The sequence below is a fragment of the Equus przewalskii genome, chromosome 14 (assembly GCF_037783145.1).
Source record: "Equus przewalskii isolate Varuska chromosome 14, EquPr2, whole genome shotgun sequence".
NCBI lineage: Eukaryota > Metazoa > Chordata > Mammalia > Perissodactyla > Equidae > Equus > Equus przewalskii.
Genome location: NC_091844.1, coordinates 363,896 through 502,764, shown reverse-complemented (window position 1 = coordinate 502,764; position 138,869 = coordinate 363,896). Strand labels below are relative to the sequence as shown.

Below are 138,869 nucleotides of genomic sequence, written 5' to 3'. Positions count from 1 at the left end.
TATCCATTACCATCCATATGTGCCCTTGACCCCTTTCACCCTCTCTCTACCCTCTTTCCCTCTGGTAACCACCAATCTGTCCTCTGTATCTGTGTGTTTGTTTGTCGAAATGTAATTTTCAATTTAAAAATCAAATGACCTGTTTTGAAAGTCACATGCTGTACACCGACTCCTTCTCCATGGCGCTGTTTACTAGGATCCCTCTGTCCGGTGTCTGTGCCGCCCTTGAGACCTTCAGGAGGAAGGGCTGGGCCAGGGCTGGTTCCTGGGTGCTTGTGGAGCAGCCTCTGAGCTGTCTGCTGAGAGCCGGGAAGGGGAGCGAAGGTTGAGCCCTCAACATAGGCACAGTCAGAAATGGCATTTCAGGACATGAACTAGAGACCCTGGAAGAGGGAAAAAGGACTTGGAGCTTCAGAAGGCCAGTGCCTCCACGTCCTCCCCACTCCTCACCCCATTGTCAGCCACATCCTCTCCAGCCGGGGAGTGCATGAGAAGAACGGGAGAGGTGACAAAGCTGGGCAGACCACCCTCCCACCTGGGATCTTTGAGGATTCAGCAGAAGTGCCTCCCGCCCTGGCCGCAGAGCTCGCCCTTCGGAGATCAGTGCTGTCAGGCTTTCTCTCCTTTTTGGTGGTCAAAGCTGCAATCCTGACACTCGGTTTCTGCTGTGGAAACATCTCACTCTCCACATGGCTCCTTGTTTGATGTCCATCCTCTCCAGGATTCAGGGCGTGCTCTGCAGAGATGCGGACTCTGCTCGGCTCACTCTTGGCCCCTTCTCTCTTCTCACTTCTCAGCTGCTGTGGCGCTGAGCACTTCTAAAGGGAAGGAGGGGGCAGATCCTGCAACACTGCTGAGTTATTGAAATCATGGCAAATCCAATACGTTACCCTGAACTCAGCCCTTTCATGTGCCTCTTAAATATGCATCATAGACATAATAAATGTAAATCAGACTGGGAATGACTTTTCAGCTGTTCATCTGGAGCATCATTGATTTATAGTTTTTCAATTAATTCATCAAAGTACCTAGATTTTAATCAAAGGCTTCAGAATCTTCTGTGGGGCCAGGTCAAATCACTGTCAATCTGAAGGTAGGTCTCTAGTGGCATACCACAGGGCTCTGCCCAGTAGTACATTCTATAATTTAGATGAAGGATCAAGGCATAAATATCACATCTATCAATTATCCAAAGCCTAGTGGGACAGGTAGATATAACAGTTGACAGAATCAAGGTCACGGTTGCCTCAAGGGAAGAGATTAATGCACCAATCTGAATAACTGTAAAAGCAGCAATTCATTGTACTTGACCAAAGATCATTTGCAAAGTGACTGAAGTTCCTCCAAAAGGATGCTGTAACATAAGTAAATTGAAAACTGCCCGCACAGGTGAATGTAGAGGGTCCCACTGCACTCTGCACTGGCCACCTGCGCCACGGAGAGTCTGGCTGAGGCGGCCGCATGTCATGGGGGCATGTGGGGAACCACCGAAGGCTTGCAGCTGTGCAGCGTGGAGAAGCATCGGGGTGACACAGTGCTGTTCTCAGGGCTCATGGGCTGGAATCCCCTCTGACTATTGAAAGGGGCTCCCAGTATGAACAGGCAGAATTCACAAGGGAGGGAGGTTCTTTGCCATTATAAACTAGGTCACCCTCCAGGCTTTGGAGTTATCTGTTAATACAAGCATTCCAGTTGCATCAACCAAGCAAATTATAGAAGAGCTATTTATACTTTATATTTTCAAAACCTGAGAACTTTTTGTTCAAATGAAATCTTATCTGGAAGCTCAACATATAAACCAGATGAAAGCAGAGTGATTCTGCTTGAAACAGGGGTGGAGGCCCAGGTGCCCATCTGCACAGGTGCCCCTACACCTGTGACACTCATGAAGGCCTGTGTAGATCAGCTCGAAATCCCTGTGACAACAGAAGCCTGGACCCTGTGTGCACTTGGCTCTTTTTTGTTTCTCCCAGGCAGATATAACACTTCTGCAATCTTACATTTCTGTAACAACTGACAGCTGTCAGCTGTGCTGGGCGTGATGGTATAATAAGCTCCTGGAAGATTTTGTAAGGATGTTTAGACCTAAAAATATGATCCAGAATTGATATCACAAAATTAAGTTAAACAGTTCAGCTATCACACACAATGCCTGCATTTTATATACAGCATAGGTTATATTCCCAGAATGCCTTGGGATTTGATTTTGGGCCAACTCTCTCAGGTTTATTCCTTCCTCATCTTTTCTTACTCAGTATCAGGCATCTCGAGACCATTGTCAACGGCCATCCCTGTACAGCCATTTCACAGCCATGAGATAAGTGGAAACGCCCATCCCCAAAAATCTTCAACAGCCACCTCCTGAAATGCCCAGCTACTGTGGATGCTGCCTGCTGAACAGAGTTCTGTGAAGGTAACTTCACTCCTGCCTCCCATTTGAAAAGCTTCTTCTCCTTTATTACCAGATAGAAAGTTCTCACGTGTGTGACATCAACTGCTCTTATGCTCCCTTCTTTCGGAGAAACAGTCATCTTATCTGAGCACATCATGGCCCCTACATGTATTTCCAAGACTGCCCTGTAGCTGGACCCAGCCCTGAGTGGGGACTGTTAGTAGAAAGCTGCATGCACCATCCGCTCCATTGTTCCCTCTTTGCAAGGTGGAGCATGGATGTGTAGAAAGCCCATCTACCACCATGAAGAAAGATAGGAGCAAACTCGACCAATAGGAGAAGAATGACGAGGGGGGACCTTGGACCCACTCACCTGCTGTGGATGGCCTGCCCAAGGGGATCCTTGAGAGAGAAAAAGACAATCACCTGTTTAAACCCACTGACTTTGAGTCTCTTGCTAGAGCCGTCTAGCCTTTCTCATCTGGTGTCTGTGTTTCTGCGATCCCCAGCAGCCTTCCTTCTAATTTGACATCCTGTGAATCGTAGGCTCTGCTGTCTGTGACTCTGCGATCCCCACCAGCCTTCCTTCCACTCTGACGTCCTGTGAAGCGTCAGCTCTGGTGTCTGTGTTTCTGCGATCCCCACCAGCCTTCCCTCTGATCTGACGTCCTGTGAAGCGTCAGCTCTGGTGTCTGTGTTTCTGCGATCCCCACCAGCCTTCCTTCTAATCTGACGTCCTGTGTATTTTCAGCTCTGGTGGCATCCTAGTTAGAGCTGCAGCAGATATTGCTAAATAATTATAAACCAGTTCTGACCTCTGCTTATGGCTACAATAGAAAAGCAGGCATTTGATGTACCCTTCCACCTTACTTAACTAGAAAATTAAATAAAATATAGGGCATTAGAACACAAATATCACAGAACCGAGATTTCTGAAAGAAGGGAACCAAAAGAAGTGCGTTACTTTGCTCAGGCCGCCACGACAAAGTGCCACCGACCAAGGAGGCTTAAACAACAGAAATTTGTTTTATCAAATTCTGGAGGTTGGGAGGCTCAGATCAAGATGTTGGCAGGGTTGGTTTCTTCTGAGGCCTCAGTCCTTGGCTTGCAGACGGTCATCCTCTCCCATTGTCATCACGTGGCCTCCCTCTGTGCGTGTCTGTGTCGTCATCTCCTCCTCTTGTAAGGACACCGGTCATATTGGATTAGAGTCTGCCCTCAATGACCTCATTAACCTTACTTACCTTTTTAGAGGCCCTACATCAAATACAGTCACATTCTGAGGTACTGGGGATTAGGACTTCAAAACAAATTTTGGAGGGGACACAATTCAACCCATAACACAAAAAGAGCTCAGCAAGTGCCCAGGTCACTGCCTGGAGAGTTTCTAGGCTTCAGTACAAGGAAGGGGAACCCAAACAGAGCCTGTTTGACCTGCTGAGTGATGGAGACAGAGGCCGAGGTGGACAGAATTTGTGAGACAGAATACCAGAAAGGAGGGAACTGTATAGAATGCACAAGCTCTAGAGATGGGCAGAGGGGCCCCTCAAATCTTTCCTTGAGTAGCAGTCTGCACAGGTAAGTTGGGAGACAATGCAAGCTGGGCAAACGAACACCATGAAGGAGCAGCCAAAACAATTCCCAGAACTGACACGGGACCAGGAACGGCATGTGCGTGGACAAGCAAGCGGGAAGCGATGTCCTGACATAGGAGGTCCTAAGATCCCTCCGAAGTGTGTGGTCTCAGTAATGCAATCCAATTAGCTCCAGGAGAAAGCCATCTGCACAAAGCCCAGACACAAGTCTCAGAAAGGTCAAACTGATTTCAAGGGATTTAACTACATCTGGACAAAAGCCAAGCTGTCTGCAGGAATACAGCAACTCCAGCCTCCACTGATAACAGTGTAAACTGCACACTGCAGGAATACAGCCACTCCAGCCTCCACTGATAACAGTGTAAACTGCACAACATCTGCAGGAATACAGCCACTCCAGCCTCCGCTGATAACAGTGTAAACTGCACATCTGCAGGAATACAGCCACTCCAGCCTCCATGATAACAGTGTAAACTGCACAACATCTGCAGGAATACAGCCACTCCAGCCTCCACTGATAACAGTGTAAACTGCACAACATCTGCTGGAATACAGTCAAACTCCAGCCTCCACTGATAACAGTGTAAACTGCACAACATCTGCAGGAATACAGCCACTCCAGCCTCCACTGATAACAGTGTAAACTGCACATCTGCTGGAATACAGTCACTCCAGCCTCCACTGACAACAGTGTAAACTGCACAACATCTGCAGGAATACAGCCACTCCAGCCTCCACTGATAACAGTGTAAACTGCACAACATCTGGCATCCAGTAAAGAGGCACAAAGCATACAAAGAAGCAGGAAATATGACTCACAATATTCAGAAAATTAATCAATAGAAATACATCAGAAAAGACACAGTTCACAAAATTATAGACAAAAAGCATTAAAACTACTATTATATAGTCCATAAGTTTAAAAAGGTAGAGGAAAGCATGAACATGATGAAAAGAGAAATGGAAAATTTGTTAAAGACACAGATTTAACTTATAGGATGAAAAATACAATATTTGAAATGAAAAATACATGCTATGCTCCTAACAGCAGATTACATAATTCATGAAAAAGATCCATGAACTTGAAGACAGAGCAGTAGAAACTATCCAAAATGAAACACACAGAGAAAAAACACTGAGGCTATTAAGAGAGCATCAGTGAGCTGTGGGACAACATCAATTGACCTCACTTACGTATAGCTGAAGTCCTCAAAAATCAGGGAGGTGGACAGAAAAATATTTTGAAGAAATAATTACCAAAAAGTCTTCCAAATATGATGAACTACAAATTCACAGATACAAAAGTCTCGATGAACCCCAAGCAGAAAGAATATGAAAACACACACACACACACAAATTATAATCAAACTCCTGAACACCAGTGACAAAGACAAAAACTAAAATCAGTCAGAGAAAAACAGACACATTACATGGATAGGAACTAAGTTAAGAATGAGAGAAGACAGCTCATCAGAAACAATGCACGCCAAAAGGCAATGACGTCCTTTAAAAGGACTGAATAATATATACATAAATCTATATCTATCTCCATATCAACCTAGAATCCATGCCAGTGAAAGTATTATTCAAAAACAAAGGCAAAAGAAAGACACTGAGACAAACAAAAGCTGGAAATATTCGTTGCGAGCACACTTAAGTTACAAGAAACGTTAAAGGATGTTCTTCAGCTAGAAGGAGAATGACACCTAAAAGAAATTCAGATCTATGCAAAGTAATAAAGAGCACTGGAAATGGTAAATATGTGAGTAACATAAATGACTGTTTTTCTCATGTTTAAAAATCACTTTAAAAGATAACCAATTGTTTAAAGCAGAATCAAAACATATTGTGGACTTTGTAACATATGTAGAAGTAAAATGTATGAAAACAATAACACAAAGCCTGCAAAGGGTAAAATGGACATAGACTATAATAAAATGCTTAGAAAATACATGAAGTGCTGTAATATGAAATGGAAGCATTCTTTGACAAGGGACTTACAAAATATGTGAATTGATACAATACGTATCTTTAATATCATGATAACTTAATCAATGCTAATTAAAAAGATACATATTATAAACTCTAAGGCAATCACAAAATTTTAAAACAAAAAAGTATGCCTCTTAAGCCAAAAAAGAAAATAAAATGGAAAAATAAAAAATACTAAATTAATCCAAAGAAGTCAGGAAAAGAGGGAGGGAGAAAAACACAATAAATGGATGAAACAAAAACTATAGCAGGATTGTGGCTGTAAGTCAATTCTATTACTACTGATGGTCAAACACTCCAACTAACAGGTGCAGACGGTCAGACCGAATTTAAAAGAGTAAGATTCAGGTACATGCTGTCTACTAAAACACTTCTTTAAAGTAAAGACATAGATAGATTAAAAGGAAAAGAATGGAAAAAAAGATATATCCTGAAAACATAAATGAAAAGAAAGCTAAAGTGGCTATATTAATACACGACAAAGTAGACTTCAGAACAAGGAATTTATCAGGGATAAGAGGTGTCATTTCTTAATGATAAAGGGGCCAATTCATCAGAAGAGCTTACCAGTCTTAAGTGTCTATGCACTTAATAACTGAGTTTCAAAGTACGCGAAGCAAAAAACTGATGCAACTGAAAAGAGACCCACAGATCCCATAGACATTAAAAGGGCAAATCCACTACTGTAATTAGAAATTTCAACAATGTTCTCTCAGTAATTGATAGAACAAGTGGACAGAAAATCTATAAAAACCTAGAAAACAATACTATCAATCAGTTTGATCTAAGTGACATTTATAGAACACTCCAGCCAACGACAGCAGAAAATACACATTCTTTTTTAAGTGCACACAGAACATTCACCAAGATACACCATATTTTTTTTTTTTAAAGATTTTTTATTTTTCTCCTTTTTCTCCCCAAAGCCTCCCGGTACATAGTTGTATATTTTGTTGTGGGTCTTTCTAGCTGTGGCATGTGGGACGCTGCCTCAGCGTGGTCTGACGAGCAGTGCCATGTCCGCGCCCAGGATTCGAACCAACGAAACACTGGGCCGCCTGCAGCGGAGCACGCGAACTTAACCACTCGGCCACGGGGCCAGCCCCAAGATACACCATATTTTTGACCATAGCTTCAATAAATTTAAGAGGGTTGAAATTGTATAAAGTATGCTCTCTGATCACAGTGGAATTAAACTAGCAATCAATAATGAAAAGATGTCTGGAAAATTTCTAAATATTCAGAAATTAAACAACACACTTGTAAAAACCCATGGCTCAAAAAAAACCTTAAACAAATTTACAAAATATTTGAACTTAATAAACACAAAACACACAAAATTGTGAGATGCAGCTGAAGGAACGATTCGAAGGAAATTCATGGTATTACACACTTAAAGTAGAAAAGAAAGTTCTAAAATTAATGATCCAAGTTTTCACCTTGAGAAACTAGATTAACAAGAGCCAATAAATCCAAAGTTAACAGGAAGAAGAAAATAAGAAATATAAAGCAAAATCAGTGAAATAAAATGTGGAAAAACAACAGAGAAAATCAAAACCAAAAGATGTTTCTTAGAAAAGCTAGCCAGATTGAGGAGGGAAAAAAAGAGAATAAATGAATTACCAACATCAGAAATGAAAGTAAGAACATCACCACAGATCCCCTAGGCATTAAAAGAAAAATAAGGAACTATTATGAATAAAAATCTATGCCAACAAATTTGATAACAGATGAGATTTACAAATTTTTTGAAAGACACAAACTACTATAGTTCACTGAAGAAGAAATAGGTAAACTGCATCGTCCTGTGTCTATTTAAGAAATCGAATCCATAACCTAAAACTTTCCCACAAAAAATATAGATATATATATCTTCCCAGATGACTTCACTGGTGAGTTCTATTAAACATCTAATAAAGAAACAATACCAATTTTAAACAGACTGTTCAGAAAATTGAAAAGGAGGAGATATTTTCCAACTCATTCTACTCACTCTACAAGGCTAGCATAAAACTGATACCAAAATCAGACAAAGACTTTAGGAGAAAAGAAAACTACAGACTGAAATCCCTAATGAACACAGATGCAAAAATGCTTTTAAAAATGCAGCAAAACAAATCCAACCATATATAAAAAGGATAGTGCATCATGATCAAATGGTGTTTATATTTGAGATATATATATATATATATATATATATATATATATATGAGTTTGGTTGCCATGGAGATGGTAAGAAGAATTTTCCGGGTGCCGATCCCACGAGGCGACAGTGCATGGGGCCAGAGGCAGCCCCTACAGTGGGGAAAAGCGAGTGTGAGTGCCTGCCCAGCTGCCCAGCTTGCACTGGACTTGACTGGAGAAATCTGTTTCTCTCCAGCAGCACCTAGAGTACCCAGGTGGGGCCTCCATGACTGGGGGAAGGAGGAGATCAGGAACGAGGCAGATAAAAAATATCAGAGGGCATTAAAGGGACATGGTTCCTGCTGACTGCACTCAGGACTTGGCAGGAAATCTGCCCATGAGCCTCTGGGAGAACCTCGCCCGAGGATCTCCCCGCTGCCTGCAGGCACCACCAATGCCCAAAGCACTAGACTCCCACCTCCCATGGCCCTGTGGCCGGCTCCTTGTGTGCACTCCCAAGTGCAGCGGCAAAAGCAAGTGCAATCAACGAAGCGCTGTCAGAAACACAGATCCGGGTCTGCGGGTGAGGGAGAAACCGCAAACTTAGGCTATAGTGCCCCCTTGTGGAAAACCCAGGAGATGGAGAAAACCTCAGATATAACAGCGCTAGCGAACAGTACACCCCACCTGAAGGCAACCAGGAAAGATTTAAGGGAGTGATCGCTACTTCAAGGCAAAAGCAATAACGCAAAACTATAAAGAACATGAAAAATCCAGGAACCATGTCATCACCAAAATATCACAATAATTCACCAATAACCAAGTCCAGAGGCGTGGAATTTTGCAGTCTAGCTGATAGAGTTCAAAATAGGTGTTTTGAAGAAACTCAATGAGCTATGAGGAAACTCAGAAAGATGGTTCATTGAGATTAGAAAGAAGATCCAAGCACAAAGTGAAATATTTATCAAAGAGATATAAATCATTAAAAAGAACCAAACAAAAAGTCTGGAGTTGAAGAATTCAATGAACAAGATGAAAAATACACTAGAGAGCATCTGCATCAGAGTACAGCAAATGGAAGACAGAATAATGAGCTAGTGGATAGGAATTTTGAAATAACCCAGTCAGAGGAGAACAAAGCAAAAAGAACGAAGAAAGCCTATGTGATCTATGGGATTCCATCAAAAGAACAACTATTAGGATAATCTGGGTTCCAGTAGGAGAAGAGAAGAAGAAAGAAGAAAGGTTATTTAAAGAAATAATAGCTGATTACCTCCCCAACTGGGGAGAGACTTAGAATCCAAGTTCTTAAAGCTGACAGATCACCCTGTTATCTCCATGCAAAAGACCTTCTCCAAGACACATTATAATGACGCTGTCAAAAATCACAGATACAGAAAGAATCTGAAAAGCAGCCAGTTATCAATAAAAAAGATTGTAAAACTACCAAAAAAACTCCATTAGGCTATCAGCGGATTTCTCAGCAGCAACCCTATAGGCCAGGACAGAGTGGAATGACATGGTCAAAGTGTCGAAAGAAAAAATTGCCACCCAAGAATACTCTACAGCATGGTTATCCTTTATATTTGAGGGAGAAATAAAGATTTTCCAAGACAAACAAAAGCTGATGGAGTTCCTCACCACTAAACTTGCCTTGCAAGAAATGCTGCAAGGAGTTCTTCAAGCTGAAATGAAAAGACAGACACGAATCAGTGACATGAAAACATACAAAAGTACACAACACACTGGCAAAGGTAAACACACAGTCAGACATGAAACCCTCATTCTGTAATAGGACAGTGTGTTAGCCACTTAACTATGGTATAAAATAACTTTTATTCAAAATAATTATAGCTACTGTAGTTTGTTAACAAATACATAATATAAAGAGAAAAATAATGACATCAAAAATATTAAAGAGGCAGGAGTAAAAGGCTTTTGTAGACAATTGAAGTTAAGTTACTATCAGCTTAAAATAGACTGTTTAATCTATGAAATGTTTTATATAAGCCGTGTGGTAACTACAAAGCAAAAACCTAGAGTAGATGCACAGACGATAAAGAGGGAAGAGGGCATATCAACATGGACAATCACCAATTTACAAAGGTAAGCAGAAACAGAGGGGAAGAGAAACAGTGAAAATGCAAAACAAGCAGAAAACAATAAGATGATGTTAGTAGGTCTTCACATACCAGTAATAACTCTAAATGTAAATGGATTAAATTCACCAATCAAAAGGCACAGAGCAGCTGAATGGATTAAAAAACAAGACCCAACTACATGCTGCCTACAAGAGACTCACTTCAGCTTTAAGGACACACATGGGCTCAAAGTGAAGGGATGGAAAAAGATATTCCATGCAAGTGAAGCCAGAAGAAAGTGGGGATAGCTATACTTCTATCAGACAAAACAGACTTTACCAATAATGGTGACAAGAGACAAAGAAGGTCATTATGTAATGATAAATGTAATGTAATGCATGTCTCAATTCCCATCAAGAAGATATAACAATTGTAAATATCTATGCACCCAACATTGGAGCACTTAAATATATTAAGCAAATATTAACAGGTCTGAAGGGAGAAACAGACAACAACCACAATAAGAGCAAGGGACTTCAGTACCCTACTTTCCACAATGGATAGGTCATCCAGACAGAAAGTCAACAAGAAAATGTCAAACTATCCTTTTACGAAATGGACCTAACAGACACATAAGGACATTCCAACCAGCAGCAGCAGGATACAGCTTCTTCTCAAGCACACACGGAACATTCTCCCAGACAGACCCATTACAAGTTCGAGCAAGTTTAAAATGAGTGAAATCATACCAATATATTTTCTGACTACAATGGTGTGAAACTAGAAATCAACAAGAGGAAAGCGGGGAATCTAAAAATATGTGGAAACTAAACAACACACTCCTGGACAACCGATGAGTGAAAAAAAAGAAATCAAAAAAGAAATTTAAGAAGTCTTGAAACAAATGAAAGTGGAAACAAAACATACCAAAGCCTATGGGACACTGCAAAAGTGATTCTGAGGGAAGTTTATAGGGATAAATGCGTATATTAAGAAAACAGAAAGATCTCAAAGAAACAACCTAACTTCACACCTCAAGGAACTAAAAAAAGAACAAACAAAGCCCAAAGGTATCAGAAGAAAGGCAACAACCAAGTTCAAACTGGAAATAAATGAAATAGAGACCAAAAACACCAGTGGAACTAAGAGTGAGTTTTTCAAAAAGATAAACAAAATTGACTAAACCGTTAGCTAGACTAACTAAGAAAAAGAGAGACAAGATTCAAATAAATAAAATTAGAAATGGAAGCGGAGACATTACAATTGATACTACAGAAATACATAAGAGCGTAAGAACGATTACATGCCACCAAATTGAATTTCTTTCCTAGCAGAAATGGATAAATTCCTAGAAACATACAGCTGACCAAGACTGTATCAGGAAGAAATAGAAAATCTGAATAGACCATTAACAAGCAAGGAGATTGAATCAGCAATCAAAAAATCTCCCAACACAGAAAAACTGAGGACCAGATGGCTTCACTGGCAAATGCTATCAAAAATTTAAGGAAGAATTAACACCACTTCTTTTCAAACTCTTCCAAAAGTTTAAGAGGGAAGATTTCCAAACTCATTTTACAAGGCCAGCATTACCCTGATACCAAAGCCGGATAAGGACACTTTAAGAAAACTATAGACCAATATCTCTGGTGAATATAGATGCAAAAATTCTCAAAAAAATATTAGCAAACCAAATTCAACAACATTTTAAAAGGATTATGCATCATGACCAAGTGGAATTTTTTCCCTGGGAGGCAAGGAATGTTCAACATATGCAAATCAATAAATATGAAGCACCACATTAATAGAATTAAAGATAAAAATTATATGGTCATCTCAATGAGTGCAGAAAAAGCATTCCATGAAAGCATTTGACAAAAAACACCCTTTCATGATTAAAAACTCTCAAGAAATTGAGTATAGAAGGAACACACCTCAACATAGTAAAGGCCATCTATAACAAACCCACAGCTAACAACAAAACATATGAAAAAGAAATAAAGAAAACTATGCCATTCACAATAGCATCAAAAACAACAAAATACATAGGAATAAAGTTAACCAAGAACGTGAAAGGGGGGAATTGGATGAAGGTGGTCAAGATACAAACTTCTCATTATAAGATAAATCAGTACTGGGGATGTAACATACAACATGATGACTATAGCCAACACTGCGGTGTGGCATACAGGAAAGTTGTTCAGAGTTGATCCTAAGAGTTCTCATCATAAGGAAAAAATATTTTTCCTTTTTTGTTTTTGTACCTCTATGAGACGATGGATGTTAACTAAACTTACTGAGTAATCATTTCACAATACCTGAAAGTCAAGTCATCATGCTGTTAACCTACACAATGCTGCACGTCAAGTATCTCTCAATAAAACTGGGGGGAAATGAACGATCTAAACCATGAAAACTACAAGACTTTGATGAAAGAAATTAAAGAAGATATATACAAATGGAAATTTATCCCATGTTCATGGATTGGAAGAATTAATATTGCTAAAATGTCCATACTACCCAAGGCCATCTATAGATTCAGTGAAATCTCTACCAAAATTCCAAAGGCATTTTTCACTGAAGTGGAAAAAACAATCCTAAAATTGGTGTGGAATCACAAAATACCCTGAATAGCCAAAGCACTCATGAGAGAGAACAAAGCCAGAGGCACCACATTTCCTGATTTCAAACTATACTACAAAGTTATAGTAATTAAAACGGTATGGTACTGGCATAAAAATAGGCACATAGACCAACGGAACAGAATGGAGAGGCCAGAAAGAAACCTCCACATTTACGGTCGACTAACATGTGACAAGGGAGCCAAGAATACGCAAAGGGGAAAAGATAGTCTGTGTATCAAATGATGTTGGGATAACTGAACACCACATGCAGAAAAATAAAATTGGACACCTATCTTACACTGCTCACAAAAATTAACTTAAACACAGGACCTGCTACCCTAAAAATCCCAGAAGAAAACATATGGAAAAGCTCCTTGACACTGGTCTGGGCAATGATGTTTTGGATATGACACCAAAAGTGTAATCAACAAACGCAAAAATCAACTAGTAAGACTACATCAAACTAAAAAGCTTCTGCATAGCAAAGGAACCATTCCAAAAAGTGAAAAGGCAACCTACAAAATGGGAGAAACTATTTGCAAACCATAAGTTGGATACGGGGTTAAGATGCAAAATATATAAAGAATTCATACAACTCAATAATAAAAGAAAAAATCAAGCAATCTAATTAAAAAATGGGCAACAGACATTTTTTCAGAGAAGACATCCAAATGCCCAACAGACAAATGAAAAGATGCTCAACCTCACTAATCATGAGGGAAATGCAAATCAAAACCACAGTGAGCTATTGCCTCACACCTGTTAGGGGGCCATTGTCAGAAAGACAGGAGGCGACAGGTGCTGGGGCTCTCCTCAGCCCAGGCAGCCGCTCCCTACCTCAGCCAGCTGTGCTCTGTGGCCTTTTTTCCACTTCCGACGAGCCAAACCCTCTTGACACCCGTTAGAGTTGATAATTCTCTATATTAAATTTTCCCCATTTACTATGGTTTCTCTCTCCTGACTGGTCCTGATACATATAACATCTGCTAGAAACATTTCCTCAGCAATTAAAAAAAGAACCCGTACAGAGCACAGGAACACCATTTTTAACGCCAGCAGGTTGGCACCATTCATCCAGCTGACAGCTGAAAGGACCGCATGCCAGACCCTGTAACTGCAGAGACGAATTAGATGTGGATTCTGACCTGAGGAATTTGTGACGTAACTCGGGCTCAAGCACATAAGCCAAAAACAAGCCTTCGAAGCACTGCGATGTAGGAATACACTGTGTGCGTGCACCAGGAAGGGAGTCCTGTGGACATCAGAGGACTTCGCCCTGCTGGCTTGTCTCTTCTGTCCACTCCCTCTCTCCCCTCCCTCCCCAGCTTGCCCACCTGATGCCCAGCAGTGCACACTTAGACCCCTGCGCTAGCACCGCCAGCCACTCCCTCCCCACAGGGCCTGTGCAGGCCTCTGCCCTGTGTGCCATCTCCCAGGACAGCCTAGGTCTCCGAGGGTGGAATAAAGGTGGACAAGAAGCAGCCGGTGTGCGCTTGTGGAGGGGGTGTGGGGCCAGAGAGGCAGAGTCCTATGCACGTGGGGACCCTTGGTCTGAACAGAGGTGCCGCCGGCTTCCATTTGTCCTCCTGCCCAGAGGCCACAAATCATCCTGGACCGCCCTTTTCAGTCCCTAGCCGCTGCTCCCGTCTCCCCCTGGGGAATTCTGCACCCCACCTCCCAGGAAGCTTTGTCAGATGAAAAACAAATACAGACTTAGTAAGGAAAGACTTTATTCAACAAGGTTGTTGCAAGGGATGGAGGGGGACCATTCCAGGAGGAATAAATCTGCTGGAGCTCAGGTTTGGCAGGAAGGCTCTTCCTGCTGCAGGGAGTAGTGAACGAGGCTGCTGAGGACCAGCTGTGGGCAGGGTGGATGCAATGAAAGAAGGGCAGGTGGGATAATAAATCAGAGAATGATTCACCCAGAGCCCAGCCTATTTTCAAAGGGTCCATCAGGAGGGCTGTGTGCTGGCTCAGGTTCAAGCATTGTGTTCTGATCAATCAGTGGGGGCAAGCAGTTCACCTAAACATTTACGAAACAGGCAAAACACGTGGAGGGTCTATGTCTGGCCCCGTCCTTGGCAAACAGGGGACAGCGTGACTCTCATGTAAGTCAATGGGGAAGGGGGTCTTGGCAACAAGTCCCTTCCTTGAATACGGAGGGCACAGGGAGTCCCTGACCTTCGCTGCTTTCCAGGATCACAGGGCTTGGGTAAAGTTCAACATTGTCACTTTTATCTTTGATGTCCTCTTGGATGTTACCACATGGAGGGAGAGGGAGGGAGGGAGAGAGAAGGAGACGGGCCAACAGGCTGATGCTGGCCTCACCGCATCCTGGCTTCTCTCAGCCTGGGCCTCGGTTGTTGACAACCACCTTCCTCACATCCAAACTCTTATGGAGAGTCTGACTGGGTCGTGTTGCCAACAGCTCACACCCACCGTCCTGTGCCTTCCTTCACAATTCCACAGCCCATGTTCTAGCTTTGCAGCAGCTTCCTGCAAGGCTTCATGGAGGGGTGGAGGAGCATGGCAAGGTGAGAGGGGACAAAGGGCCAGCTCCTTCCCCAGCGGCTTGCTGTTCCCATCAGCATGGCACCTGGCAGCCTCACTCCCCTGCTCCTCTGCCCTGGGGCAGATGCTGCCCTGCAGCTGCTGTCTCCACATTGCTCAGTGTTCCCTTTTGCTCTCCACCCGCCATGTAACCAGTTCCTCATAGCACACTCTTTGTGAAATCCCTGGTGCGGTTAGCTCTTCCTGAATGGATCCTAACTGATCCAGACTGCTAAGTTGCTGTTAAATAGTGTCAGGTCCTTCTTTCACTCCCTCTTTCCCAAACATAGATTAATCCCACAGGCTGCTAGCCACCTGGACCTGGCTGTCATGGGACACGAGCCCTCTTGGGTTGAACCAGCCAGGGTTACAAGGCCATGTGAACCAAAGGGAGCAATTTCTGGGCAAGGTGCTACCAGAGGCAGGTAGGGCAGATGCCCAGGGTCTCACAGCCTCCTTGACACAGAGCCCAGAAGGGGGTGTTACCCAGAGGACTGGGGGGGCCCATGTGGGAGCCCAGGGAGACAGGTTTGAGCAGCTGGACAGACGGTGTCCCATTAGCCAGATTAGCATACGGGGGAGGAGGATTGGAGAGTGGACATCAGGAGGCCCATTTAGGACTGCTGGATTTTTGTTGCATGTGGACCACACAAGTAGATATTTCCAGCAGATGGTTAGAAATATGATCTGGTGCTTGGGAGAGAGATGAAGGCCCCAGGTAGGAATATGAAGCCATTGGATGTGGCCTAAGCAAGAAGTGCAGTGAGCACACAGGGAGGCTGAGAAGGGGGCGGAGGAGGAAAAGGAAGGAAAACTGAGGATGACATCATGCAGGTGATTAAGAGAGCTGGTCCAGCACCGGGGACGGAGAGTGAGAGTCAGAATGTGGCAGAAATAGGTGACAGTAACTCTCACTCTTCCCGAACTTGTCTCATCATCTTCAAAAGGGGGAGAAAAACCATGACCTTTTCAACTATTCTGAGGCTGAATGAAATAATAATGTAATAACATAATGCACTCAGTGCCTCACACATAGTATGTTAACCATTCTCATATTAAATAACAAATGGTCTGAAACTCAGGAAAGCCTGGGATTTTAGCCCATTCACTCCTGTTACTCAGGAAAACACCACGTAGAAAGTGGGAACTGAGGAAGATATGAATAGATGATGTCTCCCTTACCTGGATGTGGAAAGCGTCCTAGCAAATGGGTCCTAGTCCTGTCACCCAGAAAAAGGAGAGACAATAATCTGTCCATCTTTACACATCAGAGGAAGCTATGGAGATCAATAGTTTATCTAAACCTGGAGATTATTTTTATAGTTGGTATGTCATCACTTGTGCTTATGGACACCATGCACTATTTCAGTTCCTGTGCGGCACTTCCATGTAAAGTAATCCTGCATCTTATTTTTACCCAAATGATAGATTTCTAAAAGAGATCAACAAGTTTTCCTTAAGTCAGCCATCTATGCGAGTATTTAATTATGCTTTGTAACACTCTTAAAAATCTCTCAGCATTTTCTGGGCAATCTCAAATGATTTCCTAAATCCTCCCATCTTAAATCAGCATTACCCACTTTGATACCGGGTAAGCCTCAGATTTGCTCAGAAATTTGCACAGAACCATTGATGCTCATCAAGGAGACAGCTATCCTAACAGCTGACTAAGACCACAGCCACATATGACTCACAGTGATTTCTTAGCAGCATCTGCTGGTGGGAATCATAAGCACCCCAGATTTGAAAAGGAAATTATTTTGGTTATGGCAAACTGTATGTATTTTCACTAGGAAAATTCCAGCACCGGATAAAGATTTTATTACTTTTGTTGTTGTTGTTGAATGAGAAGAAAGAAATGAAAATGGTTCACATTTAAATGGATGGTTCTTAAGAAGTAAGCATCTGAAAGACCAACATTCCCATTCACACTGTGAACTGTGTGTGCGCGGGTGACCTGGGAACCACAGAAGGAGTAGCACGACAGTGACACAGCCTTTTTTGTTATTGCACTATTCTAAGTTTTATTTGCATCTACTAGTCAAGAACAGCAAAACATTTATCTTCTAAAGCAGAAAGGTTGACGTGCAGTCCCACGGGAAAGGCTGATAGAACCGTGGGTCTGAGAGGCTGTTGGACGAGATAACATAGTGCAAGGGGACGTCTGTACTCCGAAAATATTCTTCACTCAGTGCCAATTGGTTTGGATTTTTTAGTACAGAATGACTTTTAAAACATTTTTAAAAAAGGAAATTAGCTCTTAGCAAATAGAAACAGGTAAGAATATGAACTGAGTTCGCTTATTTCACACAAACATAATTTGTAACCAGAACATATCCTTTGCCCATTTTTTGATTGGGTTGTTCGGTTTTTTATTGTTCAGTTGTATGAGTTCCTTATATATTATGGAGATTAACCCCTTGTCAGATATATGATTTGCAAATATTTTCTCCCAATTGGTGGGTTGTCTCTTTGTTTTGATCCTAGTTTCTTTTGCCTTGCAGAAGCTCTTTAGTCTGATGAACTCCCACTTGTTTATTTTTTCTTTTGTTTCCCTTGTCTGAGAAGACATGGTATTCGAAAAGATCATTTTTAGTTTGATGTTAAAGACTGTACTACCTATGTTATCTTCCGGAAGTTTTATGGTTTCAGGACTTCAACTCTTTGATCCATTTTGAGTTTATATTTGTATATGTTGTAAGATAATGGTCTACTTTCATTCTTTTGCATGTGGCTGTCCAGTTTTCCCAACACCATTTATTGAAGAGACTATCTTTTCTCCATTGTTCTTGGCTCCTTTGTCGAAGATTAGCTGTTCATAGATGCGCGGTTTTATTTCTGGGCTGTCAGTTCTGTTCCATTGATCTGTGTGCCTGTTTTTGTTCCAGTACCATGCTCTTTTGATCACTATGGCTTTGTAGTACATTTTGAAGTCAGGGATTGTGATGCCTTCAGCTTTCTTCTTTTTTCTCAGGATTGCCTTAGCAATTAGGGGTCTTTGGTTGCCCCATATGAATTTTAGGATTCTTGGTTCTATTTCTGTGAAGAATGTCATTGGGATTGCACTGAATCTGTAGATTGCTTTGGGAAATATAGACATTTTAACTATGTTTATTCTTCCAACCCATGTACATGGAATCTCTTTCCATCTCTTTATGTCAATGAGTTCAGGAGCTACTTCACAAAAGAGATTGAAACTATAAAGAAGAATCAATCAGAAATATTAGAGATGGAAGAGATACAGCAAAATATGGATTTTCTGAATGCTCGAGTGGACATCATAGAGGAGCATATCAGCATAATCAAAGATAGACATGTTGAAATGCTCCAGAGGAGGAGAGAGAACTAAGACTAAAAAGAAATGAAGAGAGCCTCCGAGAAATATCTGACTCAATGAGGAAATGCAACATAAGAATTACAGGTATTCAAGAAGGAATTCCAGTTCTGTCATTGTCCCCTCAGGTCATTCACTTCTCCAGGCCTCAATTTCCTTATCTGTCCAATGCAGATAGTAACACCCGCCCATCTGCCTCCTTGAGTTCAAACAGGAAAGTAAAAATTAGAACAGTCTGAAAATTACTAAGTGCTTTAAAAGCAACTCAGAGCTGGGAGGGCACCAAAATAACCAACTATATTTAGGCCAATACTATTGAAATGTCTAAGACCAAAGTTTCTTGTTGTTATGTTTTACCTGATTGAAGTCAAATAATTCAGGTGAGTTGGTGTTGGATATAATTCCCAGAAGCCTGCATCCATGCAGCACTGCCTGGGAGCGGGAGAGGGACTCTCCCTGATTCTGTGCTTTAGTTAACAGGCTCATCTGGCTCTCACACTAAGCTTAGCCTTTGTCAGCAATAAACGTGGTATTTTGGCCTCCAGCTACCACACTTCTAGTTTTCAATTTCTTTCAGAACTCAGGTGAGGAAGACGGGGGCTATCCATTAGGCCCCTGAAAAATTCTAACATTTAGGGCGCGGGACAGGAATACTAAGAAATACCAGAGAATGGATGACGCAGACCAAGTAACGCATGGGGAAGTGTTGTGGGACCAGGTGTGTGGACCTCAGTATGTGGGCATTGTTCTTCTTTCTTTCTAAACATTTGTTGAAGTACTGCAGAAAGTGTACATATAAATGTACAGTTTGACAAATTTTCACTAAACAGTAACGCGCACGTGACGAACACGAAGATCCAGAAATTTACCAGCACTCCAGAATCTCCCCTCAGACACCCTCCGGTCTCTACTCCTCACCTGGGACAACCATTAGGTGGGCTCCTAGCTACACAGAGTTGAGGTGGGCGGGGGCCCTGTGGATTGTTTCGCAGTCGGCTTTTGACTTCTAGCCTTGGGCAGGAGAATTCAAGGTTTAAAGAGCATGCTGCTTTGACATTGGGGGTGACTGCTTACTTGTAGTGGCTCTGTCCACAGGCAAGTGACTTTCCACAGAGGCAGGAATTTAAGCAAAGGCTGCTTGGGCCTCAGCAAAGGCACAGGCCATTTGCGTGACCCCACGAGAGGATGGGCCTGTGGAGTACCTTGACCCTGACCTTAATCCTGAGCTGCAGTTAGCAGAGGTGTGTGGCAGCAGGATCCTGAGTACAAAACCAGAAAATGCAGGACAGCTGTTGAGGCGGAAGGGCGAAGGTGCAACAGGGCCTAGGAGGCAACTTAGGGAAAAGAGATTCCTTGCACAGGGAGTGTGCTTTTCAACTTCAGGCATCCAAGGCGTGCATGAGCCACATCCCACTGTTCTTAAATGATTAGGTGGGCAGTGGTACTCCACAACCTTCCTACACTCATTATTGATTCTAACACTTTGTCTACAGCATCATTTGCATTTACTACAAACACAAACACATCACCGGTGAATACTGAGTTTTTTGTTCCTTTCCAGTCCACCTTCATTTTTTTGGCTACAACCGCCAGTAAAACACGTAAAGGAAGAGGGTGATGGTGGCAATCCTTTGCTTGTCCCCTGTCCGAAAGAGATGGCTTTCAGTATTTTGCCAGTAAGTATGCTGCTTGCTATGGGTTATCCTCTGTAGACATCCTTAATCACATTGACAAGGTTTCCTTCTATTCAGTGTTCTGAGTCCTTTTTTGTCTGTTTTTTAAATCTTGAAAAGATGCTAAATTTTACCAATATTCTCTGATCTACAGGGATTACCATATGATTTTTCTTTTAATATTCATGCTATGAATTACATTAATCTTCTAATGTTAAAACCACCTTGCATTCTTGGAATAGACCAACATGGAGAGGAAGTACTGTCTTTTTACTTATATATATATATTCCTGGATACAGTCTGTTACTATTTTGTTCAGGATTTTATGCATCTCTGTTCACGTACGAGATCAGATTATAATTATCCTTTCTCAGAATGTCCTTATTAGGCTTTGAAATGAAAGTCATACTGGCCTTATAAAATGAGTTTGGGAATGTTTCTTTTACCCATTCTGTGGGAATGTATTTTTCTATTGCTGCTGTCACAAATTACCACAGACACAGTGGCTCAAAACAATATAAATTTCTTCCAGTTTTGGTGGTCAGAAGTCTCTCTTGGGTCTCACGAGACTAAAATCAAAGTGTCTGAGTTCCTTCTGGAGAACCCGCCTCCTTGCCTTCTCCAGCTTCTGGGATCCACCCACATTTCTTGGCTCACAGCCCCTCCCTCCATCTTCAGAGCCAGCAACGCTGCATTTCTCTGGCCCTGCTTCAGGCCTCACATCTCCCTCGGACCACAGCTGAGGGACTGTCAGCTCTTTATGGACCCACGTGATTAGACTGGGCTCCCCAGACAAGCCAGGACCATCTCCCATCTCCAGGCTGTAAACTGAACTGCACCCACATGGCCTCTTTATGGACCTACGTGATTAGACTGGGCTCCCCAGACAATCCAGGACCGTCACCCGTCTCCAGGCTGTGAACTGAACCACACCCACACGGCCTCTTCTGCCAGGTAAGGGACATAGTCACAGGATCCAGGGATGAGGACATGGACATTTTTGGGGGGCGAGCATTTTCCTACCTGCCACAGGAACTGTGAAAGAATGGCTTTCCTCTTTACATGTCCAGGCAGCATTCTCAGATGAACGTATCTTAGCCTAACCTTTATGGGGATTTTAATTATGATTTTCTATTAGTTCTTTTTTTTTTTGAGAGAGAGACATTATCCCTGAGCTAAGTGATGCCAATCATCCTCTTTTTGCTGAGGAAGCCTGGCCCTGAGCTAACATCGTGCCCATCTTCCTCTACTTCATATGTGGGACGCCTACCACAGCGTGGCTTGCCAAGTGGTGCCATGTCCGCACCCGGGACCCGAACCGGCTAACCCCGGGCCGCTGAGAAGCGGAGTGTGGGCACTTAACTGCTGTGCCACCAGGCCGGCCCTATATTAGTTCTCATATCAGTAAGTTAATTTCTTAAATGAATTTACCATTTCTTCTATATTTTCAAACGTTGACAACGTTTTAACGTCTATAGGATCTGTATTGGTATTCTTTTTTTCATTTCCATTGTTTTTGCCTTTTACTTTTTAAGGAAAAAATCAGGCTTATTGAAGTATAATTTACATATTCTAAAAAGTGTTCTAGGTGTATAGTTGCATGAGATTTTACAAATGTATGCAGCCCTGGAACCACCACCACGGTAAAGATAGAGTATTTCTGTTACTGAAACCAAAGTGGGCTCCCTCCTGGCGAGTTAAATCAGACTCTCCACCAGAAGTCGTTGTCTCACAAAGTGAAGTGTGTTTGCAGCAAATAGGAGCCCCTGAGGAATCATTTCCAGAGTCGCGGTGTCCCCGAACAAAGGGAAGCAGGGACATTCATTTCAGACAAGGAATGAATACTCCAAAGGGAGAGGTGGGAATCCTCTTGCACAAGCTCACTTGGAAAACGCGATTCCACGTACGCTGCAGGTGGTGGCAACCAGGCCCACCCTCCTCCTGGAGAGCTCGTAGCCTTAAAAATAAGGCAAAGCTCACAGGCAAGCTCTTGTGGTGAGGCCTGGACTCGTTCAGGGAGGTTGCTCGTGGCATCTCAACATAAAATAACAAAACGGAAAAAACAACTTGGAAAAACATTAAATGCTTCCAAACCCACCCTTGAGTTCCTTGGGGGAATTAGTTGGTGGCATTTGCACCACTCCCAAAGGCTCCCCTGTGTGCCTCTGCAGCTTTCTGTCCTCGTGTGTTTTGCTTTGACAAACATGTCATATAGATGGAGTCATATAGCATACAGCCTTTTCCGTCTGGCTTGACTTAGCATAATACTTTTGGGTTTATTCATGTCTCTGTATGTATCAGTAGTTTGTTCCTTCCCACTGTGTGATAAGCCACAACTCATTTATGCCCTCATCATGGACATTTGGGTAATTTCAAGTTTGGCAGATCATGAAAAAAGCTGCTATAAACATTTAAGCATAGGTCCTTGTATGAACAAATATTTTTATTTATCTTAAATATATTTTTTAGGACTGGAATTGCTGGGTTGTATGGTGTGGTAGGCAGAACAATGTCCTCTTAAAGATCTTAATGCCTGGAACCTCTGAATGTTAGGTTACATGACAAAGGGGAATTAAGGCTGCTGATCAAAAAAAAAGGCTGCTGATCAGCACATAGGGGGATTATGCTGGAGCCCAAAGTAATCACAGGCTCTTTCAAAGTGGAAGAGGAAGAGGAAAAGAGCAGACTGATGCAATGTGAAGACTCAACTTACCCTTGCTGACTTTGAAGATGGGGTAAGTAAGGGTGATGAGCCAAGGAATGGGGGCAGTTTCTAGAAGCTGGAAAAGCCGAGAGAGGGATTTTCCCCTAGAACCTCCAGAAGGAACAGAGCCCTGTCCACACTTGATTTTAGCCCGGTGAGACCCAGGTCAGCCTTCTGACTTCCAAAACTGAAGAACAGCTTTTAAGTCACAAGTTTGTGATAATTTGTCCCAGCAGCAACAGAACACTAATACGCATGGTAAGGGTATAAGAAGCGTCAAAGTGCCAAAGAGGCTGACCCACCGGCCTGCTTACCAGCAGCGCAGCGCTCCAGCCACTCCATGCCCTTCTTTCTTGGGGAGTGTCAGGTTTGTTGCTGTTGTTGACTTTTCATTTTAGCTGTTCTGTGCCGCTCTCCTTTCTTCTTGGTCATTCTTCTCATGGTTTATCAATCTTGATAATCTTTTAAAAGTAGAGGAACTTTCAATATTTTTTTTTCTACTTCATTAATTCCTGTTCTCATCCTCATTATTTTTCTTTGGGTTTAGTTTACTATTCTTTTCCTAACTTCTTGAGATGAATATCCAGAACATTGGTTTCCAGCCTTTTTCCCTCCCAATACTAGCATTTAGGACTATAAATTTTGACTCTAAGAATGACTGTAGCTGCTTCTCACAAGTTATGATACACAATATTTTCATTATCATTCAGTTCAGTCCAAAATATTTTCTAATTTATTTTTTGATTTCTTCTCTGATCCATGATTTAGAAATGTATTTCTTAATTTCCAAACATATTGGTGTTTTTTAATTATGACTGATTTCTATCTTAATTATATTATGATCAGAGAACATAGTCTGTATGATTCCTTTAGAAGGTATTGAGGCTTACTTTATAGTAGTCAAACATATAGTCAATATTCATCAATGTTCCAAGTATACTTGAAAATCGTGTATTCTGTGATTCTTGGGTACACTGTTGTGTGTGTGTTCACCAGGCCAAAGTTGGTGAATGTTTTCTTCAAGTCTCCCACAACTGTACTAATTTTTGGTCTGCTTGTTCTATTACACACAAGAGTGTGTGTTAAAATCTCCCACTGAGTGTGGATTTGTATATTTCTCCATCTCGTCATCAATTTTTGCTTTCAATATGCTGTTATTGTATTATGTGCATACAAACGTGGAATTGTTACCTGTTCTCTTATTTGAAGTCCCCATCTTCATCCCTAATAATGCTTTTTGCCTTAAAGTTTTTTTTAATATATAGAAAACATAGGTACGCATTAGCGTTTGGACAGAGTTCGCATGATGTACCATTTCCTGTGTCTATAAAGACAGAGTAAGTTTTAGACCTCTCTCTTGTAAAGTGCATAGAACTGATCTTTTAAAACTTTTATCTAAAAAAATTAGAGCATGTAATCCATGTAATTGCTGATTTATCTAGATCTGAACCTACCATGTAACTGAACGCTTTCTCATTGTCATACCTGTTTTATTCCCTTAATTTTCTAGTTTTCTTTTGGATTATCACTTATCAGACTAGTTTTCCTTCTACTGGCTTGAAAGTTAGACACTTTACCCAACTTACATGCACTCTTACTGAGGCTCTTTTACCTGGCTGACTGGCACTTCTATCCTCGCCCCAGATCACTCGATTTACCCTGTTCCCCAACTTACATGCCACCAGTTCTCTCTAGCTTTCCAATCCACAAGACATTATCATTCACAACATCCACAAGACGCAATCATTATTCATTCAGATTTATCCACATGACTGCCACTTCCATTACTGTGTACTCCTTTCTGCATCAGTGGTTTTAGACACTGCTTATGCTCTTCTACTGCACACTCAGTGTTGACAACTACCGGCGTGGACTTAGTCCCTGGCCTGGAGAACCTCCTCCCCCAGGACATCTTTCCCATGAACTCTGGAGGGGTATCTGACCACAGGAGGTCAACTCTTCCTGTGGCTCCTACTGCCTGCTGATTTGGGTTTATAACTCTTTCTTGATCTGTTCCTTACCTACTTCTAAAACCTCACCTTTACTCGTGGCCCACATCTCCCCATACTTGCTATTCACATTTTGCTACTTTCCAGAGTACAAAGGTTCTACCAAAACGTGCCACTGCTCGTGCCTGGACTGCCTTTCTCCATTCCCGTATCTGAGAAGGTGTTCCTGCTCCCTCAGGACCAGGCCCTGCCCTGGACGCTGCCTGTGCTCTGTGGTGGAGGCGGAGCTCCTGAGGGCACTCCACGCACAGCCTGCTCTCGTCTCGTTGCTGCTCTGGTTGCTCCACGAGGGCATAGACAGCTTTAAGCTGGTTTGTGTCCCATTTCCTTGCCCAATAGGAAAATGGGGCCTAAATTGAGTTTATTTTCAAAATAGGGATAACAGTAATCCCTGTAATGTTGTTTCCTTTGCATCCATAGTCTATGTGAAAGAGCTTTAAAAATCAAAGGCTGTATACACAGATGCATGGTTGGTAGTGAGAGGCAATTCTCTTTCACATGCTTTATGGAAAAAAATTGAAGAAAACATGTCTAGCTTTATTTTGCTCCCAGGCAATTTATGAACTTAAGCATCAGTGGATAATATGTCACTTTGTAACCTAGACCCTGAGTAGGGGAGAATAAATTAGCTTTCTAAGGAGAAGTTGAACATTATGGTGCAATTGTTTTAAAATTTTTCTTTCTTTGCATGGCAACTCTTTTAAAATGAAACCTTACATGAATCCCAAATATATGAAATAAATGAAAGATTCACACTGTGGTTGAAACTCATGTGGTGAGTCTTTCTCACAGCAATCACCGGTGCACAAAATGATTACCCTTCTGTTAAGTTCAGAGTTTTGGGGAGGTTTCAATAATCTTTTCAACTAGAAACTTGAATCACTTTGTTTTAACATGCCAACCACCAATATGGCATTTAACGGTGATTCTATTACAGTTTACGGTAGCTGTTTTATACACAGTTTGATATAATGTGGCTACAAATATCCAGCAGTCACATCAGGTCCCCGAGCTCCGGGATGATGCTCCTCAGCTAACGCTCAGCACTGGGGCAGGAGCTGGGCTCTATGTGGCAGGCCACCTGTCCACAGGGGCGCACCACCTCTCCGGCTCCCACTTTCCAGAGCTTGGGCATTACTGATCCTGAGAAGAAAGTTCAGAGCTTTTTCTGCAATACTTGTAACTTACTTTAGTAAAGTTTTAAAAGGTTAGGAGATGTTTGTGAATTTCAAATGCAAAAATGGAATTTAAAGTGTCCAGATAAATTGTGCTACGAAATAAAGGTTTTATTTACAGCCTATTATACAACTTCACGAAAAAACACATTGCTCAGAATCTGACATAGGCTAAGTAAAACATTTTGTTGTCTAAAAAAAATACTGGTAATATACCCAAGTCTTAATTCAAATATATAATTAGATGAATTAGTTTTGATAAAATGTTTCTTAAGAAGACAGTTTGCAAAAAGAAAAGTTAAAGTAATTTAAATACATTTTAGTAAATATGTAGATACATTTTGTCAGGATTAAATGTCAGTTTTATTTAAAATATTCAGTACAAAGTATGAAAACTTATACCCTATGACCATTAAGAAAAAAGTTAGAAACCCACTAAATTGTTCTGAGAATACTACTAAGGCACTGAATTCAAATATCCCTTAGGATATGAATTATCTAAACTCTTGTATCTTTAACATTCAGATGTTCATAGTTATTTTCTTAAGAAATATTTTTAAAAAGATGATTCAACCTTATTATTTCTTCCCCTGGAAGACAGAATTTTAAACAAGTATGTAATACATCCTAATGATAATAGTCTGATAACATCCAGGTTCAAAGGTATTTGTCACTAGAAAAGGGATTTATATACCTGGATGTTTTTACTTTTAAACATATTTTGTTTCATCACAACAATACATCAATCACAATAAAGCATACTAAAGCATGGAAGGCCACTATGTTATATAATTTGATACAAAAACTTAGATCATGTTACCATTTGGATAACTGTATCAAAAATTTAAAAGTTCCATAAAACTATTGAGAGGTTAGTGTTTCAGGTACGTAATACATTTTAAAACTTATCCCTAAAACTTTACCTTTAGAATGCAGAAAACAAAGTTTCATCTTGGAATATAAATGCAATCAGATGGCCATCATATGAATGAGCTCTGTATTTTCAATGGCACCGACACTTTGCTCTGTGGTATAAAGCACTGCAAAGTGACAATAACTGGGCAGTAGGAGAAATGATCTAGATTCATCACAAGCCAGCAACTTAAAAACTTCTAACAACACTCAAGACGTAAGTGATGTCCACTCTGGCTTATGTATCGCCCCTACACTTAAACATATTTTTCCATAAATGGTAATTACTGTGGCCATTTGCCAGATATAAAATAAGTGATAGAACAAATAAAAACAGCAAGAAAATCAAAGCACACTTCTAACATTTTAATAACGTTTGCTTGTGATGACTTTCTGTGATCTGGAACCTTTGTTTTACATAAAATTGGAGCTGGAAAGAGAAAAGAAAACTTATTATTGGTACAATAGAAAATCACATAGGAAATAAAAATGACTAGAATCATTAGTTTTACAAAGCTTTTATAGAAAGAGCAAATATACGTCTAACATACTATAGGATATCTAGCTATGAAAACAGAAAAAAACACCAAACTCTGTTATCTTGAGAATGAATTCTGAGCTCTCAAAAAACTATGGGCTTGGCCCTGATTTTTGTGCACAGACTAATGGTTCTCAAGTGGAACAGGGTGACAATTTCTACAAGATAAATGTAAATTGTCTTTCATGTATGGAATAAAATTGGGGAATCCAATTTTAGTAACACTGCATTAAGATGAAAGGATAAGAAGGTAAAAGGTCCCTTAGCTTTATAATTCAAAGAATACTGAAAAGCAGTAATAAATTATATTTCTAGTTTATCCCTTGAAATTCAATGCTTGAATAAAACAGCCTTTATGAGTTGTATTCATTCTTTCGACAAATAACTGCATGCCTACTATGTACTAGGCACTGTTCTAGGAGCTGGGGATGGAATGTCAAGGAACAAAACAAAGATGCGTGCCCTTGTAGAGATTACATTAAAAGATCATACATGAGAATTCCTTCTTTCTTCCCAAACTATATAATCCACAGGCCAACTAAATCCACCAAAACTCTGTGGATTTACTTCTCCATAGTTCATATTTTCCTAACTATTTGGAAGTTGAATTGCAATACTGCAAATGCTCTGTTTGAAATAAGATGTGGTGATAGAATTAGATGAGAGTGTTGCTCTGTGAGGAGCCTGAGGAAGAGTGGATGCCACTATAGCACAGGTAGTTGGAGGGAACTGAGGCCAAGACCCACAAAGGAGCATTCTCAACAGAACAAGCCAATGATGACTTTCAAGAACAGTCAAACAGGCAAACTGACAAGGACATACTAAGTGGAAGAAATAAAATGAAGGACAAAAAGTACAGAAGAGGAAAAAAAACTTATTTTCTAAAACTTTGGTAACTTTGATTTTAACACATACCCCAAACCTATAAGCCTTTGATTATCATCCAAATGCTACTCATGGCCGCCCCACTGTACTGGGGCCCTCTCTACCTTCCTCTGCATCTTTGGGTCCACCAGTGGTCTCACAAGCTCTGACATCAAAGCACAGGAGTTCGAATCGATAGGCTGGTGCCCTTATTAAGATAAAAATTCTCACAAAATCATTATTAGTAGAATTTGTTAAAAAAAAAAAAGTGAACCTAAGAATTAGTTTTTTAAATCAAGCATTATTTTATGCCTATGGTTCCCCAGTAAAGTACAGCTTCCAATTAGACATGAAATTCAACATAACTACTGGGAGGTCAGCAGTTACCAGCTGTCTACTAGCGCCACAGGCTGGGACAGGAAATAAGAGCAGCCATTTGTTCCCCAAGGAATTGACCCTTTTTTACACTGTGATGTATTTTTATTTTGTTCATTCATTTATCCACGCATTTTGGCAAATATTTTCTGAGCACTTAATATGTGCCAGAGCTGTTCCGGATGCTAAGGAAACAGCAGAGCACAGGAGGGATAAGGCTTCTGCCGGCAGGGAGCTGACCTCGGAGCCGCAGGAGGCAGACAAGGAATAAGGCAGCCGACAGGGAGAAGCCCTCCGGAGGGTGAAAGAGCCACGAAACAGGCGCTGGTGGGGCGGGGTTCCCAGAGACCGGCGCGCGGGTGGCTTACTTCTTCCGGTCCTTGTCCTTCCTCAGGTTGCTGCCTGATGCCATGAAGGTCTGGTTCTGGTATATCTCGGAGGTAGCTTTCTTTTTAGAGAAAGCAATTATTTCTTCTTCCAACAGTCTTCTCTTTTCTTCAAGCTTCATTCTCTCTTCTTGGTGAACTCTTTTAAGGTGCTCAAATTTGGCCTGTAGCTGTGAAACAAAGGTGCAATTCCCACTGATGACACAGTGTGGCAGCACATGCACAGATGTGTTGTCTGTCTCAGAACACAACCGCTACCGCTCACCCTCCTACACGTCCTCTATCTAGCCTTCCTGATGTCTCCTAAGTTCCTGCTTCAAGCAAAAATTTACACATAGAATTGCCTTGGTAACTTGAAATGATTTCCCACGCAAAAAATGCATGAACAAAACATAAGAAAAAACCATAGCCTTATGAACAAACCCCAGCTTTTAAAACACTTGATCTTTTAGAGTTTTTATTTTCTTGCTCTACATTTTCCCCACAAAGCTTCTTCAGTTTCTAAAATTCATGCGCAATACAAATGAAGGACACAAACTACAGAAGCAAGTTGTCAGAAAGGAAAAGAGCTTCCTTATTTTCCAAAAAAGTTACTACACATAGGGAGACCGTTATTGAAAGTTATACTGGTAAATTTTCTGGGAAAGCAAGTGTCAATTTAAATCAAGAATCTTAAAAATCTGTTACATTTTTCCACAGTCATTCATCTTCTTGAAATCTAAACTAAGTCAAGAAATCCTAAATTCAGAGAACGTTTTAAACATTAAAATACTAACTGTAGTAGAATTTATACCATGATGGGAAAAAACAGCCTGCATCTAACAAAATAAAAAAAATAAATTTATGCTAAATATACTCAACGCAGCCATTATGAGTTTTCCTAAACCACAACATGAGATTTCCCTGGTTTAATTGTTGTTTATCTGAAAAAAAAAATCTAGAGACTTTAGTAGACTCCATATGAATCAACTGTGTGCCACGCCTGCCAAGAACACAAGCACTGCACAGAGAACCTAGATCAAAAAAGATAATTTTTTTTTTTGGTGAGGAAGACTGTCACTGAGCTAACATCTTTGCCAATCTTCCTCCATTTTGTATGTGTGACACCTCCACAGCATGGCCTGATGAACAGTGTGTATGTCCATGCCCAGGATCTGAACCATGAACCCCAGGCTGCCAAAGCAGTGTGCAAACTTAACCACTATGCCACTGGGCCAGACCCAAAAGATAATGTCTTTTGATCCTCTAGTCTGGTTAGACAAAATAAATTAGTATTTTCAGTTCTGGGGAGCAATCTAGCATTCATACTAAAAGTAGGAGTTGGTTTCTAGAAAAGATGAGGGTAGAAACTGCAGAGTGCTAAATTCCATCCTAATAAAAATCAAATGTTCCAAATATGTAATTGGTTGTCTAGTGAGCCCATAAACCCCTGACAGAAGTATTTAAAATGGAGATACAACAGGGTTGAAAGAGATTAAGGCCCTTCTACTTTAAGATTCTTTTATTCCTGAGGTCATTTCAGGGAAGCATCAGTTCCTCAATATTTGCTTATTTAAATGGCTCTTGCTTTTATAAAAAGATATATGAGTATGTGTGTGTATTTAAAGGGTGAGACTCATCCAGCTGTCGTTCAAGTCCCTGGTGTCAACAGTCACAGCTCTCTGAGGATGTGTGCATCCCTTCTATGTTTGGGAGAGGGGTGGGGTGAAGCACACAGCATGGAAGGGAGGGCACAGGGGCAGGTTCATACTATGTGAGCAGAGCTCTAGCTCTGACTACTTAAACGGAGGCTGCAGACTTTATATGCATACTTAAATATCTTGAAAGGTTACAGAGTACTTCATATATCATTCTGGAAGTTGACTAAAAATTCCAGGAAATCTATAAAGAGAAAAACGTCTTAAAGGGGGGAGGGGGAAGGTGTGAATGTGACTATCATTCACACGATGTGGCGTTTACAGCTTTTGAATGGTAACAATCTAATCCATACACATGAAACACTCACTCGTGGTTCCATTATTTACTACAGTAGGCACTTAATTCAAACAGATTTTCAAATACTCAAAAAGTTAAACACAGCAGACCTTTTGCGTTGTTGATAACTACTCACCAATGCTCTTAAAATCATATCCAATATGGTACACTGCTGTATCTTTCAGAAATACTATTTCTAAGGATATTATACAGTCTATTTGTCAATGACCCTTTGAAAAGTATCCATTTTTACAAATAAATGTGAGAGAAAACATTGATCTCGTGTTGAACTAGTAAATATCTTTAATCTGAGCTCTGTGCATCACTGGGGTCCCTTTCTGCCTTAACTGCCTGAAGGGCAGAGCTGTCTGTGCTCATGGAGAAGTCACCTTCTGCCACCGCTCTCAGCTGCACCTATGTGCAAACCACTCCTGCTGTCCTGCATTATAAGGCACCTGCACTATCATGTTCAAGCTTATAATGCAGCTGTATTTTTTTTACTGAAAATTATCTAGGGTACTTTTGGAAATGGGAGAGGCATAAATATTAAATGAAAAACTAGCCAAAAAATAGACAAAGATAAAATTGGGAAGTAGTAATATTTTAATGATGGTTATGCACTTTGAGGGATAAATATAAAATGTGTACTTCTTCTTATAGTGGGGGAAGGGGTATGAGAAATCTGTATGTCAAACGTAACATGGCTCATTAGTGCATCTAGAATGACATTAATAAACATACAGAAAAGATAACACTGAACTAGTGTTTCAAGATAACATTTGTTCTGTGCATCTCCATACTCCAGGTATCTGATGTTCACAGCATTTTCAGCTAATTATACCTAAAAATCCACATTTATACAAAAGATAAATTAAGAGGTATCTGTTTTACAACAACATTGGTAAGGATATTTTAAATAACAAGGTCCTCTAACACAGAATTAACTAGTGTTTTGGGTTATCTTTTTATTAGTGACTGCCAGTATCTTACTGATACAACTAGGTTTTGAGTGACCAAAAGTCCCAGATGCCCGGAATAGCCCTGGTTTATACCTACCTGTTTATACCTACTTGTTCTCCTGGTATAATTATTAATAAGCTTCCTTTCCCTCTAAAACTGTAGTAATTAAGACAACAAATGACATGGTCTTCCTTAGTCTTTCAGTTAATGACTCTTGGTATCATGGAGCAATGATTATTGATGGATGCCCTTCACCAGAGGGACCCTGACTCTAAACGATTAACAATATCGGTTTTACAATGTGAAAATCCGTCATGAGGTCCCTTGTAATACACTGGCCTCTAAAGCGATATAATTAGAAGTTTAGAACTCTGGTGACAACTTCAGTTGCTGGTGCCTTGGGTTTAAATTAACTTCATCATTAGTTTAATATACACTCAACACAAAAAAGCACTTGAGAGTGACGTGTGCATCATGGCAGAGCGAGTTGTTCCCTTGGACTCTCCCCCTCTAAAATACAACCAAAAGGACATTCACACGCCAACAGAGGACATTCACACAACACAAAAGATGTCAGAGACCGACACAGCCATATGTCTGAAGGTGGTGGTGAGGCTGGATCCTCCAGAGGAAGTGGAAGCTGAAAGGCATGAGTTCTGTGGAGAGAGAGGGGCTGTGGCTGGAGGAGGTGCGCAGCGGAGAGGCGCCCTGTACTCACCTGGCACTCCAGCCCCAAGATCGCTCAGGGTGTGGCACAGACAGGCGGCAGCTAATGGAGCCCCGTGAGCACCCAGAGCACCATGCAGAGAGAGAGGCAGAGGTTGGTGGAGGCACACAGGTGTAAGAAAGGGTCCCTTCCCCCATCTGGCACTCCAGTCCTGTGATGGCCAGAGCTGTGCACACAGAGAGCAGAGGCTGGGGGAGGTGCAGATGAAGGAGAGCACCCTCACCCCTGCTTGGTGCTCCAGATCTGCCATCAGTCAGAGCATTGCACAGTGAGAAAAGAAGTCAGTGGCAGGAGCTGGGGAGCCCCTGACCATGCTGGGCCTGGAATTCACAGTGCCTGAGTCCCACCCAGTGGAGGCAGGTGGCAGGGACCACACAGAGGCAAAAATCCACACCACCAAGCAGTATGAGAAAGTAAATTAAACCTCCAAACCAGAAGGAAAATGACAAGTACCCAGAAACCAAACCTGAAGACACAGAAATCCATAATCTAAATGATGAAGAATTCAAAATAGCTATTGTAAAAAAACTCAACAAGTTACAAGAAAACACAGAAAGACAAATTAACGAATTCAGGAGCTTCTTCACAAAAGAGACTGAAACTATAAAGAAGAATCAGAATTGTGGGAGAAGAAAAACACAATGATGGAAGATCAAGAAAACTCTGGAATCCCTAAATAACAGAACTGACAATATGGAAGACCAAATTAGCAATTTAGAAGACAGTACTATAGAAATGCTTCAGAGGGAGAAGAGAGAACTGAGACTAAAAAGAAATGAAGAAGCTCTCAGAGAAATATCTGACTCAATTAAGAAATGCAACATAAGGATTAGAGGTATTCCAGATGGGGAAGAGAGGGAGAATGGAGCAGAAAACCTGTTGAAAGAAATAATAGTACAGAATTTCCCAAACCTGGGGAAGAGGATGGAAATCCATGTGAAAGAGGCACCAGATCTAAATATGTCAATGTAAAAAGACTTACTGCAAGGCATATAGTACTGAGGCTGGCAAAAGTCAATGACAAAGAAAAAATATTAAGGGCAACAAGGCAGAAAAAATAACTTACAAAGGAACCCCTATTATACTTTCAGCAGATTTCTCAGCAGAAACCTTACAGGCTACGAGAGAGTGGCATGATATATTCAGAATTCTGAAAGACAAAAACATCCATACAAGAATACTCTACCCAGTGGAAATCTCCTTCAGATATAATGGAGAGACAAAAACTTTCCAGGATAAACAAAAGCTAAGGGAGTTCATCACCACAGGACACCCCGTACAAGAAATCCTCAAGAAGGCCCTCATACCTGAAAAGAAAAAAGAAAAAAAATAAGAAAGGGGCTACAAAGCCCTGAGCAAGGAGATGAATAGGTAGGCAATAATCAGAAAATGGCAGCTCTCTATCAGATCAGGTTGGTAAACACTTAACTTTTACATCAAGGATAAAGAAAAGGAAAACACCAAAATAAAAATAATCTCATCATTTTAACCACAAACTCACAACACAAGATGGAATAAGATATGACAAAAGTAACTTAGAAAGGGAAGAGGAAAGGGATGGAATCAGTAGAGACTAAGGAAATAAGAGGCTATCAGAAAATGGACTATCTCATCTACGAGATATTTTATAAGAACCTAATGGTAACCACTAAACGAATAATTAGAACAGAGACATATAGGATAAACAAGGAGAAAATGAAGAAAACCAGCATAGAAAACTACCTAACTGAATTTGTAGTCTGAAATATATGGGATGAGAAACAAAGGAAATGCAGGAGAACTGGAAAACAAACAATAAAATGGCAGCATTAGGCCCTCAAATATCAATAATCACTCTAAATGTAAATGGATTGAATTCTCCAATCAGAGTGGCAAGATGGATTAAAGAACAAGACCCAACAATATGCTGCCTCCAGGAAACACATCTCAGCTTTAAAGACAAACACAGGCTCAGAGTGAAGGGATGGAACACAGCACTCCAAGCTAATGGCAAATGAAAGAAAGCAGGTGTTACCATACTTATATCAGATAAAGTAGACCTCAAGATAAAACAGGTAAAGAGAGACAAAGAGGGGCAGTACATAACGATAAAAGGGTCTCTCCACCAAGAAGACATAACACTTATAAACATATATGCACCCAACACAGGAGCACCAAAGTACATAAAGCAACAATTAACAAACCTAAAAGGAGATAGTACCAACAACACAATAATAGTAGGGGACCTCAACACCCCACTTACATCAGTGGACAGATTATCCAGACAAAACGTCAACAAGGAGACAGTGGAATTAAATGAAAAACTAGACTAGATAAACTTAATAGATTTATAGAGAGCGCTCCATCCAAAAACAGCAGAATACACATTCTTCTCAAGCTCACATGGAACATTCTCAAGGATAGACCATATATTGGGAAACAAGGCAAACTTCAATAAATTTAAGAAGATTGAAATCATATCTACTATCTTTTCCAGCCATAATGCTATCAAACTAGAAATCAATTGCAAGAAAAAAGCTGGGAAAGGAACAAAAATGTGGAGGCTACACAACATGCTACTGAACAACCAATGAGTCATCGAAGAAATAAAGAGAGAAATCAAATAATATTTGGAGACAAATGAGAATGAAAACACCATACCAACTCAGATGGATGCAGCAAAAGTGGTCCTACGAGGGCAATTTATAGCAATACAGGCGAAAGTTAACAAACAATGAAAAGCTCAAATAATCTTAAAGTACACCTAACAGAATTAGAAAAAGAAGAACAAATAAAGCCCAAACTCAACAGAAGCAGAAAAATAATAAAAATCAGAGCAGAAATAAATGAAATTGAAACAAAAAAGACTGTAGAAAGGATCAATGAAGCAAGGAGCTGGTTCTCTGAGAAGATAAACAAAATTGACAAACCCTTAACCAGACTCACAAAAAAAGGAGATGCCTCAAATAAATAAAATCAGAAATGAAAGAGGAAAAATTACAAGAAATACCACAGAAATACAAAAAACTCTTAGAGAATATTATGAAAAACTATACCCCAACAAACTGGACAATCTAGAAGAAATGGATAAATTCTTAGACTCTTACAACCTCCCAAAACTGAATCAAGAAGAAATAGAGAATCTGAATAGACCAATCACAAGTAAAGACATTGAAACAGTAATCAAAAACCTCCCCAAAATAAAATTCCAGGACCAGATGGCTTTTCTGGAGAATTTTATCAAACATTCAAAGAAGATTCTTCTCAAACTATTCCAAAAAATTGAGGAAGATGGAAATATTCCTAACACATCCTACGAGGCCAATATCACCCTGATACCAAAGCCAGACAACAACAACACAAAGAAGGAAACTTTTACAGGCCAATATCACTGATGAACACAGACACAAAAATCTTCAACAAAACATTGGTAAACCAAATATAGCAATACATTAAAGGAATCATACACCACGATCAAGGGGGATTCATACCAGGGACACAGGGATGGTTCAACATCCGCAAATCAATCAATGTGATATACCACATTAACAAAATGAGGAGCAAAAACCACATGATCATCTCCATAGATGCAGAGAAAGCATTTGACAAGATCCAACATCCATTCATGATAAAAGCTCTCAATAAAATGGTAAAGAAGGAAAGTATCTCAACACGATAAAGGCCATACATGACAAACCCACAGCCAACATCATACTCAACGGGGAAAAACTGAAAGCCATCCCTCAGAACAGGAACAAGACAAGGGTGCCCAATCTCACCACTCTTATTCAACATAGTACTGGTGGTTTTGCCAGGGCAATTAGGCAAGAACAAGAAATAAAAGGAAACCAAACAGGAACTGAAGAAGTGAAACTCTCGCTGTTTGCAGATGACATGATTTTATATCTAGAAAACCCTAAAGAATCCATCAGAAAACTATTAGAAATAATCAACAACTACAGCAAAGTTGCAGGGTACAAAGTCAACTTCCAAAAATCAGTGGCATTTCTATACTCTAATAACAAACTAACAGAAAGAGAACTCAAGAACACAATCCCATTTACAATCACAATGAAAAGAATAAAATATCTAGGAACAAATTTAACCAAGGAGGTGAAAGATCTATACAAGGAACATTATAAGACATTACTGAAAGAAATCGATAATGACATAAAGAAATGGGAAGATATTCCATGCACATGGATTGGAAGAATAAACATAGTTAAAATGTCCATACTTCCTAAAGCAATCTAAAGATTCAATGCAATCCCGATCAGAACCCCAATGACACTCTTCACAGAAATAGAACAAAGAATCTTAAAATTCACATGGGGCAACAAAAGACCCCAAATAGCCAAAGCAATCTTGAGAAACAAGAACAAAGCCAGTGGCTTCACAATCCCTGACTTCAAAATATATTACAAAGCTATATAGTAATCAAAACAGCATGGTACTGGTACAAAAACAGGCACACAGAACAATGGAACAGAAGAAAGCCCAGAAACAAAACCACATATCTATGGACAGCTAATCTTTGACAGAGGAACCACGAACATACAGTGGAGAAAGGAAGGCCTCTTCAATAAATGGTGTTGGGAAAACTGGACAGCCACATGCTAAAGAATGAAAGTAGACCATTATCTTTCTCCATACACAAAAATAGACTCAAAATGGACCAAAAACTTGAAGGTAAGACCTGAAACCATAAAACTTCTGGAAGAAAATATAGGCAGTAAACCCTTTGACGTCATATTTAAAAGGATCTTTTCGAATACCATATCTTCTCAGACAAGGGAAACAGAAGGACAAATAGCCAAGAGAGACTTGATCAGACTAAAGGGCTTCTGGAAGGCAAAGGAAACCAAGATCAAAATGAAAAAACAACCCACCAAATGGGAGAAAATATCTGCAAATCATATATCCAATAAGGGGTTAATTGCCACAGTATATGAAGAACTCACACAAATGAACATAAAAACAAACAACCCAATCAAAAGGTGGGCAGAGGATCTGAACAGACATTTCTCCAAAGAAGATATACAGATAGCCAATAGGCACATGAAAAGATGCTCAACATCACTAATCATCAGGGAAATGCAAATCAAAATTATACTTAGTATATCATCTTATGCCTGTTAGAATGGTTATAATCACCAAGACAAAAAACAACAAATGTTGGAGAGGTTGTAGAGAAAAGGAAACCCTCATCCACTGCTAGTAGGAATGCAAACTGGTGCAGCCAGTATGGAAAACGCTACAGAGATTTCTCAAAATTAAAAACAGAAATACCACATGACTCAGCTATCCCACTACTGGGTATTTATCCAAAGAACTGGAAATCAACAGTACAAAGACACTTATGCACCTCTATGTTCACTGCAGCACTATTCACAATAGACAAGACGTGGAAGCAACCCAAGTGCCCACTGACTGATGATTGGATAAAGAAGATGTGGTATATATACACAATGGAATACTACTCAGCCATAAAAAAAGACAAAGTTGTCTCTTCACAACCAAATGGAAGGACCTTGAGGGCATTGTGTTAAGCGAAATAAGCCAGACAAAGACAAACACCATATGATTTCACTCATGTATGGAACATAAACAAACTTACAGACAAAGAGAACAATTTAGTGGTTACCAGGGCAAAGCAGGGTGGAGGGTGGGCACAAGGGGTAAAGGGGCACACTTATATGGTGTCTGACAAATATTAATGTACAACTAAAATTTCACAATGTTATAAACTATTATGACCACAACAACAAAAAAAGCACTTGAACCATAAAAATAAAAATCTACAAAGCATCTACTGACAATTAGTGTTTCTCTTTTTCTTTCAATCATTTGGTCACCCTGAATTTTCAATTTCCTTTTAAATAATACACATTTAAGTAAATAGTTTTATGTGGGATTTAAAAAATCAAAACTCAATTATAAACCACTTGAACATCTTCTCTCCTCATTAGAGAAACTAAGAATCATGGTATATGAGAGAGAAACTCTTAAGAGTTTTACTCTGCTACCATCTTAAAGATAAATCTACTAATTCAAAGAAAAGTCAGTATCTTTACTTCCTATTCATCACAACTCCTTCCTCAATATTATCTTTAAACAAATTTCAAACGAGGGACTATTCTCAAATAAAAGAGACTATAAACAAACAGAACACCCAAATGCAATGTGAGACCTATGACTGAATTCTGGTTCAAAAACAAAAATAAAAAATCACCAAACAAAAAAACAATAAAAGACAATCTTGGGACAACTGGGAAGATTTGAAAATGGACTGGAGAGTAGGTGAGATTATGGCATTCCTATTAATTTTCTTAGATATAATATTGGTACTACGGATGAAAATGCACCTAAGCTTCAGAGTTGCACACTGAAGTACCTAGGGATAGTGTCCTGCTGTCTACAACCAGCACTCAGATGACCAGGGAAACACACACACACGTACACACACAAAATAAAGACGTCAAGACATTCAACACTACATCTAGGGGTGGGAAGGGGAAGGGACACAGGTAACCTGTACTTTCATTTTCCTGTTGTTTGAACTTTTTCAAAATAAAAGATCAAAATGCAAATTATAAATGATATATTAGATTATTAATTTTACAAAACCACTTACTACAGGGTTCATTTAAATAGCAAGTATTTGAAATAATAAATTTGTAAAATTAAACTACTTTACAAATAACTCTTCGTGAGTTCTTATATTATCAAGTTCTTTTGTGTTAACATTTCTGTCTTCTCTTAGAAATTCCTTTTTGCAGCTCATCCTTTTTGACTCTCATCTTAAATGTGACTTGACTTAGAAGTAGTGACTGCAGTTAGGCCTACAGAAAATAGCTTAACTCAAATAAAATTAAAATTAATGCTTGAAGAACTGGAAGCAAACAGAAGTATGGAAATTCACTGCTGATGTATTTTGTGCCAAGGCTATCCAAAGGGCAACACCACCATGTAACTCATCTAGAAAGCCTGAGTTCAAACTAAAAAAACTACTGAACAGCTTTCATAGCTACTCATTTCAGGCAAATAACAATCCCAACAACTCTCAAAATCTCAAAAAAGGCTTTGTGAAGCCACAGCTAAAACATTTCCGGCTCATGGTGAAGACATTTAAAACACTTCTCAGTAGCCTAGTTCATTACAAGTCTTTGGGGAAACTACTTCTAATCTAACGTGAAGACTATTTGCTCAAAAAGGTCAAAATTTTTATTTGATTTCAGACTACGATTTTTTTAAAGTCTGTATCCAGACTATGTGTTAAAATAGCTACTTTTTAAAGAACAAGAAGTAATCTCTAAATCATCTCAACTAAATTCTTGAGGAAAATTTTCCAAATTAATAGGACACCTAAAAATTAACTGCACATTACAACAAACCAGCGTACTTGCCTCTCTCTCAGCTTCTTTCAGGATGGCTTCTTTCTCCTTTACTCGCTGCACAAACATCTGCTTCATTTCTTCTTCCTTCCTCTGAAGTTCACCATAAAATTCGTGTCTTTTGGCTTCATAGGTCTCTTGAAGACTAAAAAATTATTTGTGGTACTCTCATGTTAAAAAGATGATGTAACAAACTTGCAACAACTCAATCATCATGGTTTAAGCTTCATAACTATAACAACATGTACCAATATCCTGTTACAGAGAGCAACTCAAAGCATGAAATCTCCTATAGCATGAGACATAAAAAGCCACCAGTGCTACAGTTAATACAGAGTACCGGGATTTTGAAATTTTGGTTTATCAAATCCTTCACTGGCAGTACTCTCATTTCACCCCAAACAAATTCTTCTTTCAGTCTTTGTTAATTGGCATCACTGTGTCTGGAAACCTTGAGGTTCTAAAGTCCTCCGACTCTCCATTTACCTGTATCTCCGTATGTGATCACCAAGGCCTGTGACCCTGACATCATTTAAGTCCAGTCATCTCTTGGTTTGTACAGATATCCCGCTACAGCCCAACTTATCTTTGTGATTCTCTGCCTTCACTACCGCAATAATCTCCTCATAGATTTCTGGACTTTTAGTTCCTCTTTCTTTCACTTTGTTCTTCTCCTAAGATTTTCCACCAAAAACACAAATCTCATTACCTTTTTTCTCTGTATTACAGTTGCTATTTACAGAACAAAGTCTCAACTCCTTTAAATAGCACTTAAGATACTTCACAGTCTGCCCTAATTCTACGTTTCCAGATTCATTTCCTACCAAACCAAGCCAATCCCCCTAAGGTTCCAGTCATATCAACCTCTTCATTGTTCCTCAAATGCGCCACACATTTCATGCTTTAGTCTGGTGTGTCTCTGCTTTCAACGCCATTCCCCACTTCCCAGCCCCTTGTCCCCCAGCGAATCGGCTCTCCCTCAAGGCCAAATCCCAAAGCAGCCTCCTCTAGAAAGCCTTCTCTCGTCTCCATCCAAGCACTTCAGGGCCCTTGTTTATGCCTCTTCTTTGGCATTTATACCCTACTCGCCTCTCTCATCCAACAGACCGTCACCTTTGTGAGCTGACTAGCCACAGGGCTTTAGACACTTCAGTTTCTTCATAAATGTTCATGTGACGATAGAAATTGCTGGGAAGTAGAGCCAGATTTAATCAGGCAGAGCAAGGACTATGAGAATCTCCCAGAGGTTTAACAAGGAGCAAAAATCTACTTTCCAGCGGCGTGGCGTCACAATTAGAAATTTCTACTGCTTATAAGAACACTTCATATCTAAAGAGATTTAAAGTGTGATGAATTGAGGAAGTTTACTAATCTTCTAAGTATAGAATTCTGTAAGTTCACGGAACAATAGAGTAAAGAAATGCGGCACAAAGCTGTTAAGGCTGATGTGAGTGTGTGGTATGCACAGCAGCTGCTCCAAGGAGGAGCAGATCCTAGACATTGTCTTCAAGAGCAAAGCTTATAAATGTACAAAATGCCCTGGATCACCATATAAATGCCTCAAATCTCAAGGAAGCATTTTACTTTTCACCAGGTTTCTTGTTTTTCTGTGTTGGTTTAGTCTTATTTTAAAGAAGCCTCTAAATCTATGAGGCTACTTTCACTATTTCTAGAAACCTCACTACATTCACTCGCCTTACACTTGACTGATAGTCTTTAATGACAAACTTGGTTTAAATAACGTCTTGAATTCATATCAAATGTCAGCTTAAAAGAGGTCTCATTAGTAAAAGCTTTAAAAAAAAAAAAGAAAGGGGCCAGCCCCGTGGCCAAGTGGTTAAGTTCGCCCGCTCCGCTTCAGCAGCCCAGGGTTTTGTCGGTTCGGATCCTGGGCGTGGACATGGCACCACTCATCAGGCCATGCTGAGGTAGCATCCCACATGCCACAACTAGAAGGACCCACAACTAAAAATACACAACTATATACTGGGGAGCTTTGGGAGAAAAAGGGAAAATAAAATCTTTAAAAAAGGGTCTCATTAATCTATTTACACAAGCACTCGAGTTGCTTAGGAGGAAAACAAGTCTATCCGGCAAAGAGAGATCTCACGTCTGCTGAGCAGCTGCCACCAGCAGGGTCCTTTCTGGACCCCTTTCACTGTCTAATTCCCGCAGCAACAGCGAAGAACAAGCACTGAGAGTCTCTTTCACAGGTGAGAAAACTAAAGCTCAGAGAGGTAAAGTAATTTGCCCAAAGTAACATAGTTGGTAAGTAAAAAGCTGGGATTTGAGCCAGATCAGCCTTGCTCCAAGGCCCGCATTCCTAACCACCACAAGACTGTCCTGAAGTCAAGTCTCAGCAGAAGATACAAAAGTGAGAGACTGCTCCTGCGTAATTTGCATCACATCACACTGCTTTCCAACTTTGACCACGTCAATTTATAAAGTCAGAACTGCACGTAAAGAAACCTGCACTATCTTTCAAAAGGTCGTAAAGAAACTCAGAACATCTGAAAGGGAATGGGTTATATAGTAACTGTCGTAAAACTAATGCAACCATTGTTTACTATCAAGGATTTATTTATTAAATGAAAATAAAAAGTTTCCTTGCTATCCTACTCCCATTTCTAGTATAAAAGTAGCTTGCTGTCATGAATATCTAATGCAACATACTACTATAGTTGCAAATATCATTGACAACACAAAGTGGAAAATAAAAGAGAAAAAAAAATTCTCAGATGCTCGTGTTCATCAAGAAAATCACTCTGGTCCCTTCACTTAGGACCTCTTTGTGCTTTACGTATAGTTCTAATAAGCCTGGTGAACTTTTTCCTTTTCTACTGTAAACTAAATGCAGAAAGTTAATAACTATTTATTTCTTGAGAGTTCCAAAGACACAAAATTCGCTGACACAAAAAACTGTCAAACACTTGAGCAACTCTAAAATACTACGAAGATCTTTCTTTCCAAACTACAGGTGCCACAACACTTCAGTGACAGTGATTTGGTACTCAAAATGTTAAAGGTGACTAACTGTGGGAACAAGATTGGTTATGTTAATCTAAAATAACCTGGGGATTTAAGCAGGTTTATAAAAGCAAGTTTCATATAGTTTAAATAATTAAAGAGAAATAAAGGACAGACATTCTAACAGGTTCACATAACTATTTTTTTTATTGATAGATATAATATTGAGGGACAGATTTTACATGCCAATCAAATCATAGTGACTATTCTTATGTACACCTCCAATTAAATGGGGAAGAGTCCCCAAGAGAATAGAATATAACTTGTTAAATCTATAAAAGTAAAACTTTCCTAAGACATCATCAGGCTATAATAAACTATAGAACCTTTATCAAGTAATTGATTCACAAATGTGAAAGCCTCCCCTATAAGAATGTAAACTCCGTGAGAGCCAGGACTATAGGATCTTATTTGGTATTACATCTCCAGAGCCTTGCAAAGAGTAGACACTTTAAAAATACTTATGATTTTATACAGTGTTATTCACTGTTGACTCCCAAATTATCTCAGCCCTAACTTAACCCCAAGAGATTCACTTATGTAGTAACCTACTCAAACTCTTTACCTGATATTTATCAGCAACTTACATTTAACATGTCCAAAAACCTCTCAATTACCAACCACAACCCCTGAAATCTACTCCTTCCTCAGACTTGGTCGTATCAATAAACATCACCACCACTCACCTAGTTTCTCATGTCAAAAACTATACTGGAGTCATCATGGATTTCTCTCTTTCCTTTACACCCCATATCCAAACCGTCAGTGAGTCCTACTAACTTTAATTTCAAATTACTTATCCTAAATATGCTCCTGACCACCTCTGCCACCCCCCCCCCCCCCCAAGCCTCTGTGTTCTCACGCCTGGACTGCTACAGTGGCCTCCTAAGTGGGAGTCCTCATTTCCACTTCTGACCACCGCCCATACTCTATGCTCCTCACAGGGCCAGAGTGTCTTCCTCCCACCCCCACCCCAGAAGCTCTACAAGGGTAGAGTCTTGTTTAATCCCACAGCACATATATACCCAGTGTTGACGAAAATAATCCATAAATGAAAATTTGGGTGAGTTTATTCTGAGCTTAAATCTTAGGATTATAACCCGGGAGAGTCTTTCCACAAAGGAACAGAGCACTCCAAAGAAGTGGGGGTGCACAGAGTGGTTATATACCCTCAAAGAGGGTGTTTCACATATGATTGAAATGTCCCTCCCACAATAGTCACAAGATTGCCCTGTCGGCACAGCACTTGATGGACACAGCAGGTAGTGGGTCTGCTATTTTGGTGGGCAGAGCAGGAGGCAAGTCTATTGTCTCGAGCTGGGCGGTCACAGGTGAGCGCAGCAATCAGTTTCTAGGCTAAGGAAAGATGCTTAATCCTTAAGGGAATGCCATCGTTGGGAGGGGGAGGGAAGTTGCACCTTTATCTCAAGGGCCTTTGCTCTTGCCATAGGGAATCTCTAAAGCAGATACACAATGCATGCTCAACGGCCTCGGTCAGGCCCTTTTGGAAAGACAAGGTCAGGCCAAATTAGGTTTACACCAAATGGCTTCCTCATATATTCCAATATATCCTATTACTTGCCATTTTTATTTGTCACCAGTGACTAGCATCATGTGGGGCAGATGGTAGACAAACAGTAAAAATCTAGTGAACGATGAATGGGAATTTTAATTTAAATGCAGATTCTTAGGCTCCATCCCTGTCTAGTCAAAGGTGACTGATGATTGACCCACCAGGCAATCTGAAGCCATTGTCTTGGAGAACCTGAAGACTGTCCCACTTGCTCTCACTCAGGATCTGTGCCTCATTAATGCACACAGAGACCGCTGAACTGACCTTCAGACTTGAAAGAGCGAGAAGCAAAGCCTTCTCTGGCAGACACCAGAGAAGCCAACTCTAGAAGATTTATCCACAATAGAGAACACAATCATTTTACCAAAGCTGGCCCATAACCGGAAGCAGAGTATGCTGGAAACTGGCGAGGGAGGGTTATGTACATATAATTCTTAATTTATTATGCTACTAGAGCTAAAACACTAATTAAATACATAGACTGAAAAAATTTAACCTCATCTATTACTAAATCTTTCCAAAAGTCACACGCGAGAAGAGCATCGATTTAACGTTCTCCTTCTCCTTCCTTTTGTGTTTATTCTGGTACAAATACTAAGAGCTAGGGATATGACTGAAATGCAAATAATGGAATGGAAAAGGAATCCTTAGTCTCACAGCGGAGTTTAAAATAGTGTTTGTCCTAAGGATCTCATGCTTTCCTCCATGCAAAAGTTGTTCTGGAATGATCCATCAAGTCAAATTTGATTTAGTACATTAAGGATTAGTTTCATGTTTACATATCTTAATCAAAATCAACTCAGGAATGTAGTAGCAGATAAAATTACCTAGCAAGTTTATAACAACATTTAGTGGTTTAATCACTGAGCAAGAAGGTCATCAAGGTCTAAAATTCTTGTAACTACTATTATAATATTTTGAGAAACAGTCTAATCTCTGGTTCCCTATGAGTACTTTCATTCTTCCTTCACAAGATATTTTCCCAAGTTTAAGTCATTCCAAAACTTTCATCAGGATAAAAACCAACTGTTTTTTAGTTTACTATAATTCCAGTTTCAATCTTCTTTTATAATAACAGATACTTCCATGTTTTTCAGATAAATACAAAAATAAAACCAGATAATGTGAGTTTTTCCTTCAGTTATTCATTTCGGCATGTAGTGAAATATAGGCTTTTGCTGTATGTTTTTCCTTCTACTGAACTCTTAGAGTCAGATGAGGTCTTAGAGACGCTTCAAAAGCAAACACGTTTCAAGCGATTTGAGAAGGATAATAATTAACCATTATAAAATGATTCTACTTCAGGTTTGGGAGATATCTGGGAAACACATTTTCCATCATCCTGGATATATAAAAAGGTACAATCCTCTCTCATTTCTTCCTTCGTTGGTTTCTCAGAGAAATCCCCACTTACCTGAGCGGCTTATTCTCTGGGCCCACATCTGTCAAGCCCATTTCCTCCAGTTTGCAACGCCTGTAAAGTTCATAGTGCCTCGTGTGGGTCTGTTCTCGCAGATCCTCCATGTTTGTACAAATGAGCATTTCCCGGAGCTTTACAAAGTCACAATGGTTTTCATTTTCCACTAGCCGGAAAAACAAGAAAACAGTAACACCCATTCTTAATTCCTGACACACAATTAGTATGAATGAATGAATAAATGAAAACACACTTTAAATAACAAAACAGCAAAATGATCAGTCTAATTAATAGCTGCAACTGTTTTATACAAGTAACCAGGAAGAAACTCTTGCATTATACCCTGTGAATTATAGGTAATGTTAATTAACAGACTGGGAGATTTCCTTTAAATTTAGTAGCCAATGGATAAACAGGAAATAGGAAAGAAATATGTTATATTATGTTGCCATATGCTCCAGTTATTTCACTAATATTCTGTTAGTTTACAAACCATCCTCCGGACATTTCACACAGTACTTAAAAAGAGTATATAACATTATTTCACTAAAACTTCAAAGTAGTAAATTCTACATTCTCAAAAATACCATCTGTGTATGCTATAAATATCAAATTCTTTTTATATAATGCCACATTTATGATCCTGTGTTAGACACTATTCAAAATTAGTGAATAAACTTACATGGCTCTCCTTCTATGCTTAGACTGACCAGATGATTACAAATAAATATGTCACTGTGACCAAAAGTTTTAAGTACAGTTATTATTTCTACATTTTTATACATTAAAATGTCTCAAGTTTTGTCAATATTTTTCATTAATTACAAAATTTGTCAATTTAAAAAAAGCAGCATTGCAAAACTAGTCCTAGTAGGGGTAATTCACCCCCCATTAATTAGCATCACAAGTAAATGAACCATGTAGTACTAATCACTTCCTCATTATAATGTTAGATAAATCCTAAAATTTTTCGTTGGCTGACTAGTTTGGTTTGGAAATAGTTGGCAACATTTGGATGAGTAAAAATACATAAATTTACAAGATGGTTTATTGTGCCCTAGGAATTACCTAGTAATTAGTTTATGCAGCATGCTGACACTGCCATTTACACTCCAATTTGTTTAAAGGATCCAGCCAGTGCTGGATGCACTGTCTGGCGCACCTGGGCAGGGAACGTGTGTGTGGCAGGATGTACGACATGGGGAGGCTCTGCCAGCCTCTAGATAGTCAACCCTTCTGATGACCAACCATGATCCAAAATAAGCATCATCTCAAAGAATGTACTATATGCCTCTTTCAGACTCTTAGGCGACATACCTATTTCTAGTTACTGTTTATCTCATTTACCTTGTACAACACCCCAAGGGTACTGGCGAGCTTTGACCATCTTATTTCCAACTTTTACTTCATCCATACTTCCTACAACAGCAAATGGCAGATGTCCCTGGAAAGGAACCATGATACCCATCACATTTCATACCAATGTGATAAAGGCCTACCTAAAAAGTTTTATGAAAATAACAGAGAAGAGAAAATTTATTAAATAACAAATATATTAAAATCAAATGATCTGCTACGACTCAGATTTTAAAACTTGGCAGTGAATACGTGCCAACTATTCTGCAAGAGTCATTTCCAGGCCCTACAAAAAAAATTGTTTACTGAGCATCCCCCACATGCAAGGCATTATGCTAGAAGAATACAAAAGAAGCAAGAATTCTAGTATAGGTATCATTTCCTTCAATATTATCTTTACCCTAAAAGATAAAGATAATGTTGAGGAAATATCCACACACACACACATACTATATAACTAAAGTATATATCTATATTTAGTGTGTGTTTAGATATATGATACTAATACAAGGTAATATCTACGTTCCAAACTAATGCTAAATAAAGTAAATGTTATAGAAATTTAGAGGAGTGAGATCACTGTGAGCAGGAAGATACCACCCAAACTGGAGATGAATCAGAGTAGGAAGAACTAACTAAGGAGAAGATTTTGAACAAGATACAATAGCTAGATTTAGGGGCAGTGAGTAGATTGGTCTGTCTGAAGCTGTGGATTAACACAGGTGAAAAGTCTAATGTAAAAAGTATTAAGTGTTATGTTTAATATTTAATAATTGACATTACTTAGTCTCTTAATTGTGCCTTTCTAAACGATTATTCCACGTGGGCACAAGAAATAAAACTAGATCTAGAGATAATTTAACACATAAGAATTAAGATCAATCATTTACATTAGCCAGCTTTTTATATATTTAGTTTAAGTAAAATGGAGTATGAAAAATCAGAAAAGGAAAAGAAAAACAATGGAATGAATAGTTACTGAATGTCACTGTGTTAGGCAGTGAACAAAGGCTGTATCCTCACAATGACCCTTAAGATACGTATTATTGACCCAATTATGTAGATGAAGTCACAGTCTCAGGGAGGTTAATAACTCCCACAAGAACAGACGGTTAAGTCCGTCTGACTCCAAAACCCATGATCCTTCAAAATATAACCAGATATATAAGAAATTTAATAGCCTGAGAAAGGAACACAAAGAACTTAGTCATCTTCAATTATACTAAACTAAAAGTTATGTGAATGCTTGATATGTACATGTGACCCTGTAAGGGGGAATGAGCTCAAATACCAGATTAGAAAGATCTCCTTAAAGATGTCAAGATTATACAGCATTCTACAGGAGGTTATACTGTCTTCTCATGTTTTTAAAGGCAGGATAGAAAGGCATCTTTCTACGGCAATTAAGTATGGTTCCAAAAAGGTGATTCGCAGTCTCACAAATTTATCGCTTTATTTAGGTGAGAGTAGGGAGGAAAGAAAATATGCTCAAAAATATATTCTCATTATACTTTCTTTCAACTCTAGAAAACAAAACATCTTCCCATCCTGGACAGTTTGAAAATTCATCTTGTTTAAAGTCTTTTTGGAAGACATAAGTAAAAATGTTACTTAGTAGCAATGTTACTTACGAATTACTTTTTTTTCACATGTAAAACAAAATTAATATTCAATTAGGAGCTTACATTCATTGAAGCATTGATTTTAGCAATAGTTTCATCATCTGTTGGAAACTGGTATATCTGGACACCATTGCTGACCAATTCACTCATGAGCTTGATCTTAAACTTATGTAATTCACTTTTAGAAATTGCATCTGCTTTGGCAATCACTGGTATAACGTTCACCTATTAAGAATAAAGGAAAACAAAATCTCATAACTGAGGACTTATTTTTTACACCCTGTAGATTTTGCATTCAAAACCACTCAGTCTCTGACAAGTTTCCTTAACCTAGATCAGGGGACAGGCAAACTACAGTCCAGCTCACTGCCTGTTTATATAAATAAAGATTTATTGGAACATAGCTAGGCCCATCCATTTACATATTCTCTATGGCCACTTTCATGCTACAATAGCAAAGATGAGTAGTTACATCAGAGACCATGCAGCCTGCAAAGCCTCAAGTATGTACTACCTGGTCCTTCAGAGAAAAAGCTTGCTGACTCCTGACCTAGATAATCACTGGCTGTCATTCTTACCTATACCCCTATACAATCATTCCTACAGATGCTGGCCTTACAATAACTGCCTTTAAAATGCAGAGCTCTTAGGCCAGCCGGAGTGGCCGGGTGGTTGTTTGGCACGCTCCTCTTTGGCAGTCTGGGTTCAGTTCCCGGATGTGGACCTACACCAGTCATTTATCAGTGGCCATGCTATGATGGTGGTTCACATACCAAACAGAGGAAGACTGGCAACAGACGTTAGCTCAGGGTGAATCTTCCTCAGGAAAAAAAACCCCAGAGCTCTTATAACATTAATCTTTCATCTGAATTTAGGTTTAGAAATCTCACATTTTCTTCTCTCAAAGTTTCTTATGATTCTGTTACACACACAATAAGTAAAATATAAGCAGTAAGCTGAAATCACCTGCTTAACTCAGTAAGAATTTTTTTATTTCTTAATAATCTAAGCACTAAGTAATTAGGGTGACTGATCCCTTAGCAAAGCTATGAAACAGGTGAAGTTTCTCCTTCTGCCTCTCATTTCAGCAGGTCCCCTTTGCCCAATGAATCTATCAGCTCTGGACCCCGTTGTCACAGACTCTTACACCTAGATGTTGAAGGAAGGAAATTTTATGAATATTAACTAAAAGTGTTTAAGACTCAAAAGAATAACTCTCTCAGTATTATTTAAAGTCCTATCACTGGCCACAGAGGGAGAGATTTGGGGTCATGAAGACCGACTAACTTGTAAAGCCAGTTCTATAAGACTAACGTCCCCACAAAAGACTATCTCCACAAATTCAGGGGTTTATATGTTTTTCGTTTATTTACTTTGTTTTTAGTGAAAACTTCAGGCTAACTAGTCATATATGTCAAAAGGGTGAGCCATCAATGTAATTTTCAGAATGAAAGTGAAAAGCAAAAATTCTAATTCCTATTCTGTTCTTAAATTTCTTTCTCAATTTCACACTGATTTACTACATACATTTGGATTTATTAGTCTTAAATATGCTCCAAAGGACATAAAGATTTTCCCAACTATCCATGAAATAAATGGCAGAAAAGTTTCCAACAATTGTGGGTAAAAAGGTTTCACATGCAATTAATCAAAGTACATAAAAATTTGATGCCACGTTCTTGGTTTCAATATTATATACTAAGATATTCCATAAATTATGTCAAGTTAATAACTCATAATTGCTTCCACAGTAAATAGCAGAAGCAGGCTGTAGCTAAGTGCCTGACATGAAGCTTTTTGATTGTAATGAAAGTGCCTGACATTAAGCTTTGGGTTGCCGAGGTATTCATTTCAAAGACATCCATCTCGAATAAACGCATTGCCAGTTGTATGACACAGCTACTAGCAAACCAACTGGATGAGGAAGCCGGCCATCCCTACCCACGAAGTTCCCTTTCAGAAAGTCTGGGAGACCCAGATAACTGACTGCTTGACGGTTTCCACTTCTCCCTTCCCACACCTGAACTCCTGTTCTTAGGCTTTAAATTTGCCAATAAACAGTGAACCTGCGAAACCCTAGACACCCCACCCTCAGACTTTAATAAAGGCAGAGAACAGGCTGGCACTCCCCTCACCTCTCTCTACTTTCGACCTCACTGTGTGGCCCTGGGTGTGCTGTGTCCCCTCCAGGATCTGTAAGTAACAAATCTTGTCCTTCAAAGTTCCCCGATGGTTTCTTACTGAAGCGCAACTAGAGATCATAGTAAGAACCACAAAAGGGCCTGCCTGGTGTCACAGTAGTTAAGTTCAGCGCACTACACTTCAGTGGGGTTCGCGGGTTTGGATCGCAGACGCAGACCTATACTACTCATCAAGCCATGCTGTGGCAGCAACTCACATTCAAAATAGGGGAAGCGGGGCACAGATGTTAGCTCAGGGTAACTCTTCCTCAAGCAAAAAGAGGAAGATTGGCAAGAGGTGTTAGCTCAGAGCCAATCTTCCTCATCAAAAACAAACAAACAAAAGAACCACAAAGGCTGGCCCAGCTCAGACACTGGCCCCAGTGGTGGTAGGGGAAGGCCTGTGGGGCTGGCTATGAGGAAATACAGTCAGGGAGTGCCTCGGGCTTTCCTAGCCAAGACCGTCACTATCACCAGGCTGGGAGGACACAACTAGACTGAATGTGAACACAGTGGTCGTCTGTCTGTCAGGGGAGGGAAAGTAACAGAGGCTCTCACTGATGGCAACCTGCCACTACTGGCATAAGATAAGGCAACTTTCCAGGTTAAGCAGTGGAGTGTTCTGCATTTAGGAACAAGACAAACTATCAATTCAATTAATCCTCACATCTTCCCCCTGAGGCAGGTATTCTCCCTACTGTTTATTTTAGAGGTAAGGAAACTGAGGCTCAGAGCACTAAAGAAACGCCCAAGAGCACACAGCTATTAAGTGACAGAGGCAGTATTTAAAACCAGCCTCCAGTGACACCAAAGTCCATGATTTTTACACAAACTACATCACATTACTTCTGTCTAGCTAAGACAAAGTTGCACACTCTTGTTTTTATGTTCCTTTAATAAATATGAATTTCCATATAATCAGAAAACTAAGAAAACAACTGGCTAAATGATTAGAACATCTGAGGAGATGAACAGTCTCTCATACAAGCTTCATCAAGTTTTGCTACAGCCAGTGGACTGAACAACTCATTGAAGTCAATCAGTCCACGTAGCGAGACCTCGCCAGCAACCCCATGCTTCCCATGCCGATTTCTACAGAGAGCAGTGGTGCCAGAGCGCCCCGGCTTTCTGAATCCCAGCTCATAAACAACTGGCCCAGAAAACGGAAGCTGCATTTCTCACACCACCAGAGGTTACAAGAAAACTCTGAAGATTTTTTTAGTATAAGATAGTCCTTAATGATCTTTTAAACAAATAAAAAAGCCTGAAGTGAGTTAATCTGTGGATAATATTTTTTTATAGCTCCCTAAATTTATATATAGCTCCTTGGCTCAAAAATTCAAAAATAAGTTTTCTTGGTATAGTTCAAATTACAATATAACTTATTATAATATATGACGAAACATTAGACCTTAGTCTTTGTCAGTCAGTGAACTTCTTCCCACTTAATAGTGTCATAAAGTTAATGTCAAATAAATTCTATATTTAAAAAACATTAAATGATACCCATATTCTGGCATGCAATTTAATCACAAAAATTTGATGTTAACGTTTTTTTCTTTGCATCTCATCTTCCAAACTGAACATCTCTGGAAAATAACCTAAGACTGCAGCTCATAAAGTATTTTAAAAATGCACAGAATAAAACATTTATGATCTATGTATATCATAAAGATATTTTAATAGTTCAAAATAAATATTAAAGGATTCTAAGCTGACTCCTTTTCCAAACCCACTTTGCTGTCGAGGCTCTTCATGGTTAAGAGGTCCAGCGTCTTCAGGGAGTGGCCTGTGGGAGAGATGAAGTAGAGGCACACGTGGACGCGGGAGTCGTGGTAGGTACAGAGGGAGCGCTTAATCTTCAGCTCTTCTTGGAGATAAGCCTCAAACTGAGCATCTATGTAGTCAACTATTGGCTGGTAGCTGAAAAAGTAATTATTTAAATATTTAATGTAACATATTCATGCTACCTTAATGATATCTGCGTAAGTCCAAAGTTTGAGATCTGGATTTTCACCAGTTAATAAAGTTAATATCAATGCTAAACAGATAACTTCAGTTATAAAACAAATTGTACAGAACATGCATGTATAAAGGTAGTACTTTAAAACCATCACGACAACCTGTGCTTTAAATTGTTTTATAGAAATGGTCTTGAATTTATATTGGTTCATCCTCACATTCATTCAACCACTAGATCCCTTTCTGACAAAGGTTCTCATACATTCCAGACTCCTGAACGAGGCTAGGCGTCTGACTAGATGTGGCATATTATTTAGCTGAGAAAAGGCAGGAGTATCAATAACTTAAAAGATATTTAAGTCAAATTCCATGGCTTCTTGCTTCTTAAATCAGATTTGTCAGGCACGAAAAGCATTAACGTAGCCAGGAGGAAGGGCACACATCAGAGGAGAGCATCTCACCAGGACTGCAGGCATTCTCATTTCCTTCTATTCATCCTTCAAGACACCAATCATATCACAGTGCACATGCAGAGCACTGTGCTCATCTGGTTTTAAGATTAGTCTGTGAATGTTCCACTTCATTATGATGTGCTAAATCACTGCCTATGCAACTCAACTTTCTACTCTTAACCATTCTCATTAAGCAAATCTTGGTTTCCAAGTGAAAATAACAGCAAACAGTTCCCCTGTCAAATTCCCTGGACTCACAATTTTATAAGTGTCTTTGTAGCCCAAGTAGGGCAGTACCTTGTGTGGCTGAGGTACTCAATAAATCTGTACAGAACTGAGCCTTTCTATAAAGCTGCCTGATTCTTCTAGTCCTTGAGGAACATCACTTCTTTTAAACTCAGAATCCTTGTTCTCACCGTGCACATGGTAAGCAACATGAGGACAGAGACGGCATCTTACACTTCTGTGTTCCCCACAACAACTAGCCTAATACCTTGCATTTTCTCAGGCGGACTATTAAGAACACCAGTGTTCACTATTAGGCATATCATCCTTGGGAAACCATCCAAATGCGGCCTAACACGATTCCCTCCTAAATAATAAAATGGTAAAAATTAATCTGTGAGTGCATATCTAACATAAAAATTCCAGAAAAGCTTTTATTAATGACTTAAAATATATCAGTAATATGACCTAAATAAACAGCCATAAATGCTCCTCTGTGTGAATGCTTTGCATTATGCTTTTCATAAATAAAAACCATAAACATTTCCTTCTAAATAAATAATAAACCATTAGGAATTCTTCCACAGTAATTGCCCTAGGTTTCCATTCCCAGTAAATTGCAGACTCACTCCTTCGATGAAATGAAAGGCAATGGCTTAAAATATAAAAATCACCTCCTTAAAAACATCAAAGTAGGGGCTGGCCCTGTGGCTGAGTGGTTAAAGTTCTGCGTCCTCTGCTTTGGTGGCCAGGTTAGCAGGTTCGGATCCTGGGTGTGGACCTACTCCACTCATCAGCCATGCTGTGGAGGCATCCCACACACAAAGTAAAGGAAGACTGGCACAGATGTTAGCTCAGGGCAAATCTTCCTCAAGCAAAACAAGAGGAAGATTGGTAATGGATGTTACTCAGGGTGAATCTTCCTCACCAAAAAAAAAGAAAAGAGAAAAAAATTAAAGTACTCTAAAGTGGTAAGAAATTAACCAGGTCAAATTTGAAGAGAATAGAAACTGAGAGAAGTAAGTAGAGGACTAGAGTGGGGGTCAGTAAATGGGCCAAATCCAGGCTGATGCCTGTTTTTGTAATTAAGGTTTCACTGAAATACAGTCATGTATATTTGTTTATGTATTGTTTATGGCTGCTTGTGCTACAATGGCAGAGCTGTGCAGCTAGACAGAGACCACGTGTCTTGTAAAGCTTGCAATATTTACTGTCTGGCACTTTACAGAAAAAGTTTACTAACCCCTGCACTAAAAGCATCAAGGATAGTTTCATCCTGAGGTCACCTGTCAATCCAGTTCTTGGGCTTTGTTCCTGAAGGACTCACAGCACAGGGCTCACATAAGACAGAAATCTAATGAGAGGCTGCCTCCCCACAATAAGTGACATCCTAAAAGCTTGCACCTTTAGGGTAAGAATGAACTAGAAGTAAACCTATGATTCCTCCCCCTCCTCAAGGATCTGTAGGGAAGGTTGCCCCGGCACTAAATTAAGTAAGGAAAAGAAAAGAAAAGAATAAAAAAATCCCATCCTTGAGAACTTGTGGCCACAGGGTCAGTTCTTGCAAATATTTGCAACCCAGGTTCACAATGCCTCTTTGATTCTGGGAACCACAAGCCATGAAAGAGGCTTAGGGATCCTCAGAGTATTAATGCCCAGAGGGGCTGAACTTAAGCAAATTCAAATCTTTCCAAAGGAACACATCTTCATCTTAAACCTCAGAATATCTCTAAAAATAATTTTTTAAAGATCATGAGAACTATAATAAAAAATAACCAGGCACATAAGCAAAGGAAAAAGCACAATGAAGGAGAACCAAAGGAAAAAACAGACATCAGAAAAATAATTGCAAAATTTTAATATACTGGAATTATATAATTATAATAGAGATAAAAGAAAGAAAAAACAAACTTGAATATACATGCTGGGAATAGTAAAGTGATAAAAACTGATCCTATAGATATGCATATGAACCACACAAAATGCACAGATTTGAAAAACACAAATAGCCAAAATGAAAACTCAATGGATTAGTTTAACAGCATATTAGACAAAGCTGAAGACAGAATTAGTATACTGGAAGATAAATCAAAAATAATTATCCAGCAAGTAATAGAGAGAAAAAAAGATAGAAATATGAAGAGAGATTAAGAGTAAGAGACATGGAAGACATAATGAGAAGGCCTAACATACATTTCATCAAAGTTTCAGAGGGAAAGGAGACAGACAAAGGGGCAGAAGCAATATTTAAAGTGACGGTGACTCAATTTTTTTAATGAATTGATGACACTACTCAGATTCAAGAAGCCAAACAAATGACAAGCAGGATAAATTAGAAATTTTTTTTAAAAAACCATACACATCATGGTAAAACTAGAGAAAAACAAAAAGATCTTAAAAACACTGGAGGAAAAAATGAGAGTACTATGAAGGAGGAGAAAGACTGACAGCTGACTTCTCAACAGTAAAACAGAAGCCAGGAGACAGTGGAATGGTATCTTCAATGGGAAAAAAGAAAATAAGCACCTGCCCTGAATGGTGTACCCTACTAAAATGTCAATTATGAGAGAAAAACAGGGATTTTTGGTTAAGAGGTTAATAAATATTGGCCACATTAAGTAATAATAATAATGTCTTGTGGTTTTTTAACCACAAGAGAGATAAAACACATGACAGGGTAAGTAAGAAGATGGGGTTAATGGAGTTTAAGTGTTCAAAATTCCATTTTATTGTCCATCTGTATCATTAAGGACAAGTACCAATATTAATTCATCTTGAACTTTGATTAGGTTAGAGATTACATTTTATAATCTCTAGGGTAACAACTAAAAGAAGAGAAATCCTGCAAGAAAGGAAAAAGAAATGTGGAACTAGCAGGACAAACAGAAAACGCAAACTAAGATGATAAATTTACACCTAAATATATCAGTAACTACATTAACGAAATGCGAATGAACTAAATGCAAATTAAAAGATAAGCACTGTCAGAGAGGATTTTAAAATGAAAACACATATGTTCAATAAGAAACATATATAAAGCACAAGGGTACAGAAAGGTTGAAAGCAAAGAGGTAGAAAAAGTACAGCATACAAAGAAAGCTGATATACCTACACTAAAATCTGCAACATAGCCTTTAACACGAGAAGCATTCCAAGAGAAAAAGAGGCCATTACATAATAATAACAGTGTTGACTCTTCAGGATGAAATAAAAGTAGAAATTAAAAATTAATTGAAATTTGGAAAAATACTATGTATTAAAACTTGTGGGATGCACTTAAAGCCATACTTAGAGGGTAATTTATAATCTCAAATGCATAAAGCTGAGAATCAATGAAAAATTAGATCAAAACCCAAAGAAAGGTGATTATAGATATCAGAGCAGAAATTCATGAAATGCGAAAACAAAAAGTATAAAATTAAGAGGATCAATAAAGCTCAAATTTGAAAAGACCAAAAAAAACTGACAATGCTTTGTCGAGCCTGATCAGGGAGAAAAGAAAACAAGCATAAAAACCAGTATCAGAAAAGGAAATGCAGGCATTGTTACAGATGATGTAGACAATAAAAAGATATTAGGAGTAGATTATGAATATTTTTAAGTAAATCTATTTGAAAATTTGGATGAAATGGACAGATTCCTGGAAAATTGTAACATCACAACTGTCTCAAAAAATGATTCTAAATTGTCCTATAATCATTAAAGAAAACGAATTAGTAACTCAAAATCTTCTAAGAAAACTCCAGGCCCAGATTTTTTTTGTTTTTGTTTGTTTTGGGGGAAGATTAGCCCTGAGCTAACGTCTACCACCAACCCTCCTCTTTTTGCTGAGGAAGATTAGCCTTGAGCTAACATCCGTGCCCATCTTCCTCTACTTTATATGTGGGACGACTGCCACAGCACCGCTTGATAAGCGGTGTGTAGGTCTGCGCCCAGGATCTGAACCAGTGAACCCCAGGCCAATGAAGCGGAGCATGAGAACTTAACTGCTGCACCTCCGGGTGGGCCCCCAGGCGCAGATGGTTTTATTGGTGAGTTCCACCAATCATTCCAAGGAAAAATAACTCTAATCTTATACAAATTTTTCCAGAAAATAGACTAAAAAACTCCCAAAACTCATTTTAGAAGGCTAATATAACCTTGATAGAAAAAAAGAGAGAGACACTATAAGAGGTAAATACAGGTTGAAAACCTCACTTATAAACATAAGATGCAATAATACTAAAAAAAAAAAGAAATCAAACATAGCACAATGTAAAAAGAATACCAAATGGTATCCAAGATTGCAAGGTTAATTTACGAATAGAAAAATCAGTTACTGTAACTCACCTTATTAAAGACTAAAGGAGGAAACTATAATCTTCTCCACAGAATGCAAAAAAGAAAATCTGATAATATCTATTCCTGATTTAAAAAAAAACATGTCTTACTAATAATATAAAGGAATTTCCTTATTCTAACTTAAAAAAAAAGAAAGCAGCACAATACACGGTAAAAATAAAGCTTTCCCTTTGGAGGCAGGACAGGCAAGGATGCCCACTATCACCACTGACTATCCAACAAAATACTCTAAGTCCCACCCAGTGCAGCCAGGCCTTAAAAGTGAAAGAAAGAAAACAAAGACTACTATCTTCAGCCATGACGTAGTAATTGGGATTGGACTTACCCTCCCACTTTAAATAAGTAGAAACTTGGGCAATGAATATATGAAAAAGGTTGTCAGGCATTGAATGACAGGCAGGACAGAACTGTGATCACTGAGAAGAGAAATAAGCGTGCGGAGCTCTCCAGTCTCCCCAGTGCGCCGGGAGACGAGGTCGCGAGGCACAGCACAAGGGGAGTGCAGGACCCTCAGACCCCCCTGAGCGTGGAGACGCAGACAGGAGCTCAGGGAGGACAAGGCAACCAGAGTCTGTAGGAGACAACCCTGGCGAGAAGGGAGCTGCACTGACAGAAAGTGCTAGAGCTTTAGAGAGGGCGAAGCACTGGTCTACCAGCACATGTGGCGAGGACGGGCCAAGACTGTGGACATCTCCTACGTCACAGCCGTGGTGGTGGTTACTAAACTGTACACTTGTCAAAATTAACTAACTGTACACTTTAAAAAAATCAGTGTTTTATTTATATATTGTAAATTATACAGCAATAAAACTTATTTTAAAAGAAAGAAACAAAAGAACTGAAAAGGAAGAAATATAAATGTCATTATTTGTCAGTTATCCTACCACATACATAGAAAATCTAAAACAAATTTAGAGATGAAGTGTTAGACTTAATCAGAAAATTTACAAAAGTTGCTATATGCAAAATCAATTATATGTCTATACACCAAACAGAAAGTGAAATATTTTTAAAAGATACCATTTACGAGAGCATCAAAAATGCCAAATATCTAAGAATAAATTTATTTAAAGCTGTATAAGATCTCTTTATAGAAAATTACAAAGAGGTTAATAAGATTCAAACAATGTGTCACAGGCCTTTGCCTCTGCCACTACTATCCGCCTCTTCCAGAAAGCCATACCAGTCACTTCTTGAAATTTAAAGCAGAACACACAAATGTGCTAAAAAAGCTAACATAATTCGCATAAAGAGAGTCAATTATGCAAAACATTTTCCCTCTAAAGTAAACTTTAGGAAACTAGGCAATTACCTCTACCAATGAAAATATATACATTTCAAAAAGAAAAAAAGAATAGAGTTATTGCTTTACCCTAATCTAGTTCCCCTTTTCATATTTTAAATTTCATACAAAATCTATAATCAATCTTTACAATATCATAGGAGAGAGAATGACATAACATGAAATATAAATAGAAATTTTATAGCGAACTTTTCTTGCAATGCTTAAATAATGTACCTGGCTAATTTGGTTAGAATTTCACAAAAAAAATTCATGCACCAATGATTTGGCCAGTGTATGTTTGCCACTGTATGTCTTGTTTTCTTTTTTCCTTAACAAGATAAGTTCTCCTGAAAATTAGTACAAAACATTTAATCTACACTGAATTGACACAGCCGGAAATAATTAATAATATTTTTGATGAAATACACATTTTAATAATGTGATTCAAATTACTCTAAAGAAATTAGATGACTGGAGAAAAATGTCAATTAGAACAAACTACTACTTAATTATTAAAAAAATTAAAGTCTGGGAGGACAGAAATAGATTTCCATAGTAGAAAATCAAACAATAGCTTATGGGGCAAGAAGTTAAATATCTTGAAATAAGAAAAACTTGTTTTTTTACAAGAAGAAAACACGTACCTCTCTTCTTTGTTTATTTGGTCACCAAATCCCACTGTATTCACAATGGTCAATTTTAATCGAACATTACTTTCCTGGAGTTCATATGTCTGAGCTTTAAGTTTAACATGTGGGTAAAAATGTGAGGATTCATGGTCTTCAAAATTAGTATTAAACAATGTGTCAATTAGCGTTGATTTTCCAATTCCAGTCTCCCCTGAAAGAAACAAAGGTACATCTTCACAGGCACACAGGACAGATGAGAAAAAATAAAACTATAAACTCTTAGTGGTTTCAAGGATCCCAAATATTTCAAGTATTTCAAAGGCTGGGTTGGTCATGAAAGGGATACATGCTAAGGCTGGTCCACTGAGTCATCAGCAGAGCATAAAAATGAGTAGGTATGCTAACTAATTCACAACTCTGAAGAAAGCACTGAAATGTTTAAAGAGCAAACACAAAGTGTAAAGCAGTACAGCTAAGGAAATTGATAGAATTTAACTAACTGAACAAAATCTGCAAGCATGATCTCAAATTGATAACATGAACATCATACTGCTTACGACAAGAACGAAGTGAGCACGAGAAATATGAAGGAAGGAGTCAGAGGAAGGATTTGGCACTCACCCACACAGAGAATATTAAAACAGAAGCCTTGCTGGATGGATCTGTTGACCAGCTGATCAGGCAAACTCTCAAAACCAACATGGCCACCCATAGCTAAAGAACGAACATTTTCTCTTTTTTGCTGAAGGGAAACAAAAACAGGAGCAATAAAAACGAGTTTTACTAAAATAAGATATAGATACATTTGAAAGGTTAAATATAATTTATCAAAGAAACTAAAGATTTTATCATTACATCTCCTCTAAGACACAAATGATTTAGTAAATTTGTGAGAAATTTGTGTTCAGACCCTCAAAACACATATTTCTTCTTCTCTTCATATGATGAGAGTCCAGCACTGTTTATAACATTAAAGTATTTGATTTCTAAAAATGGGGAAATATCCAAGTAAACTACAGCATATTCATTAATAAAAAGGAATGTTTAAAGTCATTAAAGAAATTTAAACAAATTTTTAATAACTTAAATTCTTACATTCAAATGTCAAGTGAAAAAAGTACAATATGAAATTATAGATACAGTTCCAGCTCCTAGTGAGAGAAGAGTAACTTACGTCACACTTACATCCCTGCTAATAACTATTATAATCAATTCTTTTAAGGTACTGGAATGCAACCAAAGGCAGAAAGACACTGGAGGGAATGAGACTTGAGAGAAGGAAACCATACAAGGTGAGGCGCAGATTTTCTAGCTTTTCCCTGAGGGCATTCTTCAACCATTGCTGCACAAAGAAGATAGAGACAAGAAGGAAGTTGTCTTACTGGGCTGAGAAGCCAGTTGGAGATAAGGGCAGGCAGGGCAACAAAAAACTGAAGAAAATCCAGAGGAGAGAGTACAAAATGTGCAAACACACTCGCCTGGAATCTTTGGCTGACTGCTGAACTGTGTATGTACAGGGGGATACAAAGAGTCTGGCTGAGAGGACATGGGACCCGGAAGGAGCTACGCAGACTGTGCAAGGCTGCTATCCTAGGGAGCTTGAATTTTAAGCCTCTAAGTTAAAAGGGCTTGGTAAACACTTCAGACTTTTGACTGAAAACATATGGGCCACATTTAGGATTCAGGATTACATCGCAGGAATCAGAAATTAGTCCCCAGTGCTGAAGGCACCACTGAAGCAGACCCGCCCTAACAACACCTATAACCAGACTCAACAGGATCACTGGGACCCGCAAGTACTTTAACTGCCTGCTAGAACAAAGGTCAACACTCTGGGAGAAGAAACAGAACGCAGCAACTCTACAATGTGTCATCCACAATATCCACCCTACAATCAAAAATTACTACATAGGGAGAAGCAGAAAAATGAGATTCACAGTCAAGGGAAAAAAAAAAAAACAGTCAACAGAAGATCTGCAAATGAACCAGATGTTTAATTAGCTGATAAGAACTTCAACATTAAAATAACTATGATAAATATGCTAAAGAAGAAAAATATGCTCTTTTCCTACAGGAAAGAGTGATGAATATCATGGGTGACATGATAGGGAATTTTAAGAGAGATATGAAAGCTCTCAACAACAATAAAGGCAACAAATGGAACTCCTAGAATGGAAAAAATACAACATCTGAAATAAACAAGTTACTGAAGAGTATTAAGAGCAGGTCAAACAATGGAAGGTTTGTTCCATAATTATTACCCAAGGTAAATATCTTTATTTATCCAAGCTAAAAATCTCTCATAGAAAAGATAAACTATAACAGAGCCTCAAAAAGCTGGAAAAATATCAAATGGTCTAATATACCTATAACTGAAACACTAGATGGTAAAGAGAGGTGGTGGCAGCGAGAGGGAGGAAAGAAGCAGCTAATAGTCACTGCAAACTTTTCAGTTTTCTAAACATGAACTCAGAGAAACAAGAGAAGAACAAACAGGAAAATCCAAAGGAACCCACGACCAGGATCAGAGCAAGCTGTTCAAAATAAAGAAAAACTTTAAAAGAAACGAGGTGTGTGGAAACATACTGCACACAAGTAAAACATCTAAAATAATCATAGTTTTCTCAGAAGAAACAACACAAACCAGAAGACAATAAAACATCAACAAGCTGCCAAAAGAAAAAAAAATGACAACCTATAATTCTACATCCAATGAAAACACACTTTCACAAATGAAGGCAAAATGAATACACCTTCAGACAAACAAAACGTGAGAAAATTCACTGCAAGCAGACCTACACTACAAGAAACGTTAAAAAGTTCTTCAAGAGAAAAGAAAAATAACAACAGATGGAAACTCAGATCTACAAAAATGAACATCAACAGAAAGATAAAACTGTGGGTAAATGTAAGAAAATTTTTTGCTTGTTTTAATTTCTTGAAAATATACTTGACTGTTAAAGCAACAACAATGTATTACAGATTTATAAAAATGGAGAAGTTGGGGCCGGCCCGGTGGCGCAGCAGTTGAGTGCGCATGTTCCGCTTCTCAGTGGCACGGGGTTCACCGGTTCGGATCCCAGGTGTGGACATGGCACTGCTTGGCAAAAGCTATGCTGCGGTCGGCGTCCCACATATAGAGTAGAGGAAGATGGGCATGGATCTTAGCTCAGGGCCAGTCTTCCTCAGCAAAAAGAGGAGGATTGGCAGTAGTTAGCTCAGGGCTAATCTTCCTCAAAAAAAAAAAGAAATGGAGAAGTAGAATGTATGATAAAGAAATGGAGAGGTAGAATGTATGATAATGAGAGCACAAGAGATGGGAGAAGGAATTGAGACACACTGTTCTAAGGTTTCTATATCATACAGGAAGTACAATAATATTATTTGAAGGTAGTGTGTGATAAGTTAAAGCTTACATCAATTAATATTTTAAAAAATAAAAGACCAAGGAGTAATAGCTAATAACCCAATAATGGAAATAAAATGCAATCATAAAATACTCTATTAATCCAAAAGAAAGCAGGAAAAGAAGAAAAATGAAAGGACAAATAGAAAACAAACAGCAAATTGGCAGAATTAAACGCATTTATATCTACAATTAAATTAAATATGAATGGTCTAAACCAGCAGCACTGTCCAACAGAATTTTCTGCGCTGATGGAAATGTTCTATACCTGAGCTGTGCAACAGGTAACCACTAGCCACATGCAGATATTGTGCAATCGAAATGTAACTAATGCAACTGAGGAAGTAATTTTTAAATTTTATTTAATTTTAACTAACTCAAACAGCCATATGTGGCTAGAAGCTACCATACTGGGCAGTGCAGGTCTTAACATTTCAGTTGAAAGAAGGAAACTGTCACATTGGATAAAAGAGCAAGAGCCAATGATACGCTGTCAATACAGTAACTGACAGAATGATTATAAAATGTATATGGAAATGGAGAAGATTTAGAATACTTAAAGCAATTTTACAAAAGAACAAAGTTGAAGAAGTCCTACCTAATCATAAAGCTACAATCACCAAAAAGTGTGGTATTGTAACAATTTATTATTTATCTATTTGTCTACTTCATCAAAATTAAAAACGTCTGATCATCAAGGAATATGTAAGTCACACACTGGGAGAAAATATTACACATATATATATGACAAAACACTTGTATTCAGAATACAGAAAGAATTCGTATGATTCAACAATAAAATAACCCATTTTTTAAAAAAATGGATAAAAAACACTTCACTTCAAAGTGAACAGACACTTCACAAAGTAGATAAAATAGCCAATAAGCAAATGAAAGAGTGCTCAACATTATTAGTTATCAGGGAAATGTGAATTAAAACTACAATAAGACACCACTGAACATCCACAAAAATGGCTGAAATTAAAAAGGCTGATAATGTCCACTGCTGGAGATGGTCCACAGCTGGAACTCTGAGAAGTGTGCCGACGTGAATGCAGAATGGTACAGCCACTTTGGAAAACGGGGGTAATTTTTTATAAAGTTAAATACACATGACCATACAACCAAAAACAACCCCACTTGTAGGTACCTAAGATAAGCAAAAACATATATCCATATAAGGACTTGTGCACAAATGTTCATAGCAGCTTTACTCCAAAAAGTAAAAAACTGGAAACAATCTAAATGTCCAACAACTGGAGAATGGATAAACAAATTGTAGTATACCCATACAATGGAATACTAAACCACTGATACATGTCACAACATAGATAAATCTCAAAAGCTAAGTATCTAAGCAGTGATTTATTTACTGTGATTTGAGTAAAGAAAAAAGTCTATGTTTTCACATATACATGAATATGGATGAAAATGTCTCAAAGGGTAGTAACAGACTATTGAGAGTGGTTACCACTGGACAGTGGACTGGGAGGTTGAGAAGAGTGGTCTTAAGGTGGAGGTGAGAAAGACTTGCTTTTTATTGTACATGGTGGGTAGAATTCTAACATGGACCCCAAGACTGATGGTCCCTCGCATACCCATACCTTCTAGTTATTCAATCAAATACTAATCTAGGTGCTGCTGTGAAGGGATTTTACAGATGTAATTCACATCCCAGATCAGTTAACCTGAGAAAGGGAGATTATCCCGGATGGGCCTGACCTAATCAGGTGAGCCCTAAAAAGAGACTGTGAACTTCCAAGTGAAAGGGGTTTGAAGCCAGAAGGGGATTCAACATCCAAGCCCCCCTGCTGTGTGGGTGAGAGACAGCCACACAGAAGGGACCCAACATTCGAGCCCCTGCTGTGTAGTTAAGAGACAGCCACACAGAGGGGACCCAACATTCGAGCCCCTGCTGTGTAGTTAAGAGACAGCCACACAGAGGGGACCCAACATCTGAGCCCCTGCTTTGTGGGTGACAGCCAGCTGCATGGAGAGGCCCCAACATCTGAGCCCCCTGCTGTATGGGTGACAGACAGCCACCAGAGGGGACCCAACATCCCAGCCCCTTGCTGTATGGGTGACAGACAGCCACCAGAGGGGACCCAGCATTGGAGCCCTCTGCTCTGAGGGTGAGAGACCACCACCGGAGGGGACCCAACAACCCAGCCCCCTGCTGTGTGGTAAGAGACAGCCACACAGAGGGGACTCAACATCCGAGCCCCCTCCTGTGTGGGTGACAGACAGCCATTTGGTGGTGACCTAAGAGTGGTCTCTAGGAGCTGAGAGCAACCAGTCAGCAAGAACGGAATTCTGCCAACGACCTGGAAGAGCTGGGAAGCAGAGCCTCCAGACAAGAACGCAGCTGAGCATGAGGCCCCACGAGAGAAGCCAGCAGTGCCCCGCCTGACGTTCTGATCCCTGGCACTGTGAGCTAACACACAGGCGTGGATTTAAGCAGCCAAATTTGTAGCAATTGCTTAGGGAACAACTGAAAACGAGTCCACTGCATTCTCTTCTGTGCCGTTAAATTCCTGTTAGTCAAGAAAGCATAGCTCTATGATGAAAACAGAGAGAGTGAAGGAACAGCATGCTTCCTAGTCAGGAACGTGCTCAAGAAGATAAGAACACCACTTAGGAGAGTTTGTATGTGACAATCACATGCTTATCACATAAAAGGTGAACTCAATGGCCTTAGAATCCCTTCTGGTTCTAAAGCTGCAAGATTTTAATGTCATGGAAATAAAAGAAGCTTTTCAAAAATGTGGGAGTGGTCACCATAATTTGATGAAGAAGAGGGGCCAGAGAAAGGGAGGACCAAGCAACAGCCACTCAATGGGCTGGTCATGACAAACAGAAATGGCAAGCGATAGGATATATTGGAGCATATGAGGAAGCCATTTGGTGTAAACCTAATTAGGCCTGACTTTGTTTTTTCCAAACAAGGCCTGACTGTGGCCATTGAGCACACGTTGTATATCTGCTTTAAAGATTTACTATGGCAAGAACAAATGCCCTTAAGATAAATGTGCAACTTCCCCCTACATGGGCATTTCCTTAGGGATAAGCATCTTTCCTTAGGCTAGGAACTGATTGCTATGCTCACCTTTGACCACCCAGCTCGAGACAACAGACCTGCCACCCTGCTGTGTTCACCGAGACAGCAGACCTACCTGCTGTGTCCATCAATCGCTGTGCTGACAGAGCAGTCTCGCGACTTTTGTAAAAAGGACATTTCAATCATATGTGAAACATCCTGTTTGGGGGTATATAACCACGCTGTGCACCCCACTTCTTCGGTGCCCTTTCTTCCTTCAGGAAGAAAGGCCCCAGGCCATGGTCCTCAGATTTTAGCTCAGAATAAACTCATCCCAAATTTTCATTTATAGATTGGCTATGGATTATTTTCGTCGACAGTCACTAGAAGAGTTCAGCAGAGCAATGTGTTAGAAGGCACATTAAAGAGTAATTCAAAAAGTCCGTGAGGTGATAAAATAAAGAAGCAACAGACTACTATTACCAATGAGAAAAAAAGATAAAAACGATGGCAGTTTGGCAGTCAAATTATGGTTTTTCAACTCTGTGGGGACCTTAGCATGTGAGGAGGAAGAGGGAAAAACAAGAAGAGACTTATTGGAACACACAACTAAAGGAAATTAATTAACCTTATTGAATTACCCAAGCTGTATTTGCAATTTTCTTTTTTAAAAAAAATCGACAACTCACCTCTTTCACCAAGTTAAATTTACTCCCTCTTTTTTATTATAGATTTTAATCTGAATTACCAAACACATTCCTCCTGCACGGGCACAGTGAGAAGGACCTGGAAGCATGATAGTCGGAGTGCACACTTAGGAAGGCATGTGACAGGGCCGCCCAGACACTTCCTGCTCTCCGTCATTAAAGGAGCTCTCCACGTCCACCGAGCTCGGTAAGCACGCCCAGCAAAAGCAGTGCTAGTCCTCCTACTGAACGCTGTGGAGGCAGTCGGAATTTGCTTAGCGTCATGTAAGATAGAGACATCGTGGACACTCAACAGTTATTCAACCCATCATTGATTTTTAACTTGAATCAACATAAAATTTAATTCACATTCAAGGTAAGTACAAACAAGTCTCTGAGGTCTCTGAGTGGTTATTTTGAAATCATAAAGGCATCTGCAGTATGATACGGATCTATTTAAAAGATATACTCACTCTCTGTTCATCATCAGAAACTTGTGAGGATATACAAGTTGTTTTTGTTGCCATGTGAGACTGAAAGAGCTGAAAAAGAAAAAGAAAAAGAAAACAGATATTAAAACCTATATCTAGGGCTGGCCCAGTGGCACAGTGGTAAAGTTCGCACGTTCTGCTTCTCGGTGGCCTGGGGTTTGCTGGTTCATATCCCCAGTGAGGACGTGGCACCGTGTGGTAAGCCACGGTGTGGTAGGCGTCCCATGTACAAAGTAGAGGAAATGGGCATGGATGTTAGCTTAGGGTCAGTCTTCCTCAGCAAAAAGAGGAGGACTGGCAGTAGTTAGCTCAGGGCTAATCTTCCTCAAAAAAAAAAAAACCTATATCTAAATAATATATTTACCTTATAAAGGAAATCTAATATTGTCATTACCACCAAGTTTTGACTTGTAATCTACACAACTGACTGATGTTTAAAACTGTAGTTTTCTTGCTGGATAGATATCTAAGTAAACTACATGAAATATTCAACATATAATATACATTAATGCACTAATACACACACACACACACAAATTGTAAAAAAATAGTAAACCTCATTTACATTCAGGAAGACAAAGAACATTACATTTACTTAAAATACTTTATAGGATTAAAAAGGGAAAATGAGCTATTTCACTTAAAAAAAAATACTCTAGTGGGCCAGCCCCATGGCGTAGTGGTTAAGTCCAGTGTGCTTTGCTCCGGCAGCCCAGGTTCATGGGTTTGTATCCCAGGCGCAGACCTACAACACTCATCAGCCATGCTATGGTGGAGACCCACATACAAAATAGAGGAAGACTGGCACAGATGTTAGCTCAGGGCTAATCTTCCTCAAGCAAAAAGATGAGGAAGACTGGCAACAGATGTTAGCTCAGGGTGACTCTTCCTCACCAAAAACCTCCAAAAACCAAAAACTCTAGGAGCCAAGGCGGCACTCAAAATTAGGTGTATTCCACTGTAGCAAAGAGGAAAGAGAAATGTTAATGCTCCAATGTCAGTATATTTGGGAATGGAGGGACTTTAACATCTGAACAGGTTCCTTAGTTATCCAATTAAAATAGAAATGATTATCATTTATACAACTCCTATTATATGCCCACCATTATGCTAGCTCATTAAGCAGTTTCTTATTTAATCCTTACAACAGATCTGAGACAAATGTATGAATTCCCATAGCCTACATGAGAAAATTAGGATTCTGAAAGGTTAAATAACTTACCTCAAATCATGTAAGCCTGTAAGTTGTAGATACAGGTCTGATCTGACTGCAAAGCTGGTGTTCCTTTTACTGTCTCAAGTTGTAAACCAAATACATATTCACTGTGTTTGCAATGGTGAGGGATGGGGGAAGAGAGGTACAAGAGAAGTTGTGCAAATCTCCAAGTAATACTGCCTCAAAAGGCACTGCTATCCTACTTCCGAGTGCAGCACAAGACACTGAGGAAACGTGGCATTCAAAAAAATAAGATTGCTATGGATGTAGGAAGAAAAAATGCAGCCGGTGCCAATGAGAATAGAATGCAAAGTTCCCTTCCTACGCTTGACTCCCTAGTACCTCAGTAGTTTTCTTCCTCAGAGGCCACCAGACTCTTAGGCACCCTTCCAGAGATCGATGAGGTGTGTGTAAAGCACACGTGAATACACAGGTCTTTTTTGTTTATACAGATGTCAGTGGCCTATTGCTCTGTATTATGGTTTTTTGCTTCATCAATCCTGAAGACCATTTCACTAGTATGTAGATCTGCCTCATTGTTTCTACAGTATAGCATTCTATTCTGTATACTACAGTATACATGGATGTTCTATATTTATTTAAGCACTTCCCTAGTCTTTAATTTGTTGTTATGTGCCATCACATCGGCTCCTACTCCTGCAACCCTAGGAATGAGCGATGTCCACATGTCCTGTCCTCCACAGCCCCACTCAGCTCCTGTAGACACGGGCCTACGGCTTCCTGTATGGAGTCAACCCACTCCTATTTGGTCCTCCTCTTCTCCTGCTGCCTCTACTGTTCCCAGCGTTACTGTCTTTTCCAGAGAGTCCTGCCTTCTCATGGTGTGCCCAACGTAGGACGGCCTCAGTTTTATCATCTTTGCCTCCAGCGACAGCTCAGGCCTAATTTGCTCTGGGACCCACCGGTCGCCTTTCTGGTAGTCCAGGGTGTCCGCAGAGCTCTCCCCCAACACCATATTTCCAATGAACCCATTTTTTCCTGCAGCCTTCTTCACTGTCCGGCTTTTGCATGCGTACACAGTGGTTGGGAGCAGAGGGTGTGGACAACCTTGGCCTTGGTGTCTGATGACACTTCCTCACACCTGGTGATCCTCGCTAATTCTTCCATTGCTGCCCTTCCACGTCTCAGCCTCCCCTTGGTTCCATGGCTGCAGCCTCCGTTTAAATCGATGACTGAACCAAGGCAGACAGATTCTTTAACAATTTCAGTGTCTTCACTGTCTACGTTAAAGTTGTGCACTTCTTCCGCAGTGGGATTTCTGTCTTCCTGACGTTCAAATGCAGTCAGTCCTGCTTTGGCACTTTCTTCTTCCACTTTCGTCAGAAGTTGTTTCAAGCCACTGCTGCTTTCTGCCAGTAAGACGGTGTCACCTGCGGACCCTAGACGGTTGGTGTTTCTTCCACCAGTTTTCACTCCTCCTCCGTCTGAGCCCAGCCCAGTTCTTCGTTTGCTCGGTTCTGCGTACAGAGTAAACAGATAGGGAGATAAAGTGCACGCTGCCTGACACCTTGGCCTAAAGGAAAGCATCCCGTCTCTCCATATTCTGTCCTGGCGTGACTTCTTGCCCACAGCACAGCTCACACATCAGACAGTCAAGTGCCGAGCACGCCCATTTCTCTCAGAGCAGCCCACAGCTTCCCATGATCCACGCAGGCAAAGGCTTTGCTGTCGTCTATAAACACAGACTAACCTTCTGGAATTCTCGGGAGCGCTCCGGTAGCCAGCGGATAGTCACAGTTGGATCTCGTGTGCCTCTCCCTTTTCGAAATGCAGCTTGGCCGTCGGGCGTTTCTTAGTCCACATGAGGTACAGGCCTTCGCTGCAGCTCCGGGAGCATCACTCACTCGCACAGGACATCAGAGCAATGGTCCTGTAGGCACTGCCCTCCTTGGTAGCGCCTTTCTTGGGGATTGGCCTGTACATCGAGTGTTTCCAGTCTGCAGGCCATTGTTTCGTTGACACATTCTTGTCAGGATTTTGACAGATTCAGTCTCTGTGGCTTGACGTAACGCTATCAATATCCCATCTAGTCCAGGTGACGTATTTCTTCCCAGCATTTCCAGGGCAGCTTTCCCTTCACTTTCTAGAATTGCGGGTTCTCCCTCATAGGAGTCTTCTTCGGAGGCATCTGTCATCCTTTCGTCTCTTCTGTGTGGACTTTCACATACGGTTTCCACCTTCCCTCTATTTTCTCCTGATCAGAGGGTGTGCTTCCCTGTGGGTCGCTCAGCATTCCTAACCTGGGTTTAAATTTCCCTTTGGCTTCTTGAATCTTCCGGAAGAGACCTCTTGTTCCTTTTGGCTGTCCTCTTCTCTCTCTCTGCAGTGGCCATTAGGCTGGTTCTCTTTATCTCCACGTGACAGTTACTGAAAAACTGCGTTCACGATTCTCACCCTGCTTTTGGACCTTTAACTTTTGCGTCTCCTCCATCCTTAACAAGTTTCAGCGTTTCTTCTGTCAGCCATCTTGATTTAGCTTTCTTTTTGTTTCAAGCACTGTCTTTCTGCATCTTCCTTAGTAATATTTCTGGTTTCAGTCCAGAGTTCTTCTGGTTCTCGGTCAATTAGGTTTAACACCACAAATCTGGTTTTACCTGGACCTTGAATTCACCAAGCATGCTGTTTACGTTAGTTCTGGCTCCAGGATCCGTTCAGTGTTCTTCTTCAGCTTTACTCTGAGGTTTGATGTTAACAGTCGTGGTCAGGACCGCAGTCTGCTCCTGGTCTTGTTTTGGCAGAAAGAACACAGCTTCCCCGTGCAGACAGTCCTGTCGCGTTGCTTGAAGCGTGTATACACGATGGACAGAATGTTGGCTTCACAGAAATCCACGAGCCAGTCTCCTGCTTCCCTTCTGAGCCCTAGTCCAAATTTTCCAAAGAATTGTTTTATTTCCTCCTTTTGCATTCCCAGTCACCTACAATTACCAGCACGTCTTGATTTGCTGTGTGACCGGTTTCTTCTTGGACACGGCGGGAAAACTGTTTCACCATCTTCAGCGTCTGCAGCTGGAGCACAGACTTGGGTGACGGCTACGCTAACAGGTGCTCCCAGAAGTCTGACTGACCTTCCCCGGTGAGACCTTGTGTCGCGGCCCCTGACCGCCTGTGCTGCCTCCTGCCCCAGGACCAGAACTGCTCCGTCTCTTCCGAGCCTGTCATTTCCGGGGTGGAACGCTCTGCAGTCGTCTGACTGAAAGTGCCCCATTCTCGTCCGTTTTAGCTTGCTGACGCCAAGTGCTGCGATGTTTACACGTCCCATTTCTTGCTAGACAAATGCAATCTTATTTTGACATTACTTTACCCCCTTAATTAGAAAAGGAGTATTCCATGTTTACTATAGGAAAAAAAATACTGTTTCTAATTGTGTCATTTTAATAACACTGCAACGAACATCCTTCTTGCAGCAGCAAAAGAGGTGTGCCACTCAGTCCCTTAAGAAAGAACTGCTCTTTGTCTACAAAGAACGCAGTCAGCTGACAGCCTCCAGCTGCAGAGCCTTCAAGATCTGCACAGCATTCGACTGAAGACCACGCTCTTCCCAGGCAGCCCCTGGCCAAGGACTGAGCACAGTGGAGGTGTCCCGGTCTGGCCCCTGCTGCCCTGTGCAGGCCTCCCTGTCAGGCAGGCAGAGCTCTCCAGTGGGCTGGCCCAGACTGCCAGATCAGCACGGCCTCTGGGGCTCTCTCTGCCCTGTTTTGCTTCCTAACGTCTCTCCTTCCACAGTTGTCAAGATCTGCATCAGGACCTTAAAGCTTGTCCTCTCCAGTCCTGCTTCCGCCCCCTTTCTCTTTCACAGGCATTACCTCCCCTCTCTTCCTCCCACCCCTAATGAATCTTTAACTCCTAATTCTTCAGCATCTGTTTCCTGGAGGATCCAAACGGCCACACCTGTATACACATCAATCATTTTGTACATCTGATAATTTCCTCATGATACATTCCTAGAATGTAATTACTGATCAAAGGTATAAACGTATTGCCAAACTGCCCCTCAAAAAGGCTGTACCTGCTTACACTTCCAAAATTAGCATATAAAAATAAAGTGTCCATTGTATTATATAGTCCTCAATACAGGGTATTAACAGTTTTTAAGTGTTTGTCAATTTGATAGGCAAAAGTTGACATCTTAATTGGACTTCTGATATTTTGAACCTCTTTTTCAGGTCACTGGCTGGAAAAGTATATATTTTCATAAATCATCAGTTCATGTTTTTTCTCTATTTGCCTATCAGGGTATTCCTTCTTTGTCTCTCTTATTAACATACAGAGCTGTTAGATATGACTCCATGCTTGTCATGTGTACTCCAAGCAGCTTCTCCTGATTTGTCACTGATCTTTCAATTTTCATAGAGTACAATCTATCAGTCTTTTCCTTTATGGTTTCTTCCTTAAATGTAAAGCTTAGAAAATCTTTTCACACTCTTAAGTTTAAAAAAATGCATCTAAACTTTTTCCAAGTTTTTTTATGGTTTCATGTCTTATACAAAAGCTTTGCAGGCCTTCTAAAAATTACTTTCTAGTACTGTGTGAGTTAAGGAAATCTGACTTTTTCCCAAAGCCACTGTACCATCAATGGAGAACAAAGTATATTCAATCATCTATAGTCTGTCTTATGGAAATGAATCTCCAAGAGAAAAACTAGGACCCATGAATGGACTAGAAAGGCAGATGTGACACAATGAAGAGAACTCAGTGAAGGACTAGAACTGTCTAACAAGAGTAGCATGGGCTGCCCCATGCAGGATTCAGCTGCTGGCCCTGGGGGGCATTCAAACAGTGACACAGTAATCATCAACTGGGCAAACTGCAGAGCCGAGGCCTGCACTGAGTGGGAAGCAAAAATAAAGATCTTCTAAGGTCTGTCTCACCTCAGAGTTTATGACTGTCTGCCTCCGAGCAAGCAATGAGGAAAGAGTATGTGATGGAGACTGAAGCATGAGTCACGGGAACTGCACGTACAGATAAGGTGGATTAAGGGAAGACCAGCAAAATTGTACCTAGTTGATGGAAAGACCTCTTAGAACGAAAACTCAAGGTTTACTTAAATGAAAAGTAGATGACTCGAATTCCTGAGAGAGGGAGCATGTTCCATGCAGACGAGGTGATAAAAAAACCAACCTAATTTGAGAAGTCATTTATTTAACCCAGGAAAAGCAAATGGGAGACAAGCTAAACAAAAAGGAAGGCAAAGAAACTCATTCAAAGGACTTAATATTGACAAGGAACATTTGGGAAAAAAGAATACTGAGGAATCAGTGTGAAGTTGATCAGTACACGCTGCTTGTCATTTATTCTACAAATACAATATTTACTAAAAGCTCTTGCATTTTCAGGACAGAGCAACAGACCCCAAACATTGAGGATCAAAGGTGAATAAGTCAATATCCTTGCAATTTAAATTTAGTACAGGTGAGAGATATGTATACAACTTATGGAGAGGGCACAGCAGGAGTTCGGGGTATAATGAACTCTGCATTATCTGAGAAGGCACTGTCAAAAAAGGCTTGAGCCGAGACTTGAAAGAGAAATAGCAATTTTCCTAGCAAATGAGAAAAGAAGGTAGAGGAATCAATGTGCGCAAAAGCACGCAAGTATACTTGGTATGGCTGGAAAACGGCAGTAAGCTCATCATCACTTCAGCCTAAGGAAGCTTAAGTTTAACTATAAGGAGGACAGCATAAGAAGCGAGGCTGGAGAAGGCAACAAAGGGCTGGGCATCCACTCTGCCTCAGAGTGAGTTCCATGAGCACCTTCAGGTATCTTGAACTAAGGTCACTTGATAGATATTACTGTGAAGCAGGAAAAATAATATGAGATGAATCAGCACAGGTTTGATGCAATTTTGGAAATACTGAGTTTAAGGTTCCTATGAACACCTTGGATTCTTCAAGGAACTTCCAACTAGTCACCTGAATCTTTAGCCAAGTGTGTGATTAATCCAGGGTAACTTTTAGATGATTATTAAAACAAAGACAGTGGTTATTCCCCTTTCTCGTGAAGTCTTCACTGATCCCATAAGACTTGAATGTTAGTAAAAACACTAAAAATTCAGCCCAAGTCACTACGGTAGTACGGTTTTTAGACTGAACATAGTTAATACTGTCTCACTAGTAACAGGCTCCAGTTCAGAAGGTATTATCTCGTTTTTATAAGTCAGAAAAAGATAAATCTTCAAAAGGAAGGAAAAAGTTGCACATAGTAAGAATCTATATTGAATATTGGCTATGGAGAATATTATTACAAAGATTAGAAGCAATAATTATGAAAATTAGGAGAAATAATCTGATTTGCTATTAAGTGGCAAAAGAAGACTAAGACTATTGACATCGTGGTTACAAGCAAAAACTATTTATGCATATAAGCAAGCATACATAGGATCTGAATCTTGGGGGAGGAGAATAAATATTTCCTTTTCTTCTTGAAATCCATCAATATCACTTATGCGAATTTAACAAAGACTAAAGTAGAAAAAAGAATATAAGTCTTCCTAAAATATCTATAAAAATGTATTTATTTAACAAATATGTACTGAGTGCCCACTGTGTTCCAGGAACTGTCCTAGGCACTGGGGATGCATAACTTAACAAAATAGAAAAAGATCCCTGCCATTATGGAGCTTCTGCTCCAATTAGGGAAAGACAGGCAAAAATCAAAGTAAAGTATATGCTATAATATGATAATAGAGAATAACAAATGCAATAAGGAAAAATAAGGTAGGAAAGGGGGACAGGAAATGCCAAGGTGGCAGGGTGAGGGGGTGCCATTTTGAACAGGTGGTTAGGGAAGGCCTAACTGGCAAGCAAAGGCCTAGGGAGTTTGGGAACAGAACAGATGAAGAGCATTCCAGGCAGAGGTCTTATTGCAGCTTATTGTAAGTATTGTAAGGACTTGGCTTTGAAGGGTTTTAGCATAAGAGGGACATGATTCCTCTTTGTATTAAAAGGTTCACTACCACAGCTACTATGTTGAGAGCAGACTGAAGAATGGCAAGGCAGAAACAAGGAGACTAGTTAAGAGGCTACTGCATTAATCTAGGAACGAGATCATGGCAGTATGTTAGCAAAGGAAGAGGTAAGATGTGGTCCAATTCTGGATCTACCTCAAAGGTAGAACCAAAGAATTTGCTAAAGGTTCGATGTGGGGTACGAAGAATAGCTCCAAAGTTTCTCCAAAGCCAAGGCAAGGCTTGAGCAACAGGGAGGGAGGAGCTCCACTTACTGGAACTGGGAAGACTAGAGGAGGAGGAGGAGGCAAGATGAGAAGTTCTCTTTGGAACATGTTAAACTGGAGATGCTTATTAGATACTGAAGTGAAGGTACTAAGGAAGTAGTTAGATAAACAAGTCGAGAGTGCGGAGCAATCTGGACTGGAGATAACAATTCTGAAGTCATCGATATACGGCTAGTACTTAATGCTGTGGGACGAGAAGAAATCACCCCCGGAGTAAAGGTATTTATAAAAGGAAAGGGATCACAGAGTTGAGCCCTGGGATACTCAGACATTTAAAGGTTGGGGAACTGAGAAGCAACCAGTCCAAGGGACTGAGAAGGAACAGCTAAAGAGGGTGAAAGAAACCCAGAAAGTGTGGAGTCCTGGAAGACAGGTGCAGAAAGCATTTTGGGGAGGAAAGAGTGTGTGCCACTTCCATTCCTTTACGCATCGTGTGAGGCTGCTTTCAGGCCACAATGGCAGAGCTGCACAGTTGTGACACAGACTGTATGGCTCACAAAACCGAAAATATTTACTATTTGACTCTTGAAAGAAAACCTTTGCCAACCCTTGATCTAGAAGAATGAGAGGGTGAATGAACGAGGAAAATGCAGTACAATTTTTAGCAAGCAGCAAGGCCTCTGGAGGTTAGTGGTCATGACGTTAAAGTGAGACCACTAAGCATGATTTTCCTCTGTCATACTCAGCTGTGAGAGCACAAGAGCAGAGTCAGGGGACAGTTTAATTGAAGGGGGTGTGGGGTTTCACCAGGGAAGAATGATGAAGCAGAGAGGGAACTGAAACATGCACGGAAATGATTATAAATGTCACAAGCACGGACAGAAAGCTGGGCAAAAAGAGAAAAGAGGACATGCATGGAAGACATGAGGGAAAGGGAAAGGTGGCAGGATCAACAGATTAGGCCAAAGAATTGTGGGACCTGGAGTACCTGAGGGAGTAAACAGGGAAGGCAGCAGGGGTGGTCAGAACGGAATGCTTGAACTGAGATGACTAGGGGCTGCAGTTACTGGCATGACGAGAGGACCAAAGTGTTAACTACAAGGAGAGGCTAAAGTAGCATAGAGAACACGATACCAAAGGACAGGGCAGGTCAAAAACGGAAAGGCAGGGCACTGCAAGGAGCATCTCTGTGGATACTGAAGTCATCCAGAATGACGACAGGTCTACTGTCATGGAACGACAGGGAGCTGGCAGCTACACCATCAAACATGGGGGAGGTGGGGTTTCAGAAATGACTGCAACAAAGAGGGGGTGAGTATATGCTATGATAGCTGAGTGACAGTCAAAACCGGGAATATTTAGGAAGGAGAGGAGGAGAAAGGTCTGGAAGTGGCGATGAGGAGTAAAGTGGTCAACTATGAAACCTCCAGGCCCTGTGCTCCAAGTGTCCATTAATGACAGTAGGCTTCAAAACAAAGCTCCCAGAGATCCCCTCTGGGAAAAGTTCAGTCAAATGTGAAATTAGTCAAATATTACTATATTCTGACTAAAATCACAAATACATAGGGAAGGCCTGATCCATCTTAACACAAAAGTAGCGGGCAAAACTTTCTAGAGAGCTGTGGACCAAGACCCAGGTAATAAATAAGTGAAAAATGTGATTATTCCTCTTTTATCCACATTGGCAAAGATGGACTACCATGCTACAGTGATGCCCTGTTCTCTCTGAGAGGTGATCCTTTTGTCCCAGGCCATACTCTCTTCTGATTCCTACAGCCTCACTAAGGATGGTCAGGATTTGACCACCATCCACCTCTTCAGATTTGTCTTGTTCATGATGACCCCTTCTGGCAAATTTCAGACATGCCAAAGCTCCAACCCACCACAGGCCCTTTGCAACTGCCATTCCCTTTGCCTGGATGCCCCTTCCATCCTTTGTCCCATACAAAGATTCCTCCTTTCAAGGAGCTTACATTATAGTGAAGAGGACAGCCAAGTGTGGTACATGCTATGAAGGAAAGAGAGTGATGTGATCCAAAGCAGTCAAGATGACAGTCGGGGGTAGATTTTCAACAAGGGGCAAATGTAATCCAATGGAGAAAGGATGGTCTTTTTAAAAAATGGTGCTGGAACAACTGGACTTCTATATGCAAAAAAAAACAAACCTCAATTCATACCTTGAACTACATATAAAAATTAACTAAAAATGGATCATAGACCTAAAACTTCTAGAAGAAAATGTATAAAATCTTTGTGGCCCTAGGTTAGGCAAAGGTTTCTTAGCCACAACACCAAAAGCATGATCTACAAGAGAAAAAATGATAAACTGAACCTAACAAACTAAAAACTTTCTGCTCTTCAAAACACACTGTTAAGAGAATAAAAAAAACAAGACACATCCTTGGATAAAACATCTGTAAATTATTTATCTCATAAAGAACTTATATAAGAAACATACACGTATATTTTTAAAACCTGTACAACTCAATAATAGACAATAATTCAATTTAAAAAGTGGGAAAAGATTTGAACAGACACTTCACCAAAGACATAAGGATGGCAAATAAGCATATGACAAGATGTTCAACATTTTTAGTCACTAGGTAAATGCACATTAAATCACCAGATATCACTACATGCCTATGGGAATGACTTTTTTTAAAAATGACAATACTGGCAAGGATGCAGAGCAACAGGAACTCTCAGTCATTATTGGTGGGAATGCAAACTGGTACACACATTTTGGAAAACAGTTTGGCAGTTTCTTAAGTTAAACACACACCATACCACTCAGCACTCCTACTCCTAGACAGCAACCCAAGTGAAATGAAAACTTATATTCACATAAAAACCTGTGTAAAACTGGAAACAGCTCAAATGTTCTTCAACTGGAGAAATAGTGACCAACCTCAACTGTGGCACATCCACACAACAGAGTGCTACTCAGCAGTGAAGGGGAATAGGCAGCAGCATGGGTGAATGTCAAAAGCACTGCACTTAGCTCGAGAAGCCAGCTCAAGGGCTTCATAAGTTCCCAGATACCTTGTCCTGGGAAAGGCAAAACAACAGGGCAGAAAACTGACAGTCTTCAAGCCCGTTTCAACAACGTGACTGTCAGAGAGGAGAAGGACTACAAGGAAGCACAAAGGAATCTGGAGAGGTGATGGAACTGTTCTGTATCTTCAACTGTGGCTGTAGGGACACAACTGTATGCAGTCATCAAAACTCATGGAACTTCATACTAAAAACAGGTAAATTTCACTGTACATAAGTTATACCTCAATAAAAAAGTTAATTCATAAAGATACAACAAAATTTTCTAACTAAAAGTAAGTAATCAATACATGGGAAAGCAGTAGCTAACAAAAACTTAGAATATCTGAGGATAAACTAAATGATTAAGACAATGCATGTACGATTATCTGTCAGCAGCAAAAAAACCAAAATGTACAGCAAAACATGCAAACACAAAATGAGATTAAAATATTTTCTCTAATCGTTCAAATTACAATTCAGTATTCAGTTCTTTCGCCCCTAGAGTTACGTGGAAACTATAAACTATAATTCTTTTCTATACAACAGAATCTCTGTTACTATATGACAAGCAGCCTATCTTCTCCCCAAACAGAGAGCCCCTAGAAATTACCTCAGTGCCCCATATCACAAGAGAGAAGAGTTAACATGACATCAGTATAAATATATGGCTTAAGAAGGCTGTTAGAATTAATTGCTTATGGTGGTAACAGATGCAGACTGCTGGAGCACTGAGTAACTGCCAAAGCCATGCAGGAGGGCCCGGGGCAAGGAGGGCCAACGACAGCATGAACACAACAAGAGGCAGTCTGTTCAACAAAATGTGAGAAAGTTAACCCTCATCCAAAAAAATGGAGATAATTCAGTCATGAAGATGGGAGGATAAACACAAGTAAAGTACTTGCCCTGGTGCACGCACTTTAGCATTTGGCAGCATTCAGTTACCCCAGCAGATACAGTCAAACAGCAAAGGACAAAGGCATATAAATGCTTGCAAAGATCTTTAGAAATTACTAGACGACTAAAAAAGTAGAATTGGTCCAAACAAGTTGAAAATGGCTAAAGTTCCCTTGAGTTTTTTAAAAAATATACATTGAAGAAAATTTTAAAGCTGTTTTCTTCATGATTCGTATATGCTACTGAAAAGGCATCTCATGTTATTTTCAGGTTGAGTGTACAGTCTGAGATGATGAATCTTCTTTCTGTCTAACATATCCAGCCAGTTCTTCTCTGCTCATCTAGGGCCATCTCTTCCTTTACTACTTAGCTCAATATGGAACTTTTGCAAAAAGTCTTCACTCTTTACAGAAGTTAAAGCTAGTACAAATCACAATCTTACAAATGGCTTATATTTTCCAAAAGTTCATTTTAGTAAGCTTCTTAGATTTAGAATACAGTTTCCATAGAAACAATATTATAGACAGAGTTAAGGTCCCAAGCAGCTTCATGAATGTCTTATTTACCCCATAATGCACAGACTATTCACAGTCTTAGATTAAGTTTTCAAACCTAGTAGCAGACTAAGAAGAAAGCATACTTGTTGCCCCATTCCTAGAAAGACTAACTGTAGATTATGCGTTCTCAAAGGGATATTACACCGCCACATGAACATGGTAGGAATTGGCTTTTCGGGGATGAAAGAAAATGAACGGTTTGAAGCCCTACAAAGTTCAACCCTATGTGAAAAAAACTTATTCTTTAGTAGTGAATTCCTCTCATTAGGGAGAACTTAAAGTTAATGAATAAACTGTATTAATTTAATAAGATTAATTAAATGTTCTTAATTAATGAAATTTGACATAAATTTAATTTTTCTCTTGCAGGGGCAATAATCAAAGGAAGGTTGAGCAATCCTACTCTGGATAAACCTTCAGACAGGCAACGTTTGCATTTAGTATTTCCCACCTTCCCTCTGTAGCCCTCCCGATGCTGTCCTGCTCCCTCCCAGTCTCCTCACCCAGTCTGGTCCTAGATCAAAAGTGCCCACCTGCACTCACGCCTAATAAATGCCTACTTTCTGGATTCCCAAGATCACACCAGGTGTTAGGAAAGTGACCCACTGACTGACTTTCCCTGAGCTAGCTATACTTTCCCAAGAGGAAAAAAGACCTTTTAATAAGTAGATTTCAAGCAACATAAACAGGAAAATGCTGAAGATCATACTGGAGGTGGGGGATAATTCAACGTTTTTGTTTCTGAAGCCCTGAATCACTGGCCTGAAGACTGAACGGTACTAGCTACCAATTTGTCAATGTGGACAATTTCTCATCTACGCATAAAGGACAACCCTAGTGAACAACTCCTTTTAAAACAAAGCTCCTTTATAATAGACATCTTTTTATTTTATTTTTTGAAAATCATTTAAGCAATTCTGGCTTAATTCATAGCTCAAAATAACATTCCAGCTAAAGAGTACACATTCAACTAAGCAAAAACATCACCGTGTACAACTTATATCTGTCCATGAAAAAAGTGGAGTACAGACCACTGACAAAAGACTTATGGTATCCATCAATATTCTTCACTACTTATGACCCCTGTCTATACAGATCATGCTGTCTAACTGGAACAACAGGACTCCTCACTGTCTCCATAAACACGGCCCACACAGACAGGAGGATAAACTCTATCTGGTTCTTAAGAGGAGAGGGGAAAGGAGATCAGAGAGGATGTCCCACAGTTCTCCTCCTTATCTTCGGTAAGCTCCTTAGTCTTGTGACACTAGGCTGCCTGAAACTAGTTTGGAGGGTCTGGGAAATACAGCATGCATGGCAAGGACCTGCAGGGCCAGCTCGGCCTCCTGGTCCCTCCCCACATCCAAATCTCAAACAGAAATGGTCTCTCCTTTCCCCTAACCTTAACCCCTTCTTATGCCTTTCTATGCATATTTTCTTTTCTTCAACATACGGCATCCTTTTAATTCATATTTCAATTACGTTACTCAGGTCTGACATGCCAGAAAATGACCCTATGCCTCTTAAATAATTTCTGCTTTCGTTAATAAACATTTCTGGAACATATCCTTTGTTAACTAAATGATTACTATGCAATCTCTACCAAACTGCCATATACTTATTTTTACATCTATCAGCTGTCTCAGGTCTAGGTATGAGAGTATTTAGGATTCTTTACATGGAAAAATATTTGGGACAGCCTTAAATGGAATATGGTTGAGAGGGTGCATCTTTATCCCTCTTCCCCGCCAGAGGCTCTATACCCTTAGCTCTCCCACGTTCATACTCCACAAGCTACCACTTCCTCTTACTTGAGTCTCCAAGCATCTTCCCTGTAACAGAAAGAAGTACGAGTGAAATTCTACAGCCTGGGTTCATTTTCCTCAGCTTCATTTCTCCCCAAGGCTGCATTTTAAAAATCTTTCACCTGCTCTGTTTGACTTTACCTCCTTTTTTAGTCTCAATACCTGGTTCACTTTTTAAAATTTGCTCCAACAATTTATTTATCCCATAATTTAAAAACTTCTAGTGTCTGAAAAAACAAACTGAAAGAAATCTGGAAGTTCTAGAATTCCTAATATAGTCAATTCATGGTTCCTAAGAGAATACAGTAACCATGTTTCTCAAAATAGATGCCCCAAACACATGATGAAAAAGCATCCTGGTACTCAGAGAGGCAATCGGCAGTGCTGCATCAAGCCCAGGACCCAAGACTTCTTTCACTAGGTAGAACTCTAATGATATCCCCATTTGTCTATGATAGTAAGGTTTGCAGGGAGCCAAACAGAAAACTGCACATCTGGAGACATTATTTAAATTAACCAAAACAAACAGACAAGGAAAAAGAGGTTGCCAAAATATAATTCTGAACAAATTTAAGACTGGCAAACAAAAATTCACCTTTAAAATGACATGTTCTGGAATGACTCATATAATGTAATGAACTCGAGTTCTAGTATATCTAAACTGCTTCAGCTAAATCCTCAATGAAAAATCTCTGGACTTTTTGAGAAATACAGAGAAAGTAGTTAACTTCAAAAAAGTGTAACTGCCAAATACAAAATTTCAAAGACAAGAATAATACTGGAGTGAAATATGCATATTTACTCAAAGTAATTAATACTAACAAAGTATAAGTGCTACATCCCAGTCGACTAAATCATGACATTTGTTTTAAAGGTATTTAAAATGAGAGTTTCTAATGCTTTGGTTATGTTACTGACACTATGAGAAATGTGATTTCTATTTTCGTGATCTTCAAATCAGTCAGTAGTCGATACAAATTCTACAAGATGTTAAATAAATTTGTATAATAAAGCATCATCTAAATCAAACTTCCTCCCAGATATAAGCAGAAGTATAAGACTTAAAGTTCTCAATGAAAAAGCTTTGCGAATTGAGCATTTTGTATTGGGAATGCTTAAAATAATAAAAAGAGGAAAGCAGATTTCATATGGTTAAAAATGAAGGGCCAATACACATTCTCGAAGACAGGAAATCTTTTCTGTACTAAAATACAAAAATTTAAAAGCACTCTTCTTCCTTGTCTCCCACATACCAAAACAAATAAATAAAAATCAATACAAGTAGTTACAGTCTGGGACTATGTTAGGATCAAAAGCAATCTGCGAATCCCTACCTAAAAGGTATGATGACACTCCGAGTGTGCAGCCTGGTGGAAGGGGGAACTTCATTAGAACAGGAGTGTAGGCTAACAATTTATGTAGTAACACAGGTTCTCTGTGAGAATTTATAATTTATGCATTTAACATTCAACAAGTATAAAATCATTCAACGTGAACATATTTTCCATATAAAAAATAATCAATACTTGTCCTCAAAGATATAAAATCATGGCTATGCAGGATACAAAAAATATTACAGGTTGCTCTTCCTGAAGATAGATCACTTAATTGAGGGGGGAAGAATGCAAGACTCATTAAAATTTAATTGATGTAAAAGTTAAATAACAATACAAAGCATAAACTAGGAGGTATTACAAGGTAGCATATGACTAAGTGGCAAATGAGCAGTATGACAGAATGCCAAGGCTTAGGATTCTCTGGAGAAGCTCCAGAGGAGGTGGGACAGGAACTTGGTCTTTCATTATCCTATAATGATTATAGGATCTGGATCAGTGGGAAAGAAGGATGTCTCACCAAATGGAGAAATGGGAATGCACAAAGGCACTGAGGTAATAATTAACTCCAGGACATGAAAGGAAAGAATTAAGACTCACACTTCAAGATAGAAAGTAAAACAAATGAGGGAAGCCTCTAAGATACACAAATTATCCTCACTGAAAAATAACAGAAAAAGAGTTCAGAGGCACTGCAGGTGAAACCGGAAATGACAAATACATATAGGAATTGAAAAGATTTAGACATCATTTAAAGGTTTTAGAAGGACAGTCTGAAGCAGAAAATTATGAGCGTGTGTTTCAGGAGACAGAAAAAGACAGTCAATATTACTTCAAGATCCACTACCACAGTCAGCAATAAATAACTATACAGTCAAGATCTCTGGAATCATAAAACTCATGCAAAGACTAATAAGGGACATGCTGGAGATGGTGGCAGAGACAACAGAGCCAAGGCAGATCTCACCACCACCAGCTGTGACTCCTGGAGCAGATACTAAACCTCCCTGAGACTTAATGTCGTCTTCTATTAAAAAAATAAGTCTGTAAATCTGTTAAGAGTATCAAGTGAAATTTAACACAGAGGTCTTTAAAAAATAAAGGTAGAATAAAAATGAAAATACAAAACACTAAAATTTCCTGGACACAGCTAACGCACTGCTGAGAGGGAAATTCACATTGCCAAGTACATACAACAGAAAGGAAGAAAAGTCTCAAATCAATGATCTAAGGTCTCCCCTCCAGAACTTAGAAAAGAAGAGCAAATTAAACAGAAAGCAAGCAAAAAGAATCAGAAATCAGTTACACTGAAAATAGAAAAACAACAGAGGAAAACCAATGAAACTAAGAGCTGCTTCTTTGAAAAGATGAATGAAATCGACAAACTTCTAGCAAAATTAAGAAAGGCAGAAAACACAAATTATCAATATCAGGAATGAAACAGGGAATATCGGGACAGACCCTGAAGACATCAAAAGGATATTAAGGGACTCCTATGAACAATTCTATACACATGAATCTGACACCTTGGAAGGAACGGATCACAAAACCACACTCTACCACAACTCACCCACTATGCAATGATATGAATAGCTGGATAACTATTAAGGAAATTAAATTTGTAATTTTAAAACTCCCAAAAAAGGAATCTCCAGGCCCAGATGGTTTCACAGAAGAATCCTACCAAAGATTTAAAGAATTAACACCAATTCTCTACAATCTATTTCAGAAAACAGAAGAGGGAACACTTTCCAGTTCATTTCACAAAATAGTACCCTAATACCAAACCAAACAAAGACAGTACAAAAACTTACAGACCAATATCTTTCATGAACTTGATAAAGAACACCTACAAAAAACCCCACAGTTACAATGAAAGACTGAAGGCTTCCCCCTCATCAGAAACAAAGCAAGTATGTCTTGCTCTCACCACTGTTATTCCAATGATGCTAGAAGTCCCAGCCAGCACCATAAGGCAGGAAAGAAATGAAGGAAAGAAAAGGCATACAGATTGGAAAAGAAGAAATAAAACTGCCCCTATGTGTATATGACGTGATTTTCTACGTAGAAAATCCCAAAGAATCTAGTAGGAATCCCAACTCCTAGAATAAATGAATGCAGCAAGGTCAAAGGATACAAGATAAACATACAAAATTAACTGTATTTTTATACGTTAACAATGAACATGTGGACAAGGAAATTAAAAATAAATACCATTTACATTGCTAAAAAAAAAAGAAATAGGTGGAAACCTAACAAAACATACACAGGACTTGTATGCTGAAAACTATATAATGCTGATGAAAGAAATTAAGAGAAAATACAAAGAAATGGGGAGAAGTACCGTGTCCTTAGGTTGGAAGACTCAATATAGTAGAGATATCAATTCTCCCTAAATTGATATACAGATTTAACCTAATTCCTATCAAAATCCCAGCAAAATTCTTTGCAGATATTGATAAGACTACTCTAAAATTTATAATGAAAGGCAGAGGAACTAGAATAGCCAAAAAAATTTTGAAAAATAAGAAGAAAATCTTGAAAAATAAGAATAAAGAATCAGTCTAGTCTATTTCAAGGCTTACTATACACTACAGGAATCAAGACTGTGTGTTAATAAAGAACCCAGAAAGAGATCCACACAAATATGCTCAAATGATTTTTTGGCAAAAGTGCAAAAACAATTTTGAAGATAGCCTTTTCAAGAAATGGTGGTGGAGCATCAATAAGCCAAAAGATGACCCTTCACCTAAGTCTCACATCTTATACAAAAGCCAACCCACAATGGGTCATGGATTTAAACGTAAAGCATAAACTATAAAACTTCCTGAAAAAAATTAAGAGAAAACCTTTGGGATCTAGGGTTAGGCAAAGAGATCGTAGACTTGATACAAACAGTACAATCCATAGGAGAAAAAAGTATAAAATGGATTTTATCAAAATTAAAAATTTCTGCTCTGCAAGACTCTTTTAAGAGGATGAAAAAAACTACAGACTGAGAGAAAACATTTGCAAAGCACCTATCAAGAAAGGACTACTATCTAGAAAAGAAACTCTAAAATAAACAGTAAAAAAGAGAAAAAAAATCCAATTAGGAAATGGGCAAAAAAAATGAAGAGACATTTCACTGAAGAGAATATGCAGATGGAAAATAAGCCCATGAAAAGATGTTTAACATCATTAGCCATTAGGGAAATGCAAATTAAAACCACAATATGTCACTACATTCCTATCAGAATGTCTAAATAAAAAATAGGAACACCAAATGCTGGTGAGGATATGGAGACACTGATCTCTCATATACATTGCTCATGGTAATGGACAATGGGGCAGAAACTCTGGGAAACATTTCAGCAGTTTCTTATAAAACTAAACATGCAACTGCCATATGACCCACCAACTATACTCCTGGGCATTTATCCCAGAGAATTGTTACGTTATATTATGTTACTGTACGCTAACGTTTATAGCAGCTTTTTTCTTAACAGCCCAACAACAGAAACAACCTAGATGTCCTTTAAATAAAGTATGGTACATCCATACCATGGAATACTACCCAAAAAACGAACAAATTACACGTAACAACCTGGATGAATCTCCAGAGAATTTTGCTGAGTGAAAAGAAGCCAATCCCAAAAGGTTACACACTGTGTGATTTCATTATGTAACAGTCTTGAAATGAGGAAATTATATAAATGAACAGACTGGCAGTTGTCAGGGGTTGAGGAAGTGGGGTGGGTGGGAATCGGGTGAAGCTACAAAAGGGCAACCTGAGGCATCCTCGCAGTGAAGGAAAGTTCTCTGTCTTCAAGGCTTCAATGTCAATGTCCTGGTTATGGTCCTGTATCATGGTTTTGCAAGATGTTATTACTAAAGAAAACTGGGGAAAGAGTACAGGGAATCTCTCTTATTTCTCACCAGTGGATGTGAATCTACGATTATCTCAAAATAAAGTCTAATTAGAAAATAAAGGTAGCCTTATTATTGCAAAATAAGAGAAATAGACAAGAAATCAGACAAATGAAGTGCTCTTTTCAGCCCAAATTAAATTCTAAAGACTACTCTGAATCAAAGAGTTTATAAAACAGATTTTCCTCACCCACACAGGCACCCAAACACAGCAACTGCAACAAAGCAGTCCAGACAGAGAACGGAGACTTCTCTAAACACGTGACAGTGAAAGAGACCCGGGCTGACACGGGGAGAAGCAGCCCTTGTCCGGGGGCCATCAGAGAGGCCGGCTGAACGTGGGCCCAGCACCCAGCTTCGCTTGCTACCATCTCCACTCTGTTCCTGTTCTCAACTTCTAATTTAGGGGATCGCTTAGACCAGTAGTTCTCAAATTTTTTGCTCTCAGGCCTCCAATGAGCTTTTATTAACACGGATTACAACCATTGATATTTACAATATCGGAAATTAAAACAAACTTTTAAAAAGATAAGTATACACAGGGACATATTCCATGAGCCCTCAGAACAGTGAAGCCATTACACAGCACGTGGCCTCTGGGAAACTCAACGTGCACTCCTAAGAATGAGAGCGAAGAGGGCAAGTAACAGGTTGGTGTTGTCATGAAAACAATCGTGACCACACTTCGAGAACCACTGGCTTACTATCAAATGAGATACTTATCAAAGTGACTCGAAAGGCCTCAAACACTGAGCAAACGACCGCCATGTATTCTTTCGGTCCACAAGGGTGCCACGGCAAAAACAAGGCTCCCATCCTCACGGAGGACGACTGGCCATCGCACAGCCGGGGGACAGACAGGCTGCTGAGCCGCCAGGGAGCGAGGGTCTGGGCGCGCCGCCACCCCGTGCCCGCCCGCCGCGTGCCCGCCTGCACACGTCCCCGTCCTCGCCCGCCGCGTCCCCGCCCGCACTCGTCCCCGCCCGCCGCGTCCCCGCCCGCACTCGTCCCCGCCCGCACACGTCCCCGCCCGCACTCGTCCCCGCCTGCCTCGTCCCCGCCCGCACTCGTCCCCGCCCGCACTCGTCCCCGCCCGCCGCGTCCCCGCCCGCACTCGTCCCCGCCCGCACTCGTCCCCGCCTGCCTCGTCCCGGCCGCACACGTCCCCGCCCGCACTCGTCCCCGCCTGCCGCGTCCCCGCCCGCACTCGTCCCCGCCCGCACTCGTCCCCGCCCGCACACGTCCCCGCCCGCACTCGTCCCCGCCCGCACTCGTCCCCGCCTGCCGCGTCCCCGCCCGCACGCGTCCCCGCCCGCCGGGTCCCCGCCCGCACACGTCTTCGTCCGCCGCGCGCCCGCCCGCGCCCGGGAGCGCCGCCGCCGCGTCCCCGCCCGCACGCGTCCCCGCCCGGACACTCAGACCGTTAAACGCGGAGCCCTGCAACCGCGCTCCGGACTCCCCTGGGCAGAGCCAGGAAGCACTGCGGGGACTGCGGCGGCTCCCGCCCGGCGCCCCGGCGGGCCGCCGCTGCCGAACGGGGAGCCCCGTCGCCGCCGAGCCGGGGGCGGCCGGAGTCTGCGCTGAGAAAATACGCGGGGCGGCGGGACTCACCAGGTGCCGCGCCCCCTCGGCGGCCATGGTCCCGGGCGGGAGCGGACGCGGCCGGCGGAGGCCCCGAGCAGCGGTCCCCGCGGCCGACGCAGCCAGGGGGCCGGTCCGGGCTCTCGGAGGGGGCTGGCGGCGGGGTAACGGGCGGGGCTGGCCTCCACGGGGCGGGGCCGGGCCAGCGGCCTCGGGGACGCGGGGCGCGGGCCAGGGGGCGGGGACCCGCCGGGAGGGGCGCGCGCCATCCGCCGCGCCAAGTCGGGGCGCCCCCCTCGACGTCCGAGAGGACAAGTCAGTGCCGGGGGCGTGACTGAGGAGGTTTCAGAACTGACGAGAGGAAACAGCGCGACGACTCCTCCCCAGCCAGCCCACCGCGGCGGGGGTGCAGTGATTGCCGCCCGCGCGCGGACCGGAAGTGGGCGGGACCGGAGGGGGCGTGTCCGCCGGCGGCGGGCGGGAGCTGTGATTGCGGCCGGCGCGCGAACCGGAAGTGGGCGGGGCAGGCGGGGGCGTGGCCCCCCGGGGCGCGGCTCAGCGGGGCAGTGGCGGTGCCCGGCCTCAGACGCGGTGGCGCGGAGCGTGAGCCCCTGCCTGCCGTCCGGTCGGTCGGAGCGGGCCCCGTGGAGCGGGCCGCGATGGGGTCGGGCTGAGCCGCCCGCCGCCCACGAGAGCGCGGCCGCGGATGGCGGGGCCGGCGGAGCTGGGCCCCGAGGCCGTGCTGCGCTTCCTGGCGGCGCGCGGGGGCCGTGTCCGGCACGCCGAGCTGGTGCAGCACTTCGCGGGCGCCCTGGGCGGCGAGCCCGAGCAGCGCGCCCGCGCCCGCGCGCGCTTCAAGGAGCTGGTCAACGCCGTGGCCACGGTGCGCGCTGACCCCGCCGACGGCTGCAAGTACGTGCACCTCAAGAGGAGGTTCTGCGAGGCGGCCGCGCCCCCGCCGGGCCCGCCGCCCGCGGAGCCCGAGCCACCGGAGGCGGCGCCTCCCGAAGCGCCCCCGGGGCCGGGCTGCGGGCCGCACGACGGGCATGGGGAGCTCGCGGCCGCCGCGCTCCGGCCGCCGAGCCCGGTCGGCGACAGCGGGAGCGGCGGGGCCCGGAGGAAGAACTCGCGGCGCGACGCGCAGCCCCCGCCCCGTGGGCCAGCCTCTGGCCCCGGCGAGGACCTGGAGCCCGCGCCCCACGGGGAGGCGGCGGACGGGGGCAGCCCGCCCGGGGGCATCGCCGCCCCGAGGTCCACCCGCCAGAACCTCCGGGACCTTGTGATGGGCAGCTCCCCCCAGCTGAAGAGGAGCGTCTGTCCTGAGGGCAGCAGCCCCGGGGGCTCTTCTGCTGCAGGGCGCTGCAAAAGCGGGGGCGACTCGGACAGCGCGTCCGTCGCTTCGTCGTCGGCCGAGGAGGAGAGCAGTGGCGGGGGCTCGGTGACGCTGGACCCTCTGGAGCACGCGTGGATGCTCTCCGCCTCGGACGGCAAGTGGGACGGCCTGGAAGGCTTGCTCACCTGCGAGCCTGGCCTGCTGGCCAAGCGAGACTTCATCACAGGCTTCACCTGCCTGCACTGGGCCGCCAAGCACGGCAGGCAGGAGCTCCTGGCCATGCTGGTCAACTTCGCCAACAAACACCAGCTGCCAGTGAATATCAACGCCAGGACAAGCGGAGGCTACACCGCCCTGCACCTGGCAGCCATGCACGGGCACGTGGAGGTGGTGAAGTTGCTGGTGGGGGCCTATGACGCGGACGTGGACATCAGGGACTACAGTGGGAAAAAGGCCTCTCAGTACCTGAGTCCGAGCATCGCGGAGGAGATCAAGAACCTGGTGGGAGCCCTGGACGAGGAGGACGGGGAGAGCGCGGCCGGCAGCGGGGGTGGGCGCTGGAGGCTTTCCAAGGTGCTCCCCTCACATCTCATCACCTACAAACTCTCCCACGTCCTGGAGGATGGAGGGGATCATCACCACCATCACCACTTGGCTGAGGGATGGGCTGGAGGCAAAGCAAAGGAGCAAGGTCGCAAAGCCTCAGGCAGCTCCACTGGGCGGATAAAACCCCGACTCAACAAAATCCGTTTCCGAACCCAGATCATCCACACCACACCGTGCTCTTTCCGAGATCCGGAGCAGCCGCTGGAGGAGGGGGAGGAGGAAGAGGAGGATCGGTCTCTTAAAGGCCACTCCTCTTCATTCAAGTTGAGACCGAAATCCAATGTATTTGGGTAAAAACAATTTCTTTTAGAAAATTCTAAGATTTATGTGGCTTTAGGAATACCACATTAGATGTAGGTGAGGAAGTGAGGCAGAAAAGACTTAGGATAAATTCTCCATCCTTTCTTGGGGGCTGGAATAGGTGATAGGAATTCCCCCCCAGTATTCTGGGTGAAGGGGATTTCCAAGTGCTTCATCAAACCTTGACCTGGGCCTCTTTTGCCCATGCCACCTCTCTGCCCTGGAGTCCCTGTTTCTAAGGACCAGAAATCTATCTACATTGGGGGTGCAGAACTGATGACTGAGGGTTCCTTTGAGTTAACCATTGCTGGATGCCATGTGAAGTAAGGAATATTGCACTTCTATGTGTGTTTTTAAAAGTGTTTACTCTTCCAAGAGCAACAAGAAATGCAAATTGTAATGAAACTGGTAGTATTTGTGAGTGTGAACAAACTATATACTGCCCTGTTTTTTTACTACAGTAATTGAATTTGCTTTTTAAGATACTACTGAAGGTCGAGTCAAAGTTGAAACACAAAATACTAGTTAGTGAATAATGTGAATAAAAATGGAAATCCTCTTGGCATCCTATTTGTATTCAAGTAGTGTTCAACTATTTTTTTTTAAAGCAATTTCAGCTTTAATCACTGAACTAAAGAAATAAGCAACATTCACCTTTGAGTTAGTCCGCAGTATGGTTTCCTCTTAACTATATTTCATCCCACTGCACTGAGTGTTGAGGTACTTTATTAACTACACAATTTTTATTTAAACAAAATATTTTTCACAATCTCTGGTACTTTAAGTAAAATATTGCCTCTGGTTCTGATTCTCACTGGTTTTGCTATTCTAAAAGTCTAAATTTGCCAGAGTTTTTGTTCTGGGGATCATATAACCATTGGAATTATTTGACATGACCCTATTTGATGGTGCTTAGAGTTGAATTGCCTGCAGAAACTGTTTCTGGTTTAGACAGCAAAAATTGGCATAAATGTTAGTGTATGCTTCTGTGAAGTAATTATTAAATCAACTCAATGATTCTCAAGGTACGCTTTTTATTTTACTAATACGATCCATTCATGGTCTCTATGCTTTGTAGTAGTGTTTTGCAAATGTTTAAAATACAAAATCGTTTCAATTTTCCAGCGTTTCCTTGAATCTCTTAGAGACGTACAGTGAAGTTACTGACAAGCTGAATAGTAAATCTACTCTGTTAAGAATAGCACTTTATAAAAGGGAAAAGAGAAGAGATGGAACTATTTCTATATTTCAATGCTGCTGGCTATTACATTCCTTTGTATATAAATGAAAAATACTTCTCATTAAAATTAGAGACTTGTGTGGTTTTTAGTTAATTTCTTTCAACTCTGTCAGAGTAAATGTCTTTATGGTGATTGTAAAACTTAATTCAAGCATATTAAATCGATTTGTAACAAGATGCAAAGCAACTTTTGTGGGAGACTCACCCCGACAAGTCCGTCTCCCGTAGTCTTTTTGGTCTTATAATTGCTGAAACGTAAGTACCTGCAACCTGTAGAGATTAAGGAGTGACTCACCAGCTTGCAGAGCGAGTGAACCAATATGTGAATTGCACAGGACTGCACTGTTCAGAGAGTTCTTAGATCTTTAATTTCTCAAGTCGTAGAAATTTGTAACGAGTTGGTCACACCTCTCTAGATAGCATCTGAATTTGTTTGAAGACTGATGAAAAGCACATACAGTATATAAACTATTATCCATTTGTGTGCCTTCACTTTTGTTTTAGGATAATGGAAATGGACCACGTACATTTCAGAAGCACTTTTATCCATACATGTGGGTGAAAAAAATCTAACTTTGTATAAATTAACAATAGGTTCCTCAAAGGTGAAGAACAGTCGTTTGTTCTGAATCATACATGTGACCTGTATCCAGTGCAGAATAACCTCCCATCGAGGAATCTTATGTTCCATTGACATGTAAAGCTGAAGTGAACTATAGAGTAGACACTTCAGAACCATCCATGTGTTCTCTTGGACAGTCGGTATTCTCAACGGTGTGTGTTGGTAACTGCGCAAAATCTATAATTTGCTAGATCTTTAGAGATTGAGTCAATACTTCATTCAATTTGCCTTTCACACTAAACAGTTTAACTTTTTGGATAAAGTATACTTTAAATTTTCAAAAATCATTCCTGAGGGGAACTACTTCTGGCATTCGTTGTCGTGATGTGCTCGTGTGAAGTAAACGTAGCATTTTCAGCTACTTAACTCTACATTCCTCTTATTTTCAGTTTCCAAATTGAGATTATAAAAAGCAAATGATTTGTGTAATTTGATATTTGTGGCATTGTGCCTACCGTTAATGGGAATATAAATGTCAGTTACTTAGATGTTTGTTGATGGGAAGCTGATTAGAAAACCCAGGTATGTCCATGCGTTTCTTACAGGTACGCTTGAAACTAGTGAATGTTTGTCACAATTGTCTTCACTTTTATGGTGTATAAAATGGTATTTTGGAGTCCAAGATGCCTTGTGTCTTATTTCTAAAAATAAGTAAGTGAAAGTTTGGGAGTTTCAAATGTAAAATTTATAGTAAATTTTGTTTTATCAAAATAAAAGGTTCACACTAGATTTTTTCTCTGAATCGTCTAAACCTCTGTAGTCCTTTATACTTTTTTACCTGTATAGTGTTTTATAGTTCACACAATGCTTTTTGAAGTTTCAGTTTATTTGATCCCTTTCCTATCCCTCAAAGTTACTGGCCATATATCCCTAATTTACAGGTAAGGAAGTGAAGGTTGATGGCTATTCAGTGTCACAAAGTAAATGGCAGTTAGTTAGGTCTTAAGATTCATTGCTTTCCACAACATCTTTTCTGCACTTCGTATTGCCAAATTTTGGCAAAAGTGCTATGGTTTGGCACCAGTGATGGAGGAATCAACTTGGGAAGGTAGTACCTCCACCACACCTTTAAAAAAACAACCCTCTGGTCCATGCACACGCCATCTACCGTAAACCTTCCCTACCCAGACCGGATCTTAAGAAAGGCATGGGAATGCCTTCTTCCATTTTCTTCAATATCCGCCAAGCATTGGACATTAATGAATTCATTTCCTCATCAAAGCTGCCTTTGATCTTTTAACAAAATTCACCTCTTCAGATGGCAGAGGGATGTGGGAATCCTTGTAATTGTCCGCCATTGCTCTCTCTTGGGAAGATCCTGTTATAATTGCTGCTAGGGTTTTTCCTTGCTGCTGTTGACTTGTAACAACTTATAAATAAATTTATATTTATAAATTTTCAGTGCAACTGAAGGACTAGATAAGTCTAGTTTCTGTTTCAGGATGACATCTTTCCTTAGAAGTGTGCATCTTAAAAGGATTCATTGAGCAGCCCACTTAAAGATAACTTTGCAGTTTTTCCCAGTGAAAAATTATTTTTTTATTTTGCTAAATAAATGGTGTTTTTTCTTGTAAATTAATCCTGAACGTAAATACTCTGGGAATTTGCTGCAAACCATTGTTCCTTCAATGATGACTCAAATTTTCATGAAATACTTAATATTAGAGAGCTAGAAGATGACGCTTTGTGAACTTGTTTTTCCAGATAGAGCAGTAAAGTTGGTTGCATCTGATTTTATCCTCTGAAGAACATTGCTTTCCTGTTACCATACCTTTTTCTCCTTTATCTTCTCTATAAATGTCAGTTTCATCTCAGGAAGTGGCTTCCCCACTCAGTTAATTGCCTAGTTTTCCATGTTTATTGGTGAGGTATGTTTAACAAGGGCCCCTACTCTTACACAATGCCTGGCATGTTGAAGGTACTCAATAAGTGTCTTTTGTTGTTTTAATGGGAAACGCTAACGAAATATTTTGTAATGCTGCATCATATGGATAATTTCAACAATATACATTCATGCCAAGTGAATGAAGGTATTTTTCGTTCAACATGGCTCCTAACTGCCAGTCAGCTACTTCCTCTGCTGTCCAGCCAAAAGAACAATCTGTTCCAATCCTGGAGGTAAACTCGGCTTTATTAAGATTTTACTTTGTGAGCAATTTAAGAGATTTTCGAGAGTAAATTTGATCATAAGAAAGTTTTGCCTTAGGAGTCGACTCAAGTACATAATCTCTAGTAGAATCCACTCTAACTGGCTTTAAATATTCTAAGTATCATCATGTATACAAATGACTACTTGTTCTGTGAAACCTCAAAGAGTAAAAGAACAGGAAGAGGTTTAGTTTAGCTCAGAGAACTTTTTCATAGTCATTTTAAACATGCCATGGACTGTCTCATAAGGTAGAACACTCAGCCTCTGGGAATAATTGGTCAGAGGTTACATGAGCACCCGAAAAGTTAGAATAGATCATTTTAAAGCACCCTTGTGACTCATTTTGTCTTGTGAAACATTGCTCTGGGCCATATCCATTCTGACCAAAGGTTTAGCCAAAACTGGCCTGACTTAGAATCAAGTAAGTTAACCAGTGAAGTAGCATCACATAAGTTCTTTTTAAACCCAGCTTTATGCTTTTCCCATCAAAGAGCTTGGAAATGCCTGTTAGAATACTCTTCTATGTCTCTAAGAAACTTTGAGTTTAATGGTCTAGAAATGTAATTGAGCATCCTTGGGATTTGTCCAGAAGTTTCTGATATTGATAATGTGACCTTCTAGTTTTGTCTTGGTCCATTTGGGCTGCTATAGCAGAATACCATAGACCGAGTGGCTTATAAACAGCAGAAATTTATTTCTCACAGTTATAGAGGCTGGGAAATCCAAGATCAAGATACCGGCAGATTCAGTGTCTGGTGAGAGCCTGCTTCCTGGTTCATAGACAGTCTCTATTCGCTGTGTCCTCACATGGCAGAAGCAGCAAGGGAGCTCTCGGATCTCTTTTCTAAAGGCACTAATCCCATTCATGAGAGCTTCTTCCTCATGACCTAATCACCTCCCAAAGGCGTCACCCCCTAATACCATCACGCTGGGGGTTAGGTTTCAACATATGAATTTTGGTGGGACACAAACATTCAATCCGTAACAAGTTTGCATTCAGAGGCAATTATTTGGTTGTAGGTAGCAGTTCAATGCCATTGCTGATGCTGAGTCTGCACTACGGAGATTCTAAACTGGGCCAAAAGTTTTCTTTGGTCGTATGAGAACAGCTAATACTTCCAGAAAGCTTACTGTGTATGCCAGGCTAGGTTCTAAGCACTTATGAAAAGGAAGCTGTTTAGTTCTCCGAACTCCCTGCCCCATTCAATTCTAGAATCTCCATTTTATTGATGGGGAATTGAGGTGCAGAAACCGGTTGGCTGCCCAGGTTCACAAAGCTAGGTGGTGGAAGGGCCTGGCCTTGAATTCTGGCAGCACCGCTCTAGGGCTCGTGGTGATCACCAGCCTACGCCATTTCTCCAGGAATGTGAGATGCAGGCAACGGGCCAGAAGCTTACAAGCCACTATTGATGTGGAAATGCTGTAGAAAATTCATGGTTCTTGTATAAGAGACCCAACAAAAACCACAAACAAGCACTATGATCGAGACAGATATTGACTTTAACACCCTAACATTACTGCATGGGAATAAGATTAGAGCCAGTTTTAAGGTGTTTGTTTTTTTCCTTCTCACCCAGGATAAAATTTCTTTGGGTTGGGAAAGAACATTTCCATAGGTCAGAATAGTAGAGTTGCTAAAATGTATAGGGTGTGGCTCTGTTTCTCTTTTTAGGCTCACTTTCCCTCTCTCTGCCTTGTCTGAGCACTTAGGCAGTAATGGAAGGGGTGGGTCCACTTCCACAGAATCATGAGATTAAAGGTCGACCTGGAAGAAAACCACCAACACAGCATCCATTTTCCTTACCATAAATTTCTAAATTTGTAACCCACTAAATCTGACTTTTGGTAACTCATTTTGGAATAGACAGAAGCTTACCTTTGCTTTATCAAAGGGTGATATTTGAATGTTTTTAAGAACAGAATCTTTAAGAATATTTGCTTATTGTTTGCAAATTGCTCTTAAAAGAGTCGCTTGCTACAACTTTGATACCCAGTTAACTACACATGTACTTCAAATGAATAAAAGTGCCTTGCTTTAATTTATTAACTATTTTTGTATAAAAAATGTAATGTATGCTCATGGGTTTAAACAAATGACAGTGTTGAAGCAGACAGGGTGAAAAGAACTACTCATCTCTCCCCATTTACATTCTGCAGCGTAACTCCAGACCGTTGTTCCTTCTATACTTTTGGATATTTTTGGATTATTCTATACTACTTTAACTCAGGCTGGCTTCTCTCCTGGGTTTAAAATAATTTATTCACTTTTTAGTAGGTTGAATGCAGATATTGAAGAAGGGAAACAAAGCTAGTGTTTAGATTCTCATCTTAAGCACATGGTATCTGTAAGGCTTCCGAGGGGAGAAGAGGACTTGTTACAGTTTGGGTTCCCTGGGAGCTCCACCTAGGTTCCGGCTTCGTCTCAGTGCATCCACTGCCAGTCAGTCCAGAATTATTCACAGAATCAATTACCTTTATTATTCCAGCCAACATTATAGACCATGATATATGCTTTCAACCCACCTTGCCCATTCCATAAGCATTATTTCTCTCTCTCAGACTGTTCCCTGAGGTTCCCATTGGAAGCCATCTGTAGCTGTATGGGGAATGTTATTTGAGGTCTCTGCTCTTCTTTTCCTTCCCTCATGGGAGGATAATGAGTACCATGCAGTCCAGACGTTTGTGTTTCTTATGCTGATTGCTGCAGATTCTCTCTCCTTGGGTCCTTCCATACATCTCTCACTGTCTCTTGGTTATACACAGAAAATCCATTTATTCAGATTTGGGCTACATCGAACTTAACCTCTTAACTAATTATGAGGAGAGATTTTGGTAAGCAAATGAACAGAATAAAGGAATATTTAAGGGACACGTTGCCCGGTAAAGACCTTAAACCACTGCCATGTGCCTTTTGTTCCAGGGTAATGCTACCATCACTGCGGGATATTGAAGAGAGAATTCCTGAACTGAGTGGAAAGGCAGGCAGGATAAACTTTGAGATCATTTTAACTAGAAAATTATATAATATAGATGCTTATGATCATGCCCCAGAAGCCCAGCTGCAGGTCAGGCTCAGCATTCTTTAACATTGGGACCTATGTTGAAGCAGAAATTTGTCAGCCTAGTTTGAGTTTACTAAATAGAAATGGATTGCACTTGTAACATCTTGTAATTCAGAGTTTTCATCAATTCCTGTTGATCTCACCCCCAATCAGTCCTCATTAGAGTATTTAAAAGTATTTACTTAGATAAAATTGACTCATGCAAAACATAGATCCTTTATTTTCTCGTTGAAAATGACCATTATTTCTTATCACTGGAAAATTGATCTGTCATTTTTGTGCCATTTACACTTAGGCAGGCTACGTATCTTGAGTTTCAATAGTTCGTCTATATCCTAGAGATGATATATCCTGTACAGCCCATCACACATAGTTGTTTTAAGATTTAAATGATATGAAAATGTTTTAAAATACTACAAAGTACTAAACAAATGACATGTAGAATTAAAGAGATTCACTATCAAAGTTCCTTTTCCGTCTTCTCTCACCAAATCAGGCTATTTCCTTTTCAAAGATCATGATTATACACCCAGAGCTCCCCTGGAGAAAATTAAAAGTATGCAGATTTCAAAAAGAAATTGATAAATCAGAACAGAAGCTTTAAAATGCCTTTCAGGAACTGATAGATCGTGCATTCCAAATATTGGAATGGATGTGGAATATCTGAATAACTAAGTAAGCTACTTAATCAGTATATTTATAAATGAACCCTGTACTTAACAAATTGTTAAAATATATCTTTTCCACTATTCATAGAAAATTTTACAAACATTAACCATTTACAGGTCACAAAGGAAGTCTCAACAAATTTTAAAGAATCAATATCATACAAACCAATTCACTTACCACAGTGCAATTAAATTAGATCAACAATAATAGTTTTTGTTTTTTAATAAGTTCTTTGGAACCCTAAAATTGTGCTCCTAAAATTCTAATGAGTTAAAAAAATTCACATCTGAAGGGACAACATACTGGGTCGAGAAGCGAATTACACTCAAATTACTCTTTATATATGAAGATTTGCATGATGCATTTAAAGTGCTATTTGAGCCAAATTTATATCCTTAATGAAATTCATTTTAAAAACTGAAAATAATTAGGTTAATCACTCAAATCAAACTGCAAAAAAAAAATAGTAAACAATGATGGTGGTAAAAAATTATGCTAAAACAGTACAGCAACTGTATACTAACAACTTGAAAACTAATATTAAATAGATAGTGTTTTAGAAAAAAAAGACTTAAATAGAAAGTCTTTAAAAACCAAATAACCATTTAAGAAATTGAATTGTTATTTAGAAGTCATTCTTTCTCCCCAACACTGTACTCTCTTAAAACAAACAAAACACACCACGAAGAAATACTTCCTATCACATACTGTCTCAGAGAATATAAAAAGAAACACTCTATGAGTTTAATGTAATCTTGGTATCAAAATCAGACTGATTGAGTACAAGAAAAGGAAATTATAGACTGATCTCACTTATTAACTTAGATTTAAAATTCCTTAATAATAGTATATCAAATTCGGCAAATTCTGGTAAAGTACTCCCCCCAGCAATGGAAGGTTGGCTCAAAATCAGAAAATCTGTTTAACATAACATACCACATTCAGGTATGGAGAGAAACTGTAAAATAATCTAAACAATTGTAAATTCTTACAATGCTAAGTGTTGGTGAAAATATGGAGCAAAGGGAACTCGCGTGTGCAGAATCTGTGTAAATTAGAACCACTATGGAGCGGAAAATAGAAATGAATTTTCATTACATTGGAAAATGTAATGAAGTTAAAGATATGTATATCCTTTAACCCAGCAACTCCACTTCTCCATACATTTCCTGCTCGAAAGGTGGACTTCGGACCAATAACGTCAGCATCACTTCAGAGCTCATTAGAAATCCAGAGTCTCAGGCTCCTCCTGAGACCCGCTGAATCAGAATTTGTGTTTTAACAAGGTCCAGGCCTAGAGACCTCAGGCACAGGCTCAAGCATGCTTGTTACAGGCTTGTTTCTAATAAAACAAAAAAGGGAACAACCCAAATTTCCAGCATAAGGACAACAGATAAATAAATTGTACTATAGTACAATGACATATCACAGAGCAGCTAAAATTAAATAAAACAAAACCATGTATACCAACATGGATTAAATTCAAAATCATAGTGCTAAGTGAAAAAACAGCAAATTACAGACTGAAATGTAGAGTATGATACACTTTATTTAATGTTTGAAAATAAAACAATATTCTCTTTCATTTGAGGATACAACCATATGTAGTAATAGTATAAAAAAGCATAGGAGTGATATACACCAAATTTAATATGGTCATTACCTCTGGGGGAAAGGAAAATGAAGTGGAGAAGCTTAACTATATCTGTGGTGTTTTGTTTCTTTAAAAAAAATCAAAATGAAACATAGCAGGATGTTTACAATAAAGCTGGGTGATGGTGTACATTTGTTTATTGTATTTTTCTGTGTATTTGAAATACTGCACACAAAAAAGAACAAAGATAGGCACAGTCTGATCTTCTGTGTCATGGCTTTTCCGTTCTTCCTTGTTTTGCTGTTTGTCTGAACTCATTCAGAATAAAATCTGGAGGATAAAGTAGGAATGTCCTGAGAAGGCTGGCTTTCAGCTGTCAACAGAGTGGGCAGAATTAAGCTAAGGAGGCACAGTCAGGAACATCAGCTAGGGGAAAGTGAGGCTGATGTGCAGACTGGTGACACAACTTCCCTCCTACCGCCTGTCAGTGCCTCACTGTGGAAACTGGCCCACTTCTCAGACTCACAGCTCTGCCTCTCAGACTCTCAAATCTGAGAAGTTTGGTTTAGACTGGCTTACACCAAACGGCTGCCTTGCAGATTAGGAAGGTCAAAGTGAGGTGCAGCTGTTCTGCCTCTGTTATTCCAGCAGACGAGCTGGCGATGGAGGTCTTTCCTGGGACTGGGGCCCTGGTTTGCTCCTTAGCCTTGTGGATGTCTAGAACAGTGTGCAGGCTTCTGATTGGCTGGTGTGGACTGGGGTGGGGCAATGTGGGCCTACATCCATAGTTGAGGGAGTGATTTGAAAAAAAAATTTTTATGGGAGTATATAAAATACATACAGAAAGCACACACATTCTTTGCATATAACAATGGCTTTTCATAAACTGAACACAGCTGTGTAACCAGCACCCAGAATAAGACACAAAACCTTGCCTTCACCCTGGAAATCCCTCTCATGCCCCTTCCAGTCACCACCCACCTCACAAAGGTGCCACTGTCCTGACTTCTGAGTCCATAGACTAATTTTGGCTGTTTTTGTACTTTATATAAAACGAATCATGTAGTACTTTCTCCTTTTTTTGCTCAACAATCTTCGTAAGATTCATCTATATTGTTGCTTACAGATGTTTATTCTCATTGCTATACAGCTGTGTGGCTATAATGTGATTTATCTCTTGTACTGTTGACGGTCAGTTGAGCTGTTTCATTTGGGCCACTGTTAATAGCAGTGCTATGCCCACTCTACTGAAAGGCTTTTTGTGGACAGACGTTGGTATTTCTGGGCAGCAGGGTGTGCGTGTGTTTAACTTTGATACAGCGAGGGCAGTGACTTCCTGCTTCTCCATCTTCCAAATAGTAACAGAGGGGGCAGCTCCAGTGGCCCTCTTCCGTGGTGGTGTTCTGGGACGGTCCCAAAAGCTCAGCCTATAGCCTGCCTCTCTGATGCTTGCAAAGATGTTCCAGACACCTAGGGCCCTGCAGTAAACCCCCTTCTCTTGGTTTCTGTTACAAGTGACTGATCACTAACCATTACGGCAGGTCTCCCCTGTTGTTCCTGATATGGTCACATTCAGTCTACTAGTGTAAGCCTCCCTCATTTGTAGCCTCACACTTTCTAGGTGGATGCATTGTTCTGCTAAACTCATCCTTTTTCCCCAAAGCTGTCTGCTTGGTTTAGGTCTTTTTCAGTCTATCCACATTTTGTTTCAAGGCATGTCACCAATTTGATTACATGCTGTCTTTTCAAAGCAGCACATCTCAGGTAGTACATTTTTTTGTTGTTTTGCAGGTAAGGATTCGCCCTGAGCTAACATCTGTTGCCAGTCTTCCTCTTTTTATTTTCCTTCCCAAAGCCCTGGTGCTTGAATGTATATCCTAGTTGTAAGTCATTCTATTTTTCTATGTGAGCTACCACCACAGCATAGCTACTAACAGACGAGTGGTGTGGTTCTGCGCTTGGGAACCAAACCCAGGCCCCCGAAGTGGGAAGAGCCCCAAACTTTAACCACTCGGCTATCAGTGCTGGCTCTCAGGTAGTACATTTAATCTACTTTTAAACGGTAGATTTTTTTTTTGAGGAAGATCAGCCCTGAGCTAACATCTGCTGCCAGTCCTCCTCTTTTTGCTGAGGAAGACTGGCCCTGAGCTAACATCTGTGACCATTCTCCTCTACTTTATATGTGGGACACCTACCGCAGCATGGCTTGCCAAGCGGTGCTGTGTCCGCACCTGGGATCCGAACCAGCAAACCCTGGGCCACCAAAGTGGAACATGGGAACTTAACCACTGCGCCACCAGGCCAGCCCCAGTAGATTTTTTTTTTAAGCTTACAAAAATACTTAAGCGAGTTCTGTTTATTATTCCTTTCTTTCTCGAGGAAGCTAATGTTCTTGGCAAGCAAGTCAGCAATCATTTAATTATAAGTGTCTGACTAAATATAAAATACTACTGAATAGCCACCAGGAAGTACAAACAGTACTTGGCCTTAAAGGTTTTTTTTTTAAAATAAATTATACTGATTTTCATTTTTCCAGGACTTATTTCCATAAGCTTGAAAAATGATAAATTTCTACCTTAATATAAACACTAGCTTTACAAGTATTTACTAAATTGAGAATTTATTTTCAAATTTCAATACTAGTCTGTACTAATTTGAATGGTAAATATGAAAATATGTGTATGAGTATGTGTGTGTGTATATATATATATACACATATATATACAGTGCAGTTTGCTGATCTTTATTTATTAAAAAGTAACTCTAGAGATTGTAGAAGGGGAGCAGCCATGTGCTTCCTCTGTAGAGATAACAATGATCCAGATGTCCCAGGTTCTGTCCTCAAGGGACTCTCAGTCAGGAGTAAAACAGAACATGCCCACAAATAGCTGCAGAGCGGGAAGGAATGGGAAAAATCTATGTGGGCTACACAGACAAGGTGATACTAAGGTTTGGGAGACAAGATAATTTCCAGCTGGAGGATCAGGAAGACTTGTGGAGATAACAGTGAAGGATATACAAGGATAGAAAGTTTCCAAGATTAAAAACTTGGAAAGCATATATTGAAAATATATCTAGTTATTTGAAGCTTCAACAGACAGAACGCCATGTTGTGTGAACTGGCAGTTGACTTGTGGCAGCTGTAGGATTGCAGATGTCATCTTGTCCTGCTCGTGATACCGGCCCTGATATCAGTTCCCTGACATTAGACCCAGCACATATGGGGTTAAAACAAAAGCACTCATCCCCTTTCCCTGCTTACTCCTTGGCTTCCTGGCACCAGAATCCACCACCCACCACAGAGGCAGACAACTAAGGACATCCACCTGTGGATTCCCTTATCTTGCCATCCTCCTCTCTGAAGGTGGCCTCAAAAGGCCAAATGCAGGCTGGTGGGAAAGCTCCAACCAGCAAGGCCATAGGCTCCCCCTCCCTACAAGCAGCCTCATTCCTTGCAAACTTTAAAACACCTCGCCTCCCATTGTTTGGGAAGACAAGAGGAATTTGAGGGCTCACTCTTATCTCCCAGCTGATGTCACCTGAAACAAAAGTGCTTTCCTGGCCATAAGTCTGGCATTCCAGTTTTCATTTGGCCCCTCTCGTGTGGCACATAGGGAACCTATGTTTGCAGCTGGTAGCAATCTGGGGAGCCAGCCAGGAGGCTCTTGCTCATGGCTCCGCAGCCCCGGGAAGACTGGGATTCCCTGGGAAGTGGCCCAGCAACCACCTGGGTGATTTGCCCTAGGGCTGTTCCCAGCACTTCCCGTCTGGCCCAGCACTGCTGACCCTCGGTGTGTTTCCTTATGGCAAGGAAACAGGCTCTAGATTTGTGTGTCTGTTTTTGCTTCTGGTAAGTCGATAGACTCAATCTGGAATAGGGTAAGTTGCCTCGGAGACAGCTGTGAACTTCCTTCCCCTCCTCTGGGGAGCTTTCTGTTCGTAGAGGGGCCATCTGGGGTCCTTTCCGTCCCCGGAGGGACCATCGGAGCGCACATTCGGAGTGGGAACAGTTGTAGGACTTTCTACCCTAAATCTGGGCACCAGTTCACTGGTGTCTGGCTTTTCTCTGTCTGAATCTATGTGTCTGTCTGCCTCTGTGTATTGGAAAGGGAAACATGCTGTCTGTCCCCAAGCGGAGCCCACTGGGGCTAATTCTGAGTAGGTGGTCTAATAATAGCCATAAGCCAATGTCTCAAAAGGGATGATTTTCTTCTGTAACACAGCATGGCCACAGTATTCTTTAAACTCCATACAGAACATGACTAAACAATGGATCCTTAAGTTGGAAAATTTTGAGAGAGATAAACAGCTGTTTTATGGGTACCTATGAAAAGACCAAATTAAAGGTAAAATACAATGACGAGTCTTAAAAACTTGATCAAACTTGGGGTCTCAGCTTCTTTTCATGGTCTTACAGATGCTACCAAAAACATAAAGTTGACAAAAGAATAAAGGGAAGCTGAGAAAAAATAAAGGGACTCTTTTCAACAAGGTGGAAAATTTTTTTTTTTTTTAAGATTTTATTTTTTCCTTTTTCTCCCCAAAGCCCCCCGGTACATAGTTGTGTATTCTTCGTTGTGGGTTCCTCTAGTTGTGGCATGTGGGACGCTGCCTCAGCGTGGTCTGACGAGCAGTGCCATGTCCGCGCCCAGGATTCGAACCGACGAAACACTGGGCCGCCTGCAGCGGAGCGCGCAAACTTAACCACTCAGCCACGGGGCCAGCCCCAACAAGGTGGAAATTTTTAAAGGAGTTTTTAAGAATAATAAAAAGAACAAGCTAAATAAGACAACTATTTAAAAAAGAGAGAGAGAAATCAAAAAGGAAAGAATCACAAGACTTGTCTCAACAGGGTGGAAATCTTTAGCTATTTATTAAAAGGAAAGTGGGATACATAGAACAGACATGAATAAAGTTAAAACAGAGGTTTTATAAAACACCGCCTGAGGGTGGGTGGGCTAAAGGGAACCCCTATTGGCCCCCCAACATTAAAGGACCTCAGACAGGCCTGTTCTTTTCACCCCAGTTTGAAAAACATTAAAAAGCCAGAAGGCAGAAATCACAGTGAGAAACCTGACCAGCAATTGTTTGGGGCAACAGTTAGGCTGTTCAGGTTAATGAGACTATAAAGATTAACGTGTTTAAGCTAACATCAAATAAAGAGGTTATGTCAACTTTGTCTAAATGTTTTTTTGGAAATAGATGTTACGTCTGGCTAGAAATGCTTCCCCTACACAACACTGGAATACTGAAACTTGTTAATGGAATCCTAATATAAATTATAATTAGAAGTATAAGAGTTGATAAAATTAAGATAAAGTTTGCATAAATTAATATATTTAAATGGGCTCTATGTAAAATGGTTGTATCTCTTTTGCCTGATTGCATTATAGATAATGTTATGGGGATAAACATTACGTGATGCTGGGGAACGTTTCCCCTGCCTGATGTTGTAAGAGCATATAAATCCCCTTGGGAGGCTGTGTTAATTAAATGTGCTAAAGGAGAGCTCACTTTAAAATGGGCAAAATGGGGCAATTTCAGTTTACCCAAACTGGTGTATTTACATATGCAATTCGAAAAAGACAGCTACAAAGTTAACCAAAGGGAAGCCTATTTTAATCTTTTGAGGCTTCGAAATGAAATCAGGAATACTTTACTGCCTCTTTAAAAGAAAATAATTAATTAAACATGCCAGCAGCTAAAGCCAAATCTGCTGTTCCTCTCTTCTCTCTTGCTGAGCTTCCCCACTTCTACCCCCCCGAAATTCCTGATCTAAAATTAAGCAATGAAAATAAGGAAACTTTTGAGATAATTTGGAATTGTAATGGCCATTCTAGGGAGCTTCTGGTTCAGATAAGTCCACCTCAGGGGTCACCCTGAAAAGAAAGGATTCAAAACCTCTCATAGTGGAATGTAGTCTTTGATTAATATGCAGAAACTTCTAAATAAAACCCCTTTCCAGGGGCCGGCCCGGTGGCGCAGTGGTTAAGTGCACACGTTCCGCTTCAGCGGCCCGTGTTTGGCCGGTTCGGATCCCGGGTGCAGACATGGCACTGCTTGACAAGCTGTGCTGTGGCAGGCATCCCACATATAAAGTAGAGGAGGATGGGCACGGATGTTAGCTCAGGGCCAGTCTTCCTCAGCAAAGAGAGGAGGATTGGCAGCAGATGTTAGCTCAGGGCTAATCTTCCTCAAAAACAACCCACAAAAAACCCTTTCCTTGCCATCAGCCTGGTGTTCCAGTCTTCATTTGGCCCTCTTGTGTGGCCGGTAAAGAACCTGTGTTTGTGGCTGGTAGCAAAATGTGGAGCAGCAGAGATAAGGGGTGAGTCGTGCTCAGGCAGAGCTAGGCCTTGGACCCAAGCCTCAGAGTGCCAGCTCAATACTGTTGCCTTCTTTCTCTTCAAATTCCTTTCAGCTGCAAAATCTTATAGATCACCATAATTGTTGTTACTGCCTTTTTATTGTGCCCAGGCTCTATGGAAAATGGTTTGGTTTAGGCAAGGTCCTGACAGGAGATAGAAGGCACATTCAGCTGGAATTTTTTCTTTTGGAGGAGAGGTAGATTGTCCCTGAGCTAACATCTGTGCTGATCTTCCTCTATTTCATATGTGGGACACTGCCACAGCATGGCATGGCTTCATGAGCAGTGTGTAGGTCCATGCCTGGGAGCCAAACCTGCAAACCCTGGGCCGCCAAAGCAGAGTACATGCACCAACTTAACCACTACGCCACTGGGCCAGCCCCTCAGCTGGAATTTTTAAAAGACTTTTGAAGGAAGGGATGATTTTACAAAGAATAGACAAGATTAGGGGAACCAGCAGAAGGCTGAGGCCCCCAGGGAAGCTGCTACCACCTTCAAGCCTGAGGTTGTTGGTAGAGAGCTATGGGAAGGGGCTCCCAGCTGTCCTGTTGTCCCAGAAGGATGCAGCCACTGCAGAACCACAGCCACGCAGGAGGGAGAAACCCCACCTGTCTCCTCCAGTGCTTCTCAGCACCTGGGTGGAACCGAGGGCAAGATTAAAAAGGAAACCCAGGGGCTGGCCCCATGGCCGAGTGGTTAAGTTCACGTGCTCCACTTTGGCGTTCCAGTGTTTGCCGGTTCAGATCCTGGGCGTGGACACGGCACCGCTGATCAAGCCATGCTGAGGTGGCGTCCCACATGCCACAACTAGAAGTATCCACAACTGAAAATATACAACTATGGATTAGGGGGCTTTGGGGAGAAAAAGGAAAATAATAAAATCTTAAAAAAAGGAAACCCAGATGACTTGTCTCCCAGGTAGAGAATGAATCTAGGGGCAGATGGATGATATCTAGCACAGAAAATGAGCATAGGCTTAAAAAAGAGACTGCTAGATTCGGACTGTGACAGGCTGGTTGATTTTCCAAAGTCAATAGACATTCATTTTTTTCACATAGCACAGAGTTAATTCTGTTTAATTCTCTTAAAAATCTAGTTTGTGCAACAGCTGGTACCATATGAATGCTATTGCCAAAGAGAAATATAGATCAACTGGTGATTTCACTTGCAATTTGTAGCTGTCATCTTCTCCAAGAAGCCTTTGGTGCGTCGCTGCCTCCGTGTGCTGTGTGTTGTCAGCTGCGGTGCCCACGATACTGGGATTAGTGTCCTGCAGGTCGTCTCCCGTGCTGCACGCCGAGCTTTCTCAGGGTGTGGGTTTTCTTGTATTCCTTTCTTTGTGCTGAACACTCAGCACAAAAATGTGAGCAAGTAGCAAGAGACAAGTTGAATAAGCTTATTTGAAAAATAATTAAACAAAACTCTCATAAATAAAATGTATAATAATTGAATTTAAAACAAAAAACCAAACTTAATGGATAGCCTTACACCAGATTAGATACCCCAGAAGAGGAAAAAAATCAACTGGAAGATACATTTGAGGACATTATCTAGAATGTATCTCAGAGAGACAGATTTTTTTTTTAATGCAAAAAAGAAGTTAAGACACATAAAGGATAGGATGAGATCAAACTTACATGCATTTGGGATTCCAGGAGGAGACAACAGGGAGAAGGAGGAAGAGGAAATATTCAAAGAAGTAATGGCTGGCAATTTTCCCTAACTGATGGAAAGCGCCAGTCATTGATCAGGAAGCCCAACAAATTGCAAACAGAATAAATGAACAGAAACTCACACCCAGATGTATCATACTTATGCTTGAAGAACACCAAATACAAAGAGAAGACATTAAAATAAGCCAGAAAGAAAAGAAAGACTATCTCCAAAAAAAATGGACAATTAGGCTGAGAGCCAATCTCATCACAGCAGCAATAAGAGCCAGAAGGTGGGGGCGAGGCGGGGAGGTGCGGGGGTCTGATGTCTTCAACACGCTGATGAAAATAACTGTCAGCTAGAACTGAAGGTGAAGATTTCAGGTCTTTCAAGACTGAAGGCAAAATAAAGATATTTCCAGACAAATGCAAATTGAGAGAATTTGCCTCCAACGTAGTTAGTTGCTCATTAAAGAACTATATTCAGAAAGAATGAAAGTAATCCCAGATGGAAGGTCTGAAATGTATGTGGTGATGATTCGAAGGAATATTGACTGCATAATACAATAATAATAATCACTTGTAATGTTAAAACTTAAGGTATAACTAATGTGGAAGGATTTGAGATAAAAAACATGACTAATGTTCACTATGATACTAATTATTTGCATAGAATGTGAAGTCACAACCACAAATGAGTATCCATGAAGAAATAAGAAACTGGTAAACATTGACGGTCATATCTTTCTGAATAAATATTCCACTGCTGACATGTTTGTTTGTTTGGTCGTCTGCCAGCACCTCTACCACAGAGGCTACGGCAGGAGCCTAAGTGAGAGAATTAGCAGAGGGAGAGAAGCCTTTGCACGTTGTATCCTAACCCTTTGCTTATTCAGCGCTCCAGCATCCTCGACCAGATGAGCAGGTGGCATTCACCACTCTGAGAGCCTTCACCCACAGCTCACGAGCGAGCCATGTGCCGTGGCCTGGGAGGGAGCTACTGCCAAAGGGGGCGGTCCGACCCTGTCTGAGCTGAGGGAGAAGCCGAGACTGCGGAGAGAGAGCGGGACCAGAGTAAAGATGGAGCATGGAGATGAAGGGAGAGTGTTCTGTTCTTCCAGAGTAACCCACTCAACAGGTGTTCCCGAGCGCCGCTTGCAGGCACTTTGTGGGTGCTAAGTTGTCAGCATGAGCAAGACATATCTCTACTTCTCCAACTACTGCAAAATGATAAGTAAACACAGAATTGTGCTACATTATTAGTAATCTGATGATGCTTTAGAATTCACATGGGTTTTTTTCACAGAGAAGAACATATCAAGATACAGTTTTTCTAATAAAAATTATTATGTATCGACATCATATGCCTCCTGAAAAGAACACATTACTTCTATGAAATCTGTGCCAAAAGTACATAACCTCAGTGGAATAATTAGGAAACATCGACAAACCCACAGGGAGGGACCTTCTACAGTATAGCGACATGTAGTCATCAAACAGGTAATATTGTAAAAGACAAAGAGAGACCCAGGAGCTGTTCCAGATTAAAGGAGACTCAAGAGATAGAACAACTGAATATGGCGCATGACTCAAACTTTTCCTTTGCTATAAAAGACATTATTAAGATAATTTGCAAAATCTGAATAAGGTCTGTAGATTATAATGGCATGGTATCAATGCTAATTTCCTGCTTTTATCTTTGTTCTGACAAATAGAAATGGCAAGTAATATGATATATTGGAGCATATGAGGAAGCCATTTGGTATCAGCCTAATTTGGCCTGACTTTGTTTTGCCAAAAGGGCCTGACATGGCCATTGAGCATGCGTTGTATCTGCTTAAGCATTTGCTATGTCCCAAAGGCAAGAACAAATGCCCTTAAGATGAACGTGCAACTTCCCCCCACATTGGCATTTCCTTAAGGATAAGCGTCTCTCCCTAGGCTAAGAACTGACTGCTGTGCTCACCTTTGACCACCCAGCTCGAGACAACAGACCTGCCACCCTGCTGTGTTCACCGAGACAGCAGACCTACCTGCTGTGTCCACCAATCACTGTGCTGACAGAGCAGTCTTGCGACTATTGTAAAAGGGACATTTCAAGCATATGTGAAATATCCTCTTTAGGGGTATATAACCACTCTGTACATCCCACTTCTTTGGTGCCTTTCCTTCCTTTGGGAAGGAAGGCCCCAGGCCATAGTCCTCAGATTTTACCTCAGAATAAAGTCACCCAAATTTTCTTTTATAGATTGGTTATGGATTATTTTCATTGGCAGTTCTGTGGTTATGTAAAAGAATGTCCTTGCTTCTGGGAAATATACAGTAACTATCTGGCTAAGGAGCATCACGTCTGCAACTTACTCTTAAATGGTTCAGGAAAAAAATCAAGAGGTAGAGAAAGTTAAAGCAAATGTGGCAAAATCTTAACATTTGGGGAATCAGGACAAAAGATATATGGAAATTCTTTGTACTCTTACTGCAAGTTACATTTTAAAAAATGTAAAAGCAGAAAACTATTATGCAAGAGTTAAGATAAAGGCTTTTCCGGTATTTGTTATTGGCAGCACTCACTCGAAGCAAACTAAGTTCATTTAAAGAAAGGGGTAAACACTAGGTTTGCTCTCGGAAAATAGTTTCCATATGAGATTTAACTTTTCCCTGAAACTCTTAGGTTCCACAAAAGCAAACTCAAGTTCCGAATTCCCTGCCAGGTGTACATGTTATGTGTCTGGACTGCTGTGTTTTGTTGTTGTTTTTCCGAATCTGGTTTGAGGGTGACCTCCAGAGTGGGGCTGTGCCTCCCCGCAGGGTGACAGCGATCTCACCGTGGCCTCTTTCCATTGATGCCTTGCAAAATCAACCAGGGCAGATTCGGCTTTCACGTATGTGTTAATAAAAGCAATCCCCGATTCACCATATAACGCAGAGGAGGTTTGTACAGTAATAAACTTTGTTTTAAATGGAGCCTCAGCAACAGGGTTCCCATTATTCAATTCTGTTTTAGATTCTTTTTTTTTTTTTTTGGAGGAAGATTATCCCTGAGCTAACATCTGCTGCCAATCCTCCTCTTTTTACTGAGGAAGACTGGCCCTGAGCTAACATCCATGCCCATCTTCCTCTACTTTATAGATGGGATGCCTGCCACAACATGGCTTGCCGAGCAGTGCCATGTCCACACCCAGGATCTGAACCAGCCAACCCTGGGCTGCCGAAGCGGAACATGCGCACTTAACCGCTGTGCCACTGGGATGGCCCCCTTTTAGATTCTTTCATTGTTTTATTTTATTTATTTATTGTTTGATTGAAATATATTTGACATATAATATTGCGTAAATTTAAGGTGTGCGTTAATTTGATACATGTGTATATTATAATATGATTGCCATTGTAGTAAAAGTTAGCACCTCTATCTTGTTTCATAATTATCCTTTCTTTTTAGTGTTGCAATCATTAAGTTCTAGTCTCTTAACAAGATCAATGATTATAATACAAATATTGTTGTCTTTTAGATTTTTTTAATGGCCCTATCATGAGGGCTTGATCTCAGCTACTAGGACTGGTTCTCCTAAAAACCACTAAAACTGTTGAAAAAAACAGTTTCAAATGCCTAGGAAATTGCGTTGTTGAGATGATTCTCTTGTGAGACTGCCCGGTTCTTCTGCCAATCCCCGGAGATGATGTTTCTTGAAATAAATAGAGGTTGGAGACTCCTACCTCCAGTAGAGTTCTGGCCACACTCCAAAGCAAAGCCTGGTCCCAGCAGGTGTTGCTCCTGGCCACATCCCTTTATGACATGGGAGCCATCTGAAAGAGGTGGCACCTGGATTTTCTATCCAATGATCTTGGGAAGAAGGAGTGGTTGCCTTATGCTTGGAATGCTTTTTGACGTCATAGAGACGTGTCAGCGTTGTCCCATCCATGGCACCTCCTCATTTGTGGAGATTCATTCAGATTTTTTCCCTCTACCTTCTGAATTGAGAAATTAATAGTAGTTAGTGATGGATTTAAGTATTAGGCCAAATCGACGCTAAGAAACTAAAGCAGATTTTCTCCATCTCACTGGACATTGTGGTAAAGAGAATCCCTCCAGAATCTTCTGAAGTTTTTAATTAAGTAGTTATTTAAACCATGTCAGGAAATTGTTGTAATCTGGGGGCTCTGACTTACCTTTTACGAAAGGTTCTTATCAGGTCATCCATGTTTTCTACCAGTCCTAGAGCAAGAGTGAAAGAGAACCCCAGGAACTTCCTGCTCAGAAATGGCTGTGAATTTTCTTTCCTTCTTCTGCCTTCTATTTTTTTTCTGAAAGAGTGCATTAAGCATAAAGGAGGATTCACACGGTTACTTAGAAATTACCTGATTCCTTTTGTTTTCAAAGCTCAAAATTCCTTTAATATTTAATCTTTCCTCACAATGGTTCTGAACAGTAAAATGAATTACGAGGTCCCTTTTCTAACAGCAGGTAAACTCCAGCCAGGGTGGAGCTGATTACTCACTGAGGGCCCCAGCAACGCTCGTCACCACGATCTGTCCTTACAGCCTTACCTGTGGCTGCTGGCTGCCAGGCTCCGTGAATCACAGTCACACCCAGCTCTTAGAGACAGAAGGCTCAGATTCCTGGGCTCTGTTTCCATCCTGTCCCACTGCCGTTGCCTGAACAGTCATTCCAAAGCCTCAAGCCTGGAGACCGAAGCATCTGTTATTCCAAATCAAGCCCAGGTGTAGCTGCGAGGACTGAATCAGATGGCTGAGTGCCTACCCACACCCACCCAGCTCCCGCTGCCAAAACAACTCTGACAATCTTCTGACAGTTAGAGTTGCTGCTTTTATTTGGGGCTTACGAAAGGCTAGAAATTGAGGATAAATCTTCTAGAATTATTTTAAAATTAAGAGGGGGAAGAAGGGAAATATTTGGGATGCCTAAGAAGTATAACTGCAAACGCCTTCCGAACATGGATCGGGCTGAGCACACATCCAAAAGGATTGAAAGCAGGAGCCTGAGCAGCTGTTTGTACACCAATGTTCACAGTAGCATTATCCACAGTAGTCAAAAGGTGGAAACAACCAAATAATATCAGGGCATGAATGGATAAACAAGATGTGGAATATTCATACAATGGAATATTATCCAGCCTAAAAAGAGTGACATTCTGACACAAGCTACAACATGGATTAATCGTGAAGACATTCAGCTAAATGAAATAAGCCGGATACAAAAGGACAAATGCTGTCTGATTCCACTTAGATGAGGTCCCCGGAGGAATCAGATTTGTAGAGAAAGAAAGTACAAAGATGGTTGCCAGGGGATCGGGGGTGGTGAATGGGGAGTTATTGTTTAATGGGGACAGAGTTTCAGTTTTACAAGATGAAAAAGTTCTGTAGATGGATGATGGTGATGGTTGCACAACAATGGAATGTCATTGAGCTGTTCACTTAAAAATGGCTAAAATGGTAAATTTTATGTTATGTATATTTACTACATTAAAAAAAAAACACACACGGATTGGGAACAAAGGGACAATATCCTCGCCAGTCATGTAATTGGCAGAGACAGGCTTTCTGTTTCTCAAATAATCTTTATTTTCCTTTGGCTATTGGAAATGCATTTTACAAAGGACTTAGGATTAATAAAAGGAACTGAGTAATGGCCACTTGATGAGAGGTTCAAGGGTATCAGCCGGATGGTGTGCTCTGGCAGCTGAGCATTTGGGGCAGGGACGAGTGTAATGCTGTAAGCAGAAAATAAAAGTCCCTTGTGTGTGCACAAAATGACACTTTCCTTAGAGTCTAGGGGGAAATCTGCTAACGTCGTGGGACAAAATCTTCCCACGCAAAACTCAAAGTATTCAGAAGGCTGTCCAGCAGGTAATTTCTCTCTCTTCTGGGCAGATCGCCTCACTTCTAGCTTTTCTTTTTCCTAACTTTCAGATATTATCATCTTTTTCTTTTTAAAGCTCTACCTCTAATTGAGTGATTACAGCCACTTAACTAAACCATATTTGTTAGTAACTTGTCATGAGATTGCGGGTCCTAAGAATTAAAGGCATTATCTTACAGGAAATGCTTAGCTCTTGTTGTTATTGTTGTTAACTTTTCATTTTGAAAAATGTCAAAAATACGGAAAAGTGTATATGAACCCTAATGTACCCACAAACCAGGTTCCACAATTCTTAACATTTTGATCAAATCTTCTTTCATCTATTTCCCTAACACTTTCCCCCAACTCATGCTATTTTGAAGCAAATCCCAGACATCAGAAAAAGTGGAGTTCATAAGCATTGTTGAAATGCTTAAAACTGTTGCTGGTAATTTTGTAATATAAATTTTGAAATCTAAATGCCATTTTCTACAAATAGTAAAACTAAAGGACACTCATTGTGTTGCCAAGTCGCACGTCATCAGGGTGTGTGTACAGCAAGATATATGGATGTGTTTAAGTGGGAAATGCAGGGGGGCATCATTTCTGGGTAGGCTTCCTATCTGCTATGAAATGTTTAGATTTTAAAATTCTTAATAAAACTCAAAATTAAAAAAAATTGTGTCTCTAAGAGGTAAGTGTGCAAGCATGCACACATACACACGCAAATTTATTTGTTGAAGAAACTGTATCATTTTTCCCATGAAGTTCTCAGTCTGGACTTTCCAACTGCATCCCCATGAGGTCATAACATGTTCTTCTGTCTCCTTGTTTCTGATGATCAGTATGCGTATCTAGAGACTTGATCCCATTCAGATTCCATTTTGGCAAGAAGACTTCATGAGTGGCGTTGTGTACCTTTATCCGGAGACCCACAGTATCTGTTGTTTGCATGTGTGAGTGTGGTGTCAGTGGTGTAGAAGATTGGTCCAGATCCATTATTTCATTAGGGCTTGCAAAATGGTGGTCTAACTCCATCACTCCTTCTTCAGTTATTGGTTGGGCTACTTCTGTAAAGAGAAACTTCTCTTCATCTATTTGGTTGCCCTGAGGTACAGTTCCTATAGGAAAAGAAGGATAAATGCATGCATTTTCCCTTTTATTTGCCAGTTTTTCAAACTACAAAATGGTTTCCTAGCATCTTCCAAAGGTGACCAGTGAGCTGGACTTTTAAAGATCATTATGAACTCTGAGCTTCAACATATTAAACGTGTTTCAGCCCCCTCTGATTATTTTTTGACACTCTAATAGCCAACTTGAGAGGATCTTTTTGGCCTTTGGTTGGCTCTCAAGTTGGCTAATAACTCATTTTGACACAACTCTGGGAGTCTTTGCTACTTTTTTGCTCTAATATGACAATATGTTCTGAGTTCATTTTGTACATTTCCTTCTCCATACCTGGAATTGGATGTTTCTCTAAGGAAGCCTAGTTTTCTTAGTGAGGAATGCTATAGGGACATCCAAGGTGCTCATTGCCATTGGGGTTATCATTGTTTCTAGGTCTTTCAGAGGACAGTGCTACAAAATCCACTTTTTAAATAAAATATATTACTAGCTGTGAGACTTCAATCAATTTGATTTACTTCTCTGAGCCTCAGTTTTCTCATCAGCAAAACAAAGATGAATGATACCTACTGTCTCATATGCTTCTTATGGGAATTTAACAAGATAGCATATGCTGAGTTTAACTCAGATGTCCTTCTACATGGCTTGGGATCCAATTCATAAACTCTAGTTTGATCTTAGAGCAATTACGCATGTGCCCTTATATGCTATCAGAGGTTATGGCCTCAAAGTCTAGTGTAGTCCCTTCTGAAATACTGTCCTTTCGTCTTGATACACTCAGGATAGCCCTTGGAATAATGTGGGTCGTTAGGAGAGTCCCATTGACCTATCTTCTTTTGGGGTGCAGCCTTCAGTGGATGGATGGGTGCTGATGGCTAAGAAGACATTAAAGCTGAAAAGACCTATTCCAGAATCTGCCATTTCTTAAACCTAGAGCCGTCAGCTCCCCACATCCCCAGCTTCTTGCTGACCAAAGTTCTCTCGACCAGTCTTTCTAAAATTCTCAGAATTCGAAAGATCATGTTTCACCATTCTCCTAAAACATTCAAGAGATGAGTGACCCACTCTTACTGAGACCAAGATTTTCCAGTCCTAGTCTATGTTGTGAAATAGCTGGCATTTTCTCGTAAAAGTCAATGTAACATCTGGCAAGGCCCCTTTCTGGAGAGCACCCTGCTCTGGGAGTCCAGCACAGAACAAAGGGCTGGTAGGATGACGGTGTGGGTTGTACCTGGGAGGGAGGAGAGGATGCAAGTCAAGGTCAAGAGCCTATCTCAGGATGAATCAACGTAGTGTCAACCCTAGCATGAAACTGGTGGCCTGTGACTTTTAGATGCCTCATTTCCATGTCTCTATCCTTACCCCTTATCTTCAACCAGTCCCAACTAATTTGTTGCGCCAATTCTCCTACTTATTAAATAGACTCTGGGCTTGGATTACCAAATAGAATTCCTACAGAATCTTTAAAATTATAGCAGCATTTCATTAATTTTGACTTGAAGGGGTTCTGAATTGTAGACTATTTAAAAATAAATAAGATAGTTGAACACACAGATCAACCTTAGCTTCACTAAAATGGGAACTCTAGATACTACACCTCCTGGGGTGATACAATGGGAAGTTTCCAGCATCACCTAGGTAGCATTCATGCCATAAAAACGGGACCTAAATCTAATCAAGCTTGTAGAACTAGCTACCACCTTACAGGAAATAGCAGGGGACAGTGAAACAATTTGAATGATGCCATAGGGTGTCATCAATCAATCCAGAATATGGAAAACTCCAGAGGACAAATGACAAGGTCATTTTTGGCATAAAAAGAAATGGGAGGGATGGTTATAAAAAAGACTTAGGGGACAAATTAACCAAGTGCAATATGTGGAATTTGTTTAGATCTCGACCCACCACAGCAATTAGAAAAATAGGTTTTTAATCTAATACATACAATAGCAGAGGACTATTGCTAATTTTGTTAGAAATGATAATGGCATGGTGGTTATGTTTCTTAAAAACTCCTTATCAGTTACAGATGCATACTGCAGTATTTACAGAAAAAAATGGCATGATATAAGAGATTTACTTTAAAATATTCCGAAACAAAACAAAATACCAGTGTTTGTGGGGAAAAAAAGATAAAAATAATAGGAGCAAAACGGGGATGTTTTTTGAAGCTGAGTGATGGGTATATGGAGGTTTACTATATTATTCTCTCTACTTGTTATATGTTTGAAACTTTCCATAATAAAAATAATTTTAAACTTAAAAAGAGTAAAAATAAATAAGTGTAAGAAAGGGAGGGAGGGAAGCTTTTGCAATACAGTCTAGGTGGGAGATGAAGGTGCTCTGTACTCTGGTTCTATCAGTGAGATGGTGAGAATTGAATGAATTCGGGATATATTTTTGGGGAGTAGAGAACTGTTTTCTAGTGGTATTAGGAAAGGGGGAAACCAGTTATGATTCCTAAGTTTTTGGCTTTGAGCCACTGGGAGAATAGCCACAAACTTACCGAGAAGAAAACTGGGGAGGAGAAAACCGGCTGGCAGGCAGAACTCAGAAATTCTGTTTTGGCTGTACTGAGTCTGAGGTGGTGATCAGGAATGTCAACCCACCGTTGGACACACAGCTTTGGAGTTCAAGGGAAATGTTGGAGCTGGGGATAGACGTTTAGGAGTCACCAGCCAATGGATGGTATTTAAAACTACAGGAATGAATAAGGTCACTAGGGAGAATGTGGTTAAATAAAAGTAGTTTGCGGGGCAGGCCCCGTGACCGAGTGGTTAAGTTTGTCCACTCTTCTTTGGCGGCCCAGGGTTCGCCAGTTGGGATCCTGTATGCGGATCTGCACACCACTCATCAAGCCATGCTGAGGTGCATCCCACATAGAAGAACTGAAATGACCTATAACTAGGACAACTAGGCTTTGGGGAGAAAAAAAAAAGAGGAAGGTTGGCAACAGATGTTCGCTCAGGGCCAATCTTCCTCGCCAAAAAAGTAAATAAATAAAAGAGAGAGAGAAAAAAGTAGTGTGTATTAGAGTTAGAATTTTCCAGACTCTAAGATGAGTGCTAAGAAATCATCTCCAAAATTTCCCTGAGGCAAAAAAAGAAATCAGGCTTTTACAGTAACCACATTCAAACCACATGAGCTGTGGACTGGCTCTGGCGTCTCTTTATCCCCAGAGGCATCTAGAACACTGTTGCTGGGAAGCACAGCGATGTGGCCTGGATGCAGCTGCAGGCTGGAATTTAACCCCGTGGCCAGCACTCCACTTTCCAAAGAAGTGGAGCTGTCACCCAAACCTGGACCTTGTTTCCTGTCCTCTTCCCAGGCTGCCTGTCAATGTTTGATTTCCAGATCACAGGACCTCATCCATTGCCAGGCCCCAAGGCCATCACTTCAAACAGAGAAGAGGAAGTCAGCAGAAACTGCTCTAGTCAAAATGTCTGCTTTTAGGGACGTTTTCTAGTTGCTTGTTCCTGCTGGTCCCCACCCCCTGGGATAGCAATGCAGAGCTAACTCTGAGAGGCTTTTGTCTGCTTCCCCAGCTGGACTGTGTGGCCCCAGATGACAATGCCATGATTCACAGCCCAGTGGGCTCCTAAATGTCAGTGCGCGTGCCAGCAGCAAGGTTACTCTTCAACCATTGGCAAAATTCTTCCACAGCGTTTTTTTTCTAATGCATACCTTTGTGGGCCCAGTGACATGATTCCTTGACTGCTGTCTTTGAGCCTTGATTGCCAAAGAGTGCAGGGTTAACGTCACAAGGTGAAGTGGTGGAGAGACAGAGTAGAGGAGGGAGGGAGGGGTGGGCCTCACACGGCACACCCCCGCATTTAGTCCGTTGTCTCAGCACCTCTCCTAGAGCAGCGGGCAGCTGCACTTGGTGTAGTGGGCACAAGCTGCCTCTGGCCAAACCCTGAGGGTGATGCCTGAAATTCACCTTTCAGCCTGAGATTTTGTTCTCTGTATAAAGCCAATTACTGCTGCCATTAGTAAGTGAGACTATGCCTTGTTAAAATTAATGCGGGTCCTCCCAAGTTTATCTCTGAAAGGAGACTTTCTGGCCAAGGCTGGCGTGCCAAGGCTCTGAGGGGCAGGGTGCGGAGAGCCCAGTGGTCCTCTGCCTGGAGGCTGGAGTCCCCGTCCATCACTTAACTGTGTGGACCAACCCTGAGCAGTGTAATCCCCTCCCCCACGTCAGAGCCTGAGTCAGAGGACCCTCATAGTGCCTCCCGTGCAGAGCTGTGGGAGGTTAGAGTTCGTGGAGAGAGGGAAGGCTAGTCGAGCTGTGTGTGCACACAGGAAGCCCAGTGTGAGTGCTGGAACCATGTGATTATGACTGTCAACCCCATGCTGCCTCCCATAGCTGCGCCCTTCCCATTTTACTCAGCTCTAAGTGGGGACAAAACTCTTATTTCCTCTCAGCACAGCCAAGAAAGGCTGTGACATTCACAAAACTTCACTAAGACATGAAGGAGAACCAAAGGGAACTAAAGTCAAAGGAACTCTGAAGCCTGACACCAGCTGAGCAGGGCACCCCGCCTGCCCGGGCCAGGGCCACTCCACAGGCTGCCCTCCTTGTCGGCCTCTGCGCTTCCCTCTCAGACCTTCGGCCCTCCTGAGGAAGACCCCACGGGCACTCTCCGAGGTTACTTTCTGTTATATTTCTGGTCTCCTCCCAGGGGACTGACCCTCACACTTCACTCAGGGACCAGGGAGAGGCACTCACTCCGGGCGTAAACTGTAAGGGGGGCAGCACCAGAAAACTCAGTCATCCAGATAAATAATATTTTGATTTAATATTTTAAAAAATCAAAAGGAATGCAAAAATTCCATGATGAATGAAATGTTAAAATTTTAAATGAAGACAGGATCTGACAGCACTATACTGAGCTATATTGGAGCCCAAGGCAAAAGGAATCGTGTGCTCCCCTATATGCATTTTTATGTATTTTTAACTGACTAGTGATTTTGATGAAATATTATTAAAGGCGTTGCTTCCCTCAAAGCCTGGAAAGTAAAATGATAATAAATTCAGTTTTTGGTGGAAGTAAAATAGTTAAATGTAAAATGATGCTGTGAGTTTTCATAAACCTATGTTTCAAATTTTCAGTATTTTCAAACTACTTTAATGTTCTGGGAAACAATCCTTAAGAAGCACATAAAACCCATAGCAGGCCAGCACCTTTTGCCCTCTGTCTCAGCTCCAGCATGGCTGCCAGCAGGGCTGGGCTTGCCTTCCAGGCTAGTGAGGCTCAGCCTGGCTATGACTCTCCATTTTCAAACCTTGTTCCTCTACCCCCAGCAGCAGTCCCTGCAGGTCACATCTGTCCCAGGTGACCCTCTTGAGCATGTCTGACTGAAGGCCTGACCCAGGCTGCACCCAGCAGAGGAGGTCTTACTTGAGGATTGGGAGTTGTGGACCAGTGAAGCCAGTCTGCGCAGGCCGCTGCACAGGGACTTGTCAGCCTGGAGGCCAGGCTGTGGCTGGTCATGCAAACAGTCTGCAAAGACAGAAAATAAGCAATGAAAGATGGAAATGGAGACAAATGGCCATGTGGCTCAGGAGCAGGACTTGGAAACAACTTTCTAGGTCCTGGGTATTTCCTCATGAGGCTGCCTTGGGTTTCATGATCTACATGCATGACCTTATAATCAAGTCCTTTTTTCTCCTTAAGCTGGTGTAAGTGTATTTCTATTACTTAGAATCAAAAACATCCTTGAGGCAAATTTGGTGAATCTAATAGGATAGTGGAGGCCTAATAACATGGCTACAATTTGTATGGCTGTCATCAGCAATGACCATGGATTCATGAAGACAATGTATGAAAAAGGTCAGAGATGGAAGATAATATTAATGTACCAATTAGCAGGTTAAAGTAACACAGACCAGTACCAGGGATAGCATTTCAAGCAACTGCAAAAAGCCCAATTGCCTAACCTTCAGGTATTGTTTTAAATACCACTTTTTCCGGGAACACTTCACTGACCCCTAGACTAAGGTGAACACCCCTCCCCCCAGTTATGTACCCAAATATTTGCAAGAATGTTTTTGTACCTATCTTCTCTGCTGGAATGTAAACCCCCGAGGGAAGCGCCCTTTATCTGTTTGCTCACCGTCTGTCCCCAGTACCTGGTACAGTGGGTGACAGGGCCAGGTGCTTAGTAAATTTGTTTTCATGCTGTCGAGTGGATTCTGGCTCCTAGTGCCCCTGTGGACAGCAGAGCTGAGCCCTGTCCAGTCTTTTTGTGCCATCTTCTTACCTTCTGGCGCTACATCAGACAAGACTCTATTGCCATTCACAATGTTTTCATGGCCGGTTTTTTCAGATGTGAGCGGCCAGTTCCTTCTTCTTAGTCTGTCTAGTCTGGAAGCTCCACTGAAACCTGTCCCCCATGGGTGACCCTGCTGGTATTTGAAATACCAATGGCACAGCTTTCAGCATCACAGCAACACACAGCTGCTACACTTTCACAACCTCCAGACCAGTGGTGTGGTTCCCTGACTGGGACACGAACCTGGGTCACTGAGGCGAGAGCACTGAATCTTAACCACTAGACCACCAGGTCTGGCTGCTTAAGAAATACTAGTTTACTAATATAAAGATACGAACTTTGGGTAACACAGTATGTCACTGTGATATTGAAACCAAGGATGAAGAGGTGAAAAAAATCTTCCCTACAGCAAAAATTTTGAGATAAGCTTTGCTAACTGCAGCTGTGCATACTCAGCATAACCAACTGTTGTTTAAAACCAACCAGGTCTTTCTGTCTCTCCTTAGTATATGAGCGAGATGCCTTTCCTGGGAAGTCAAGGTCCAGATGTCAGGATTCAGACTCACAAGACCAAACACAGGCTGAAGATGAGAACTAACCAGAAAAGTCCAGACATTCAATGGAAAGATATTCAGTCTTCAAGGCCAAACCCAGGCTGGTGCCAATCAGCATGGCCACATGTTCCCCCTACCCTAACTAAAACCCCCGGCACGCGCTCCCCTCCCCCACCTAGAACCCCAGCACGCCCCCCACCTAGAACCCCAGCACACGTTCTCCTCCCCTACCTAACACCCCAGAAAAAAACCCTGCCCTTTCTCCCTTCAGGGAGGTGGATCTGAGTTCTAACTCCCATCTCCTCATCTGGCTGCCTTTCGATAATAATAAATGTCTTTCTTTGCCACAAACCTGGTGTTTCTAGTTATTGGCCCTACTGCGTAGGGGGTAAACGAACCTGTGTTTGCATGTAGCGCTGTCATGACCCCCAAAGCAATCTTAGAAATTACAAATGCATGGTTACAAGAGTGTCCCGTTCTTCACAAAGAAACATTTGTTTTTAGAAAGAATAGTCACACCTCGTGTTTAGGCGGTCCTTGTTCTGCACCAGTGCTGTGAGCAGCACCCACAGGTGACCATTTCATCCTGACAACAGCTCTCAGTGGCAGTCTATGCAGGGTTGGGATTTGAATCAACCGTCCAGCCTCAGGGCTGCACTTCCTCTTTAAGGGAATGAATGGATCAAATGAATGGATGCTGAAACAGAAATTTTTCAGTTTCAGTGTTATCATCACTCATACCTTGTTGTGAATGGAACAGCTGAGAAAACACAGCAGGGAGACCAGAAGAGAATTAGCAGGCTTTGGGCCCTGGAAGAGGGAGGTGTAGAGATGTAGAAGTTGCCCGCATAGAGAGCAAGGAGATAAAGACACAACTCTATCATCACCAAGCCCATTTTACAGATGGGGAAGCTGAGACACATTCAAGTTATTAAAAATTTAAGTGGTAGAACCAGGGTTCAAACTCAGGCGTGACATGGTCACCCCATGATGTCATCAAGGACTCAGGTCCTCTCCATCACTGTGCTCTGCAGTCCTCAGATTACTATGCTCAGACCACCCACTTCAGGGCTGCAAGATGTGAGCCCCTCACAGCCAGACGCCAAAATAGCCTGTGGAAGAGACCCACTTCTCCCCAGAGCTTCCTTTGAAGAGTGAGGGAGTCTTTCTCAAAGACCCCAGACAATCCCCCTTCCGCACGTGTCTTACCTGGAATTGGGTCAGTGGGCCCCGGCGCGGGAAGGGGGCCAGAGGCCTAAGTGTTCAATAGGCACCTTTTTTCCATTGTAAGGGAGGTCACAGAGTGATAGCTCCTGATCTCAGTAAACCAGGACTGGATGTCAGCCTACTGTGCCATTGGGCCTCCCTGCTTACATCAGAGGCCTGCTGTTCAGCCACCTCAGGAAGTTCCTTCAGGTTGGATCCATTTTTCAGCCCGTTGTTCCTCCTACCAGGACCAGGAGAGAGAATCACGCCGGGGAGAAGTGCTTCTCCAGTGTGCTGAGGAAGCCACGCGGGGCTCCGCTGCCTGGCCAGACCTGCGTGCCGGTGACGGCGTCCAACAAGCCACTGGCCTGTGGTCACTGGGGCAGGGGGCAAAACTAGCAAAGAGGGACTAGAAACATTTCTGTGTCCCTCCCCACCCCGACCCCTCACAACCTCCAGGGAAGATGATTGGCTGTTTCTGGCCCCATGAACTTGGGGAACACCCTTCCTTCAACCAGAAAGAGGAAAACTGCTTCCTCTGGACTTGGGTCCAGCAGGAAATGTTCCACCTCTGAGGTGACAGCTTCCCCAAGTGCCCATAGAGCCACACACAGGGAGGCAGTGGGCCTGGTGGGTGCACTGATGGGGGTAGGTGGGGCCCTGGCCTCCCCTTACACTCCCCTGCCTCCTCTCCACACCCTTTTGGCTGGCCCAGGAGACCCCCTGCCCTCAGACATCTGAGGCCTGCTCTCTGCAGTGGGTGTGCGGCTGCCTTCCCGTGCACAGAGCCTCTTCTTCCCAGCTGTGCTCGGGAATCCGCCATTTGGGAAGGCAACCTTTCCCCAGTGTAGAAATATTGGTCAGTCAGTCCATCACAAAGGCGCATTGCCTGGCCAGGCAAGGTTTAGCCAAGGGCCAGCAACCGATCCTGGCTAATGAGACATGTGGGGAAGTCCGCTGGGGGCACTGTGAAAGGGCCCTTCACTTTTGAAGGAAGGGGCACACAGACCTGGGGCTGACAGGGCATTCCCAAGCTGGGAATGGGGCCACCTGCCTGGGGCAGCGCCTTGTTGAGAAGGAAGCAGGAGGCCGGGTCTGCTGCAGACAGTCTCCTCCGGTTTCTGAAGGGCCACAGGCAGCCTTTGTGCTTGCCAGAGAAGAGGAGATCATGCCCTGACTCAAAACAGGCCCGGTGCCCTCCCTGTCCCTAGGACCCCAGTGTGTGGGGCCCTCAGGGACCACAGCCACCCTCTGCTCTTTCCTTAGAGCCGTGCTTGCCAGAGACACTCAGTGCTGGAACCCAGACACCAACCTCAACAGTCTGTGAACTTATCCACAACTGCTTTGACTTTTTATGGCTCTAGTAGAAATCTCTACACAGTGGAGCTGTGCTTTTCACCCTTGAACATGAATGGAACCACCAGGGATCTTGCTGAAAGGCTGACTCTGCCTCAGGGGCTCCCGGGCGGGGTTAGAGAACGGCGCCTAACAGCCCAGGTGATGGTGCTCCGCAAACCAAGAGTCCTGGGGCTGGGGCCTGGGGGCTGAACCCACCTTGGCCCTGTGGGGGGTCAGCCAACCTCTATGGCTCCCCCTGAGCCAGGCTTGCCAGCCACGCCCTCACCCCACCAACAAAAGGGAAGACATGCTCTGACCAAAAAATAAAACTTTGCAGTTGTTGCTGAGGACCAGAAAATAAACACCTGACTATGTAAGCATTAAGAAAAGAATAGAGAAAAAGAAAAAATAAGCTTCTTATAAACTGGGAACAGCAAAACGCAGAGCTTTCTTAGACAGCAAGAGAAATTCAACTGTCTCCATGCCAGGTGAAGGAAGCTGACATGAAGCTTTCCAGCGTGAGATGCATTCCTGAAAGTGGTACTTTCAACGTACCACAGGGATTTACTATTTAAAGGTATCATAATGTTACACTTTCCTAAAATAATGAATATTTTCTGTATGGCAGCTGATTATCTCCTCATGTATTATTGTAAAATTCCAAGTTTTTTAATATTCCATTTTCTTAAGAGCTGATTTCCAGAACACAACTTTCCTTTCAGAAAGTTTTGCCCCGTGTGTCCTTCTGGGTGAAGAGTGGCTCCTGAGGCAGAGAGGAACTTGGCAAGCTGTCACTATGACAGTTCATCCGCCAAGGACAGGACCCTTCCCTCATCAGCACGCCTTACTAGATGTGATGAAATGACAATTTTAGGGTGTAACCATTTGCTGTAGAACAGTCGTGACCTCTTTTAGGGCGAGGCTGCAATGATCCTAACATTTCCCAGGACGATCTCAGTTCCAGATGCTCCTTGCAGGCCACTGATGTGTGTGACTTTGTCTTTTCAACGTATTCACAAACATTGTGCTCATTTGGATTTTGGGGGAAACAAAAGTCTGGGGGATGATGGAAATTCATAAGGCTCATCACAATACGTTCTCGTGCTGTGACAGCACACACAGCAGCAGCCAGGCTTGGGAAACGTGCCAAAACCCCAAAGATCAAGAGCAGGGACTTAACCTGAGGACCTAGGAACAATGTGTTAGGAAGCTGAGAGTGAAGGCAAGGTATCCCAGACATTAGTAACTGCAGGAAGCCACTACCTCCCTAGGGCAGAAAGGACAAAGAGAGGAGGTGAAGCCAGGAGTCCAAAAGCCAAGACCACTCGTGCGAGCTGTAGCCACAGAAGCTGCCTGGCTGGAACTGGGGCTATGGGGGAGGAGCCACCCAGCCAGGGCCAAAGCAGAGGAGACCCAGACAGAGATGCTGCAGGAGCAGGGAAGATGGGGAGGGGCTGCTCTTCTTCTCTCCATTTCCTTCCTGCCAATCTCTTGCCAGGACCTCCCATGGCTGATACTAACTGGAAATTGGCAGAGAAGTCTGGGAAATGTAGTCTGACAGAGCCAAGCAGGTAGGGGCTGGGAAGGCACCTGAGAGCAGATGGCAAATAACTGGCACAACCACTCTTTTTGTGACTCAGTATCTAGTCTCATATATCTACCCACATTTAACTCCCATTCAATAATGTCATGGGTCCACCTGCCTGGATTAACTTTCCTTAACATTCCCTCTCCCTCCACATAGAGAGACACGAAGTCCCAGCAATCTCTGGATCCTTCTCAAAGTCCAGGATCTCTGGTGATACTCAGTCCCCTCTATCAAATCCAGATGTGGTTTCTGGTGGTCTATGAACTACGCTGGTTAACTGCCGTCAATCCTCCTCATCTAAAGCCATAGGCAACAGGTAAAGTGGGAATGTAGGTACGTGTGTGTGTGTATATAATTTTAAAACTTCATGTATTATACTTTATATTTTTATATTTATTATATTTTTTCATTATATTTTACTATTTAAAATTACCACAGTTCTCATTTCTGTAACTTTCATGAGATTGATATTATCACTTTTTTTTCTTATCACCCATTCCAAGTTCCCTTGACCATCAGGTGGTTGGTGTTCTTTACCTCGTAGGATGACACAAACCCTTATTTCTGAGTCATCTGAGTCCTTAGTGGTCCTGCCTTTAATGGGTAGCTGTAGTTTTTCATTAGATTTTGCTTTTGGATATGGAAGTACTAAGAAAAGCTCAATAAATCCCCTCGGTGCCAACCCTGGACCTCTCTTGTTCCTGCTGTATAGTGCCAACCCACTGCCCCCTGGGAAGTCAGGAGGTATTGCCCAGCTAGCTCAGTAAGCCTCCTTTCTCTATATGCCTGTTGGTTCTGTGGTATAAGGAAGCCCAAAATAGCCAGGGCTCAGCATGCAAGTCAACGGGAACATCATCACATCTCCTGGTGAAGCACTCTCTTCTTGACAACCAAAGACTCGAAACCTCCAGACCAAGCTTTCAAGGATGGAAACGGGTCATCAGGTAATGTTGAGAGGGTTCGCTACCATTTCCACTCCTTGATCCCTGGGCCTGTGAATTCCTGCTGTGGAAGAAATGGTGCCATGTATTACTCCCTGGCTCAAAGCATTCTGTAGTGCAGCCCTCCCAACCTTGTTTCTCCACTGGTTCCATAACTGAATATGCATAAGACTGGGCTCAAGCAGATCCAGAAATGACAGAGTTCCATGACACCTACTCTTGCTACCATGCTCTGCTTCTCTAACCCCAAACTCAAGGCCTTATGGAAGTCCCTCAGGACCATATGAGAGGGTCATAAAAACTTGGGTCTGTTTTACAGATGCATCTACGCAACACGTTAGCACCAGCAAGAAATGGACTGCTGGTGCCTTCAGCCCCTCTCAAGGGTGGCCCTGAAGGACAGTGGTGAGGGGAGAGCTGTTCAGTGGGTAAAACTTTGAGTACTTTGCCTAGCAAGAGAGTCAGAGATAAGGATCTGCACTGATTCATAGATATTAGCTAATTGTTTGGCTGGTTGGTTGGGAAGTTAGAACAAAATTGGAAGATTTCTAACAGGGAAGTCTAAGGAAGAGACCTGACCTCCCAGAATGGACAGAGCATGATGATGTCTGTGTCCCATATGATTGCTTCTCAATGGCGTTCACTGCAGAGGGGACTTTCAAAAATCAGATGAACAAGACGATATTAATATGTGAGTAATAGCTTGTCCCCTCAGCTTGTTCAATGGCCCATGTACAAAGTGGTCATAGCAACAGGGATGATGGCTATGTGTGGGCTCAACAACGTGATTACCCCTCACTAAGGTTCATCTGGCTACTGCCACTCCTGATGCCTAACCTGCTGAGGGCAGAAACCCACACTTCTTTTCCAACAGGTCACCACTTCCAAGAGAGGGGCCGGTGGCAGGGCTGCTGCACGGTGGTAGGTTGATTACATTATACTTCTTTCCGTCATGGAGGGAGAGACAATTTGTCCTCACTACAGTAGACAAATGTTCTGTCTATTGACTTGCTTTCGCTGCCTGCAATGCTTCTGCTAGCCCCATTACCCATGGACTCAAAGAATGTTTTATTTACCATCGAGGTATCCTGCAAAACCTTACTCTGACCAAGGGACTTTTACACATCAAAAGTAAGGCATTCTTCACTTGATGATGGATTCCTGCTGTGTATGCACAGCCATATGACTTGGGGCGTCAGGTAGCACCCTGTCATGATGGCAACTTGATGTGTCTACCGATTTGGTGTCCCATAGTCAACCTTTCAGTCTCTACCAGAGCCCCGTAGGAAAACAGGAGCTGTTTCTCAAAAGCATAATTTGCAGTTATCTGTAGAAAAAGATATGGATTTGCTCTGAATGGTAGGACACAATGAGATTTTGGCTTTCCAGAGATGAATGTCAAAATATACTGAGTGCTTAATAAGCCCTCAAAAGTCTCATTGTCTCCCTTTCTCAGATGCACAGTTACCATGGTAAATGACCTCGGATCCCTTTGGGGAGGGCCTGGAGGAAGACTTATAGATTATTGTATTTCTGACCATGCTGAAGTTTCCTTACTAAGGAGACTGGACTTCTCTTTATCAAGGATTTGGGGCTCCTGAGGGCTGCCAAAGGTCTGGGAATTGAAAGAGAAATAATTTCCTTTTGTGGTTACTGGAGTCATGTTTCTGCTGACCTAGAATTTTTCTGCTTATATAAAGTGATGCTTTCGTAGGTTGCCCATTGGTTCCATTTCAAAGTTGACTGTGAGCCCTCTAGTTCAAATTGAAGACATCCTTCACTTCTTTTGCACATTTAAACAATTGCATTCATCTTGTCTGATGGGTAAGCTGTCAGCTGGACCCACGGATCTAGGATCCCATCATTCCCACTTAATCAGAAAGCCCATTTCCATAGAGAGGCTCTGTCATTCTCACAGGGCTTTTCAAGGCTGTTGGTCCTCTCCTCACTAGAGCATTTCTGAAAGTCTCAATCTCTGGGAGTCTCTGGGTCCTCCTGCAAGACAGTCAGGTCATGGGAAACTGGGTTGCACAAAATAATTTCCTTTCATCTTTCTCATATTCTGAAATCTTTGGATGCCTTCCTTGACATTATCCCAGGGAAGTTCTGGACTCTCTGCTTTGTTAAATGTAGACCACTATTGGGCCCAGGTTTAAGTCAACCAAATTGTTAGAGCCACTGCCAGCTCTTCAAGCTAGCACAGGAAGTCTAGAGTCTTGGATAATAAAACTTCTATCAATAAATGTAGTCCAGTCCAATATTTTATTCCATCTCAAGTTCTTGTGGACATAAACTCAGCAAAATCTTGCAGTTGTTATGCTATCTCCTCTGGGAACAAACCTAGGATGTGTGGATCTGACTAACAATGGATTTGGAAGTAATGAGAAGAAGTGATGGTACATCTTCAGGAGAATAGGCATTTCCTTGAAAGGCAATCACTTCAGGTGAGTGGCCTCAGATGGTGTGGAAGATGTTTCTGCTGGCAAGGAAGTCTCAGTGCATTTGGGGTGCAAGGTTCTCAGATTCTTAAAAACCCATCCAAATGTCCTCATCTCAATCTTGTGGTTCCACAAACCATATTAACAGTTTCCCAACTTAAGACGCTTGACAAGACTGAAGTTGAACTCGTCTTGTAATTTGGAAGTCTGCGCAACAAGATTTTTGGTCTAGTCCTCAGCTTGTGATATAAAAATAAGACATCTGTTAAGGCCACTGTGGAAGTTCTCAGTTTCTTTGACCATGACTTGACTTGAGCTAAGAGTTTAAAGCCCTGAGCTTAACTTTTTTTTTTTTCTTAGTGAGCTCTCTAGTGCAACATGAAGAAGCCAGTACTTCTTCATTACTACCATCCCCATCATTACCACCATTGTTACTACCATCACTGTCATTACTACATCACTGTCATTACTACCATCCCCATCATTACTATCATATGAAGTGCAAAAGCTATTTCATATCCCAATGTCTTGCTTTCAAAAAGCCCTCCACCTCAAGTCAGCACAGATGATAATTTGTCATTGTGATGTCATAGAATTGGCACAGCTCATAACTGCTTTTCAAATAGGTAAGCAATCCCAGGATTCCTGAATCTCAGAATTCCTGGGACCACTTCTGGGATCAGTCAAGAACCAATCAGAGCAGGGAATGCATCTGAGACAAAACAAATTTCTGGTGTAGTCATGGAGTATAGCGTGTGTACTTGACAACTTACTAGCTGTATGATCTTTGGAATGTTGGGTGATCTGTCCAGGAGTGTTTTCATTTGTCAAGTGGAGGTGATATTATTTCTCTGCCCTACCACACTCAGCCAAGTGGCCGTGAATCATATATCTCTCCTCCCACTGCTTGCAGCTGCAGTTCTTTGGAACTTGGAGGACACCAGACAAGCAGCTTATAAATGACAGGCAGTGAAGGGCTCTGCTCAGATAGAATAACTGCTTGAATCCAGTCTTTCATCTGAAAATTAAAATGGACAACTCCCAGAAGCTCCTGGGGTTTGGGAAATTTTGGGGACCATGGATAAGCTGATGAGGCAGAGATGAGTCATTCATAAGAAGAGAAGAATGGAGAAGAGAAGAGCAAACTGGGAGAGGCAGAGACTGGGGACACTGAGGGAGCCTCCCCTGGGTGTCAGCATCCACCCCCCAAGATGCAGAAGGTTCTGCCCTATTTCCTCATTTGGGTTCCCTCAGAGCAAAACCAACAAAACAAAACTCTCCCTTTCACTTGAACTGTCTGCATGGTCTGTCTTCCTTGAAATCAAAAGATTCTGGCCTGGGGAAAAAAGAACATCTCTAATACACTGCAGTGAGTATTAAATGAGCTAATTTGTGTGAAAGCCCAGGTATACTGGAAAAAAACAAACTTGAGTCAGGTAGCTTAGGGTTAAAATTCTGTGCCTACTAGTCATTATGAGTATGGCCGTGGGTGGCTTAACCTCCCCCACCTCAGCTTCCTCAACTGTAAAATGAAGATAATTCTATTTGGAATGCACTTCCAGAGCTATGAATCTCCATTTGCAAACCCGTTCTTCAAAGCCTAACTCAAGTAACATGTCCACAAGTCCCTCCTAAGCCCCTAAGAGGGTCACCTCCCTTCTCCGCCTCAGCAGACTGATCCAGTTGTGCCATGTATACTATTCGTTTACACACTGGCCTCATCTCTCCCACCATGCCATGACCATCCTGCAGTTAGGGACATGTCCAATCACGCTTTATCCCCAACAGGGCATGGCAGACAGCCTCTAGGAGAGGAGATGTGGAATAAACTTTCTTGAATGAGTGAAGCACCTACTGTCCATTAGAACCATATTCCTTTTTTCTTTTAATTTTCAACTCCTTTTCTGAAAAATAAAATTTCAGAGAAAGCCCAGCTTCCTTTGTTCAGGGCTTATCATATGTTATCGTTTCTGAAATGTATCTCATATGATAATTAGCAATTCTAAAATTAATTTGCCCTTTGGCATTAACTAATGTCATGTGAGTCTTCTGAGTTTTCTTCAACTAAAACTTTAGTGAATGCAGAATAAGGCCTCAAGGGAAGAGAAAGAGCTAAAACATAGTCTAATATGTTTTTGTTAGGATAATGGAAAGAATTTAGAAAAATAGGAAGATTCATAGGAGAAATCAAGATCCCCAGTAGAGAAGAAAAAAGGCTGATGGTAAAAATTAACTATAAAATGGGGATGATCTTTCGACCAATTATTTCAACAATCGGGCCAAGGAAATCCATGATATGATTTGAAAGATGAAGTCATTTCAGGTAAATTAGAAACAACCTCTGGATACCCTGCTCTCATGAATGGCCCAAAACCTAGACATTACCTAGCTGCTAAATAGTTAAGAATCCTGCTCTGGACACGCAGACATCCACGCACTTCAATATGCCAAACAGCTGTTTATTAAGCAGAACTGGACACCCCCAACCACCTTCTCTCTATTCACATGGAAAGAAAATAATAAAAGTGTGTAGAGTGAAGTCCAACTTGAAGTAAATACTTAAACTGGTTATAAATTCATGTTCGGTTGTATTTAACTACTAAGTAAGAATGGTATCTTCATTAAGGGAGGGGAAAAATAGATTCTCAGAAGGCAATCTGAATTGACTGAAAGTTCCAAAGGCAAGAATATTAGCTGCATTTGTCTATAGTTACTTGATATGGAGGTCTTACCCCAGGTTCATAACTTTGAAATTGGCCCAAATCAGAGTTCACAGTGCATAAGCTAATTCTTAATTTTTTCCTTAATAAAATGATTTCATTCCTAACAAATATAAATCAGAATCACAACATTCTCTCCTTATGTAAACAGATCACCGTGATATCTAGTAACTAGATCCTTTTAGAACAAGGTTGAGTCATAGTAAAAGGATCTTACTAAAGCTATTCAAAGATTGACAAGTGATATCAGTGATATCCCAAGAAGGAAATTAGAAAAATGAAATCAAATAAGCTCAAATAACAGCACCCCAGTGACCTTGGCTTCATTTCAAATGTGAATGTTGGGGAATAGCAATCACAGCCCTGTCTTTTGTTGGGGACTTTCTGTGATTTATCCCGAGGTGGCTGTGAGTGTGGTCATGGGCTTGCAACTGGATGGACAATGGGAGGGTCAGGGGTGGGACACAGGCTGACGGGCACAGGGAGAAGGACACAGTCCCTTCAGCGGGTACTGAGTGCAATGAAGGTTTTGTCTGGCAGACAAGTATGAAAGCCCAGGGCCCAGCATTAGAAAAAGGGTTTGCAAGGGCTCCAGATGAGGTGGAGGGGCTCTGATGCATGCAGAAGGGCAGGGAAACCTGAAGGAGGTCTGTCAGCAGGGCCCAGTGCTGGTCTCTAGGAGGAGAACAGCAGCAAAGCAAAGCTCCAGTCTGGGTGGGACTGATACTCCAGGCAGGTTAGTTGGACAGGGTGCTTGGGGCCAGGGTCCAGAGCACAGCCCAGTTATGAGAACTGGGGCACAAGGTAGAGGCCCAGAACGAGCAGCAGGAGCTTAACTCTTGTCTCAGGTCAGAATTAGTTCTGGGAAATGAAAGACAGGAAGAGCTGAGCCTACGTGGAGGGATCAAGCAGTCCCCATAGCCAGGAGTCTGTGAGGGAACTAAAGGCTGTCCAGAGCTGCTGTGGGCAGGCTGATGGAGGCCGTCAAGGACCTGAGCAGCAGAATGTCATTCTGGTTCTGCCACCAAATGATGTTAGACAAATCTCTCAGAACCTCCTTTTCCTCTTCTGAAAAGCAGCAGTGATAACCACTCCCTCCTAAGAGTTTGGGTTAAGATCTTATTTTCCTCCCCTGGCTCCTTCTCATCCACCTGGCCCATGGATGTAGAGAAGATTTTAGCCCAGTGTCTGTCTTCAGCCCTCTTCTCTCATTCTATACTCTCACCTTGGATTCCCCTGTCTACACCTACAGCTCCATCTTTAGCCTTGGCCTCGGTCTTGGACATCAGTGTACTAGCTAGGATTCATCACTTAGGGCTGGCTTGTCTGCTGAAATAAATAGATATATGATAAATAGGTAATGGCCTAAACACAACAGAAATATATTTCTTTCTCAAGTAAACAAAGCAGGGCCATCCTATCTGGGCAGCATTACTCCCTTCCATGCAGTCATTCAGGGACCCAGGTGGATGGAGACTTTGCCACCTTCAACGTGTAGCTTCATGGTTGTCCTGTCAGTGCCACTAGTGGAAGGGGAAGGGGCATGAGGGAGCACGAGAAGGTTTTAAGGGCTTAGGATGAAAGTGGCACACATTTGGCTTATATTCTACTGTCTAGAACTCAGTCACATGGCTGTACCTAACTGCAAGGGAGGCTGGGAAGCGTAGACAGGTGGTGAGCCCAGAAAGTGGGGGACACAGGGTTTAGTGAGTAGTGATGAGTTTCTGCCACGTTCATCGTTGGCTTCCAACTCCCTTCAGGCTGTATCCCTGGAGTGCCCTGCAGGAACTCAGACTAACCCTGTTCAAAGTCAGATTCACTGATGTCTCCAATACAATTCCTTCCTTTTACTAGATTCCTTCCACTGCTAATGGTGTTATCATCCACTTAGATGCCCACCTACAAATCTTTGAGTGAGTTTCACTTCTCTCTCTTTCAGTAAGTTTTGGTAGTGGCCATGAAAAGGCACAGTTCATATTTCCTGCTTCAAGGAGCATGATTGACTGAAGGCCCCAGTCAATCAAGGTTTGAGACCCCTTCTGGGTCCATCTCTGTGTTTTTACTGAGCCCACAATTCCCATGGGCTACTCCCAGCCTATGACTGAGCATGTATGGGCCATTCCTGCCAGAATTGGGAGACTTTGACTCAAGGACTCCCCATCAGCCTGGCAGAAACTTCTTAGAGTTGTGCTGAGTCTGAGCCTCTCTTCTCCACTCCTTCCTTTTCTCTTCTTCACCAGGATCAGACCTGCTTTATGATCTAAAGGCTCTCCCCACCTTTATATTTCACAGGCGTTCCCCCTAATAAATCTCTTGCAAATAATTCTAATACCATATTGGCATCTGCTTTTCAGAGGACCTGAACCAGAGCAGTTTTCAAAGTGATCCTCTTTTCCATTCCCACCACCACTGCCCTTGTTCAGGTGCGTGCTTCTTCTCCCTCGTACTATTGCAAAAACTCCTAATGAATAGTCTCCCTCCCTCCAATCTAGTTCTTTTCAGCTGAGCATCTATACTGCCACAGAGTTCCATTTCCAAAATATAGATATTAACATATCACTCTTCTGATAAAATGCTTTCAATTGTTTCCACCTGCCACCTATGGAATCCACCTAACTTCTTCGAACATGCTTCAGAATTCTTCACAATCTCTCCTCACCCTCGCCTCCTCCCGCTACATTTCCCACATCTGGAACACTTGCCTTTTTCTGAAACTATATTATTCCCTCTCTGTCTGGGCTCCAACCTGAAATGGTTTCCATCTATTTTTTATTCTATCAAAATACTATTCATTAATTAGGGCCCAGCTCAAAACTCTCCCTAATCATCAAAGACCTATTTCTTCGCTCTTCTGGGTTCTCACATCATTTTGTACTTATCCGTTACTTTGCATATCTTTGTTTAAGTGCATGTCTATCTCCTCCACCAGCTGGCGATTCTTGAAGGCAAGGAGAGCATTTCATTCATTCATTCATTCATTCGTTCTACACATAGTTATTGAGCAGCTACTGTGCTCTTTTTCCGGTCCTGGGTGTTGGGGATAAATCAACAAAATAGACCCAAAAAACCCCTTTTCCTACTGCATTTCATTCTAGTATATACCCAGTGTTTAGTGGTGCTCTTGCATATAGCAAGTACCTCAACGTTTTTTAAACACTGAAAAGGAGATCATCACTTAAAAAGCCCTACTGACCAAATATATGGCTAATAGTGATGCCAAGACTTGCATCCATCTTAGGAGGAGAAAATGGAGTCATAGCTTGGAATGTCTGCAGATATTACAGAAGAACTACACAAACAAAAGTAATACGTGCCACAAATTTAGGCCAAGAAACTTGAGGTGAAAGGTAGGAAGGTTGGTAGAACATGCAAATTAAAGAGCACAGCTTCTGGGGGATCTTGTCAAGATGGTGGTGTGAGCAGATGTTGAACTTGCCTCCTCCCACAAACACAACCTAGTTACAATAATTTTTGGAAAAATTACCCTGGATTGAAAACTGAAAACTGGATAAAAAGCACCCCCACAATAAGGGACAGTCCTGACTAAGGAAGAAGAGGCAGAAATTCCTGCTGGAGAGGAAAAAAGCCACCTTTGGGAGCAGTGGAGCTTCTCAGCTGGCCAGGCAGGAGCCACCCTAAGGTCCACAGCCCTCCCTGGGGAGTGAGTTCTGGAGTGGGGCCGATACTGCTATAAGCATCCTTCAGACTCAGCCCAACTGAGACTAGGGTCTTCCTGTCTGGCTTTGCTGGCTATTAACTGCAGCGAGGATACCACTAGAAAAGCTATCGACGGAAAGCCGAAAAGACCTGGGTCTTAAAGGGCTCACACACAAACTCACTCATTGCAGCAACCTAAAATCACCAGAGAGAAGGCTGACTGTCCTTTGGTGAAACGAGACTCACCTGGTGGGCTCTGGGGACATCTTGGTGATAGGAGGGACCTCTCCAGAGACTGAGACATTGGTGGGGGCCGTTGTTCTGAGCTGGTCCAGGCATGCTGACATGGACCTGGTGGGTGCCATTGAGGTTCATCCCTTGGCCTGTTAGCCCAGGGGTCTGCCACACCCACTAGAGCACAGATTTAATCCAGTTCAGCCAGGGCAGGCAACCCACCCTAGGGACCAGCCACACCTAACAGCAAGCTTCAGATTACTTTTCAGCCTGCATTGACTGGGTGCCTTGATCCTCTACAGGAAGGCAAGGGTGTCTGCCTCTGTGGGGCAGGGCCTATGTGAGGACCAGGTGAACTGTAGGGGGGCATTGGTGGAGAGGTGGGGGCTCCTGCAGTGCGGCATTGGGGTATGCTCCAGGAGGTTGAGAAGTGTGCATGGACCATGACTGTGTTGACAGTGTGTGTGGTCCTGTGGGGTGTGAGGCTTATCAGCGGCAGAAGACCTGTGCTTCACAAATAGCCATAGAAAGGATCAGCCCCGCCTTACAAAACCTGAAACAATTGAGTGCCCCCATGCCTAGGGCCAGCCCCACTCAGCTGGGAGTGAAAACTGAAAACTGGATAAAAACAACCCCCTCAACAAGGGACAGTCCTGACTAAGGCAGAAGAGGCAGAAATTCCTGCTGCACTCCTAAGAGAACTGACAACAGCCTTGTAGGCCTGAGGCCTATCACAACTGTATGCCCCTGAGCCTAGCAACCAGCTACACTGGGTATCAACCCAATTAAGAGGAAAACTGCAATATGAGTGTGCTGATAGACTTTGTAGCCAACAGTGCTGAGGCTCCCCTAACCGGATTTACAAACAGCTGGCCAGGGAAGGAAAGATTAGACTCCCTGGGTACCTGCAGTGGGAGCAACCCTGCCACAGCAGAAGGACACAAGTAGCTCACAAAGGGATCACTCCTGTTTCTTATGGACTGGTGATGAGAGGAAGCACACTGCTGGACCTCAAAAGGCATCTATATATGATTTGAAAAACATATAATGTGGGAGGAGGGGAGTGAAAAAGTAGAGCTTTTAGAAAGAGGTCAAGCTAAAGAGTCTATCTACTCAATATAGACTGTTATATGCATAGTATATTAAATAAGATCCTCATGGTAATCACAAATTAGTAACCTATAACAAACAAGAAAAAAAGTAAGATAAAAGAAATTAAACATATTACTAAAGATAGCCATCAAACCACAAGGGAAGAGAGCAAGAGAAAAAGAAAGGAGCAGAGAACTACTAAAACACCCAGAAAAAAAAGGGACAAAATGGCAATAAATACATATTTATCAATAGATACTTTAAATGTCAGTGGACTAAATGCTCCAATCAAATGCCATAGGGTGGCCAATTGGATTAAAAAACAAGACCCATGTATATGCTGCATACAAGAGACACACTTCAGACCTAAAGACACTCACAATCTGAACGTGAAAGGATGGAAAAAGATATTCCATGCAAATGGCAAAGGAAAGAAAGCAGGGGTAGCAATACTTATATCAGACAGAATAGACTTTAAAACAAAAATTGTAACAAGAGACAAAGACAGGCACTAAATAATGATAAAGGGTACAATCCAACAAGAAAATATAACACTTGTAAATATCTACGCACCCAACATAGGAGCACCTAAATATATAAAGCAATTATTAACAGACATAAGAGGAGAAATAGACAGTAACACAATAATAGTAGGGGACTTTAACACTCCACTT

General features: G+C 41.4%; 2 protein-coding genes and 2 long non-coding RNA genes across 13 annotated transcripts in view; 2 read left to right on the top strand and 2 right to left on the bottom strand.

Moving 5' to 3' along the window:
• Window positions 1–2,624, bottom strand: part of LOC139075492 (uncharacterized) — a 9,480-nt gene extending 6,856 nt beyond the window's left edge. Inside the window, exons 1-2 of the long non-coding RNA XR_011525864.1 lie at window positions 536–2,624; window positions 1–383 (exon numbers count right to left, since the gene is read on the bottom strand). The exon at window positions 1–383 is cut by the window's left edge and continues 6,856 nt beyond it. This is a non-coding gene — a long non-coding RNA (uncharacterized lncRNA). The remainder of the gene's footprint in view (window positions 384–535) is intronic.
• Window positions 2,625–21,021: 18,397 nt separating this feature from the next.
• LOC139075491 (uncharacterized) lies at window positions 21,022–82,512 on the top strand. The gene is made up of 3 exons (XR_011525863.1): window positions 21,022–21,320; window positions 67,607–67,937; window positions 81,316–82,512. It is a non-coding gene; the product is annotated as an uncharacterized lncRNA (long non-coding RNA).
• On the bottom strand, window positions 26,345–89,952 carry SEPTIN10 (septin 10). Of its 10 annotated transcripts, none has more exons than XM_070571914.1 (12): window positions 89,606–89,905; window positions 68,035–68,103; window positions 61,054–61,174; window positions 60,448–60,643; window positions 53,275–53,461; window positions 49,422–49,583; window positions 47,728–47,824; window positions 46,378–46,546; window positions 40,376–40,508; window positions 29,312–29,499; window positions 28,620–28,776; window positions 26,345–27,596 (listed from the first exon to the last, which is right to left on the bottom strand). In XM_070571914.1, the coding sequence occupies exons 1-11, from the start codon at window positions 89,630–89,632 to the stop codon at window positions 28,659–28,661; spliced, it is 1,467 nt and encodes a 488-aa protein (XP_070428015.1). In that variant the 5' UTR covers window positions 89,633–89,905; the 3' UTR covers window positions 26,345–27,596; window positions 28,620–28,658. The 10 variants fall into 10 exon arrangements, with proteins under 10 accessions (XP_070428015.1, XP_070428013.1, XP_008542042.1 ...); XM_070571912.1 differs by having other exon boundaries at window positions 28,694–28,776; XM_008543820.2 differs by lacking the exon at window positions 89,606–89,905 and adding an exon at window positions 69,275–72,555.
• A 184-nt stretch (window positions 89,953–90,136) lies between these two features.
• Window positions 90,137–94,405, top strand: SOWAHC (sosondowah ankyrin repeat domain family member C). The gene has a single exon (XM_008543822.2). It carries the CDS (start codon window positions 90,282–90,284, stop codon window positions 91,806–91,808), a length of 1,527 nt encoding a protein of 508 aa, XP_008542044.2. The 5' UTR covers window positions 90,137–90,281; the 3' UTR covers window positions 91,809–94,405.
• Window positions 94,406–138,869: the final 44,464 nt, after the last annotated feature.

Coding starts and splice junctions, on each gene's coding strand:
- SEPTIN10 (XM_070571912.1), bottom strand. CDS start 89,632: ATGGCCGCCGAGGGGGCGCGGCACCTG. Junction 49,584..53,274: donor TGAAGAGCCTCGACAGCAAA/GTGGGTTTGGAA, acceptor TATTCTTAATAG/GTGAACGTTATACCAGTGAT. Junction 47,825..49,421: donor AAATCAATGCTTCAATGAAT/GTAAGCTCCTAA, acceptor GTTCCTTTCCAG/GGACATCTGCCATTTGCTGT.
- SOWAHC (XM_008543822.2), top strand. CDS start 90,282: ATGGCGGGGCCGGCGGAGCTGGGCCCCGAGGCCGTGCTGCGCTTCCTG.